Raw genomic sequence first — 126269 nt, 5'->3', positions numbered from 1 at the left:
TTCTTGTGTAGTAATGTCACCCCTTACACCCTTCAACAGCATACCAAGCTGATTCATAGAACAGAATAGAGAAGTTTGGGTTGAAGGGACCTTTAAAGGTCCTCTAGTCCAACCCCTCTGCAGCGAGCAGGGACATCTTCAACTAGATCAGGTTGCTCAGAGCCCCGTCCAACCTGACCTGGAATGGTTCCAGGGATGGGGCATCTACAACCTCTCTGGGCAACCTGTGCCAGTGTTTCACCACTCTCATTGGGAAAAATTTCTTCCTTAGATCTAGTCTAAATCTACCCTCTTTTACTTTAAAACCATTACCCTTTGTCCTATCACAACAGGCCATGCTAAAAACTCTGTCCCCATCTTTCTTATAAGCCCCCTTTAAATACTGGCAGGCTGCAATAAGGTCTTTCCAGAGCCTTCTCTTCTCCAGGCTGAACAACCCCAGCTGTCTCAGCCTGCCCTCACAGGAGAGGTGTTCCATCCCCCTCCTATATATGTATATATAGATGAGTGTATATGATGTATATGTACACATCCTATATGTGTAATACCTTGCAGTTACTCAATTTTGATCTATTTCCTACAATTCAGCAAGCTACCCTCAGATTTTAGAGCTGGTTTTCCAGGTATTTGTGGACCCTCCCAGACTTCATTTTGCTGCAAGAGGGTCTCCCCAGAGCCTTCTCAACACTGCTCTGTGATTGACCAGTCAGTATGTTTTCAAACCGTCATGCCCACGTGATGCCAGAGTGAGGAATCTCTGATTGGCATCTCGCTTCCTTTAGATCAGGAAGGGCTCATATAGAACAATATGCACATCATAGAATCATAGAATAGTTTGAGTTGGAAGGGACCTTTAAAGGTCACCTAGTCCAACCCCTCCTGCAATGAGCAGGGACATCTTCCACTAGAGCAGGTTGCTCAGAGTCCCGTCCAACCTGACCTGGAATGGTTCCAGGGATGGGGCATCTACCACCTCTCTGGGCAACCTGTGCCAGATGTATATACAGACATTTCTCTCTAGATATGCAAGTGTACAAAGGTGTATAAATAGATATTTATTTATACATAGATACACTTGACGTGTATAAATACACGTGTATTTATACATGTGTCTATATTGCAAATTGTATTTTTTATATATATACTCATATATAAAAATATAATAAGGAAATAAGAATTGTAGGGAAAGATCCAAAAAGCTTCCCAAAAACCCCACATCAACCAGAAGATCCAGCCAGTGGGTTCATAGTTCAGAAGCTCTATTTCGAGCTCAGTTTCAGGTGGAGAAGGCGGGTGTCACGGAGCTGCCCTTGTCCACAGCTGTGGGGAGCCTCCAGCTGCCTGTGAGGCCGTGGCGCGGTGCGGGCTGGGGCTGTGTGTGCTTCCTTGTCCTTAGGTCAAGGGCTTTGCAGAAAGCTGCAGAAATCTCCGGCTGAGTGGCTGAGGAGGGAGGGGACAGGAGCGTGCCAGGGTCTACCTGTGTCCTGCTCTGGGCCTGAGGCTGTGAAAAACAGGACGATAGCTACAAACACGGGGAGCAGCCACCCTCAGTCACCATGGGCAACCCTGCCCAGGGCTCTCCCAGCCTCAGGACAAGGCTGTCAGTCCCATCAGTCCCACCTCTCCCCGGCAGCCCAGAGGCAGCCGTCTGGGATGGCCACGTCACCCACCCCACCACCCTCTTGCTGCCCACGGTGACATGGCCACTGCATTGCTGGGGCTGGTGCCAGGAGCAGAGAGCTCACAAATGGCACAGGCCAGGTGCTATTTCGTTTCCTTATTTTTATGTTGATGTGCCTGTAGAAAGCTGCAGACCTCTCCCCCTGAGTGGCTGAGGACAGGGCTCGCCATTGTCTGGTTGTATCCTCTTCGGGGCCTCTGGCCCTGCAAGGCCAAGGAAGAGCAGCCACTGACTGTTGCAGCACAGGCAGCCCAGCCTCCCTGCCCGTGGCCCAGCCGTCCCCTTCCCTGTCCTCTTCCCTGGCCTCTCACCTCAGCCTTTGCCCACTCACCGCTCGCCTCCCGCCTCAGCTGGCTCACCACGCAGCCCTTTCGGTACCCTCCCTGGGTCGGCCATGTCACCCCCCTGTGACACAGCCCCTGCCCACATTCTGCCCGCTGTGACAGAGCCGCTGTAGCAGCAGGCGTGGTGCCGGGGGCTGATGGAGGGCCCAGCCCTCGGCTGCCCGGGGAAAAAGGGCTGTTGCTCTTCAGATTTTCTCAAATGCGGGGGGGACTCAGGCCTGCGAGGAAATGGCCCACATGGAGAGCCCGCTGCTGCTCCTGTCTGTGTGGGGACGGCCTCTCGCCCAGGGCTGCGGTCACATCACAGCCCCTCATCGCCCTCAGCCCACCCCACCTCCCCTCGGCCTCCTCCTTGCTGTCAGGGCTGGGGCAGGGGGAGGTGGAGCCCAGCATGGGGGTGCAGACAGATAAATGCAGTGTCTAAACACTGCGGAGAAATTCAGGTGTTTAACATACTGACCTGCTGCCACTTTGGCTGTCTGAAAGCCCAATGTCCTATGGATACACATGAAATCGGCAGAATGCTGGACCTGGGGGAAATGCGTACCTAGGTGGGGTACACTAACGCATCTGAAATTGCACTAAATATATGTATTAATTCCAGTCGTAGTGCCTGGAACTCCACTGTCCATCTATGGACAGCCAGCTCACACCTGGCTGCACAGAGCAGTGTTCAGCTGATTGAAAATAAGCTCGGCAGTAACACTTCAGGTGTTGTGAGACATCTCATCTGACCTGTAGCCTCTACACCAGAACAGGGCAAGCTGGATATAAATGCTGCTCGGTACTGATTTGCTCTGTCTAGAGGTCTTGGACACTCCATGAGCTTCCAAATGGCACTGGGTATTTTTCTGTTAGGAACTGAACACTCTGTAAAGAATAATGCAAGTGCTTAAAGTTAGGTGACTAGAGCACTTTAGATATCCTAGTGTATCTGGCCTGATCCCAGGAGGACTCCCATAGATCCTGTGTTGCCTATGGCAGCTCTATGGCATAGCGGAGTCGGAAGTGGAGAAATAAAGTTAAGGTGGAAAAGTTGGGTGTGGTATGGGTTGCTTTAATTTTTGTCTTTGTTTCTCACTACTCAAGTCTATTTTAATTTTCAATAAATTCAATTATTTTTCCCTAAGTCGAGTCTGTTTCGCCTGTGATGGTAATTGGCAAGTGATGTCTGTCTTTATCTCAACCCATGAGCTTTTTCATCTGATTTTCTGTCACTGTCCTGATATGGAGGGCGTGTGATTCAAGGCATAGATTTATACTGTATGTTATACTTGTATTTAAATGGTACATAACATATTCCACCAGTGGCCAACCCATGGAATGTAAGAACATGACACAACTAATAACTAATAGTACTAGGACTATTGATGGAGTAACTACATCAGTGGAGAAGGGAAGAGCTGTAGATGTCGCCTACCTGGACTTCTGTAAGGCCTTTGACATGATCCCCTATAACATCCTTCTCTCTACATTGGAGAGAGATGGATTTGATGGGCGGACTGTTGGGTGGATGAAGAATTGGTTGGATGGTGGCATCCAGAGGGTAGTGGTCAACAGCTCAATGTCCAGATGGAAATTGGTGATGGGTGGTGTCCCTGAGGGGTCCGTACTGGGACAAGTGCTCTTTAATATCTTCATCTATGACATGAACAGTGGGATTGAGTGCACCCTCAGCAAGTTTGCAGATGACACCAAGCTGGGTGGTGCGGTTGACACACCTGAGGGATGGGACGCCATCCAGAGGGACCTGGACAAGCTCAAGGAATGGGCCTGTGTGAACATCATGGTATTCAACAAGGCAAGTGCAGGGTCCTGCACCTGGGTTGGGGCAACCCCCAGTATCAATCCAGTCTGGGGGATGAAGGGATGGAGAGCAGCCCTGCCGAGAAGGACTAGTGGGTACTGGTGGATGAAAAGCTGGACATGAGCCAGTGATGTGCACTTCGCAGCCAGAAGGCCAACCATGTCCTGGGCTGCATCCAAAGCAGTGTGGCCAGCAGGTCAGGGGAGGGGATTCTACCCCTCTGCTCTTCTTTGGGGAGACCCCCCCTGCAGTGCTGCATCCAGTTCTGGAGCCCTCAGCACAGGAAAGACATGGAGCTGCTGGAGTGGATCTAGAGGAGGCCACAAAAATGATCAGTGGGATGGCACACCTCTGCTGTGTGCACTGGCTGAGAGAGGTGGGGTTCGTCAGCCTGGAGGAGAGAAGGCTCTGAGGAGACCTTATTGCAGCCTGCCAGTATTTAAAGGGGGCTTATAAGAAAGATGGGGACAGAGTTTTTAGCATGGCCTGTTGTGATAGGACAAGGGTTAATGGTTTTAAAGTAAAAGAGAGGAGATTTAGACTAGATCTAAGGAAGACATTTTTGACACTGAGGGTGGTGAAACACTGGAATGGATTGCCCAGAGAGGTGGTAGATGCCCCATCCCTGGAACCATTCCAGGTCAAGTTGGACGAGGCTCTGAGCAGCCTCCTCTAGTTGAAGATGTCCCTGCTCACTGCAGATGGGTTGGACTGGATGACCTTTAAAGATCCCTTCCAATGCAAACCCTTCTATGATTCTATGATTCTATGGGACTGTATTTTAAGTGTTAGAAGCCGCTTGGTTGCTGCTATTGTTCAACCTCAGCATTGCTGATGTCCATATTACTTTAAAAAGATGTAAGCATAGAAATAAATACATTTCATACTTTCTCACTGTTGCTGTTCTTACCTTTTTCCTCCACTGATGTTATCATCATGTAAGAACTAATCCAGACAGTAATCTCCAAAAGCTTTTGTCACTTTACTGTCTATTATGTGCCAGTCCTACACCTGTGGTGCTATATAAATGCTAATAATTCATCAATATGCTCATTCTTTATAAGTTCTGTAGGTGGAATTCCATCTGGTTTGTATATGTCAAGTGAAATGCTGGTGTGAAAAGTCCTTGCTGTTCAGAATTTGTGATGGCTTATGAGCAGTTGGGAAATGACAGAAAAAAAATCACAAAACTGGACGTGCTTATCATTTGAACAAAGACATCCAGACATATGCTTAAGACAGTGGCTGTGACTGGTGCAGAATACCCAAGTGGTGTAATTCTCCTCTAAACTCTGAAAAGCCTTAGTGAAATAATTAGGACATTAACCAGTTCTCTTCCTGAATATTTTCAGCTCAACCTAGTTTATGTAAGAAAGTTTGATACTTGGAGCACTGACATTTCTTTCAGAAGATGTACCTACTTTGGACTTTTGTGAGTGAGTGGTAAGAACTCAGAGAGTGTCCAGGCTCCCAGAAAAGCTTTCCTCCCTTCAGCCACATAACTGGTCTCAAATGGGCAGGTCCTCAGTTCCAGAAAGATCAGTCCTGGCTTACATGTAGCCGTGCAGGAGCTCACCAGCAGGGAGTGATGTGCAGGGCCAGGGTAAGTTTGTACAAAATACGATGATTCTTTGACTTTTTAAAAGTATTTTGACTATTCTGTGGGCTGATGTTGTGTTCTTTCCCATGAGATACTGATTGATTTGGCTGAATTGGACTAGGAAAACTTGATCCTAAGAACCTTGTAATACAAAATATATAAAGCTAGAGAATATAGGAAATAATTTTGCAACCTATATTTCCCAGTTGCAAACTGGATGACGTCTGTAAGTGTCCCCACTGGCTAATTTAAATTGTATTCTGAGCTGCTCTAAGTATTCATCACTTGCCAAGGATTAATGTAACCACAGATTACAAAGAGGAGCAATCCAGTAATTCCTTGGTAAAGAGAAAACAAGTTTTCCCTTCCTCCATTTCATCTCTTGGCCACTTTCACTGGCACAAAAACTGATTGTGATTAGGCCTAAAACAGGAACTTTCAAAACCAGAAAGTCCTGATAAATAATAGAAATTAGCATTTTAAATAGTACTTATGCATTGCTTAGTGCACAGTCTTGATGCATATTTGTAACAGATCTACACCTACAGCTACACGCAAGCCGTCTTATGGGGTGAGACGAAGAAATGGAAGTGTTTTATTGCACTCAGAAAATCGTATCGCCATCCAGGGATTAAGGCTGGTTAGGCAGGATGAGCGCTGAGTCACAGAAGCCAGGGGCAGCCCTGGAGCTGAGGGCGGGAGAAGAAGGAAGAGAGGGAGGAGGAGGAGGAGGAAGGCAGCTGCTTGCCTGCCCTCCTTACAGACTGCAGAGCTGCCGGCCGCTGGTGCCAGTATGGCCAGGAGCAAGGCCACCCTCCGCGCGAGGCTGGGCTGCGCCGGGCTGCTGGGCTGTTTCTTACTGGGCTTTCTTGCAGGTGAGTACTGGGGCTCAGCCCGCAGCCTTTGCCCTCTGCAGATACTTGTGTGCAACTCCTGTTGCGATTAACTCCCCATCAGGGAGCTTTTACCGCTTTTTCTAAGAGGTTGTTCTCTCTAGCAATTTTGGTCCTTAGGGAGTGAGAGGAAAATAGCGGCTGCGTGCTTCAGCCCAAGACAAGCCCGGTGAATTGACAGCTTCCCGCAACGGGCAGTCAGACGTTCAAAGAGGAGAGACTAATAGAAAATTTGAGACTTCTGTGATTGCAAAACCTCCAGGATTTTTTTTTTTAATTTTATATTTCCTGATTTTTACTGAAGATCTATTTAAATGCTCCTATTCAGTTGCTATTTTAGAAATTAAGGACAGAATGTAGAAGAGGAGAAGTTTTGACCGACAGCCAAGAGTGGAGTTGCTCGATTTTCCTTCATGTACAATGAACTCCACTAGAACATTAGATTCTTTCCTGCAGTCACTTGGAGCATTTGATTTTAAGTCTAAAATTGCACGTCTGCATCTGTCCTTTTTAAACTTTTGTTGTAGCACACACCTAAGGCTAAAGCATGAAAGAAAAATCCATGAGGTCTATTAAATATAAAAAACATTAGTTTGATTTAGGAGATCCCTGAGCTGCAATTTTCTGGTGCTTGTGCTATTCTTAAACATTTGCCTGAACATCGTCTTTTGGCCATGCTCCAAAACAGAATACTGGGCAAGATGGACCTTTGGTCTGATCCAGTATCACTGTTATGTTCTGAGTGTTGCTACAATTGCATTTAAGTTTAACAGGTCATATAGATTGTGCATGTGAGAGCACATGTAGTTCGCTTTATTATGACAATTTCCCCAATCTGGGATTTTCATATATATATATATTACTATAACAGTAAAAGGACTTGGTTTTTTTGAAAGACAAGTTCATATAGTTAATATACTCTTTCCTTTTTTTATTTATGGCAACTGAAAAATCTTTAACTTTTTAAAACTGACTAGGGTCACAGTTAACTTTATTCCTTTAATTATTAAATAGACTAACCACACCCCTACCCAAATCTGTAAATGCTGACAGTGTGGCTGTTGAGTGCTAGGCCTTCACTCGGAACATGCTTATGCACATATTTTTAAATATATGTGTACATTAAATAAGGGAATTTCATCATGAGTATCAGGAGTTCAATCCTCCTACTGCAAACAGTTAATTGAGAAATTAAACTATAGTTCAAAATTAATGAGAGATTAATCTGCCTTAAAAAGGAGACTATTTACCAGAGATTTAGGATTTGCTCTTTTAATTATGTCACTTTTTTGGCAATTCAGTCAATGAAATATATTTTACTTTTCTGTTTCACTGCTGTGTTTGAGCCAGCCAACACTGACAGAAGGTGCTCGAAGCCCTGTTCATCCTCCTGGTTTTAATGAGACTCTTCAGTACTTTAGGTTGCACACGGGCTCAAATATGTGAGGACTGGGGCTCTTGCTAAGTAGGAACCTTTTCACTTGTGTTTCAGGATGGTTTGCAAAACCGACTGAAAAAAACCCTAATTCTTCAGATGTCTGTCAAAATGTGAGACAGAAACTTGTGGCTGAAATGAAAGCAGAAAACATCAAGCAATTCCTTCGGTAAGCCCTGTGCGTCTTGGTTTTTAAATAATTTTGTCAGTTACAAAAGCCAGAAAGTGGTAACATCAGCTCCAGGGAACAGCCTCTGAAAGCAGAGCTGTTAAGATGCTTTGGAAGTATTTGATTTGTACAGAATGTCCAGGGGAAAGGAGAAGGGTAAGACTCACAACCCTTTTGTTCCCCACCCGGCTATTTTTGAAGTTACTTTTTTGGAGTGGTGGTACTGTTAAGTGTACTTCCCTCAAGCTGCATTACTACCAGCGCTTATCATGCTTTTTTATTATGGTTTTCCATAGTTGTGATTTAATGCAGTGTGTCTGGTTTTTCCTCACAAGTGTCTGAAGCTCTAACATCGGATAACTTTGCTTTGTCTCAGACTGAGATGATTTTACTGTATTTGGGATACACTGATTGCTATTAATTACATTTGATTGATAATCTGTCCAGTATCTCCTTAAACTCTCAGTGTGAGCAGCTAGCCTACCTAGAAAACGAATACATTAAAAATGCTACAAATTTTGCATGGCACTGAGTTGCATGTACAGTTACAGCTGATAATTTCCTTAGTGTGGCCATATTGGATAACGTGCTGTTAATTGGGTGCTTGAGTTCCATTATACCCTGTATTCCGTTTCAGAAGATGAAGGGCCCTGTCCCTGCACAGTGTGTGTGTACGGGAAGTTAAGTCTTGCATGATGTGATTGTTACTCAATATACTTTTTTGCATCCTAGTGCATACATGAAGCTCTTTTAAAACATCTAAAATGCTGGGGATATAACAATATCCTCTTGTTTTCCTGTGTATTCCACTGGAAATGAAAAAAAATCATTATTGTGCATATTTATATGTTCTACAGAGAAACAAATATATTCACAAGAAAAATAAACAAATATAACCTCTGGTTAGTAACGTGTTGGTGTTCAATATGTAAGTCAGCAGCTGCATCATGAACACCAAACGATTACTGACAACTTTGATTTCTGTACATTTATTTTAAAACCAAATGGTTTCATTGCTAATATCAAATAGCTTTTTAAGTCTATAGGCCTTATCTTATTTCGTACTTGTTGCTCTCAGTAGATTGGAGAATTCATGAAGATTATGTTTGAGTGAGAGCCTAGGCAGCACAGAGGCTGATGACAGCATGAAATAGCTCTGCAATTATGCTAAAGTTTCTTGGCCATAGGGTATTAATAGTGTCTGCTTTGTCTGCTTACTTTGATGATGGGCCAAATACTTCATACTGTGGGTTTTTTTTCCCTAAATTCAAATAAAAAACAGGAACTGCAGAAAAAAATTATTAATACACTATCCAAAAAGTTTGTTAAAAGCATAAAAAAATGTGAACTTGAAAATTTTGATCCATATTCTTAGTTTTTCAGACTACTAAATCTGCTTTTGTCAAGTGGGGAAAACAGACTATGAGTCTCAGAAAAAAACACTTTGACTTTAGTGTTGAATCATAGCTCTGGAAAAGATGAAACTGTTTGGAAGTGAAAAACTGAAAAAAAGGCATAATGTGTTGTTCAGTATATTTTTTCTTATGGCATATGTAGTATTTAAACTACAGTACTTAAGGAATTAAAAGGTACTTAAAATACGCTAGAGATTTAAAGTGCAAGAAGAAGACAGGCAACAAGCATTCTGATTTGGAAGCTGAGGAAGGGCATACTGAAGAGCAAGTTGTTGCATGGGTTGAAAATAGTTTGAACTGACAGATTGAAATGCTACTAATCATGGTATTTGGTACTACTAATTAATTGTAATTAATGGTATCTGACATCCGTTGGGCAGCCATTTACAGGTAGGCTGTCGGGAATTCGAAGCTGGTGCTTAGTACCTGGCTGACTGATCAGCGTTTGCCGTAACTCATTTGTTCAGTGGGCCAAACAAATTCTAGACAGATTTGTGTAGGGTATCCCAGGGGGGCTGGATATTGTTTCTGACTGTTTGTCACCACTATGTGTTATATCTGATCTGGGTGTAAATGTTGTTAAGAAGGCTTTTGTTATTGAGGCATTTGATTAAGAAAAAAAGATCAAGTCTGTGCAGATAATTTGATATAATGATTTTCAAGTTAAACTTATTAGTACATGTTATGGCAACAATATACAAACCCATTATCAGATACCAGAATTATTTGAAAGTCTCCTTTCTGAATGTGTAGCTTTTCTGTGTGTATTTCTGCTCCTTGCATACTGTGCATATTCTTTTGCTGAATGTCTTTGACACTGATTTTCATTGCTTGTGTGTAGATGTGTCTATTTCTGTTATGCAAAGAGAAAGGTTCAGCTGATTTATCTTAAGGTCTCAGGAAAGATCCTCTGCTCTGACTACATTTCGTGCTTATGCTGATGCAGACTCTGATAAACAATCGTGTTATACAGCCCAGACATTCTAAGACCTTACTTTTCATGCATGTAGCTTGAAGATAAGCTTTATACACACTGATCCAAGTTCACTATTGTGCCTCTCTGCATTTGCTGCTTACTAGTGATTTTATGTTTTATTCTAGGTCATTTACCAAGTTGCCTCACCTCGCAGGAACTGAACAGAATCTTCTTCTTGCCAAACAAATTCAAGGCCAGTGGAAGGAATTTGGACTGGATTCAGCAGAACTCGTTCATTATGATGTGCTACTTTCGTACCCAAATGAAAAGCAGCCAAACTACATCTCAGTAATTGATGCCCAAGGGAATGAGGTGATCTTTTTAATGACTAAACTGTATTTATGTAAGACTTCTTTAAAGAAACAGTGTCTTCCTCTGTTTTCCCACCCACTTGTCCCAGCATGTGCTTTATAATATGATAAAAAATCCACTGCAAAGGGAATTCATATTTAGAAATGTTTTTCCAGACTGTGCAGCAGAACAGCAGAGTGGCTGAAATCTCAGTGCCTCACACAGTAGAGAGAGGATGTGTGGAGAGGCTGCGTTTAACACCAATAGACCATAAGGTGTAAGAATCGCCATACTGGTTCAGGTTAAGGATACCTCTAGGCCAATATCTGTACCTATCTGTGATTCCGTGATTTCTCTGGTAACTTCAGAGCTCCTGGCTTATTTTGACTAAATCTGACAGAGGAAGGAGCCTTAAAGTTTCCTACAAGCTGTGCAAGACAGATGGTCAGGTAAAGAAGACAGGCCTCTGAGACAAGCTGTCTCAAGAGCCATGTTGTTAACAGAGAACTTAACCCGGGAAGAAAACTGAAGCAATGCTCAAGTTCTGGATGGGCTCTGGTGGCGGCTCGTACCAGCCGCAGCATCAGGAGCCAGTTACACATGGAAAGATTTTCACAGGCTTCTGTTCCAGAGATGGAGGAATTACTTCTCTGTAACACACACAAGCCTGCCTTTTTCTCCAAACTCAGGAGGCAGAAACTTCCCCAAGAGGGGCAGCTGGAAGTCTCATGTTACCATACACCTGGCTGTCAGCTAAACACAGTGCAAGCTGAGAAAGATTGAAGTTTGAAGGAGGTGATTTCAGTGCCCACAAACTCAGGAACCATAAAATACTGCTTGTAAGCTCCCAGCATATAATGAGGAGGTGAGGTCAAGAGCAAGTTGTGCCTACCTAGTTTAGTTTTCTTCTACAGTAGGGAGTTTGCTGTCCCTGTGGCTATGGAAGAAACAGCATACTGTTAGATTTTGACATCGGTAAGATTTCTAGCACTTGTCTGACAGGTCATTATTATAAAATGCTAGAAAACCTCGGTTTGATAATTCTGTGGATTACTGTGAAATTGTTTGGATAGCTGCTTCTAAGCTGTTCTAGGTGGTCCGTTATAAAACCAGAAGAAGGTGTCAAGTGGAGTTCAACAGGGAGTTTCTCCTGGGTCACCTTCTGTTAATTGCTCAGCAGTGTCCACATGGAAGGTATTGATAAAATGAAGTCTGGGAAGGTACATGAATACCTTGAAAAACAACTCTAAAATCTGAGGGTAGCTTGCTGAATTGTAGAAAATAGATCAAAACTGAGTAACTGCAAGGTATTACACATATAGGATGTGTACATATGCATCATATACACGCATATGTATATATACATATATATGAGGGGGATGGAACACCTCTCCTGTGAGGACAGGCTGAGAGAGTTGGTGGTGTTCAGCCTGGAGAAGAGAAGGCTCTGGGAAGACCTTATGGCAGCCTTCCAGTATTTGAAGGGGGCTTATAAGAAAGATGGGGACAGACTTTTTGGCAGGGCGATAGAACAAGGGGTAATGGTTTTAAACTGAAAGAGGGCAGATACCGACTAAATCTAAGGAAGAAATTTTTCCCAATGAGGGTGGTGAACCTTAAGTGGATGCACAGGGAAGTTTAAGAACAAAGAAATGTATTTAAGGCATGCAACTCTTCCCACGTCTAGCTGTTTTCAGTTCAGGGGTTCTCTAAGCGTGGTGCAATTAGTCTCTTTAAGAATCCTCATTAGACCTCTTTTCCAAGTATTTATCCAGTTAGTGACCCTCTGCTTCAATATCTGTACAGTTTTTACTTCCACAACATGCTGAGGTAAGGTATGCCACACAGATACTGCCCATTGTATGAAGCAAAACCTCCTGTCATTTGCTCTGAACTTGATGATACTGGCTTCCTATGGTGTCTCCTAAGTTAGTGCTGGAAGTAATAATAAACAGTCAGTCTATAATCACCTTCTCCATTTTGTACACACAGGGGAATAAAGAAGTAGATGTAAAATCTGACAAGGAGCCTGAGCAAGGAGAGGAGGTGGGACAGCTAGAGAAGTGTCATAGCGTATAGGTAGGGATGAAAAGCCCTGGTAGAAACTAAGGACTATGTGCTTGGGGATGACATGAGCTTAGAGGTGAAAGAATGGAGAAGTTCTTCCAGAAACAGTCTCTTAGCTATAATCTCATAAGGCGACAGAGTGGACGTGAACCTTGAGGCAACATGAGTGTTACAATAGACAGTGATAAAAGGCAGCGCATTTAACTGGAGTGTAACTAGCAAAGAAGTGAAGAGAGGAGTAGTAATACAGATGGGAGTAATAACAAAAAATACCCATGATGGCATGGATGAACTAAGTGTCTTTTTATTGTCACCAGGTCTTGGCAATTTTCAGCTACGTCATTGTTAAGGTTCAGGAAGTGACTGATGAGCATCTTCTGACAAGTAATCTATCTCTCTGTATTCATACCTGCATTCTGTTATAAATATTCAGCTACATATCCCTAGCTGGTTTTTTTTGTTTGTTTGTTTCTTTGAACTTATGTGTGCTGGTTAGAATTGTATTTATTGTGAACAATTTGTGGAAACTAGCATATCATTTGCAATAACCAAGTTTAGTGTACAAACTTGTGCCTGGAGGTGGAGTGGTTGACCAAGAACTTCTATTATTTATTGATAGATTTTCAATACATCATTGTTTGAACCACCTCCACTGGGTTATGAAAATGTCACTGACATACTGCCACCATATAATGCTTTTTCAGCACAAGGAGTGCCAGAGGTAAGAAAACAAAATTATGTAAGTCCATTATTATCTGAAGTCACATTTTGCAAAACACTTGCTGGGATAGATTGCTCCAACTTCTCAAGGTGTTTCTTGTAGTAGTTTTAATTAACCATTAGTGTAAGAGAACACAGGGACAGCTACGCCACATACTGCGTGAAGGTTAGAAGTCTCCTATTAGAAAAAAAGCTTTATCAAAAGTGCTAGAAATCTGAATCACGTAATAAATGAAAAGCTTTTATCTTTATGGAAAATGCTGGATACGTCTCAGGTTACTCCACATTACTCAATCCTATGGAGAGGACTTGCTTAAGTCTTAAGTAGAAATAGCAATATATAAATCAATTTGGAAGACATTTTGGATTAAGTGAATGTCTTCAAAGGCTACAAAGGACCCTCACTTAATCTGATAGTTCATTATGGAGGAACAAGTCAGGGACAACATTGCATTGCACAGATGAATGAATGAAATCATGTAATAGCGAGTGTGTGTATACAATGAATACCACGGTTTTTTCATGACCACAGAAATTTGTCAGTTTAGCAAAGTACGTTGGTTTAGTTTCCAACCTCAGTTTATAGGGCTGCTGTTAAGTGCAGGATAATACAGACAAGTCAGCAGTTTGAGCCAAGGCCTCCTGTATAATATTACCGAAATCTTTTGTTTTTATGGGCACTGGTTCTCATTTGTAGAAATGCAAAAAACCCTATATCATATGTAGTGAATAAAACTGTGTTTCTGAAAACAGATATTTTGTTCATGAAATGACCAGTTGCCATGAAACTGCTTTTCTTTTCTGTACAGGCAGATCTGGTATATGTGAATTATGGACGCACCGAAGATTTTTTTAAGCTGGAGCGTGAAATGGGAATTAACTGTACAGGAAAGATTGTCATTGCCAGATATGGGAAGATCTTCAGAGGAAACAAAGTAAGGGTTGTGTTTTATTTTTTCCTCTGTGGGTCAGACACTGCTTGTGTTAGAGCTGGTGGGAGTTATGAGGGCTGTAAGTTGGACCATACGAGCAGAAGAAAGCCTGCAAGGTATCCATTGTAGCTGCATTCTAAGAATAACTTCCAAAACAATAAAAACAGATGAATGTATTAATCTCCTGAGACTGAGATGACTGCAAATCTCTTAGGCAGTTCTTGCAAGAGATTAGTTTAGGGAACTAAATAGTTTGTTGAGTCATGGCTTTTAATACTTTTCATGGGTAGAACTGCAGTATTTTGAAGAAGTAAGTATTTGACAAGGAATTTGATGCACAGAGATTGAATAACTAACTCTTCTGACTTTAGACAACTCCAACAAAATTGGTGATAGTGGGACAGTGGGGATAGCAGTCAGTTTTTGTGCCTCAATTTTGTGTCCTGTGCTTTATTTCATAGCCTTGAGCTATGACTAAAGATGTGACAAAAATAATGGATATACTGTGTTTCATTGTGGTTTGTTCTTCTGCTGAGTCTGTGGTCATTTTCACTCTTCCACATATGCAACTCCTAAAGCTATGTCCCCATGGAAGTAAATTGCAACATTCAGATTTATTACTGCATTAAAAAAAAAAAAAAGCATTTCTTAAAAGCAAATCATTTCACAGGTTAAAAATGCCATATTAGCAGGAGCCCAAGGGATCATACTTTATTCAGACCCTGCTGACTACTGTGCCCCAGGAGTAGATGCTTATCCAGATGGCTGGAACCTTCCAGGCAGAGGAGCCCAGCGTGGGAATGTGTTAAACCTGAATGGAGCTGGGGACCCTTTAACACCAGGTTATCCTGCAAAAGGTGAGTGAAAAAGCTGTACCCTGGGGCCATCAAGTACTTTATAAACTGGTGCTGGAAGTTACTGTGGCACTAGAAATTAATCTATCTTGAATACAGATGCAAAGAAAAAAAAGCTGCTTAAAATTATTTTTAGCAGTAGTTATTTTTCCTATGGCAGATTGAATTCTATCTGTATGTCATTTCAACTACTTGCTGTTGAGTTAAGCAGGGAAAATAAGTTTTTAGGAAAATCTCTTTGTATGATCCCAGCTTTGTAACTCTTAGAAAAGCTGGATGTGTAGGTTTAGAGACTGTGAAGTAGTAGAAAATGTCTGAGAACTTAGAGCCATTTTAAAATATCTGTGTTTCTCAAGAGGAGAATCTTTAAACTAGATTATAGTCTACCATCAAAGAGCAGTAATAACTTTGCTTGGAGGTATGTTTCCTTGCTGATCCTAAATTCCAAGCAGAAAAACAGTTTAAAATCCTCTTTACAGGGAGTAAAATCTCTGTATTAAGAATAACAGTAGCCTGGAGTCTATCAAAACTTGACACTGTGTGCTTGTCTTGTCCTTGTAGGCACCCTGAACTCAGTCTGAACTAAGGTGCCTACCAGTCCTATCTGATGATGGGAAGGGAACACAGGGGTGCTTCTGGCTTGTGTGACCATTGTTGGGGACATAAAACAACATCATACTGAAAAAACAGGATAAATTGTGTGTGCCTGGCCCACCCGATTCAGAGAGACATTGACTGTCTTCAACATAGGTAAATGCATCTGTGGATGTCTTCTGCAGCTTGTCAACAGGTTGCACAGGGGCCATCTTCACCTCACACACCAGCTTGGTTATCCCACAGTCAGCTTTGAGGAGATGTAATAATATGGATGGACAGCAAATCTAACCTTGCATCAAATGTTGGGATTTCTCTTACATAGTTGTACAGATGCACTGTTGTACAGATGGGTTTGTGGTTCTGTCATTACATTTTGGTTTCCTAGAAGCAATATCTAAGACATGATGTAAGAATCAAAAAAATGATGTGTGCTTGTGGCTACTGTGTGGCTGCACTGTTCAAAATTATTTCCAGTTTGGTGAAAGTTTCTAAGAACATTATAAACTTGACATTTTATTCTGGTTTCTCAGAGTACACTTTCAGGTATAAAGTTAATGAAGGTGTAGGGATTCCCAAAATCCCAGTTCATCCCATTGGATATCATGATGCAGAAGTATTATTACGGTGAGTATACATCAGTTCTCCTCACCAGAAGTCAGTATTCACGAATGTGCAGCAAAATTTTTATACTAAAATCTATGCTGCTACTTGTATTTATTGCTCTTTTTGTACTAGTGTATGCTTCAGAAAAATTGGAAAATCCAAAGCAATCTGTTTCAGGCACAGTGTTTTTAAGAATTTTGTAAACCCACCTTGTTTTAGGTGCAGTACTCATTAAGGGAATTTGAGGCTTTAGCCTACTGGTCAACTACATTTTTCTTTGTTTTCACTTAATAGTGCAATGGGAGGACCTGCAGCTCCAGACAGCAGCTGGAAAGGAAGTCTCAATGTGTCTTATAACATAGGGCCAGGATTTGCAGACAGCTCTTCTACAAGGTCTGTTTTAACAATTGCCTATTTATAAAATATTGCAAAAAAATATCTTAACAAGAAAAAGACTGTGAAACAATACATCTGGAGATATTCTGGAAAGATGTACTTCCTTCTGAGTGGGCATCACTTGGTGATAATTATTAGAATTTGAAAATAAATTATCAAAACAATAGGTTTTTTCAGTGTCCCCAGTGTCAATGGATCGACAGATTCAGAGGGTATAGGTCCAGCCCTGTCATTCCAACTTTAATCCTTACTTTAAGGTTCAGACATTGTTTCGCTGGTCCTTTTAAAAATGGCTATATGGCAGTAAGTAGACTTTTTTAATACTGTTGAATTAACCCTAAACTTCTTCCTCATTTCAAATTTGGTCTTTTTTTCTGTTTCTGATGACCAAGGGTACAATAGAACAGCCAGCTTGTAGCAGTCAAACAGGGAAGGACTGACAATTCAGTAGTTCTCTTCTACATATGTTTCCCTTGTCCACTGGAAGCCTCCCAGCATTTCGGTGAACTTAGAACTGTGAAATGTGGCAATGATTTGGGAGCCCATCAACTGTTCTCCAAGGCTGGTAGGCCCCATGGTTGAAAGCCCTGAACAATAACAGGACAGAAGAGTCCAAAGCACATATATATTATTAATTTGTTTGGGAGGAACTGGCCTTTGACCAGATGGATTAGCAATAGTATATTTGTGCTTTACACTATTTTAGCTCTAACAGAGAAATACAACTGTCCAGGTGTGCGGCGCTAAGGGTCAGTCTCTAGCAGACCAAACCACATAACAATTGCATTCGGCTATCAGGGATTTGACTGGCTCTCAGGGACTGTCGTAGCATTCTTCCTTGTTAATAACTGATAAGCTGCAACAAATCACAGAATCACAGAATCATTAATGTTGGAAAAGACCTTCAAGATCATCAAGTCCAACCATTAACCCAACACCACCAGGCCCACTAAACCATGACCCAAAGTGCCACGTCCACACGGTCTTTGAACACTTCCAGTGATGGTGACTCCACTACCTCCCTGGGCAGCCTGTGCCAATGCTTGACCCTCTCTCCATAAAGAAATTTTTCCTAATATCCAATCTAAACCTCCCCTGGTGCAACTTGAGGCCATTTCCTCTCGTTCTATCGCTAGTTACCTGGGAGAAGAGACCAACACCCACCTCGCCATGACACCCTTTCAGGTAGTTGTAGAGAGCAATATGGTCTCCCCTCAGCCTCCTCTTCTCCAGACTGAAAAAAGCTAAAGATCACTTTTCTATCACTTTTTCATATAAAAATACATTCAATTTACATGAGATATTATTCTATGAGGGCTGGTAGCAGACCACAGTGAACAGTGTGTAAAAATGGTATATCGTTATCACTGCTCCATCTCCTGTAAAACAAGAGTATGTCTGAATATATAATTTTATAAAGACTTCATTGACCATTATTCTTTTCTGCTCTGCTTTAACACTAGCTGAAAATGAATAACGTTGGAATAAATAAATAAGATACCATATTTGACATAATTAAGGTACTGTTTGGAATGTCTTGAAGAGCAACAGTGAGAAAACAAATAATATGATTCATCCACAATACATACACATGGGAAATATTTTTGAATTCACTTTTTAACATCTTCCTACTTGATCGGATAACAGTTTTTGTAAATATTGGCTAATCCTACATGTACTTCTTTCTCAGAGTAGCTCTATATTAAAGTGAACCTTTTAAGTCTAGGTAGGAAGTCACTTGCACATGGAGGTGTACAAGTATATGCACGCTCAAGGCACTGGTGTCAGTTACTTTCTGGGCAAAGATCCAGTAGCTGTCCTGAAGTAGGTTTTGATAGATTTTGATTTTGACAGCTATGCAGATTTGCTGCTGAAAAGATAACTTAAAATGTGAAAGTCTTGGAATTTTGCCAGACACAAAAAAACATTGTTTGATGCTTTGTTTCTTCTACAGGTTAAGAGGAGCTGAATACTACATTATTTTTAGCTCTCCTAATACCTGAATTTCCTTCCTTTTTATAAAATTTCACAAATGGATTTTACTGAGGGGGAGGGATGGAAGATTGACAAATCTTGACCACTTAGATCTACTGCTCTAAACAGAGATTTCAGTTTATTCCTGAATGAATATTTCTAATGACCTTCTCTCCAAGTTCTCTCTTATTAAACAGGATTGTGCTAGAAAACCAAAGTGTATTTTTCATAAAATATGTATATCCACAATTATAGTTTTGGTCAAAATGTAAATGTATTTTTAATTACTGTATATGCTTTTCAGTTTACTCCTCTAATACACAATTGTTTAATTGACTCCCATAACAATTCAACAAATTCTGTAAATGTTTGAAAGTTTATAAATTGGCCCACTTCATAAGGTTGTTTCTAAGGCATCTTTCTGTCAGCAGATTAACCTGAAATGAAAAATGGGACACTGATACAGTTAGACCAGTGCTGAACACACAAAGCAGAACTGAAGCACAAACTTTGTGGCTTTCAAGCCATTACGTTGACTTTTTATTGTCTTCTTAGAAATGGTTACTCCATACTGCTTTTCATTTCAGAAAAGTCAGAATGCATGTTCATACAAACAATAAAATAACTCGAATTTACAATGTCATTGGCATCCTCAGAGGAGCTGTGGAACCAGGTGAGCATTGGGTGCTTGAGGATTTTAATTCCTTCTTTTATTTTGTGTTTGCTGAAATTGTTCTGATGTTGCAAGAAACGTCGAGTTTTTTAGATAGGCAGATAATATGGAATCTGAGAAACCCTTAATACTTGTCCTGTCCCTCCCATCACACTGTTTTTCATTGGCATTCCCAAGACTATGTTTGAATGGGAATGCTAGATGATAGATATCAGAGAAATTTTATAATGCCTGTCATTTTACAAGAGTTTTCCTCTTACATCATGCACACATTTTACCTTTGCAAAAATTAACACAATGCAAAGTACAGAAAACTAGTGATGATTTGGGACCTCAACATACTATTGTTGATACTTAGTAGCAGGCCATATACATGAAAGACTTCTAAGTGGAAAAATATGTATAAAATATTTCTGTTTCCACTTATATACTTCAGTAGACTAAGTGAATGATTGCACATTACCTTAATAAATAAATTTGTAGCACTGGTATTAAACTGGTATTAAACTTCATCTTTTGTTTGACACAAGTAGGGTTGTAATCAGGAAATACAGGTAACCTAAATGCATTTGTAATTAAGGATTGATATTGTGTGTTTTTTTCCAGACAGATACATTATTTTAGGAGGTCATAGAGACTCTTGGGTATTTGGTGGTATTGATCCAACTACAGGTGCAGCTGTCCTGCAAGAGGTTGTACGGAGTTTTGGTAAAATGAAGATAGAAGGTAACTTACTTATTACAGACATAAAATGAGGGATATGGAAAACAGTAGCTTTGAGGAACTGTGTTGAATGTTCTCATAGGCAGTTGTATTGATTTAACTTTTCACCTCTGCAGAAAATTGTGTTTCTCATTATGAAAGACGCAAAATCATTGAAGAGATGCATATGTAGCATTGCATTTTAGTTGGCTGAATTTATTCTTTCACATCTCTCATCAGTGTAATAGTACCCTCCTAGTTGTGTGCAATGAAAATATTGCATTAAGAGAAATGCCTCTGCAATAATATGTTCCTCTAAGGAGTTTAAAGAGGATTTTTTTTTACTGCTACATCAATTAAGTGCTATTTTTTTGAAGTGATTTCAATTACCTGTGGTGATCTTTCACTAGTCTTTCTAACTTTAAGTTGAATTTTCAAGTTTAACTGTGTGATTGCAGGTTGGAGACCTAAGCGAACTATTATTTTTGCTAGCTGGGATGCAGAAGAATTTGGATTGTTGGGTTCCACAGAATGGGCTGAGGTAAATACAAAATAGTGTAAAGAATGCAAAACTTGAAAGTCTGTTGCAAGCAGCTGCAGTACCCAGTTGTATCTATGCCTAGACTGCAATCAATACCTTCAAGGTAAAATTGGAGCACAACAGACTCCTCCAGGTGCTGTGAGGCCATCTTATATTTATACAAATTACCTACCCAATTTCTTACAACATAAGTGCACTAACTCTTCCTAAGATTTAAGAATCCACTTTGATTTAAAGCTAATGTCCCTCAGTGGTCTCTATATGGAAATCTATCTCTTCATTTAACAGAATGATAGCATTTTATATAACCCAAATTAATTTATTTTCTAATTTTTTATTTGAGAAATTCCTTAGTTTCTGTAAAATCAAGTCCAAATCATGTACCTGTGATACATAAGAACACAAGTCCTTTGCGTGGAAATTAATCCGTCTGGGCAAATGGAAAGGTTGGTAATCTATGAGTGAGTAGTTCCAAATTCCTATGAAATTTCCAGTTCTATAGAGTCTTAGGAGCAGGACAATTGATTACTTCTGTAGTGGGATCCCTGACTATATTCCTGCCTGATAGAAGGATGTTGGGAAATGCAGAAGTTCTGAATTTTTTTTTCTTCCTTTCCCCGTTGGGCATGTTCAGTTCTTAACCCATGAGTGGATTTGTTCATTGCCAGTAAGAAATATAGGTCTTACCAGAGTTTTCATTGCTTTGTCTGTAAAATCCAAATTAGACATAAAGGAGGCAGAAAATTGTCTGATGAAACATATTTCTGCTGAACTATGTCAATTTATTAGCACTGAATGGTTTAACAGAAATGTGTTGTCTTGTTCTTCTGTTAGAATTTTATTTACAAGGTTATATTTAGATATGTGGGTAGAGCTTTTGAAATTTATATAATAAAATACTTTAACTTTTTTCTCTGTTTTAGTTTATTGGCATGTATTTTAGTAAAACACAAAATTACATAGCAAAATGACACATATCAGAGGAAGGAACAAAACCAGAAACATGCTCCCAAACACTAAAGGGATCCAATCATTTTTCTGCTAACAAAGATGAGATTTTTATTCCTTTGGATTTGCACAAATTCTTTCTCCCATAAACTGTTTGGCTTCCAGCTGCAACAGACTCTCTGCATCTTATTGTTGGTTTATGGGCCATTAGATGAATAAAGCATAATTTCAATAATCTTTAAAATAATTTACTGAGAAATTTTAAAGAGTTGGCATTAAAGTTTCATCCCACCTGGACTCCACTGGTAACAAAAGTATACTGTATTGAAAATTTTATTTGTGATTCCTTTGTCTATGTATCTGTGCACATACTTAGATGCTGTCAAGAAAAAACAAATTGTTTTAACTATGAGGAATATGAAATAATGATACTTAAAATATCAATTTCTCTTGAGCAAGTCATTAATAAATTAGTTATTTTTCTGTTTGATTTGTTCAGATATTGCTACTGCTGTTCTGTAATGTTTCTTGTTTAATAATTTAATATCTAGTAATCTGTCATCCATTATTTCATGTAACGGCAGCTGTACTAGATTAGAAAACCATGAGCACAATTCATATTTGAACCTCAATGTTCTTATATTATTGTTTTCTTGCTTTATTTTGGTGGTGTGCGTTCCTCCTCTTTGACACCTAAATTATATTCAGTTTCTCTAGAGACATTCCTCACAGGTTACATTCATGTTTTCTGCAGCTGCCAGATCTGTGTTCTGCTAAATGTTGAGGAAAATTAACCCATTATATTCACTGTCTGCTGTGTAACAAAAAGACTCTGCAACTGCGGCAACATCCTTTTGTTACGTAGACAATCTCCACTGCTCATAAATGAAGGAATTTCTTTATCTTGCAAATATGCTTTTGCATATATGCAAGGCCTGATGTAGGCATATACAGGCTTGCTCCCTCACTTCATATTCTTTTGCAGAATCTCCTCTACTGTTTGTTTTAAAGATAGAAATTTATTTATGAAGTTATCAATTACCAATCCAAATTTTAGTTCACGTGACTTACAAATGATTAGTTGGGTTATAAATTGAATGACTCAAATAACAATTACTAACCTAATGAGGATATCTATCACAAAGCCAAGACTTAGCAAAATACCACTTACTGATTAGAATACTAATTTCAAACATAATTACCAGTTTGCAAAAAATTAAACATGCGTGGTTATATATTTAGTATATATTATCTTAGTTGACTCAAAACAGTCAGTCAAACTCATTTTAATACGAAATGTCAGTGCTTTGACTCATCCTTTTTGAAATGGAATAGTGTAGAAATGACAGTCATACCCGGTTTATCAGTGTTAAAACTGAGTTCAGTACTGGGAGCTCGCACAGATTAAAAGCGTGGAGGAATTCTGGGTCACATGTTGCATGTTCAGAAAGTACTGCAAGTGCAGAGTTTAAACACATTTATAACCTTAATTTTGCCTGTTACAATGCTGTTCAGTAATTTTCCTGTTCCATCTTGCTCCTCTGTGATGCAGCAGACAGCACCTACATTTTGTGGATATTTTCCAAATTAAGTCCCCAAAAGCAGGATTGAATTTCATATGCCCAGATCATTGACCCATCCTCAAATGTTAAGATAATTAGTAAGGTACATAGTGCTACTTATCCTGTCTGGGTTCTTAAAGGTAATACTGTAAAAAACAGTGGACTTGACTTACTTAACATGTTCTTGACTAAATGTCACTAACTGAAAGTAATAATTACACTTTCACAACACCAGGAAAATGCCAGAATCCTCCAGGAACGGGCAGTTGCTTACATCAACACAGATTCTTCTATAGAAGGTATTTCTTTTATTTTTAAACTCCCCTTACTTCACAGATGTCAATTTTAACAGTTCACTGCATATTATTTATTGCATCCAGAGCTGGCAAACATAAGGTAGGTAATGTGGTGTTCAGAATAAGTGTAGCACATACAGAAGTAAGTGGAGAGAGAGAACAATTTAAATTCTCATGTTGCTTTCTTGTTGCAAATAACACCATCCATGAGCTGCAGCCCACGTGTTTGGAGTCCAGAAAGTCTCTGCTGGAGGAGTTTAGTATTCTGTGCTAATGAACTGAGCCCTTTGTATGTTAAACTCTCTTTTAACTGCATTAGCTTTAATTTACAACTACAGTTGTAATATATGGCAGACTGTCCCTTGTTCTGTTTGCAGCTCCAGCTCCTTTTCCTTTGGAATTATAATATTTTGGGACACTATAATTTATTACAATGTCAAGACAATTTGTGTTGAAACCTCAGGCTTACATTTTGTGGGGATGGGAAGTAATTTTGGTGCTTTAGGCCAGTGTGGTTACCTTTGCTTATTGCTATGAGCAGGGCCGATACGCAGGGAGTAACTTATGTATTATGGCAGGGCTGTCCTAGAAAAATAAGCACTGAAGAATGTTTCACAAAAAGCTGATCCACCATTATCTGATTTACTATGCACTTCAGATTCTGAGAAGAATCTGGCATACAGGAATACTTCTTAGAAACTGGACTTTGAATTTTGGGTCAAAGACTGTGATCTACATCACAAAATTCTTCTGAAATTATACTGAGCTTTACTACAAAAGGACTTCATTTGCTGTTGTCTGTGCTGAAATAATAGTCAGCAGAGTCCTGTGAAGATATCCTGCATCATAACCTTGGTTATTTAGGGCATTGCTCTTCCCATGTTAAACCCAACTTATTTGGGTTTACTGTGTGTGAATAAAATCGATATCAACAGGCATATTTAAGAACTCCTTTTATTCCTGTCAGATTAAAATTTTGTCTGTCACAAAAGGATTGGAAGGAAAGAAAAGCCAAACCCAGTGTCTAAATGCTCAGTTGGAGCTGGGATATGGGGAGGGTTAGAGCTGTTTCTTCAATTATGCAGCCTACATGCTGTGTAAGAAGTAGAGCAGAATTTCACGCCTAGAAGATCTCACGAATGAAATAATAGCTTTACAACTGCTTCATATTCTCAGCAGGGATTGTAACACATATTTTTTAGTTGTTTTGCAGCCAACATGCCGCTGCCTTAACAATTTTCTTCCAAATCTTGATTATTCAAATATGTCTCATGCTTTATGCATTAAAGAAAAAGTGAAAATAAAACCACTGGAAAAGAAATATGTAATAAGGAAAAGAACACCATATTCAGTGGACTGTTTTAAGTATCTTGTACATCTTTCACCTGGCTGAACATTAAAATCCCCTGTAGACCCATAGCATCCATGTACTCTGCTGATTATTTTGTTTATCATCATATATTCCCCACAGCACTTCTTACGCCACTCTTTGGACAGCAAATTATTTCTATTCATTAGCCTTTAGCAATAAAAAGAAGAATTGTGGGTCATCCTTTTGAGCATTTTTGTGACTTTAATTTCCAGCTCTCAAATATAGACTCTCCTTCGAAACATTATTAGCATTTTCTAGTATTTTTTCCATCATGATGGGGTATTCTGTAATTGTCAGTCTAGTCCTCTTGTAAGTACACACTGTGCAAAGGATGACCCAAAGGTCTAAAGCCATGTCAAAACCTAATAACAGTGTTACCTGAGAGCTTATGTTTTATTATATCCAAGCCTTCTCACCCCTCTTCCCCTCTTTGTTTTTCTGTATTTGAGGGCAGAGGTGTTTTCCCAGCTCCTGCCTGTCTCAGAAGTGGTGATGATTGATAGTTTCTTTTCAATGGGGCTCTGGCTGCTGTAACTGACAACTTTGGTATGAGATACTTACCTAGTTCAACATAGCCCACAGGCAGTGTGGAAGCCTCATGGGTGTAAAATGTAGAAGCCACAGCGTGGTGGTAAAAGGGGAGGTTTAGGAGACAATAGATGAAAACATTACTCTGCATCTTTGTTGCCTCCTATTTGGGTGAGACGTACTTCTGAAATATAAAATGCCAAATGTCTTGCAAGTCTCTTACTCAGAATATGACCTGTCTTTCAGATACGGTTTGCAAAAAGATTGAAAAAGTCCTCTTTATAATAAGAGAAGACGCAGCTGCATTGAAAGACTTTTAAAACATCTTCCAGGGAATATGTCTTTCCTCCTGCAGTTCCTGAATGTACTAACTTTATTTTTAACATCCTACAAAAAGTAGGATATTACCGTTGCCTTCTGCTTAACAAAAGCTTCAAGGAGCATAGGAGTGGCAAGGGCTTGTAGCTAATGAGGGATCGTTAGGCATATTTTAGAACTATGGGGAGGCTTAATTACATTGCTGTGTATATACCATAACCCATGCATCATTGTCATGTAGTAGCAGTCGCTTATACAATGTGATCATGTAGTCTATTTCTGTAGATATTCTGAGGCAAGATCTAAATTCTTGACTTGGAGTCAAGAATTTTGCCTAAGGAAGGAGTGCGGGGTTTAATTCACTAAGAAGATAATTCCACTGGAACGTGAATTTCTCCTGGAGAAACTGGCGGCTTGTGGCGGCCGAGCCCAGAGAGTTGTGGTGAACGGCGTTAAATCTGGCTGGCAGCCGGTCACAAGCAGTGTTCCCCAGGGCTCGGTTCTGGGGCCGGTCTTGTTCAATATCTTTATTGATGATCTGGATGAGGGAATCGAGTGCTCCCTCAGGAAGTTTGCAGATGACACCAAGCTGGGTGGGAGTGTTGACCTGCTGGAGGGTAGGAGGGCTCTGCAGAGGGATCTGGACAGGCTGGATCGATGGGCAGAGGCCAACTGTATGAGGTTTAATAAGGCCAAGTGCAGGGTCCTGCACTTTGGCCACAACAACCCCATGCAACACTTCAGGCTTGGGGAGGAGTGGCTAGAGAGCAGCCCGGTGGAAAGGGACCTGAGGGTGCTGGTTGACAGCCGGCTGAACATGAGCCGGCAGTGTGCCCAGGTGGCCAAGAAGGCCAACAGCATCCTGGCCTGTATCAGGAATAGTGTGGCCAGCAGGAGTAGGGAAGTGATCGTGCCCCTGTACTCGGCACTGGTGAGGCCGCACCTTGAATCCTGTGTTCAGTTTTGGGCCCCTCACTACAAGAAGGATGTTGAGGTGCTGGAGCATGTCCAGAGGAGGGCAACAAAGCTGGTGAGGGGTCTGGAGCATAAGTCTTATGAGGAGCGGCTGAGGGAACTGGGGTTGTTTAGTCTGAAGAAGAGGAGGCTGAGAGGAGACCTTATCGCTCTCTACAACTACCTGAAAGGGGGTTGTGGCGACGAGGGTGTTGGTCTCTTCTCCCAAGTAACTAGTGATAGGACAAGAGGAAATGGCCTCAAGTTGCACCAGGGGAGGTTTAGATTGGATATTAGGAAAAATTTCTTCACTGAGAGAGTGGTCAGGCATTGGAACAGGCTGCCCAGGGAGGTGGTGGAGTCGCCATCTCTGGAAGTGTTTAAAAAACGTGTGGATGTGGCACTTCAGGACATGGTTTAGGGGACATGGTGGCGCTGGATTAATGGTTGGACTTGATGATCTTGAAGGTCCTTTCCAACCTAGTGATTCTGTGATTCTGTGATTCTGTGAAGGGAAAATTTCCAAGTCTTTGTTTCATTTTCAGGTAACTACACGTTAAGAGTTGACTTCACCCCTCTTCTCTACAAACTGGTGTATAATCTGACAAAAGAGGTACGAAATCAGAGTGTCTATTGTTTGTGACTTTCTAACAATGTAAAACTGCAAGTTTATTGGATAAAATTGCATTATTGAATAATATTGGATTTATCTTATCTCTGTGCTGGAAGAATCTTGATCCCCCCAAAATCAATAGCAAAATATCTCATCACTGGTACACAATCCAGACTCACAGTTCCTCAGTATTCTTAGAAAGGTTGAAATGTTTCACTGACAGAAGTGGAATATTATTTGTAATATATAGTAAAAATAATAATAATAAAACCAAGATAATAAAACACTTGAGCAAGATCAATTCTCTAAAATGATAAGCATTGAAGGAAATAAATTGCATTTTAAATTTCCATTTCATGTGCAAAAGAGAATCTATTCATTTTCACATTGGCTGGCTACCATTTTCTCTCTGTCTGTTCCCCTTGAATCTCCTCCATATCTCACTAAGCCCCTGACATACTGTGATAAATATTGAAGGCTTGAGCGGGTTTTGTAACAGGCCAGATATATGGATTTGCATGATTACAAGTCGTCTAATCATGTCTCCTTTGCTTTCATCTCTCAGGATGAATTATCATAAGGCTGAAAGATTATGGCCCATTTAAAGCATGAAACTTCATTGGCCATATGAGGAGTTAACCAGATTAGGCACCTAGCATGAGCCATTGTCACTATCTTCAGATCTGGATTCATCTCAACAGAAGACATCTCTCTCTGACTTAAGCAATGTAGGCTCCCTTTAAAGGCAATGGGCAGAAATAGGTACCTTTAGGATGAGATTCATTTGACCAAATGTGGTTGTCTACTCTTGTACATACAGAACTCTTAAACGATTTCTCTCCCCTGATATTAAGGGAACCCAAGTGACTTGGTCCTGTGTAAAAACCTGCACTGTAACAGCAGTTGGTAGGATGACTTTTGCTACTAGTCTCCCACCCCAATAGGTGCATTCATCCTGAGTTATTTTCAAATGAAGTACACTTTCTTTTAACATTGGAAATGCCATGGTGTTAATCTGGGGTGGTTTATCTATGCTATTCTAATGTTTTCCTTTTCTACATTTTATTTTCTTATCAACTCTTTCTTACTCTTTCGTCCTTGCTGGGGAAGAAGCTGTGCTTGTTCAAGCGTTAGCTGTGACACTTTGCACACTGAAGGGTGTTCTGTTTCACCTCTAAAAATTCCTACATCCCTAGTGCTGGAGGGCCCTGGATAAAATAAATTACTTTCTGTCTGCAGCAAGCCACTTACCCAGGGATATGTTTTTCTGCAAAAGATAAACAAGTAAAAAAATGCTCTGGGCTAAAAATAGTACCTCACTTTTGATCTTAAGTCAACTATTCAATTAATGCTGGGTTTGAATAGAAAAATTCCATTGAAGTACCGTATGAAGTACTTGAGAGTGGGATTTTTTGAAAATTTTCCAATTCAATGTTATTTAAGCTTTTAACAGTAGAAGCATAATGTAAACAAAACCTGAAAACTATTCCATAATTCTATGCTGTCTCCCTGCTAAAAATCTCCTAGAAGTACTTTATATTCATCCATAGTCTTCCTCACTCCATTTGTAAAGGGAATTATCTTATGGTAGTGAGTTGTCAGTGAAAAGTCTCACTATTCCTTGAGCTCCTTAAAGCCACTGTTGGAACATCTTAGATTTTTTTCTTGTTAGCTTGTTATAGACAAAACCCACAACTACATTTTCTTTTCTGTTGTTCCACAGAGCAGGATTCTGCAACAACATTCTCAATCTCTGCTGTTCTCTGCTTGCTATATACAGTTGAAGAGCAATTTCGCTAGTTTTATCATATTGCCTCTGTCCAAAGAATCTCCTCTGCAATCCTTTTTTCACCCCTTCTTTTTCACTGTCTCTATAAATCAATTTGAGACACTCCTTGTCACATTTTTCTAGAGGAGTGTTTTCCTCTCTTTTTACTGATAAACATGGGACCGCCTATCATCTTTTTGAAAAATGAAATCATGGTTCAATTTTTACAGTGATTCAACATTTTAGTTTTCATTTCCAAACCATCTTTTATTTACTAGTGTTGATGAGCCACCACTGACCTCCAGTGATCAATAAATCCCAGGCTGTGAAACCATTCTCTAGAACACTTATGCTCTTTTCAACTTTTCTGTAAGATCCTTCATAGAGATTGGTGGAGTTTTCCCAAGGAAAAAGATGCTTTGATGGACTCCTGGAGGGAAGTCAGGGATACCAAAGGGTGTTTGCTGAAGGACCACTTCTAGCTAGGACACCACTTTTGTTGGCATAGAAACATGTATGCAGATGACTGATAGACCCTGTAGAAATGTGGCACATCTTTTACTTGGCTCACTGCTTCTAACATCACAGAAAAAAATTAATTTAAGGGTTCAAACATCTTCATTCTCCATGTCTGTAAGATTTCCAGTGAATTGCATTAGCAAAAGAGGGAGAGAAACTAAAGCAACAGCTAGAACAGGGAAGCTTTTTTTTGCAGGGGGATCTGCTTAATTTTCTTTTTTTTTTTTAATTCACTTGCATTTAGGTAGGTTCTTATAAAGATAACCAAAGACTACAATCTGTACCTTTGCTAACCAACTGTGTCTTTTCTACTACTCTGAAAAAAAAGCCTGATTTCTGTAAGGGCTAGGACTAAGGCAGAGTGATTATGTCCTTAGTTTTGCTATTTCAACTGCAATGCATTTGGCTTTGGATAACATTGGGAAAACAGATGTACACATCAAAGCCTCAACCCATTAAGTCTTTGCATATCCTGGTTGTTAGTTTCTTGAATAGGAATAGCGAGAAGTCCTCTGCACCTCAGGAGTCCTAGTTAATTCTTGGAAACAGCATAAATGGGACCAAAACGTTCCCTATGCTTTCCATTAGGCTTTTGCATGGGATTGAATTTCATTCAGAAAGCCCAGTATGTGAAAGAATATTAGCGTAGATGTGGGTGATTATGTCCAAAAGAAAGTTCTGTTCATATTAAAGAGTCCAACATCCAACTATCCAACATCCCAAGATTTCTTTGCTCTTCCTGTGTTTTACTGAGCCACTTCTCACCAAAATACGCAGTGTACACATGAAGTGTCATCTTTCAAGGAGTTCTACATTGTGGTCCTCAGCACACAGATGGGACATCTAGCTGTTGAAAGTCTTTTTTGGTCTTGCGCTACTGCTAGACTTTAGACAATTGGTCACCACCAGCCAGCATCTGCGATAGTCCAACTCCAATTCCCCTGTTCTGATCATCATGTCTTATATTGTATTTATATTTAAAGAACACTGCATCTTCCCTTGAGGTAGCAGTGAGCTTATGTTGATTCTAGATTTGGATCTAAGTCAGGGCAAACAGTGTGTTTTACTAGGCTCTCTGTGTTGTATGAAAAAGCTGGTCGATGGTTTTTACATGACCAGAGCTGTCAGAATAACATCTCTGCCAAAGCATGGAGTACTTTTACTCCCATATGACAGAGTTCAGCTTGCTCTTATTAATGTGCCATTTTCAATTTAGCCCCAGAACTTGACCAAAGTGCCCTGAAAATGACAGCAGCCAAGCAGTTACTTCACAAAGTTGTTGTTTTTCTGCTAGCTGCTGACATAACCTTAGAGGTCAGAACTCTCTGGATTTTCAATTTGGAGTCCGTATATTTTTTCAATGCAGAATTAAGTCTCAACAATACTGGGGACATGAACATTTATGCTTTGTGTTTTGGAAAAAAACCCTAAAAATACCAATCCTCTGAACATCATAACCAGTGTGATATTTAAAGGACCACGTTTATTAAAGATTGTTTAGGTGTAGATGGAGACCACGGCCAGAGACTTGATTTATTTTTACTTCTGCCATGGATTTTCTAAGAGCTTTGATCAACTAATTTTATAATCTTTCATAGTTTTCCTGGCTGTATGATGGCTGTACTAATACTTTTTCCATCCTGGTTATATAGCTTTTCAGGTTTTTTTAAGACAAGGGTGGGACCTACATTTGTATATACAGTGTCTTGCACAATGATGCTCCAGTCTTGGTGGAGTCCCTTTGGCACTGCTGTAATGTAGTTAATGACTGGTTTTGACTCTTCCTTCTAGGACAATTCATCTGTATTCTTCCCGTAGAAAAAACAGTGAAATTTCAGGCTCAGCCTGTTGAGAGAATATTGCTGCTGTGCTGGGCAAACCTCCGCAGGGTTAGGGCTGTCATATCCCCTCGCCTGCTGAAAGGAAAGCAGCTGGGGCATCCTGGCTGCTGGAGGAGCTCCATAGTGTTATATATGCTGGTGTGTGTGTACATACACAGTGCTATAATAAGGTGGTAAGAAGTCCTAGAAATCCCCGGGACCCACTTCCCCCAGGAGTGTATGAGGTCCAGCTAGTGTCCTTGATCCTCTAACTTGCTCTTCCCCACTGTCTGTGGTTGGTTCCAAGTGCCTGTGAGATGTTTTTCATGGTTGGGATCCATAAATGCATGGAACAAATGTAAATATTGTATGTGTACTTCCCTGCATGCAGCAATGCTGTTAAGAATGGTGCAGATAGATAGCTGTGAAGGTCTCCTTTGATAATGAACTGAGTTAGGGGTACTTCCAATGAAATTATAATATTTTCCTCTTCAGATTGTAAGCCCTGATGAAGGTTATGAAAATAAGTCTCTTTATGAGAGTTGGCTTGAGAAAGATCCTGCAACTGAAAATAACAGCTATCCCAGGTAAGTTGTTAATCTGTTTTTTCTTTCACAATATTTTCATCATATCATAGCATGGCTACTCTCCAGAATTTTTCAAGATGTGCTGTTGATGACAGCAATACAAAACCTTTTAGTACAAGGTGACTCTCTAGCAATATCTTTTAAAGTAAAATAAAATTTTATGACTTTTTTTTAATGATGGTGATTACTATGCCTGCTATAAAATGAAACTTCACACTTTTTAAAGGCCTTTTATTAGTAGAAAATGTATTTGGAAAGTAATCAGAAAAGACCAGGGTGGGGAAAGGGTTCGGAATATAGTTTAGTCACCCTACTAGATGAGATAATATAAAAATTAAGATAAGGCAATGCTCAGTTGACAGAAAATGTCTCGAATGGTAATTAAAAAGCTCTTATGATACTTATTCTTTATTTATACAATGCATGTAACTGTAATACATTACAAACTTATATCTGAAGGTATTAAAACTCCAAAACACTCTTTGAGCCTGTGACTCACGGGACTAAATCTTATTCACAATGTGGCATTACTCATGTAAGGTAAATAGAACTGTCCTTTTGTGTTACTTGACCAAAAATGTTCTGCGTGTATAACCCTGTCTTTCATGCCCTGGTAAGATGAGTTTCTAAATTCATTAGACTCACTGAGATTTCTTCCTTTTAAAAAACTACCAGATATTATCTTTCTCAGTTGATACAAATAGTTCCTTGCAGAAATTTATACTAACAGAAGAACTTTAGCTGGAACACAAGAAACTTTTTTCTTTTTCAGCTGGGAAGCACCAATTATTCATCAGGCTAGACATAAAAACCTAAAATTTAATATAAAACTTCAACAAAAATTTGAAAATACCTAGAGTATTACATCTGTGTGTATTTTCTTTTCCTCTGTCTTGCCACACCTACCCAGCAGATGGCAATATTTACTTGTCAGTAACAAATGCTAAATGGTGCCTTCTGCAGTGGAATATATCAGCTTGATTCTACTGTGGAATATGCTAAGTATATAAACACATCTGTCTTTACATATATTGGTGCCCAACTCATATTGGTTTGGAAATAGATGATTAATGTTTCAAGATTACAGAGACATGTCTGATACAATTTGATGGCTCTCATGCATGTGTACATTTTTTTTTAAATGTGGTCAGCATCATAATCAGGATTGCTACCTTTAAAAGATCTTCCTAGCAATATTGGATACTGAATTACTGTGGTGGAATAAAATCAGTTAGAGTAATTAAGCTTGCCACTCATCTAGTCTCTGATCTTACAAGTGTCCCTGATGAAGAACTGACCTCCATTTCTTTGAAAAATCTGCATTTTGTATAAATTACTACCGTATTATAAAGTAAGTGCTGTCACTAAGATGTTGTCTTTTCTACTTGTAGAATAAACAAACTGGGATCAGGCAGTGATTTTGAAGCTTACTTTCAGCGACTGGGAATTGCATCAGGCAGAGTCCGTTATACCAAGAATAGGGTAAGTCAGTCTTCCAGATTGCTTGAAGAAGTTTGATAGTGCTGCGCAGTCATTTTTAAAAAGCATTTATTCATAATTAATAAAAAAAACTTCAAAGAATCTTTGACTGGTATGTATATCAGCGCCATTTCTTAATTTAGCAAGAAACCTAAATGTTTGAGGAATAAAACATGTTGCAGTGATGTGTGGATTCTATAGGCTGTCCAGTACACAGAGAGGTATTTATAGAATGTGATTAGAGGTGTGTATTTCATTCCACCATACTATTAGTAGGCCCCTTAATATACAAATCTTCCTTGATTGTGTTCAGAAATAACTACACAAGATAAAAAGGGGCCGTGATCAAGGACTTCTGCTATCCAACACCCCAAGCTGCTTTCACTTTCAGTGAAGGCAATCTCTGAACAATGGAACTGAAGGCAGGTCTGTGCAGATAGAGAGAAGGAAGCCTGCTCGCTTAATCTTGTGCAACAGTCCATGGATTCAGGTTGTTTTAGTTTCTTAAAATGAGCACACAAAAATGGAAGGGTAGTAAATGGTGTTTGGTAGCAAATAGCTTTTTTGATATGGAAACTGTGTAAAACAGCATAGTCATTAAGTGATCAATACATCCCTTGACTGCAGTTAGAATACTGGGCACTGACAAATTTGCTTGCTCTTTTTCAGAAAGCAGATAAATTCAGCAATTATCCTGTTTATCACACTGTGTATGAGACCTTTGAGTTAGTGGAAAAATTTTATGACCCCACCTTCAAGAAACAGCTAACAATTGCCCAGTTGCGAGGCAAGCTGGTTTATGAACTTGCAGATTCCCAGGTCATTCCATTCGACTGTAGAGATTATGGAGATGCCTTAGAAGGATATAGCAATAGAATTTATACATTGGCCAAGAAACATGAAGAACAGCTGAAAACTTACAAAGTATCATTTGGTGAGTAATGGCACAACAGTATTTCTGAAGTGCATTAATTAGGATTATGCAAGGACAGGATATATCTGTTACAGCTCTGAAATGGAATTCTTCACTTTCCCGTTTCAACTCTGCCATCATAATAAAGAACCTAAACATAACATGGTTTTAACACATTACAGATGTGAGGGTTATAGATGAGAGGGCTATAACAATTTTCATGCATACTACTAATTTTGGGCATTATTGCAGTGCTCACGTGCAGTCATGGACCACAATCAAATGCAGCACAAAGAGACAGTATCAGCCTGCTTCTCGCTTTCTTGCTTAAAAAAAGACAAGTTAAGTGTTTATGGCAACTGCCTGGAACTTGGGAGACACAGGTGACCATTCCTCCTCAGCCAAAGACTTCATCTGACCTTGGGAAACGTGCTTACCATCTGTCTCAGTGCCTGGATACCACTTTTAGGCAAGAGAATCACTTTCACTCTTCTGCATAAAAACATCCATTTGCTGAGCTCTTGAACGCATTGCCATGAAGCACATAAAACAGATAGAAAGCAGCAGAGTTCTCATGATACCAGGCTAGGATAGCTTCAACAGTAATTTTCTTTCTCTCCCTCTCTCTCATCTTTCTTTCTCTCATTTTGCCTCATTTATCCCTCATGTTTCTGTACCAAGGAGGATTTTCAGTCAGCCCTAAACAACCTGGTATCTGATGAACCCAGGGTTTAGAGACATACACAAGCCTTTTGAACATGCAGCATTCTTTTGGGTTGTGTGAAAAGTTAAAAGTAACTCAAATGGAATCCTTATTTGGGGAAAAAAAAATTACATTTAAAACTTCAGTTAATGGCTTAGGTAAAAAATTCTTGACTATTTTGAAAAGACACCCTTTTTTGTAAAAAGGCCATGTGAGACAGAGGAAGCCTTGTGTGGTGGATCATCTGGTCTAAGGTTTTGCATAATACAAGGATTTAATACAAAAGGTTCTTGTGTTTACTGTAGCATATCTTGTACAGAAACATCAAATCTAGAATTTCTTTTTGCAGTAGTAGAACATCTACCAACATTTCTGTTAAATAATTTATTTTCATTGTTTGAGTTTCTTTCTCATTTCAGATTAGAAGTTGCCCAAACTACTGTTGTCGTTTAACCTTGCAGGCAGCTAAACTCCACACAGCTGTTCACTCACTCCCCAGTCCCTGCCAGTGGGATGGGGGAGAGAATAGGATAAAAAAAAGTAAAATTTGTAGGTTGAGATAAAGACAGTTTAGTAGGACAGAGAAGGAAGGGGAAAAAATTAATAATGATAAAAGGATATACAAAATAACTGATGCACAATGCAATTGCTCACCACTCGACGACCGATGCCCAGCCAGTTCCTGAGCAGCGGCCCTTCCTGGCCAAGTCCCCCAGCTTTATATACCGAGCATGACATCATATGGTATGGAATAACGCCTCGTCCAGCCTGGGTCAGCTGTCCTGGCTGTGTCCCCTCCCAGCTCCCCGTGTACCCCCAGCCTCCCCACTGGCAGGGCAGAGCATGAGAAGCTGGACAGTCCTCGACTGCTCGGCAACAACCGAAACCATCAGTGTGTTATCAATATTGTTCTCATCCCAAACCCAAACCACAGCACTGTACCAGCTACTAGGAAGAGAATTAACTCTATCCCGGCTGAAACCAGGACAACTACTATCTGACCAATGCATCTATTTTTGTTCCTAGATTCTAGAAGAAACATTTTTTTAAGCTTTTTTCCCCCAAACATCACTTAACCCTCTGCTTAATAACTTTAAAGATGTGTCACTTTTTGACCAGTTTTTTACAAGGCATGTTTTTCAGTCTTTTCATTATTTTCATGGCTCTTCTCTAATGCCTCATCAGTTTAAAATTATTTCTTGAATAAAGCTTTAATTTTTGTTTATCCTGTTGCACCAGAGTGCATTAAAATATATAGGCAGTTTTTACAATAATGTGAAAATTAAAATTCATTTCACTTATCTTTTTCATAGAATTGCCTGTTGACAACACTGAATGTCAGAAAATTGTTAATTAAGTCTGAATAAATCATGTCATTGTCCTTCAAAATAATAGATTAAGGTTTTTATTTACCTTTGGATTCACATTTCGGCTGTTCCTCTGCAACAATGAAGGCTGGAAACCTTTTTTTCATGAAATATGTACTTGTAGTCATATGCTATCGGGGACTAAGGTTTCCAGGAGGAAAAAAAAGAAATATGATATTTTCTAAAATTAACAGCACTGACAGCATTGAATAGCTAGTGAACATGAGCACAAATTCTCTTACATATTTTCAGATGACCTTTCTTTTTTTCTCTTAAATCCCCTCCTACTGCTTCTGAAATACAATCTGCTGCCACAATATAGCCATGATGTCAGCAGCGCAGAACTCTCTCCTCCGGCAAACTAATAACTATTGCCATGGTTGTGTGCAAGTGTGGAGTCTCGCCTGCAGTCCGTAAACAGGCTGCATACATAAAATCTGTGCCTCTAGTTATGTAAACTACACAAATATTTTAATACAAGAACAAGCAAATGTAGGCTGGTGATAAATAAAAGAGTTTGATAGAAATAGAAGAGCAAACGAGACTGCAGAACAGCTTTCAATAAGAGTCCTGGAAACAGAAAGCCTATCACACTGAAATAGCGTGATAAATTTGTAAACAGTGAAGGGGCATAGTTGCCAACAGAGGACTGGATTTAGGAGATGACCTAATCTCATACCCCCTATTCCTGTACGATCAAAGAGAGGATACTCAGGCTTATCTAAAGTTTTATGAAACTTGTGGGCAAAATGTACAAAAGTTGTAAATCTTCCTTCTTGGTAATTGAGTTGAATTTTAGTAAGGCCAGAAGTTCTTCTCCTCATAACATCCATCTTTTACTTATTCTACAAAAATTAGGTGTATAAATTGATACTTTTCCCACGTCTCTATTAAACAGACCCTTCCACAGGAAAATCATCACAGCTGGTATTGTCATTAAAAGAAAGGCCTGCTGCATCTCTAGCTAAGTTATTCCACATGGCTTGGACATAGTGCCAGGGACAGAGCAGGAAAAAGCAACAGACTTACCTGCCAGTGCGCCTGCACATAGTCAGGCAAAACAGGGAAAATCCTGGGGCTTGAGTAGCATCACTGTGGGATGGCATGCAGGGTCATGGCAGAGACACCTCCTACGCTGCATCTCTAGGGCACGTGTGGAGCGAGCACGGGACTCGGTGACGTCAACGTGCCTTGTCTATCACTGTGTTCCATGACAGTTGCATCTTTTACACCTAACCTAATACTATTTGATACACATATCACACTCTTCTGTTATGATATGAGTAAGACATAATGTTCCAAGAGGGAAATCCTGCTGTCCTTCCATGGCCTGCTGGAAGAGCTGGTATTTTTGATGTAAGTCAGGCTTTTTATACCTAAATGCTGCAATGCATCCCTTTGTTAAAAAGGAAATTGCAGAGTTCTCCGTTTGCAATGCCAGTCAGTCTTTTCCTTGTCAGGCAGAGGGAAAATGTATACTTGTGAAAGCTTTATCAAGCATTCTGCTTTACTCTTGGCTTTGTTGCACAAGGTCTTTGTCTATTACTGCTAGTAGTGCAGCTCTTTAGTCTGCACTAGGGAAACTAATGCAATTATATCAGTTTTTCTCCCACTGGGCAACTGAAAGGTATATTGGCCTCAGCAGTTATTCTGAAGTTGTTCACAAACTCCTTCCTTTTCTAGATCCTCTTTTTTCTGCTGTGGTGAATTTCTCAAAGGCTGCTGCTGAATTTCACAAGAGGCTTGAAAAAGTTGACAAGAAAGAGTAAGTCTGAAAAAAAAATATTTTTTTTTAATATATATATATATGGTAGTGTAGATTAGAGCCCTTGAACTCTGAGACAGGCAATATCTGCTAAGATGAATTCTGCTTCCCATGATGAATAGTATCAGCTGTAGAGCTTATTACTAGTGTCAGCTTGTCATTAAGATTATTGTAATACATGGAAAGGCAGGTAGCAGTGAAAGTTAAAGTTGAACTGGGCTCTCTATTTAGATACCTGCATTTGAGTGTTGTAGGTGATGCCAGAATTTGTACTTTCAGCACACCTCAGGGAGACAGGATGATGTGTCAGGGTATCTAAGCTATCTATATGATGCTTGCAAACCTAAGGGCCCAATAGGACTCCCGTGCCCTCTGAGTGCAGTGGCTGGAGGCCAGGTGCTCCTAGGCAGCTCGTACGATACCAGATAGTTGTGTTTAGGCAACTGAATCCCATCCTTCCTATGTTAATGTATAGATTAGAGCAGGAGTTTGGACACTTGGCTTATGGGAGACACTTGGCTTATGGGTGGACACCAAAATCTAGCTATCTGCATCTTGACCTAAATCTCAGACTTCCTCTCCCTGCTGTTACGTGGGATCTTTCTAGCATCATTTAATACTAAGCAAGTATCAGAAAGTTTCCCACTTCATTTTGCATAGTGTGAAATCTTGTAGTTGAGTTTTCTAACACAGAAGTCCTAATACAATAACACATATTGAATATCTCCATTTGCAAAACCTCATCTTTTTGCACACTGTAGGCCACCTTTGTCAATTTTTTTTCTGTCCAAAGAGAAAAAGTGTTTAAACGAAACTGGGAAGTCATGTTTCCTCATGGTATGAAATGTTTCTGTCTCCATTTTCTGCAGTCCAATTGCAGTGCGAATCATGAACGATCAGCTGATGTTTATCGAAAGAGCTTTCATTGATCCTCTTGGCTTACCAGGAAGGAAGTTTTACAGGTGAGGCAACAGGTTTTTTGACCAGCTGTCTAAGGTACTGTATTTTTGCAGGTGAATCCCACCCTAACTGACTGGTCAATTGAACTGCTGTATAGGCCTCGTACAGGAATTACAGCTCAACAGATTGTTTTAGATACAATCCAGTGAGTAGCAGACTTTGTTTATAACCCCCAAGGAGAACTCCTTGGCTGCACCAGTCATGTGGTGCCTAATTACTCTTCTTGGGTTTTATTTGCAGGTGTATAGTGTTGCTTCATTTACTACTTGCTTTTTTGAACCTGTACAACGTGAGGACTGAGTGGAGAATCAACTTTATGGAAAGAAAGGAGAAACGAGGGTAGAGTAAAAGGGGGAAGAGGTTGAGAACAGATGTGTCGTGAGGGTCAGGTGAAGAGAGAATTCCAGAAGTGAGAGCTTGGAGAGAGTGACCTTTGAGCACAGGATAGATAAAGGCACATGGGCTGTGCTGCGGAGTCCCATCTGTGCCAGCTTTGGCTGCTTCTGCAGATGCTCCTATTAGCTTAAATCATTAACTGGTTATTCTTGAAGTATCCTCTCGACAAGCACACGGGCCTCGAGACAGATGATGTTTAGAGCACCACAATACCCTTATAGAAACCCAGTGCATTTATTAATAACACTTGACAAGAAGCTAGCTTCCAGTGCCAGGTGTGTGCCTATCTCACTTTGCTCTCAGTATTCCCCTTTTCATAGAATCATAGAATAGTTTGGGTTGGAAGGGACCTTTAAAGGTCATCTAGTCCAACCCCCCTAAAATGAGCAGGGACATCTTCAACTACATCAGGTTGCTCAGAGTCCCGTCCAACCTGACCTGGAATGGTTCCAGGGATGGGGCATCTACCACCTCTCTGGGCAACCTGTGACAGTTGTATACCACTCTCATTGTCAAAAACATCTTCCTTAGATCTAGTCTAAATCTGCCTTCCTTTAGTTTAAAACCATTATCCCTTGTCCTATCACAATAGTCCCTGCTGAAAAGTCCATCCCCATCTTACCTATAGGCCCCCTTTAAGTCCTGGCAGGCTGCAATAAGGTCTCCTTGGAGCCTTCTCTTCTCCAGGCTGAACAACCCCAGCTCTCCCAGCCTGTCCTCCCAGCAGAGCTGTTCCAGCCCTCAGATCATTTCTGTGGCCTCCTCTGGACCCGCTCCAACAGGTCCATGTCTCTCCTGTGCTGAGGGCTCCAGAGCTGGACGCAGCACTGCAGGGGGGTCTCCCCAGAGTAGAACAGAGGGGCAGAATCCCCTCCCTCGCCCTGCTGGCCACGCTGCTTTGGATGCAGCCAAGGATACACTTGGCCTTCTGGGCTGCGAGCGCACATTTATGGCTTTCCCATCAAGCCAGAAGTCCCCAGGTAGAACTGAGAATCATACTTACATCCTCCTAGGATAAACTGTTGTTTACACTTTTGGAAGAATTAAATGGTTGCTTTCTACAGTCCTTCTTGTTGGGTGTTATGTATCATTTAGAGCCATCTGTATTTTTTTTTTACTTGCTTGCATTTATTATTGTAGTTTTAGTGTTTATTTTTATTTGGGAGGCCTCTTTCACATGCTACAAATGTGCTTTGATACTTCACATACTGGTGGACTTTGCAGTGTTAGGTTTACAGCTGGACTCAATGATCTTAAAGTTCTTTTCCAACCTAAATGATTCTAAGATTCACGTGAACAAAATCACTTTAAAAGCAGATCTGCAGCTATTCATTATTTAAGAAAAAAAACCCATCAACAAATAAAATTGACACTTTTGCCCAGTTCTATTCTAATATAAACACTTCCTTGAAGGACTCCTGCTCTTCTCAAGAATCCTCCCATAGATTTTTCCCCTCTTCACATTCCTTTCCCAGATCTGCTCACCCTTATTCAATTGCTTAGTTATTTTTTGAGGTTTCTATTCCACATCTTTTCATTGTACACCTATAACTAGTTTTATTCCCTGTTCTGGACTGACACATTAGTTCAAGAAGTTTGTTGAGCTCCCATTTAAAAAAAAAAATTAACAGAATTTCATTCCTAAATAGACAAATGCACCATCTCTTCCAAAGGAGAAGGTTACCTGTCCTAAATCTGTGCTTTTTCCCATAGTTTTTGCCCTTGGGTCTGCTTCCTCCTGTCCTTTTAAGACAGGTCCAGCTAGGTTTCCTGTGTATTTAGTAAGTTCTGATCTTCACAGGATTCATGGCTGCTGTATGTAGCACACATACAGTTCCCTATGATGAACACACACACTGTTAATGGCTACTTTTATTTAGTACACCTCCTTTTTTTTTTTTCTTCTTTCCCCACAGACATGTCATCTTTGCTCCAAGCCGTCACAACAAGTATGCTGGAGAGTCTTTCCCGGGGATCTATGATGCCATGTTTGATATTGAAAGCAAAGCAGATCAGCGTGGAGCCTGGGAAGAAGTAAAGAGGCAGATTTCCATTGCAGCCTTCACTGTGCAGGCAGCAGCAGGGACACTGAAAGAAGTAGCATAGGATGATGGCTTCGAAAAGCTCAGTCAAATAGCATCTGGAATGCACTGTAATCAGGCTATTACAGTGACCCAGCCTCTCCTGACTGCCTACCACATCTGAGTCTCCAACCTTCTGAGTGCATGCAAGTGTCCTGGCAGGGTGAGCTCTGTGTATCAACAAACTCGAGCTAGAAATTACTGCTTCTCTGGTACTGACAAAACTGTAGCTTTAAGAAAAACCCTAGATGGAAGCAAATTTGGGGGTGGGGAGAAGGAAGAATCAGATCCCAATTAGAATTTTCTGAAAGATCTGCCAATCTTGAGGACCCCTTATTTTGGATGTACAATTACAAAACCAGTTATTTGCCAAGCTACCTGTAAATCTTGTATGTAGCAGCGATCAACAGCACACATTTCAAGAGAATAAATATAACACTCCTCAGCATGTGCATTTTTTTTGTTCTGATAATTACTTTTATAATATAAGACACCAAAGGTGTCTCTATATTTTAGAATATTCTGTAGAACCGCTGAGTGCTCATTATACTGATTTGCATTGTTTTCCTGAAAAAATAAAATACTGGCCCTCCTGCCGATTGCCACTACTGTATTAGCCATTCTTGATAACCACAGAAAATAGCTGCAGAAATCCAAAAGTATTTTCTTGGAGAGTAAGTGTGCATCCCTCTGAAAGACACTGAGAATCTCCCTCCTTTATTTGCATTTTGGAATATACAAATTGTGTGGGATAACCAAAAGTTGACATCCCTGCTCCTTTTAGCACTTTCACTAGTCCCAAAACCATGGTAGCTTTTATTCCTATTTTTTCCTCAGGAGATCTCTTTCATACAGATGTCTTCTTCCAGTTGAGGGAGCTGGAGGACATTGTCACTATTGGCATGAGGCTTGAGGTTATTCTGTCTTCACATAAGACTTCAAGAAAGTTTCCCATCAAGAGCTGCTTTTACACTCAAAGAGAAACTGAAATGCATGAGACAGGTAATTGTACAAAACTGTTTAATTTGTAAAAAATTTATTCTTGCTTCATTTGCCCTTTAGATGTGCTTCTCATCTACATGTTTTACAGCTAAACAAAATTACTAGAATTTTATTAAATCACATTCCAGTTTGTGGGAGCTAATAATAAACAGTTTATTCTCTTATGTAAAATATACTACAGTTTTTCTCACAACCTTAAATTGCACCAGATCATGGAATAAAGTCCTTTTTGTCTTATGGGGAATAGAACAGATGTGGTACTAAAAAGACAGAATTAGAGAAACAGGACAATTACTCGGTTACAGAAGGAGTTGTTCTCATCTCAGATGCCTTGAATTCACACAAGGGAACCAGAAATTACTATAGTTCAGTCCTTTGGGAAGTTGTTTTGGGGGGGTACATGCCACCAAGAAGACAGGCTTTCATTGGCATCACTTCCCATAAGCCTCTCTGAAAGATGAAGGACTGTGTACTTATTGATGTTGTGCTCATAATTTACTGTTAAATTGCTTTTCACAAATCAAGCCTTAGGCCCATGAGGAGGAAATTACGCTTCCACAGTCCATGCTTTACCTCTTCTGTTGGAAAAAGTAGTGCTTACCTGACCTTGTCAGCATGCACGTAAGAGACATGAGGACACCAGAACAGTCACAGAACAGTGACTACATTTTTGTTGTTCTCTTTACTTCTACCTAACTGGGGCCACTCATGGTTATTAAGTTGTTCATCTCCACATCTGTAGCTTCAGGTGTTGCTGAAGGGTGTGATGCTCTGTGAACAGTGACGGGTACGTAACCGCACTGTTTTTTCTTCTCTTTTCCTGAACTGCCCTCTCTTCCTGCTCCATCATAGCTTTAAGCTAACTGCAATAGGCAGTTAGCTGCGTGTGCTCCCAAGGAAGGGTTAGGAGATCTGGATGCTGGAAAAAATCCACTTAGTGCCTTTTCCTTGTGAACAGCAGCCAGCTTTGGAGCTGTCAGTGATTGCTGCAGTAGGATAGGGCAGAGGATAAGGCAAAGAAAGAATTTCTACATAAAAAGGAAATATCTGACAAAGTGTGCTTCCTCCTTCCTTTACAGGAATCTTTATAATAGTATAAACCAGAAAACAAATGTTTCACCAGTAAACATACTTTTTCAGTGGTATGAAGTTTTTCAGCCTTTGAAGTTCTGTGCCATTACCTTGCTGCTGCAAAGGAACATCATATCTCTTCTTGTTTGTGTGTGCAGTTTGAAGCTGTAAGAATAAATTACAGCTCACATCAGATTGAATGCACAGCTGGAATCTATTGCTTTGTTCCTCTTCTCAACTTAATTGATAACTCTATGAATGTACAATTCATCATGACCCGCTACATCCTGAGAAGTATACAAAATAACTTCAATCTATTTCCATTCCTCTCTATAAAGCTCTGCTGAGGGAGAGTGACATCCAACCCCTTACGAATAAGGAAACCAAACAACTTATAAACGGCTTAGATGAATTAATTTCCATAAAGTCCCATATTCTTGGCACTGAAAGGATCAGTTAGAACTGAGATTGCCTTCCCTGCCTCAGTCAGTAGTATCTCCCTTTCTGTAGGTGGGCAACCAAGCAACTGCTGCTGTCTGCCAGCCCAAAGGCTGCTGTGTTTGTGTAGCTCTACCTGCCCATAATTTCAGAGTGGGGATTTTTCAGGCTCTCCTTACAAATGGATAACACTGGATCACCTACGTTGTCCTTCACTAATTCCATTTGCACAGTTCATTCACTCCACCTGGCTGAAGCAATCTCTGAACCACACAGCTGGGCAAAACAGACCCTTCAGCCTAGTCTGGGACTGCAAAACAACTTAGCAAAATTACAGAATCACAGAATCATTAAGGTTGGAAAAGACCTTCAAGGTCATCAAGTCCAATCGTTAACCCAACACCACCATGCCCACTAAACCGTGTCCCAAAGTGCCACATCCACACGTTTTTTGAACACTTCCAGTGATGGTGACTCCACCACCTCCCTGGGCAGCCTGTTCCAATGCCTGACCACTCTCTCAGTGTCATGGTTTAGCCCCAGCCGGCAACTAAATCGCATGCAGCCGCTCACTCACTCCCCCACAGTGGGATGGGGGAGAGAATCGGAAGAGTAAAAGTGAGGAAGTTCATGGTTTGAGATAAAGACAGTTTAACAGGTAAAGCAAAAGCCGCGCACACAAGCAAAGCAAAACAAGGAATCCATTCACCACTCACCACGGGCAGGCAGGGGTTCAGCCATCTCCAGGGAAGCAGGGCTGCACCACGTGTAATGGTTTCTTGGGAAGACAGACGCCATCATTACGAACATCCCTCCACCCCTTCCTTCTTCTTTATCCCAGCTTTATATACTGAGCATGATGTCATATGGTAGGGAATATCCCCTTGGCCAGTCTGGGTCAGCTGTCCTGGCTGTGTCCCCTCCCAGCTTCCCGTGCACCTCCAACCTTCTTGCTGGCAGCCCAGCATGAGAAGCTGGACTGTCCTTGGCTACTCAGCAACAACTCAAAACATCAGCACCTTATCAACATTTTCTCATCCCAAATCCAAAACACATCCTCACACTGGCTTCTGTGAAGAAAAATAACTCTACCCTGGCTGAAACCAGGAAACTCACTGAAGAAATTTTTCCAATATCCAATCTAAACCTCCCCTGGCACAACTTGAGGCCATTTCCTCTCGTCCTATCGCTGGTTACTGGGGAGAAGAGACCAACACCCACCTCACCACAACCCTCTTTCAGGTAGCTGTAGAGAGTGATAAGGTCTCCCCTCAGCCTCCTCTTCTCCAGACTGAACAACCCCAGTTCCCTCAGCCGCTCCTCATAAGATTTGTGCTCCAGCCCCCTCACCAGCTTCGTTGCCCTTCTCTGGACACGCTCCAGCACCTCAGCATCCTTCTTGTAGTGAGGGGCCCAAAACTGAACACGGGATTCGAGGTGCGGCCTCACCAGTGCCGAGTCCAGGGGCACAATCACTTCCCTGCTCCTGCTGGCCACACTATTGCTGATACAGGCCAGGACGCTGTTGGCCTTCTTGGCCACCTGGGCACACTGCCGGCTCATGTTCAGCCGGCTGTCAACCAGCACCCCCAGGTCCCTTTCCGCCAGGCAGCTCTCCAGCCACTCCTCCCCAAGCCTGTAGCGTTGCATGGGGTTGTTGGGACCCAAGTGCAGGACTCGGCACTTGGCCTTATTAAACCTCATACAGTTGACCTCAGCCCATCGATCCAGCCTGTCCAGATCCCTCTGCAGAGCCCTCCTGACCTCCAGCAGGTCAACACTCCCACCCAACTTGGTGTCATCTGCAAACTTACTGAGGGAGCACTCAATTCCCTCATCCAGATCATCTATAAAGATATTGAACAAGACCAGCCCCAGAATCAAGCCCTGGGGAACACCGCTTGTGACCAGCTGCCAACTGGTTTTAACGCCATTCACCACAACTCACTGGGCTCAGCCATCCAGCCAGTTCCTCACCCAGCGAAGAGTAAACCTGTGTAAGCCATTACCACCAGTTTCTCCAGGAGAATGCTGTGGGAGACACTGTCAAAGGCTTTACTAATGTCCAGGTAGGCAGCATCCACAGCCTTTCCCTCATCCACTAAACTTCCCTCATCCATTAAACTTGGATGAACCAAATGTCACTTGGATATTTGCTTTGCCAATTGTCTCTTTAGAAAATCAATTTCAAAGGGATAGTGCCAGAAAGTTTATTTCAGATGCTGTTATGGTTGAAATAGCCTTTGTTTGCCATTGAAAATGAAGCTGTAACACTTGATCAACTTGGTGATGGCTGGAAAGTGGGGATAACCTACACGCTACATTCTCCACTGAGTAAGTGATAAACCCAGTCCAGTTCTAATACTCATTCATTTGCACCAAAAATTGTAGCAATTTAAAATATTCTGCTGTGGTTTTGAATCAATCAATAAATAGAACTAGAACCACCTAAAAAATGCTCTGCAGATCTTAAGATTAATAAAAAATCAGACTAATTCAAAACCCTTGAAGATTAAGTGTTTGGGATTAAGTGATGCCAGTGGTTCTCTCAACACCCTGTAATTTAGCAACCCTTCCCAAAGCTGACTCATGCATCAAGGGACTGCCTTTGTGGAGCAATGAAATTAAAATTTCCCTGCCCCAGTATCCTCATGACTAAAGTACAAGTACCCCAGCCAAAGAAGTTTCATAAATCTTCTCAGTTCAGGTTTTAGAACAGGGCATTTGGATTTGTCTTGTTTTTTGGTTCAGCCAAAGCAATTTGTCAAGTCCAAGTCAAACTTTCAAATTGTTTCAGCTGATCTAAAATTGCATTCTTTTACAACAGTCACAAAACCAAAACACACTGTGTAACTCAGTGTATCTATTAAAGACAAGACATTGCAAGAGAAAGGTCCTAAAGCAGTCAATCAGCCCATTAAGCAGACGGTCACAGTCAGTACCAGTGCTGTATGCTGACTTTTCCACTGCATAGTATTTTGCAACAGAAGAGGACCTGAACACCTGGCCAGCAGCCCTCAGTGAACCGAAACCCTTTCCTTGTGTGGAGGAACTATTGCTGTTCCTGTCACGCAGAATCACACAGAATCATTAAGGTTGGAAAAGACCTTTAAGATCATCAGTCCAACCACCAACCCAACAGCACCAGGCCCACTAAACCATGTCCTGAAGCGCCACATCCACAGGTTTTTTGAACACTTCCAGTGATGGTGACTCCACCACCTCTCTGGGCAGCCTGTTCCAATGCTTGACCACTCTCTCTGTAAAGACATTTTTCCTGTTATCTAGTCTAGTCTGTCCATGCTGCCTAAGAAAATATCAGGCAGCAGGTTTAAAACAAAGGGATTATTCACACTACAGGTGATTATATGGCGAAGCTCATTGCTACAGGACCTTCTGAAAAATGAAATGGGTTAAAAAAGGATCAGACGCATGTAAGGAGTGCTCGTACCTAATGATCAAGATGCAACCTTTTATGCAGAAGGCCCTAAAGCACTTGTGAATTAAAGCATATATATGCATGAAGGGATTAAATCATACCTGCTTCATTCCTTGCTTTAAGCATTTGTCATGGAGAGATTATTGCGAAAGACAGTACTTTGCACTCTCTCACTGTAGTGCTTTCCACTGAATAGACAGATCCTTAAGTGCTGCTGGTGGTCCTCTATTCATGTGCATTTGACTGAAACCCATGAAAATTAATAAATGTATAAGTCACGTTCAGCAGTTACTTCTGTTAATCAGCATCAGTAAGAGGATCTTAGAAAGCCTAAATGGTTTAGGAGCTGTCTGTCCCATGGATTGCCTCTGTATTTGCTCGGGCCGTTATGATTAACCAAGGGATCAGGCCCAGCCAGCATGGGTTCATGAAAGGCAGGTCCTGCTTGACCAACCTGATCTCCTTCTATGACCAGGTGACCTGCCTAGTGGATGAGGGAAAGGCTGTGGACGTTGTCTACCTGGACTTCAGTAAAGCCTTTGACAGCATCTCCCACAGCATTCTGCTGGAGAAACTGGCGGCTCGTGGTTTAGACAGGTTTACTCTTCGCTGGGTAAAGAACTGGCTGGACGGCTGAGCCTGGAGAGTTGTGGTGAACGGCGTTAAATCTGGCTGGCGGCCGGTCACAAGCGGTGTTCCCCAGGGCTCGGTTCTGGGGCCGGTCTTGTTCAATATCTTTATTGATGATCTGGATGAGGGGATCGAGTGCTCCGTCAGTACGTTTGCAGACGACACCAAGCTGGGTGGGAATGTTGATCTGCTGGAGGGTAGGAGGGCTCTGCAGAGGGATCTGGACAGGCTGGATCGATGGGTCGAGGTCAACTCTATGAAGTGTTTGTCCTGATGGACCCTACACCTTTAAACATTTTTTTCCTCATCCAAGAAAATCTATGAGCTATTCTTCAACCCAACCCAAAAGGCACATCCATTTTCTGGATGAGCTTGGGGAGCTCAAAGAATGGAGGAGGAGGGCTTGTTAGGCACCTCGTGCGGGTGGGCCTGCGCCTGGTTCAAGTCAACCGCACACACGTTACAACCTCCCGTAGTGGGAAAGAACAGGAGAGGCGATAATGGGCAAAGCATTTCATGGGAGGGTATCAGATAAGAATAGACTTGCTACGTTTACGGGGCACCTTCCCCAGATGTGCTTTGCTAGCTGGCTGACAGCAAGCTGCTGACACATTCCTGATGCTGCCAACCACATCACCCTCAAACTTGGCTGTATTTTTAGATGGAATCTCAAGCCACCGTTGCTAGACCCAGCAGCAGACAGCAGACCCTCACGTAACCCTTAAGTGGGACGCAGGCTGGGGAAACACGGTCAGCTGCGAACACTGAGCACTGAAGGGTTTAGCTGCCTCTCAGATCACTCATCCCTTCAGGTATTCCTGGAACAAACACCCCCCTCCTGAAGCACTGCTTTTGCTTGCTCAGCTCTCTCCATCGCCCAGGACAGGTTTCCATACGCTTTCCCGCCCAGCCTGCACGCCCCGGCACCTCCCGCCGGCGCTAAACCCCGGCTGCAGCCCCGGGCAGGGGCTCGCAGGGCTGCGGGCGCTTGCGCAGCGTCGCCCGTTGCCACGGCAGAGGAGTAAAACACAAACATCCTGCCCGTCTCCTTACCAACACACTCTGTAAGTAAGACGAGTTCATTGCTCGTATACATGAAATCTTAACTGTGTGACCAAAGAACGTTTAGTCTCTATTTATTACAGAAAAAGAAAAAATGAAGAATGCTATTACAGACAAACCTTTCAATAACAAAGCAGTTAAAATTATTAAACTGACACCTCCTGGTATCTTACCCCTCCCACCCACCCCTTTGTTGGCTCTTCCTGGGGTGGGACTGCTACAGCCAGTGGCCAGCGTTTTCAGCCCTTCACGAGGAGGAGTATGATGTTAATGCGTCCTTCTTCCTCATCCTATGGGTCTAGCATGTTTCCTAGCACACCTTGCACCGTGCTCTTTTTTCATTGCTCTGAATCTCAGCCTTGCATGACGTGAAGTTGCTTACATATGTTGAGTTCTTTTTTACCCCCAGAACCACCTTTGCCCAGCTCGTAAGTCCCACAATGGTTTAACTACTGGGGATCTGCTTGTCTTCCTGGGGTCTCCAGTGCCAACCTGTGCCCCTTCTCTAATCGTCCTATGCCCGTGGTCCTCTACGCCATATCCCATGGCCCAGTTTTCAAGGCCCCTGCTTGTATCAGGCTTGTGTTCCTCTGCAACGTGATGCCAGAATCAAAAATACGTTGTTCTACGCAGAATAACTGCTTGTCACTAGTATCTATATTAAAAAAAATGGTTATACCATACCATAAAGAAGGAGAAACAAAGCTAAAAGCAGTAAGGCAATAGCCACCTGGTCATGAGAAAAGGTGTAGCAGCCAAACAAGCTAAAACAAAGCTTCAGGCAGGCGAGGAGCAGTTCAGACAACGCGAGCCGGCGAGTCCCGAGCCCCGGCAGAGCGGGAGCGAAGCTGGTGCCCTGCCAGCAGCCGTGGCGAGTGTTTATCGAGCGTCTTTACCCGGCTGCCAGCAGAGATCGGCACTCAGCGGCCACCTGGGGAGACCCCGCGTTCTTGAAAGCACAATCATTAAGGACAGCTACTAACATATAGTCTTATACATACTTCGTAGTGAGTCCTGGCAAATCTGGGAAATGGATGAAATCACCTGGCTTTTCTTTCTACATTTGCAAACTGCCCCAGTTCACATAATTCAGCCCGATCGGCCTTTGGTTTTGCAAATAACCTGCCTGAGGATTAGCTGTTTATACAGGATTCAGAGTGTAACTGCGGGACTCAGCACGTGCCTCTCAGGCCAGTGTTATACTCCGTTTGTACTAAAACTTAATTGCCAGAATATGGAGAAGCTCTGACAGAATCTGTCGGCTCTCTCACAGCTAGTGGTTGTTCTGCAGACAACTGTATTTACAATGTCAGTGACGAATACCCACGGTGTGTGGAAGGAAAAAGAGGACGTACAACACCACAAATTATAACATACTCTTGAAAAGTTATGCACTTAAGTTAAACCATGCATACATTATATAGCAAAACTGAAATGCAGAAATTCATTATGACACGTAATGTCAATTACGTGTAATGTCAATTTAGGAATGTGCCAGCAGCTTGCTGTCAGCAAGCTAGCAATTACGTAATGTCAATTTAGCTCAAGAATTGTGTGCTCAACATTTTGGTACTGCCTCTTCAGCCATGTTGAAGTTTTTGGCCACTTTTTGTTGTGCAAGTCCCAACCCCTGCAGTCTTCAGGCAGTGTGGATCAATAGAACGGTTCAATAATAAGTGCAATAAACTTAATTGTCTGCATTCTAAAGTAAAATGTTGTTGAGGAGAAATAACAGCAAAAGAAGAAATGCTGAACAATGGTGCTGTGCTCACAGAGCATGTAGCAACAAGGCAAATATAAAGATACAGGAAAAAATTATAAAATGCTGCGATTTGAAAAGTTTCAGTGCTTCAGCTCATTCACGGTTGGAGTTGTTGCTTTGTATGAACCTTCAGTCTTAGTATGTTTTCTAGGAACAAATTCATTGTTCTATAAACATATGAAAACTTTTCTCTTAAAAATTACTTTCCAAATACATTTTAATATTCTCCATTCATTTCATCAGCTTTATCTCCTTTACAGCTCTTAACTGCTCTTGGAAAGCACAAGCATCCCACCTAAGTCATAAATCCATTGAAGTAAAAATTTTGTACCAGAAGTGCCGAGAGGCTTCTGATTCGCAGAGCTACAATTAAAGAATAATTCTGAAAGGAATGCTTTTTTTGTGGGTTTTGTTCATGAGTAGACACGCCAAATGTTAACTGCTTTCACAGATAAAGGCAGAACATGTAAACTTTGGGTTAATATTTATGTATGCAACAATATAACTTGATTACAAGGCGTTCTCTTCAAAAAAAATTAGAACTAGACCGTGGGGTCTAGAAGCGCACAGTATCAACTCTGCTTCTTATACACCAGCCTCATTTTCCACAAAGGAAGAACAAATTAGGTTAAGCATATTAAGCTAGAAGCGCATTAGGTTCGTTTTCTCCCAAGCATTGAATTCAGCAGTAATATTGCAGTATCAATATTTATCATAAATTTAAAACACATTTCGGAGAACAAGCTTTTTGGACTAAAAATATTCCATAGATGGTTGTAAGGGAACAGCTCTGCCTCCAGCTAGCTTTAAATGACTTTTGTTGCAATGAAGCCTTTATCAATATTTAACCAGGAACCGATTTTTCAAATACTTGTTTCGGCAGGTAACAAAAATGTTTTATTCAAGAGGATGCTTCCTCCTCAAAAGCAGCACACCGGCTGCAAACCAACCTGCACACTTTCTGCATAGCCAGAATCAGTCATCCTATCGGTTGATCAATTCAGCTAAAGAAAACCACATTGACGCGTTCCACGTACCTCCGGATTTCAGGTACCTCTTCCTACAGCCCCTTTGCTTTAGCCTCCCCGGACCGACTGCAAACGCGTGGTGGACAGTGGTCACGTACAGTAGTTCTTCACTCCTGTTCATGCCGACATTGTGTCAGGAAAACAGAATGTTCAGAAGCTGAACAGATGAAGGTTGGCTTTATGAACACGGGTGGAAATCTGTGCTGCCTAGAGGAGTCTTCGGGACCGTACTCCCTGCCCGCCCATCCTCCTTACCGCTAACATCCTACCTCCCCAACACCTGCCCTTCATTTTGCAGACAAACTCAGCAAAAAGGAGTCTGCTTGACTAACCATCGTTTGACACAACAACTGTGGATTAGTTTGTAATGTCTGTGACAGTATCTTGATTATCTTTGGTGAGAACACCTACCCTGATTTTGAGAAAACACAATGTTTTTATCACCACAGAAAATTTCAGGCCCCAAGCAGTGAGTCCTTTTTCGCTCCTCTGGGAATGCCAGAGGTTTTGACAAGTATCTTCTTCCTTCTTCCAAGACCCCAAGAAAATAGGAAAAAAAAAAGCAGCAGAGCTATAGTATCTTCAGCATTCTTAGAAACAGCCCAAACTTTTTATTTGGAATTATTCCACTTCCAGTAAGTTTGTGACAGCTCAAAATTCTTGGACAGAACAATTTCCATGACTGAGCCAGGCCCCCATCAGAGCAGCCACACTTAGTCAAACTTCTGCAAAACTTAACGTAGCTTGACTGGGCTGTTGTGGTAGAAGAAAACAGGCAACAAAAAAAACCCGGGGTGAAAGGTGAACTCTTTGCCACAGTTTCCCTCATACGTAGACTGGCCTGTGGAAAATGCCCACTTAAGATTTTATTTCGACAACCGCATTGCAAATCCAAAGGCAAGCTCTCTCCCGTAACAAAAGAAGCCAAAAACCCCCAAATGCAACCAGCATGTAGTAAGAATTTTATTGAATACATTCAGAAAAAAACTAGAGCATGAAGACATGAGATTAATTTCTGCATATAAGTTTTATGAATGTGCAGAGTCAAACAACCATGCAAAAAGACATCTCCCCGCTTCAACTGTAATTCAAGACTCTTAGAATGGCAAAACTACTACCACCTTAAAACAGTGTTCCAGACACATGACTCATGACTTTAAAAATGATCTCGTTCCTGAACGGAGATTAAAAAATTTTAGTAGCAGTAGGGAAAAACCAATGATTAACAGGTACAGTATTTAACCAATACTCATGCCATATTTAAAGAGTGCAAGCAAAAAATGCATCGTTACGTAGAATAAGTAGATTTTTTTCAAGGCAAAATTCCTAGTAAAACTAGTCCCTAAACCACTGAAATGGTGACTTGATAATGTACATGTTCCAGAAGATCATCCAATTGAAGATTGTTTTGTCAGCTTACATCAGTGCCACGTAAAACCTGAGTCAGAGTAGCTGAGCAGCCCAGTGCTTAACAGTATCCTAACATTAAAAATAAATTTCAGCTCCTCCAAGAAATGTTTTTACAGATATAATATGTAATGCTAGGTAAGAAAATGGCCTTCTACATGAGGGAAAAGATTAAGACTGCTGTCACAGATTTGTATACCTACACAATAGTTCATATTAAAAAGGGATTGTGACGGAAGTTTCATATGCACTTGGGCAGTCCCTTCTGAGAGATACGAGACGCTGTCTACTCGTGTACCGTAAACCCACACTACAGCTTTCAAGCCTCATTAATTATAAAAATATAGCTAGACTGTAGCAAGTTAACAAACTTTGACTCTGAAAACATGAAAAAAGTGGTAAATTTAACTGCAAGTATTCCAGTACATACTTGTTTGCCCTTTATTATTTAATTTAACTATTTTAGACAGGTAAAAGCCTCACTGATTTTTCAAATCTTGCTTTTGGGACGGTATTGTGATTGGTTTGGTACACTAACCATTGGTTTCACCTTCTCTCCATGTTTACCAATATAAGTTACAGCCAAACCAACATCCCACTGAGGCGTCACCCACCACTATCCCTGCCAAGATGCCATTTCATCAATACCAGGATCAAACACCGTGGTGTTTGTGCAACTGCTCAAACCACTCCCAGTCCCCAAGTGACACAGCTTTTGCAGGCTGATGATGGATGCACACGTATGGTTATAAATGGCTGCTAAGAATTTATGCAGCTAAACCAAAGACTTATGGCAGCCTCTAGCATCTGAAAGTTTACCCTTTTATTTTGAAAAACACCATGGGTCATAGAAAACCAGGCTGCTATTTGTAAAACCTGTATCTTCTTGCCTGATCAAAGCTGAGCTGTTCGTTTGCTTGCTTGCTATTGCTTGCTTGTTTTTTTAAAAAGGTAAATTTTAAAAGTGGTTTTATAGTCACTGACGGGGAAAAGTCCTTACGGAACTCCCAAAGTATCTTTAATTTTCTGCTGAAATCATGAACAATAGGAAGAGTAGGAGGAATGAATAAAAAGCAAAAGCAAAATTGAAGACAACGTTTACAGGAGCTTTCTTCCACTTCTGGCCAAGTTGACTCAGCTACCAGCAGAATGTAGAGTGTAACAAGCAGCTTATGGCGTGGCCATGCCTGAACGCTGGGCAGCACATTTCTCTCCATTTAGCCTTTAGTATACGAAGGGAGCAGATGACTTGCTTAAAAACAGAAATTCTGTTTGCCCGAGAAATTCCATTTCCCTTGTAGTTCTTTACAATGGATTTTACACAATATAAACCTACTCTACGTGAGGATGAAAATAAATTGAAAAGATGTAAAAAAAAAAAGTAGTAGAAAACATAAGATATTTACGGTATTTATATATCCATAGATGCACGTTTGAACTTGCTTGTTAAGTAAGAACTTCACCCTGGCATTAAACGCTGCTCATTTTGCTGTCCCAGTTCAGAGTTCTGCACACAAAAACACAGATGGCACACCACTAGCTACAGCTATCTGCACTGAAGTGATCGTTCTCAGTATTATACTAGCAAGAGCTCCACTTGTTGGTTCAGAACACATCAGGGAACATCTGTTCAATTTTTAGACAACCATCTGCAAGCTTACCTTTTTGTAAGCTTGTACCCTATGACTTCATAGCACTTAACATTTTCAAATTTATTAAAAAAAAAAAAACCCAAACAAGTCGGCATTACTAGAAGTTAATAGAATCTTTTAGGCAGAACTTCGAGCTGGAACTGTTAATAGGGGCTCAAGGGAGTAAGCTACCACGCGCCCTCAAGTGAACGAGGAAACAGGATCTTGAAATGAAGGCAAAGCAGCACCAAAACAAATTCTATATGTACATCACTGGTGTTACTTTCTTGGTGTTTGGGGATGGTTTCTTTGGTAATGTATTTCCTACTACTCTAAGCATGAAGTAGGATTGCAAGTACTCTTAGAGACAGAATTCTGAGCTCAAGTCAAATTATATCTATTAGAAAACAGTAAGACTCTTAAAAATCCACATTTAAGTTCAGAATGCCTTTACTACATGTTCTGTGTTTCTCCCAGCATTATTCCTGGTCTGCCAAGGTAGGCAGATGAGCATCCACACATTCCAACAGTCCACAGGACTCCTTGTTTCCATATACAAGCTTTGGCACAATAAATAATGGTGTACATTTTGCATGACATATAGGAAAACGTTTTTCCTTCATCTGCAACCCAAAATTAAGAAACTATTTGAAGCAGAAAGAGAAAGCAGCATTACTGCATGTATTGCTGCTTGGATAAGTGTCTCATCTTTAAAACTATCATGTTTTCAGCCACAAATCTTTACTGATGGAGAACTGAAAACAAAATTAAGGTCTTGATTTCTAATTACAGCGTTTTGCTTATGCTGTTCAAAATAAATAATATTTAAAAAATATGTTAATTCAGAGGTACAATTACGGTTTAAGACAGACATTTCAAAGGTTGTTGTTTGTTTCTCCTAAGATTTGTCCTGTAGATAAATTCTTCATCCTCAGAAAGAAGAGCTATGCATATCTACATGGAAATAATTTTCCTGAGACACCTACAGTATGTACTGTCTTCTACTACACATACCCACCTACTCTGAAAAAAGACCCATAATTTTGAGTGTTGTAGAATAGGACAGAATATACATTCTAAAGACTGTCAAATATATACAGCACCTTGGTAATTTTACAGTAGTCTGCTCTTTGTATATTCTCCACAGGTGAGATGCTGCGTTATTCAGCCATTTCACTGTCCATTCACTTAACAATCCAAATACCAAAGACACAAAAAAACCCCCACCCTCCACCAACTTTGTTTTTATTTTAATCTGATCTCCTGCTTTTATACATGGAAGACAGCAAAAGAGTTAGCAAGTACTGAAATCTTTAGCAAAATACTTTTTATTCCATCCCTCCACAGCCAACAGGTATTGAAACAAACCTTAGTTTCAGAAGACAAAAATGCAACTCTACAAGTGCTCTTTCATATTTATGTTTAAGTATTTCTTATTCTAGATGCAGAATTGCGTGTTAATAACTTCATAAACTCAGATTTTTGTATCTGTATTACTGAATTTAACATGTGCTACCCAGTAGGTCCAGTCTAAAAACTTGAAAAATTAACACAAACAGTGGACTGAGAACACATCTATCTGGATAATCAGTGCGTGGTACATAAGGTTGTAAGCGAAGGGCAATAGCCTTTTTACTCTAAACCCCCATGGAGACACTCCAACTAGAATAAATATACTCATGGGAGCAAGAGCAGAAATAGCTATTACCCTTCAAGTTTACATCCCCATTTACTGTGCATCAAATTTCTTTGTAGAATGGAACATATGATCTAGCATAAAAAATGAATCTATATAAAAGTTAAATATTTGATTACAGTAGCAAGTCACCACTTCATAATGGGAAATAACTCGTCTCTTGGAATCATTATTGATCTGAATTCTCTTTTTTTTGTTGTGCGTTGGATACTGGTAACTCAAGACTTGCCCATAATAGGGGTTCTGCTTTTCTCATAGTAAGCTCAATCTTTGTAGCTGTCATGTTCACATAACTCCTCTTTACATCAATTACCTAGAACAGAAAACATATTTTATAGTTCAATTTAAGAAATAGACTGCTAGGTATTTGTGGATTAAGTTAGGAAGAGTACCTGATCACTGAATTTCAGCAGGTGTTTAGGTAGATGGAGTTCCCTCTGTTATCTAGAAAAGCCAACCCTCTCCCATTCCCAAGCTATGAACATAGGCCTATGCACATGTAACATATACTTTGGTCTAACACATACATAGCATGTAATTACATCATGTCAAGGGTTTTCTGCAACAGCACTACGATGGTGGTGGGATCTTAGGACAAACAGGGACAGAAAGGACCTCAGGAGGTCACCTTCTGCTCAAAGCAGCATCAACTATGATGTCATACATGATCATTTGGGGCATTAGAGTCAGACTTAAACATAGATTACTGAACGACATGCAACTGAATTTCTTTCAATAAGAAAAGTAACGAGGAAAACCAAACTGTTTTCAAAGAGAGGAAGCTGGGGGTTTGTGTTTCTTTTGTGGGGTGTTTGGTTTTTTAGTAGAAAAATTATTCTTATACTTACTCCCCATAGCTTCACACTGCGATGAAATTCCTTTTCTCCTTCAAATACAATATGGATATTTAACTTAACAGGAAAAAAAAAAAAGAACATTTTGTCAAATGTTTTATTAGCCTGACGTGTAAAGTATGTTTAAGCAAAATATATCACATTATGACTCAGATCCTACCATGAGCAAAGTGATCAAACTGTCCTTAAGACAGAGAAGTGAAAATCTATCCTAACAGTTTCTGATACAGTATCATAGTCAAGAGTGGCCATATATACCTCCAGGAAGCTATATCGTTTTCTCCAAATATGTTATTAAGAAATCAGAGACGCATTTTAACACTTGTTTAATATTAGTAGGTGTAAAACTGCATATCGTGAAGAACGGTATTACATTACATTAAACCAAATACAATGAAATGATGAATCTATAATTATTTACACATATGGCGATGCAAATCCATCACACTCTGGTTTTAATTGCAAAAGTGAAATGAAAGATTTTTTTGACATATTGTTTTGTTTTTTTTTAAAGCTGCAAAATAACAAAAACACAAATAGTAAAGTCCAGATGTCCAAATAAAAGAAAAAAATGCTACACATGCTTGAGCAAACACAAAAGCCAAGAAAATGCCATTACTCAAAAAAGATTCTTCGGCTACCCCTGCCTTGTAAATAAAGTAGAAGCCAGATTTTCCTGACTTCAATCTGTTATAAGAATTAAAAAAAGAATTATATCTTAAGGTAGATACACACCATTGTGCTATTTGCTTCTACGTAGCTCAGATCAGGAACAGAGTTTTTAGCATATACAGAAATAGTCACTTCTCCTCCGGTCTGGTGCCAATCATGCCTGCATGGAACTACTTTCTTTCCCTATATAAGAAGAAGTTACCAAAAAAAGAGACTTAAAATTGCATTCAGTAGTATTTTTACAAGATTAGCCAGGATAAAAGCCCAGGACTATTTTAATACCCAATAAGCATCGCTAATAAAGGACTATATTTCATGTTCACAGGAGATTGCAAGACTCCACTTACATCTATTTTTACTAATTATTTCAGCTACTGGCCCCTAACAAACATTAGATGCGAGAAAAACAGTGCTTATGACAGAGACTACAGTAAGAAACCAGGACATTGTGACAGGAAAAAACCACCCAACAAACAAAACACTAAAAAAAACCCAACCAACTAAAAAAAAGTTACTTGTTGGATTAACTTCCTTTCCAAGACTACAGTTATCCAGCAAGTAATAGAAAGAAACCAAACAATGACTCCAAGAAACTCCTGTATTACTGACAAAAATCACTGAATATTACTCTCTGTTCTCCAATGCAGGAAAAATAAATGGTGAAAAAAACCAAAATAACTACAAAAAGGTAAAGCCAAAAAAACCCCTGTTAGCTGGAAGCCCATTATCTCAATATACACACATTTAATACACACATAGTTTCTCAACATCTGGGTAAATTCTTTAAAACACTCTCCCACTTTAGGCTCACAACTTCAGCTCTTTTTTTTTAATCAGTCCTTTCTGTGTTTGGAAATACTTTTTTAAACACAAACATAAAGCTTCAAAGCAAGCAGCAATTCCACGACTTCTAGAACTTGTGAAGTAGCTGTTATAGAATGAGGTAACAGAATTACACTTCCTGTAACTAAATTTTCTTCTATTAAATGTTCCTGATATTTGCAGTATGAGACCCATTTTGCCTCAGCAATAGACAATATATATGTAACAAGAATTTTGTGTTCACCTGCATCCAACATGTGACCAGCTAATGTTTTTTAGTTAAGTGTTCAGTTCCATTATTATGTTCTATAATATTGCTTAACAATCTTTTTAAGCCTAGAATGGAAAAAATTTTCACCTTGTAGTTCTGCAGTTTCTTCCCAACATCACAACGAAATACAGAATCATTAAGGTTGGAAAAGAGCATCAAGATCATCAAGTCCAACCATCAACCAAACACCACCATGCCCACTAAACCATATCCTGAAGCACCATGTCCACGTTTTTTGAACACTTCCAGTGATGGTGACTCCACCACCTCCCTGGGCAGCCTGTGCCAATGTTTGAGCACTCTCTCTGTACAGAAATTTTTCCTAATATCCAATCTAAACCTCCCCTGGCGCAACTTGAGGCCGTTTCCTCTTATCACTAGTTACCTGGGAGAAGAGACCAATGTCCAACTCGCCACAACCCCCTTTCAGGTAGTTTTAGAGAGCGGTGAGGTCTCCGCTCAGCCTCCTCTTCTCCAGACTGAACAAACCCAGTTCCCTCAGCCGCTCCTCGTAAGAACTGTGCTCCAGACCCCTCACCAGCTTCGTTGCCTGTCTGTGGGCATGCTCAAGCACCTCAACGTCCTTCTGAGGGGGCCCAAAACTGAACACAGGATTCAAGGTGCGGCCTCACCAGTGTCGAATCCAGGGGCACGATCACTGCCCTGCTCCTGCTGGCCACACTATTGCTGATACAGGCCAGGACGCTGTTGGCCTTCTTGGCCACCTGGGCACACTGCCAGCTCATGTTCAGCCGGCTGTCAACCAGGACCCTCAGGTCCCTTTCTGCCAGGCAGCTCTCCAGCCACTCTTTCCCAAGCCTGTAGCGTTGCATGGGGTTGTTGTGACCCAAGTGCAGGACCCTGCACTTGGTCTTGTTCAACCTCATACAGTTGACCTCAGCCCATCGATCCAGCCTGTCCAGATCCCTCTGCAGAGCCCTCCTACCCTCCAGCAGATCAACATTCCCACCCAGCTTGGTGTCGTCTGCAAACGTACTGACGGAGCATTCGATCCCCTCATCCAGGTCATCAATAAAGATATTGAACAAGACCGGCCCCAGAACCGAGCCCTGGGGAACACCGCTTGTGACCGGCCGCCAGCCAGATTCAACGCTGTTCACCACAACTCTCTGGGCTCAGCCATCCAGCCAGTTCCTCACCCAGCGAGAGTAAACCTGTCTAAGCCACGAGTCGCCAGTTTCTCCAGGAGAATGCTGTGCGAGACGCTGCCAAAGGCTTTACTAATGTCCAGGTAGGCAACATCCACAGCCTTTCCCTCATCCACTAGGAGGGTCACTTGGTCATAGAAGGAGATCAGGTTGGTCAAGCAGGACCTGCCTTTCATGAACCCATGCTGGCTGGGTCTGATCCCTTGGTTGTCCTGCACATGCCCTGTAAGCACCCTGAAGATGAACCGCAATACCTACAAACAAAAAAACAGGTGGTCTCTCTGTATTTTTAATATTGGTAGCCAAATCAGAACACTCAATCAGATTCAGACCAGAAAAATATTCAGGCACGTAAACAGAATCCAAATTAAGACAGAGACAGACCTTTCCATCCCTGCTGCCCACCCAATGGAACCTCATTGACCTTATCTGCCCTACCGTCCCTACCTAAACAATGGCTCAACTACTCTGAATTAAACTGGAAGTACAGCTATTTTACTGCAGAACATGTATGGTTGCTCTCTTCATGGTCTTTGGGGGTGGAAAGACTTTTAATAATCTTATTTTAAAGGAATATATACAGAATATATTCTATATGGAATGCCACAGACCTTCTTAACTAACAAAGCAGAAAAGACTGCTATTTATACTATATGTATCAATAAAAAGACAGGTTGTACTCTATTATAAGTATACTTCTACCAGATTATTTCAAACCCCATTTCTCTGTCATTCTGTGCATAATATCCTCCGTATTATTTCAGAGGTAGTGATCTGTAACAGCTCGACTACAATAACAGCTCCATCAGGCTACTGACTACATTTTAGTATTCAAAATTCAGAATGGCCAGCTACAGAATGCAATATTAATGTTACTTACTGCATCCTTTTTAGTCCATACGTGTGCTCCTGTTGTGCAGCCTTCTTGAGCTAAAAATGTATTGAAGTCGGATGTTTTTCTTTTACAACAGCTCCAATACTTCATCCTTGAAAGTTCACAAAGTAATTAACAAACAATATTTGGGACACTATTTACCGTTAAGTACTTAAAATTTTTCCTTTATGCAATATTACTGTTAATTTGGTATGCCCTCTTCAAGCATTGCCATTTTTGACTGAGAAAGAAATACAGAATGAAAACAAGGCAGCATCTACAAAGAAAGCAGGAACACAAAATAAACTAATTAAAAAAGATTAAAGTTAACTGAGTACTAACCCTTCATGGAATATAGGTACACCAGAATGGTATATACATACTTCTTCTGTGCTGTGTGGTCCTTCGTAGGTCTAGCAAAACAAAGCATTTAAAGTGTATTACTGTTAGAGGATGTGGACCAAAGGAAAAAACAAAACAAAACAGAATCCACAACAAAAACATTGAACAAAGTACTACAAAGCTTTTGAGTAAATAATCTAAATCTAGTGGCTTGCCCTAGCTTTTTAAAATAACCATTCATTCACAAAAGGTTCCCTGGCATTCCTTCTAACAAGCTATACTTTGTATTAGTTCTACGGAGTACATCAATGGTGACATCACCTATGTTCATGAAGATCACTTTAGATCCTCAGAGTTATTTATCTTTTAAAATACTCTGAATATTCAGAGAAAATAAGTACTTAACTGGAAAATAAATTAAAAGTTAACATTCATAAAACACATAGATTCTCAAAAGGAAGTAAATTAAACAATATACAACTCTGCCACCAAATACCATATCAGTTCTTCCTAACACAAACAAGAGACTGCTGTAAGTTCTCCTCCCACCAGAGTTTCAGTAGAAAATGCAAAATGTCAGACGTCCAATGATACACCTATTTTAATTCTACTGCCCCGTTCTGTATACCACAAGGGTGTCAGTGTAAAAAAACTTTCAGTTTAAATGACCACGTATTATAAAAATTAATTTTGATGGTAAAAGTGTTAAAATATTTTCTTTGTGGTAAGAAAGAAAGCATTTCGTAATGCTTCTGGCAGGAAGCATTAATTGATAAGATCTGCAGATGCTTCTGACTTATACACAGATTATCAAGAGCAATTCAAGTGTTATCAAGAAGCCACCTCTCACCAATACTATATTCAACATTTTAACTTGAAACACATCAGTATCACGGGTTTGGCAAAGCTTACTAATTAGAAGTTCAGGACAGGCTTGAAAAAAGTAATCTTAGACTTATTGCATTCACAGTACAGAACAGCCCACTTTTTCCATACTGAAATGTGTTATCAAATGTGCATTCGTTAAGCCTTATGGACTTTGTGTCACTTTCAAATCAATTTGTAGCACATAAAAAACACACCCAAGAAAGGAAAACAAAACTGCACACTTAATAGTTTGGCATCTGGGTGGTGGAACTGAACCACTTACTTTTGAACAGCCTGCATTTTTACATGCTGTCCCAATCTTGATTTCATCACTGTCTTCCTCTGTAAACAGAATCATATTATAGAAAATAGGAACTCAATTATACAATGTACTAAACATTTTGCTTTTATTGACAATTAAAATGTGCTAAGGAGTAGATTAGGAAAAAAAAAAACAAACAACTCTGAAGCTGTCTATTTTCTTCCTGGCACTGAAGTCTGCCAGATAGGTACAAAGAAGAGAAATTATGCAAACATTCCAAAAGCTTTGTTATCTATGCATCAGCTTCTAGGTTCTATACCTCTATGCTGTTTTAAGTGGGGCAAAAAAAAAAAAATTGATGAAGAGGATTATTACAATCATTCATCTTGTTTGGTTTTGTAAAACTAAGAATGTAAAAGGCTCCAACTACTGTCTATAAATACATACAAGGAAAGAATTTGGATACCAAGTAGAAAGAAGAGCTAAGTGACAGTTTTGGCAAATAACAGGAGAGTATAAAATAGCCACAAATATCGAGTGAAATTAGAAAGTGTCTCTTAAGGAGCACTGTCGCTCTGGAAACAAATTCCAGATAAACTGTGGGAAGAAAAAAAAAGAGGAAGAAAAAAAGAGAAGCAAGAGATGAGGGAGAACCAATTAATCTTCAGAGGAATTTCACCAGTTTATGAAAGGCTTTATATGACATCGTGTTTGCAGTAACATAGGACAGTAGCATTAATTTCTTAGGAAACTCTTTCACAGATATATTCAGAAATGGATGTTCCAATCATGTCCATTTTACCAGGAAATGTTACCAAATAGGCAGTTCAAATAATTTTAATGGGAAAACACTTCTCCTAAGACCCAAGTCTCCACATTGTTCACATATAAAGTTTGATTATCATTCCCTAGACTGGAAGGTATTTCCCAGATTAAGAACAAGAACATAATTACATGAAATAATTACTTCAGAAACAACAACAAAAATAGCATTTCATTTATTTGTGTGACAATTAACGTCATATACCTACTTAGCCTCCCTATATCCTTACCTTTTTTCTCTTCGTTTTCTGATGACAGTTTCAGTTTATCTAGCGCTTGCTTCAAGGAAGCTGACACTTTCAGCTGCAAATTTGTCATTGGCTCATCTGGGCTAAAAAATAGTCCATGTATTCATATCAGCTTAATGAAAAACAAATTACAAAAAAGAACAGAGTAGTAACTTCTAATCTTGCTAGAAGGCTCTTCTTTTCCAATCTCCCTTACAACAACAAAAACACAAACTAGATTTGTAAATGCCAATTCTTACTCTTTGTGAAAAAACAGACTAGAAATTTAGAAGGCAATCTTGGATTTCAACAGGAAATCCTAAGTACTCTACAACAACAAAAATAAATCAGAGAGATTAAGGAATGTAAATACAAGCACTCTAAAATTATTTTTTATGACTGTTGAAAACACTAAACACAACTGCTAGTGGCAGTCTAAGCTACAGTACTACCTTGTCCTAACCAGAATTCTTTTCTCTCATTTTGAAGCTTAAGATAGCACCATCACTGCTACCAATACAGGCTCTTTTAAAGTTAATTTGGGAATTTTTACACTATATGAGATGCGTAACACTGAATAAGCAAATGAGCTTTAACTTGACCAACTGACCACAAACGTGGCAAAATTTAGTTTTGTATACTGTACCTCGGCCTTTTAATTGTTTCCAATGGTTTAGGTGCCTGAATTATGTGTTCTTGAAATCTAGGCTTCAGTTCAGCTAGCTCCTTTCGTTCAGAAGTAGTTTTGACTTCTGGTTTAACAGGCTCAGGAGGTTTCTCACTGTTATGGAGACCCTTAGTACAGCCCTATTACGAAAGCATATGTTTATATATATGCAGTGTAGTTTGTGTGCACAATTAAAAATGATCAAAAACAGTAACAAGTTTCTTGATTTATTTCTTCAGCCCCATCTTCTCCTTTAGTCCACTCTAAACACCAGCTGCAAAGGAAATCCTACAACTAAAGTGGAAATTATCTTCAGTTGGACATACGTTAAAGAAAAATGCATACTTTTCGTAATCAAGCAAAGTAACAAGAAATATTGACCTTCCTTCATTTTTAACAAGCATCTAAATAGGTTCTGATAGAACTAATTATAACCACTAAAGCTTGAACATTATATCAAGAAAAACAGTACGTGCAAGATTTAAGACAGTTTTAACAAAAGTATGCAAATTTTAAACATGAAAACACATGTACCATTTAATATTTATCATTGTCATTTGACAAGTATAAAAATTTTAAATAATCATGAGTACATACCACAATGCTTAAGAAGTCAGAAAAGTCTGTTGTTCTTCTCTTACAACATGACCAACCCTACAAACATTTTGGAACAAAAACAAAACAAGCATAACTACCTTACTTGGCAACAGCTTATAAAAAGCCAAAGACTAATTATATTCCTTTACAAATGTGGCAAATCATGATTACAGATTATTTTCTTCCCTTCTTTGGACAATATTATCATCATTTGCATTTTTAAAAGTCAGAGAAACCTCTTACAGCTGCCATTTCTAGTTGACTCATGCTGCCTTAATCAGAAAGTTCAGTAAACATGAGGCAATATTTCCACGACTAGTTAGGTGCCAACTCTGTACAACAGAAAACAGAAATGTTACTTTATTTCATGAAGTAACATATAAGCAAAACAAATGTTATACCTGAGACTAGGCTCACCTGTGGCAGAATGTACAGACCCCCTTCCTAAAATGATCAGGATTTTTTCTTTCCTTGAGCTCTAGTCAAGTATTTCAGATGCTTATTTCCCACCACAAAGCTGAGTATCTGCACTGCATAGCCAATCAACTACATCAATCAAGAGCCTTTTTAATATATAAACCAGAAATCCATTTTTAGAGAAAATTATCTTGCCACTGTGAATAATGTATCTTAGAACTCGACAAACCTTATTAAAGGCAACGGTTTGACTAATAAATGCACCACTGCTTTGAGAGCTTAAGCAGGGCGACACAATGGTCGACACAAAATTATGATTACAACTATAATTTTATACAAAATAAATTGACGTGGTCTAAGCAACTGTATCATATTAATAGCACCTATCCCAACTTGCCAGTGGTATGCGGTGGCCAACTCTGGAGCCACGCACTGCAAAATGAGTGATAGCTCACAGAAAACATGATGCCCAGTGCATAGGCACAAGCTTCCATGAGCCCAGAAGACACAATGTTATGGGACAGGGATGAGATGTTCTGCCAGTAGAAGCAGTTCCCAAGTACCAAGAAAAATGCTTGCCCCAAAGCTTGGTTAAATAGCAGTTTGGTCTCCTAAGAAAGCTCACTTATGCTACACCTGTATTACTACAGTAAACAAGTGCCAGACTCCATTTCTGCACAGCAGATTTCTGACGGTCCACAATTAAATTGTTAGAATGACCTCCAGTACTGTATTGGCAGTTGTGCCTCAAATAATTCTCTGTAGGCACTTTGGATGCATCCAGCAGATCCTGCAGTAGGAAAACAGTTTAATATAGTGAATACGGGCTATGCAGTTGGCTTAAGCACTGAAGACCAGTCACTGGTATATTTAATTCACTACTGAAGATGTAGCCCAAGAATCCTGAACGGCTGCATCAGAGGCAAGGGCAACCAGTCCCAACTTAACATACTCGTCTGTCAGAGTAACAGAACACAATTATTTTTTTATAGTAGGCAAATGTCACATGCATTAGTTCACTAGCCACATAAGATGACAAGCAGCTGGTTTGAATTCCAAGCAGGGTAATTAACTGAAAGACTATGACACCTCAATGCCTCCAAAGACCTATTCAGAGGACCTAATTAAACTGTTGAGATACCCAAAGTCAATCAACAGGAAATATGTGTCATAAGGACTTGCATGGCACCTGGATCATATGAGTACAGTTTTTAATTTCTTCTTCAGGTTTGAGTAAGTGTGCTTTTCTAATTTCATGGGGTTGCTCAAATATGATAGGCTGGACATCAGTTTCTACAACTGAAAGATTTGGAACTGGAAAGGAAAACAAGCATACTGTTTCATGGAAACAGTTATATGGAAAAAAAGATAAGACTTAAAAATCTAGTTGCATACTTACTTTGAGAGCATCATGAAAGACTGGCACACCTGGATGATATGTGCATGAATCTAGAAGAAAATTACTATTATTAATATTCAGGCAATTCTTATTCATCTGATCACAAACCCAGCAAAAATTTCACACTTGCAAGTCATGTATGCCATGAGCTGTCCCACTTCTGCAAGTGCACATAATTATGTCACTCTGGAAACAAGCTTTCTTGAGGGCATATATTAAACCTAAATAATCCCAATTTTTTCTTCTGTATTATACAACACAAACCAGAAAGCAGGCATCTAAAACAAATTTCTACTCCATCTGGAGCAAGTAAACTTTCCATGTAGCATTATGCCTTGCCTTCATCGATAATTAGTCCTTATTGGTAATTCAGAAGTAAAAAAGGTGGCACTGACAACTCAATAAAACACTGGTTTACAGCATCAAATACATCTATTTGCACCTGATCAAGGTTTTCTACCTAGAAGCACTCTGTTAACAAATTCTCTAACACAAATCATGAGTTCATTATTTTATCCATGATGATCAGCTTGGTTTTTTTTTCACTCTTTGTGGTACTCTATGTCACTTAAGGACTTGAACCCAAACGCCAGTCTTCCACATACACAATTTAGGCATACACAAATTAGTCAATACTATTAATTATTAATAGGTTCTGTGCAAACACTCCACTGAAACATAACTTCCATTACCAGAACTGCTTACAGTCACAGATATTTATCAACATTACAGCTTTCTACGTATAAACTGTTCCTTTTTTATTTAACAGTTGTATTTTTTTCAAGTGTAATATAATTGCTCTGATTATGTAACTTCTCTTGGAGAAATACTGCATGGATAATATTTTAATGACCTGATTCTAAAAGCGATGGGAAACACTAGCTATCTTTTAGCCTTTAAAGCAAAATTGCTGTTGTTGTTGTTAGAAACAGCTAAAATTAAAAGTGACACAAACAGTAACAATTTTATAATAAGCCTCCATAAAACAGAAAAATGCACAATTCACATAAGAGGCAAAAGAGAAAAGTGATAAACAACTTTATTAGTAATCTGCCTACAGAAATTAAATGAGCTTCAAGACAAATAACTGTCTAAAAAATTTTCATTTTTTATAAATATGTAGATTTTTAAGAAATGTTGCTTAGTATAATTTTCTTTTGTTTTATATTCAGTGCCTAAGTCTAAGAGTCTAATACAGTCTGACAGATGTTGCTTTAAGATGACAGCTCCGAGCTTAACTCAAAAAGCATATACTTTGGGATGTTAAGTCCTTCAGCTGGACGTACATACATATCTGTGAAGTTCTACCAATTCCTTCAGCTTCAGGATGAAAAGCAAATGCTTTTGTAAATGTAAAACTCACAGGAAAATAAAAAAAAAGTGGTTATTTTGTATAAAAAGCCCAAAACATACCTGCTAAATCAAGTAAAAGTAAAAACAGAGGTTATTCTTTTCAAAAAATGACAGTATGTCATCATAAGCATGATGGTAGTAAAACTAAGCTCTGTTTGCAGTAAAGATTATTTCTGAATCAGAAGAATTAAATTTACATTTCTAATCCCTAACAAGCATGTGGGTTTACATGAGAGAGGTGCTGTTAGTCAGTGCAACATTTTTAGAGACCAAAACTATCTACGATCTGTTCGCTCAGAGACGGTTATCCTCCAGCTCACAACTCAAGACACTGACAGGCGTCTATTTGTCCATCTGGCCAAGTCGAATCCTTTTACCTTGCTTCCTGAAACCCTCTCTGCAGGAGGAACACCATGGAGCAAGTAACAGCCCACTCTCTGCTGCTATCTCATGAAGGCCAATGCCTGCTCCTCAACAGAAACTGCCAAGACAAGGAGTTCTATAGTATGTCAAAAAGAAGCAGTGGGACTTACCCACTAAGCAGTCTGACCATTCTGCATACCAGAGGACAGTAAAATGTCACTCATTTTCACTCATACTGAGCTAAACAACTCTTACCCGACTAAAGTTTACATCCATCAAAATATCCCATCTCAGACTAGGTGGGAAAATCGGGAATTTAGCACACATTAATAGCCACCTGAGCAGTGAGAAGCATGTCTACTTCTGATGTGTCAGAGTTCCACTTCCAGCCTTTGGTTGCTATTCTACACTTCTCACTGCAAAAAAATCAAGTCACAACTCCACAGCTTTTAATGCCTTTCCTTAACCAGAACAAACTTAAGGTTTTTTCAAAACAAGGCATTTCCTCTCACCTTCAGATCATTTTTGGAGATGCAAGTACCACAAATTTTCATGTTGTTTGGTGGGGGTTCTTTTTTCAAATGCTGATTTCATATCCAAACCAATCCCACTCCCACAATGCACTCACTGCTGTCTGCTGCTACTTTACTGCTACATCCTTGCTTACTCATTGAAGCACCTTACTAGTCTTTCTGTTAACTGTCAAAGTAGAAAATGGTACAGGTCATCCAAACTTAGAGGTATTTACAATGGAATTGTATTGAATCCTTGAGGACAAAATGAGACATCTGTCTGTATGTAACTTGCAAACCAACCTGCTATCCTGTGGAAACACTCCAATACTTTGCAAGCTATGCTTTACAGCCCCAAAGCAATGGAAGGTCATTACAACTGATGAACTCATTCAGCACCTTGGGGAAGCTGATGCCTTCAAGCGGTTGATGAAGCTAGGAAGTGAATTCCACTAAACTTCTTCTCACAGTGTTAGAAAGAAATACAGATAACCAGACAAACATCGTATGGTAAGAGCTTATAAATAGTTCACAGAGAAAAGAAAGCCTCAGCCTGAGAAAGGGGAAGCCACATGCAAGACAGAGAAGATCAGAGGATGCAATTTATAGGAACAGAGTTTGAACTGTGGGAAACAAACAAGGTTAAAGAAAGCTGACTTTGGGCACACAGACTCAAAAAGTCTAGGCTACCATTTCTTCCACCTCCATCTCTCACTCACTCCACCTCAGAAATACGTAAGTTTTCATCAGGTCTATGATAATGTTTATCCTGCAGGTGCAACATCATTAAGTTTGCTCTAAGGAAAAAAGGCATAAATAAGCATGAAAAAATACATACTTCTGTCCTTGCAATGGATCAAATTAAATTGCATTAAGAAAGATACAACTTGTAGCCTAAACCAAAAAATGTTGCAGTACAGTGAAGAAATTGAGACAAACACATATAATATAAACTTTGCATCTGCTCGCACACATCACCTCTACAACTGTCATTATGCAGCACTGCTTTCAAACCCAAACCAAAGTGTGCGTGTACTACCTCATACCACTGTTTTAGCAGCAAAATTTCACCTGCTCTTGAAATGGATTAGAAATGGTCATATGGCCATTCACAGGTAAAAAAGAAAAATTCAAAACCTACTACCGCTTTTGAAGTTAAGTTCTACCTTCTCTGTCAGATGCTGTACAAGTCTTTAACAGTATGGATGAACTAGTAGTTAACATAACTAAAACGCATATTAAATTTGTACCTTGCCAGGCATGCCACGGATGAATTCATAACTCTGCACTCAGTCACAACTGTGTAGACATACCTTCAATGCTTTCCCTCAGGCTGTTTTTTCTGCCTCTCTTTAAGAGGCATACAGTCCTTCATGCCAGCCAGTTGCCACCTGCTTATTGTTTGGAAACAATTAAGAGTTTCTACAGAAAATACATGCATATATTATTTCAGCCATCAGATTTTGAAGATAAGATTAACAGCCTCTTATATCAAACATCACTATGTGAACATCTATACTGCAGGCTGAACGTAGACAAAAAACCTGAAAGATCGAATACTGCTCGAGGCCAGCAGGCCTTATTTTCTACCTATTTTAATTTTTTAAAATTTCTTATTAATATATAGATCCTAAGCTTAACTATTAGATTATGACAATGCAAAACTTCATTATTAAAGGCATAAGTATTTTGGCATTTAACACATGTACTAGCTTTAGTCTCCACAATACTTTAGAATTAAATCCAAACACAGTTCTGAAACACAAACAAACATTTGAACTTGACGGCCTTACACAGCTAAATATGGATTTAGATGCCTAAGTAGTAATCACCCCATTGACCTTAGTGAAGTTTAGGGGTGCCAAAAGTTATAATTACTCTACTTCTGCAGATAATGTCAAACTTGGTTTTCTGAAGTGGTCTGTGAATAACTAAGTTTACCTTTAGAACTGCTTAGTCTAGGACACTAATTCTGGTAAGTGTTCCAGTCATTTACCAAAACAAACTTCTTCTCAAGAAGCTGCTTTCCCCAATCCAAGCACCACACAGTTAGCACAGGGCCACACCAACCAGACTGGGTCTGTTACAACTTTGATCACAAACATAGGAACGTATTGTAAAGAGCTGTAGTTTTAATAGCAAAAACAGGTCACAGAGAATTTTTAAGATAAAAACTCCCATTTGAGCAACCTGGTCTAGTGTCTCTGCCCATGGCAGGGCGGGTCTGGAACTAGATGATTTTTCAGGTCCCTTTCCAACCCAAACTGTTCTGTGATTCTATGATCTGTTTTACCTTTTCGAGCAAAGGGGGTGGGGTAGGTGGAGAGATCACTAAATGGATGCATTCCACAACTGTGCCTGCTTTTTCTGTTAATAACATTAGTGCGCCTTGCTCAAAATGCTGCTTCTCTCTTTGGAAATATTTAGCTCAGGAAAATAAACACACTTTATGCCATGGTTCTTAATCACAGAATAGGTGCATGCTAGAACATGTTAGCTTATTTCTAATCTTGTGGGTCACTAAAAATTAAAGGTAATCAAAAAGGCCATTGTAGAAATTCAGCCAACAGAGTTACTTTACAAACCAGTTGAGGGCAAGGCTGCCGAGAACTCAGATCACCCTTTTGCAGCCTCCGGGGAACTATAAAACCTAAAATCATACCGCTTTAAAGATGTTTCACCAGGTACCGGATTCCCAGGGTAAGTAGAAGAAGCACTACAAGAGCTCACTGCACTTGGCAAAGTAGACATACATGTATCATAAGAGACATTTAATTACCTGTTGTAAGTCCATATAGTGTAATTAAAAAAAAACTAGTAGTCGATAACTGCTATGTATGCACACCCACAGAGACACTCAAAAGAAGAACGTCTGTTGCTCCAGGCCTCCAGGTTCTACCTTTAGAATATATCACAGTAATGGACAGAACTGCTTCTTGTTGCCTCTTTTCCCTCATACCGCTGTGAGCACTTTTACTATCATAAAAGAACCTTAGAGCCAGGCTCACCGCCAGCCCCGCTCTTCTGCATTAAAGACAGAACGTCCAGGCAGGGCAGGTTCTGCCGTCCGGCTGCCGCGAGGCTGGTAACGGAGCAAGCGGCAGCACCGTCGGACCACACGAGTCCCCCCTGGCGAGAAAGAGCCGGGACCAGCACCCTGTAGTACCAGACGGGCGAAGGCGGGAGGGAGGGACACACGGACACAGACACACCGACCCGCAGGCCAGGGCTTTCTCCGCCCGCAGTGCTGACCGTGCCCGGCGGCCTGTGTGACAGCTCCAGCAACCGGGGCGGACACAGAGGCTGCCGGGCACCCCCAGCGCCTCCGATCGCCCCTCAGACCCTCCCTGCAGGCCTCTCGCAGCCCCCCCGAGAGGCCCTCCCTCACATCACCCACACCGAAAGCTGGGGGGGGTGAAGGAGGCACCCCGCGCCCCCTTCCCCCTCCGCCGCCTTCCCGCGCCGCTCTCACCCTCCGTGTTGGTTTCGGGGTCGAAGCGCTGGCCGCAGCCCCGGTTGTAGCAGAGCAGCGACATGGCGGTTCCCGCCCCACCGCTCGGAAGAGCGGAGCCCGGCGGAGCGGGCAGCAGCAGCCGGAAGCCGGGCAGCGCTGGGGGGCGGAGCGGCTCCCTCGGCGGAAAGACCCGGCCGGAGCCTTCCGGAATCTTCACGAAGCTTCGGGGGGAGGGGAGCGCGGACAGTGGCGACTGCGCAGGCGCCATCGCCTGGCGCGGGAGCGGTTGCCAGAGCGAGAGGAAGAGGAGGAGGAGGAGGAAGAAGGAGGGGCAGGCGCCGGGTGGCAGGACGCGCGGGGCGCATGCGCACAGCGAAGCGGGTGGGAAGCGAGCGGGTCGCGGCGCGCAAGCGCAGTGAGGTCGAGCGGGGGGGGAGGGGGGGAAGGGGGGAGGGGGGCTTGGCGCCGGAGCGGGCGGCGCTGCCGGCCTTGAGGGACTCTCGCCGCCCGCGGCAGGCCTGGCGCCGGTGTAGGACATCTCTGGAAAGCCAGTCAGGTGCAGGAGAAGGAGGCGGGTTGCCGCCGGCCCCAGCGGTGTTCCCTGTCCCCAGGGCTATGTCGCGCCCGGCCGGCCTCCTGACGGCCCCCTCCGGCGGCTGGGCCCGGGCGGTGCGGAGGGGGCCTGGCCCAGCTTGCCTGGCTGTGGGAACGGCGCTGGACGGTGCTTCTCGGCGGTCTGTGGGCATCGGGAGTCGGCGAGCACCTCCGCCTGGGGCCGCGGCTGTCGCTGGGCTGCTGGACAGCTCGGCCTCCGCAAAAAAGTTAAAAAAGTAATTTATTTTTGCGAATGTAGGTTGTCTAAGTCACTTCAGTAATATTTTGCTGCATAAAAATACTGTAATTAGGAAACCATGAATGCTTACTTGCTAAATGTCTATGATACATGTGAGTTTAATTTTAAAAAAAAGCCTTTGTGTTTTTTTAGGTTCTCTCATTTCCGTGAAAGTTACCCTGAATGCTCCTGTCTGCTGGCCAATTTATGACGCTGTATAGTGTGCCAACTTCTTTGATGTATTATAATAGGTTGTATATAGTAATTATAGCTATCTACATTTCTGCAGGCAAATACAAATTGATTTCTTCTAATTAAACATCTGCACAGTTTTTAAAATAGAAGTGCCTAGGTGTTTGTAGGGCATGGAACACATCCTGAAGCACATGTGCATAGGATGTGCAGGTTAGGTGATCCCTGCAAGTGCTTCTTTGAAGGGAGTTTAAGGATGCAAAAAATACAATTGGGAGACTGCTTCCAGTGTAGCCCTAAACTTCTGCAAACTCGTAAGCTTATGTGAGGTGCACTCTGCTTACTTCATTACCTGTATATCTTGCTTAAAGATACACATATTCTTGGTCAAGAAACACGTTTGCTTGAGCCATCAAATACCAAGTGCGTGCTTCTGATCTGAAGCTCCCACTGAGGCCTGTCGCAAGACTGGGAGGATGAGCTGGTCTAGTTTCAAGGAGAAAAAACATTCTTTTGCTATTTGCCAGGAGCATTTTAATGTATAAATACATGTGGTGATAGCAGTTTGGAAAGAAAGGGGAGTAGTAAGAATATAATTAAGTTTTATGCTTCCCTTATATAGAAAGCATTTAAGTTGTTTCTGTTTGTGGGATACCTTATTTTATAAAGAGAAGATTGATGGAAATGTTGCATAATTAAAGTAGGTGTATTTGCATTGTTATTGTAGGGTCAAGAGTTGTTCTTAAAACATGAAATTCACCTTACTTGCTGTCAGTGAAAGTACCAGATCAGAATAAAAGTTTGATTTATATCCATAAAATAAGTTTTGTGCTATTCCTGTGGCTGTGTTTGCATTTCATCTGTAGTGAGCAAGCATACTTCTGTTTTAGAAGCCAACATTTTTTTGGCTTTGTGCATTGCAAAAAAGTTACACTGCTGCAGAGGCAGCATCAATTTCTGTTCTGAGAATATTTGTATAAAAATTCAAAACGCCTTATTTTACCAGCATGATATTTTCTGGATTAAACAATGGCATTCCTATAGCCTTAGTAATGGGGTTTGGTTCAAACACTCGCACAGAAAACTTGTGGGGAGAAAAGTAAAATTTAAAATCCATATAGTTCCCACCAATTATCATGTGGTGCTATTCCACACCTAATTACTACCTCTGCTGATACGGAGATATGCCTTTTGATCTTCCAGAAACAAATCTGTCAAGAATGTATTTGTTTCATAGTTCAAAATTCTGAAAGAAAATTAAAAACTAATCTGAAAACTCAGTTTGTTTTAGTTTTAACACACACATAATCAGTTCTCCGAAGGTTACCAAGCTATATCTGTCTTCTTTGTATGTTTATTGATATTATTTGATGTTAAATGGAATGAGTTTTTTGTTGCACAGAACAGTGTATAAGCAAATAGTGGTTTGTAATTAAATGAGTCCTTTGAAATCACATATATTGTTCTGGCACAAAACACTACAGATTCACAGTATGCAATAATCATCTTGTGGAAGTCTGCATAGCTTCAAAAAGGCAGTTTCTATGCTTGATGGGAAAGTGTAAAAAATTTTTTTCAACCCAGTTTTGAAAATTTGTAGAGTAACTTGTTCAAATAAGATTTAGATAATCATCTTGTGTGCATAATAGACTTTTAAGCCTCATTTATTCCTGTGTATTTTGTGTAGCAACCTCTGTTTTTACTTGAGATATGCAATAACTGTCTAACGGTTGATAACTGAATTTTGGGTCCCTAGCACTTAAAATATTAAAAGTACATACATAATTTTTGGCATGTTTTGTCCTTTATTTTCAGTTGCAAAGCCTACCAGCATGTTAGACAAGCTTCTGTGATGTGTTTAACAGCTGGATCTTGTATTTGGTTTTCTGAGATGTCTTACCTGAAAATAGTGAGAGTCAAGTGTTTATATAACTTTCTTTTTTTGAATTTACACTTGCTCTATTTTTGTCACCTCAGGAATTCTACACTTCAGAAAATAGGGAAGCAGTCTTCTACAATGAACAGACGTACCCAAGAGAATGTACTGCTGCTGTGGATTTGTATTTGTTGTATAGACTAAGAAGTTAGCGAGAAATAATCTGTCAGTGCCAGTCATGCTGATGGTAAGAACACAGCTTCTTTTGCTGATCACTGATGATTACAAAATGCCAGAAATGTTCTGATCTAGGAGGATTTTGACATAGTTCTCGAGAAGTTTAAGACTTGATCATAGTTTGTATAATTCCATGGAAAACTGCCATTTTTGATACAGGGTCACTGAGTCTAACGGATAGGGATAGGAAAGATCAGTGCCTGGAAAGGGAAACTACGCATCTGCAATCCTGAAATCAGATGCACGTTCTTAAGAGCAGTGATGACTGATGGGATTATTATTATTAAATCACTGTAAGCTTTAAAAGGATGGTTTGTTTTGTATGGTATCTATTGATTTTATGTATATATATATACACACATACGTATCCACATATATATAAAAGAGTGTCTTTCAAGCACAGATTGTATATTTGAAGTAGGAATTGTGCCAGGAAATTCCCATTTCTTGTTATTCAGGGGGTCAAATTGGATGATCAGACAGTGAAAAATTAGTTTCTCTTGTGGTAAAAGAGTTCAGACTCTTTTTTTTAGAGAAAATCCCTTTTAATTTGGGATTCATTATCCTCAATCTGGACCAGAAGATTGAAGTGACACAGCAACACATTCACTGTGACAATATTTCCTTCTCTTTCTAAATCCTCTCTTCTTCCCCGCAAGTGGTAGTTGGACAGATTGAATTACTACAGCCAGGAATGTGTGTTGCCTTTTCGAGTGCAGAGCTAGTACCCATCCTTGTGCTCTTGAGAACCCATGAAAAATGTTTGCTTATTACCCCCTGGAGATGACCACTGTCATGTGAAGCTTCCTCATCCTTTCCACCTTCCTACTGTGGAATATTATGCATTCCATTCTTCTTAACATTTATGTTCCTAAAAACAAGGCTTCAATACTTTGTTTTTATTTCAATACTTGTTCAGTACTTGTTAAGTACTCTGTACCAAGTAGTAGGCCTCTACCGAGAACTGTATTTGCTGCTCTGGGCCAAGCAGGTAGGTGAAATGAACAGAACATAATGTTGAATTCTGTCAAAAGGTAGATTGCAGGGCAATTCTTTGTCAGAGACAGTTTTAGGCAGGCAGAAGTGGTGTCTTTTCATTGCGCATTAAGCTTGAAATACATCAGATTGTCAAATCTGGTGTGTTGTAGTGATGTTACCCTCTCTTAGCTCTCACTGCTCGATGGCATGTTGATGCACCCTTCTCGTAGACACTGAATGCTGCCTGTGTGTCCTGATGTGCTGGATGTGTTTTCTGTCTGATAGCAGAGGAGTTTGTATCCCCTTTTTTGCACAGAGCTAGATTCTGTGCAAAGATTTCCTCTGCCAAAAGCCACCTTGAGTTTCTACCAATTAAAAGTCACCCTATCTCACCTATGCTTGATGGGATTTATACATGTGATGGTTACAAATTTTCAAGCATTTGAAACACCAGGGTTTCACTGTAAAACTCAAATCTGTAAAGAAACAGCATGTTTCACTTCACTTCTCAAAATGCAGAATCTGCTGATTTTCTTGCCAGTTTGTGTGGTGAGAAGCCTTGGGTCCTGCTGTCTGCAAACCAGGACACTGTTCATGCAGAACTGCTAGACCTAGGGTTGCAAAAAAATCCAAACTAAAGCCATTTTGAATAAAACTGACAGAGGGTGGGGAAAATATTGTCAAGACTCTAGCTCCAGACTAGGGCTGCTATGTGGGTGGCACCTGTCCCAACTGAATGTTTCGGCTTCTCGTCAGTGGCAAAGGGCATTTTGGGCTCCCTCAACTTCCTTGGAACAGACAGGGAGTCCTTGAAATTTAAAGGGATTCTGGGGACTCACTGGGAGTCAAGGGAGGTAGCTCTGTTCAGGTCTGGAAATATCAAAGTGTGAAATAAATTAACAAATCCTTTCTTTAGGAAGCTTATCAGAGGTTTAAAATACAAATGTAAATCCCTGGAAAGCCAAGAGAGCCTGCAGAGTTTGCAACTGTCCAGTTCAACTGAATATGCTCAGATTTGATGGGCAGAACATCCAAAAAGTCACATCTCATGGAGAAGCAGAACAGCTGGCTTTTTAGGAGAGAACACTTTTCTCCCCCTTCTGTGATTGCTGTTGCTAACATTTTTTACATGCCAGTTTTTCCCAGGAGGTAAGGGAAATTAAAAAGCACCCGCTTCTAATAATCCACCTGAGTGCTTGCTGCTAAAACATGGCCTGAATTTAAGTAGATGCTTCATTAAGTCTTGCCACCTGCCTTTGATATCTGGCTTTAGCATAGGCTTGCTGTGTGATCGTAAAAATTCATTTAAGGCAGAATTTTCAAAGGTGTCATCTACGTAACCTAGGTGCCTGCATTTAATTTTGAGAGAGGCTTTGGTCACTTATGGCTGGATTCTCAAGGGGCCTTTGAAACCTAGAAAACATTATAATTTTTTAATCAGTTTTCAAAAGTCTGCTTTCAAGTCCTGTTAAGGAGACTGGAAATTTTGTTATTGAGTTCAATAGGATATGGGTTAAGTCCAAATAGTACATTGATGCCTCCCCATTTAATTTTTCTATGCCTTTGGCTTAGCTGCAGAGCGTAAAAGCTCTTTGATGCAATATGTACAAGCCATTCTGTAGAGTGGTACTTTGTAATAACCTGCAGTGATCTGTGTATTATAATGATCTTTTCCATTCTTCCTGCAGCTGGAACAAGGATGAAATACAATAGAGGCTGTGAATAATTAAACATAACTGCTATGATGAAGTTAAAAAAATTCAGCTCCCTGGATGAGACAAAATACTCTATAAATCATGTAGGTACATATAGTGCACTAATGCTGTGACCCAAAGGAATTTGAAAATAAAGTGTATGGATTACATGAATACTGGTGGGAGAAGAACAAAAACTATAGATCGGTTACTTAAAAGGTACAATGCAGTAACATACTCACTTTAAGTTGGTGGATATTTTCACTACCACCAAACTGGGTGTTTGAGCTTCCCTTTTCCCCATCTCCGGCTTTTTGTCCTTTTACCTTCTTTTATCCTGGAGGGAACTAACACAACTAAATCTGCTTTTGTGCATGGTGAGGGGGAGTTCTGACCACCTGTTTCAAAAACAGCAGCGACATATTAGAAGTGGACCGGGTCTTAGTTATGGAAATTAATAATAATCTTTAACTTTATTCCTGTACTCTTTGCTCGTGTGATTACTCCTGCTTGGTCAGCATTTCCAAACTCAGACATTCAAGATGCTGTCTTGGACAGTTCCCCAGATCAGACATTGCTTTAAAAATAAGTTTATTTAAATATATTTAAATACAAAGTTCTTTTTGTTTGTCGTCATGTTTCTGTACCTTTAATCTTATGCCTTCAGGCTTTTCTTCAGCTGGAGGCTGCATAGTTATTTAAAAAAAAAAAGGAAAAAAAGAAAGAAGTGCTGATTTGTTATGTAACTCCACAAGTTTTAAGAATAAATTGTGGCAACAGTAGAAAAGGTCAGAGCACAGTTTACACGACTGATCTGGATTATGCTCTTTTTTCATTCAATTTACTGCAAGCAATTGTATTCAAGTAAAAGCAGCCACCCAGCATACCAGTCGTCTTTGTGTCTGGCACTGTGAAATTAGTGGGACTAAATCACTTGTGCAATGGGAGAAGTCTGCAAAAGACTTTACAAGACTGCACCTTTTGTGAATTATTGTTATAGTGATGCAAACAACTGTTTTCTCTGTTCTTTGATAACTTAATGCAAGAAATTGCATTGAACCACGACACTTTTTTGGGAGGGATAAGGACTGGAAAAAAATGCTTAGTTTTATATCAAGAAGTTTAATTTCAGTTATGAACAATTTAAATCTTCTTAATTACAAAACAATGATTTTCAAATCCTTAAAAATATATATATTTAGGCTTCTTGGCAATTTTTTTTTCTTTTTACCAGAAAAGTTTGCAAAATGAAGGTGTAACTTTTTTTCTGTGTATTTCCTGTTTCTGTATTAAAGAAAATGGGGCAGTGACATGTGAAGAGTACAGTGAAAAAATGGCAAACAGATTACGAACTCAGTGTATGCTGGTTAAATAAGTGCTAAGTATTTCTGTCAGCCAGAAGGTGGTAGCAGAATTCTCCTGTAACAGCTCTGAATTGTGTTCCAGCAGGCATTCTCAATACAAAGTGATTTTGAAATGCGGTTCAGAAAACATATTTTTTTTAGTAGCAGGAACAAATAGCATTGAAATTTTTTTCATTTGGCAGCATCTTTGAGTAGAAAAGTGTCTGCACTTATGCCTGAGATGTCATGCGCTGGGAATGCATGTGGGATCTGTTACTTGGGTTTTGTCTCTGTTTGCAATTGTAATTATGTTTTTTACAGACTTTTTATGCCAAGGGGAGCCATTTATGGGCTGCAATGACACAAGTTTTGTTTTGCTCATAGCATCGCAAGACTGGAAGATGTCAGTACCATGAGAAGATCAGATAACACATTATTTCCATCCAGAAGAATTCTGTCATTCTTTCACAGATAGGAACACAAATGTGGAGAGCATTCTCCATCGGCTGGGGTGGATGCAGCACCCCAGTCATACTTTTAACAAGTGTAACGACTTGACAGTGCGAAAGGATAAGTTTTACTACTCTGTTTTATTATTTGTGATGGACTTGTGATACTTGTGTGACCCACTGATAAGTCAGTTCACTGCAAGCAGCCATTCCTGTTTCAGCAGAGACACTCTTCATCACCGAGAGAAACTTGTGAGAAATGCAGGCTCTGGAGCACAGCCCGTCCCTCCTTTCCCCTGAACCATTGTGTTGTGGCTCTGATGATACTGAGTACTCACCCGCAGACTTCTTTAAGAAATTGTTCTGTATCTTAGAGATAGTTTCTATGGTAACTATAGTAACGTTGTTTGTTTTTTTTAACTTAGTGGACAGTTTGGAAATGGAGGGAGCAGAGTTTTAATATGATATTAGGGAGAGTCACCACAGTAAAATAAGGTAGAAAAAGAAAGCATTCTGTGCTTGATCTGATTATCAGTAATCTGAAACAGCAGTGCAAGAGAGCATCAGTCTCACTGCCTGGCTTATGAGGCAAGCAGGCTGGAGCTGCTGGAACTACGCAGGAAAGCAAAGAAAAAGGAAGGGCCGCAGAGCAAGCCCTGCCACTCTTAGTTTTGCAGCTGGCCGTCCTTTCAAAAGTAGCAGCTTTTTAAAGTCACTGCAGCTTTCAGAGTCTCCTCTTTCCAAAGTTCTAACGGAGAAAAACACTCACCCAAGATTACAACAACAGAGCATTATTTCTTCTCTCCACATTTTTTCTTGTTTGTCACAGTATAAATATAAAATTGTTTGGGGCAGTATGTGTAGGGCAGTATGTATAGCATTGGTAGTGGAGCCACAACAGTTACAGTGATGAAGATACTGAATGAGCTGATTTAGAACACAGCAAAAGATGGCAGGAAATACAAATAATGGGTAGATATAGATATCAGAATACAGATATAGAAAGTGTGGTTAAAAAGACCCATTTTGTATGTACTGTGTGGAAAACATGCCAAGATATTGAGATAATCACAAAGTTCAGACATCCGTTTTGCACATACGCAGGGAAAGCGTATTCACAGGTAAGCTGTCTTTTAGGCAAACATTTAAATATTGCAAAGATGCGAGAGGTAAAATTGACTGTGGATTGCATCGTAACACCTGGGCATTTGAAAAGCCCTAGACTAATTTTGCCAACAACTGTGTTTTTTTCTGTTGAGGCAGAAGCTAGTAGAGGGTTAACCCAAAATGCACTTATTCAATGAAAATACAAATGTTTGTGTAATAAATAATAAATTTCCTAGGTTTATATTTAGAGATCATTACCATAATGCTTACCAGTTCTCTGTATTTAACCGCTTCATCTCAAAAGAAAGAGAAAAAATATGTTTGTTTTGGGGAGCCAAAACAATGATATCAAATCAAAGACAGTTGATGAAGGATGATGCAAAGGAAAAGATGCTGTTAGTGGAGTGCTCTGGTGTTTTGTCAGTGCTGTTACAAACAATACATTATTCTTCTGTTTCTTTGCACTATAGAGGAAGCAAAGACCACGTTATTTAAAAACGCTTTGCAAATACGGAGTTCAGTTCAACATAGTACTGAAGTGCACAGTACTGTGACTGCACTTTCAAATATGCAGGGTACAAAAACATAATTTCTAGATAGGCACAAGTGAATATTTTAGCAATAATATATAATTTATCTCCAAGTCTGTGAGAAGCCCTAATGAAACCCAAAGATGTTCTCGTTTGCTTTAAATTGGTGCTTGACATCTCCTTTGAGATTATTTAATGTTATATTATCTTCGTATAATGCAAAATGACTATTTGCTGAAGAATTGAGGTTCTTTTAAGACGCCTTATATTGTACACCAAATTAATTGGGGTATCTGAACTCTATTAGTCATCTGAAACATCTTGGTCCTTATTTCCTGCTCTTACTGACTTATTAATGTGGTTGTGTCAGGAGAGTAAGAGGGCAAAGAAGAAAATGTCAGCGCAGTTATTTGCGGGTAATGCTTCTATCTGGAGAGCAATGAACACCGCAGTTCTTGTGAAGAGGCTAGAGTGTACAGACCTTCTGTAGACTTCCTCTCCTACAAATTAAGTGAAAACCCTATTGCAGTAAAAAGTGGAAAAGACAACATTCTGTAGAGTGTCCTGCGCTGAACCCTTTGAAATTTTCCTCCATTGCTGGCAGTGAGGGACCAAGCGAGGAATGAGGAGACCCAGCTGCTGCATGTCCTCCATACTGCCCGTATTTTCCTTTATCCTGTAGCACTGACAGAAGTGAAATCTGTACCTGTGTCTATTTAACTGTAAATAAACAGATATGTCAGTCAGTGAGAAATTTTAAAAAGGAGGAAAGCTGTGCAATTGCTCATATGTAGCCAGTATGAGAAACTAAGCACTGAAACTGCTGACACTGATGATATTGTCAGGCATGAGTAATTAGAAGTAGGACTGGCAAAACCAGGCTACTTGTAATTTATGCTCCCTGGCTGAACTTGCAGTTCTCCAAAGCAGGGTGCAAATAGTCGTGTGACTAGCTGTTTAAGCCTCAATCCATAATAAAAATAATGACTTAGTGCACAAAGTATATGAGCAGGCAATCAGTTACTAGAGGTCTAAAACAAAGTGTCGATATTTTTTGTGTAGGAGAAGCTGGAGATCCTTGTCTTCACGTTCTTGTGGTTGGAGAATAGACCCCGACGGGTGCAAATGCATTGCACACTGAACTTGGGCTGGGAGTAGAAGACCACAGAACTCTTCTGAGTGGATGCTTCTCTGGAGAACAAGTGATATGACGGCCAGGTCTGCCTTAGGATGGTCTCACCACCGTAGGTTGAGCCCTAAACAAGAAGAGTACCATGCAGTAATACATAGTGGCGGATATCCTTCTGAGCAATGGGCACGTGTGAACTACACAGCGTAGTCTGAGCACAACAGCACATGCCTGAGTGTGGGTTCTTGGTCTAGAATGGCTGACACACTCAATGTAAAGGTGAAGACATTAAGTGTGATTAGATTGACAATAGATTTTCTTAATTTTGAGTTTATTCAGTGAAATTGTCTGGGTTTTTTCCCCATATTGTTGCTCAGATCTCTACAGTTGATGGTAATTTCCTTTCTGTGTTATTTGCCTTTATTACAGTGTGCCACAATCCCTGCTTAACATCCTTGTAGAAAACTATAGCAGTGAGCAAAATATTTGTCTGCATGCTACAGCCTGTTTCAGAGCTGAAGGTGATGAGATGTGTATTTTTCTTACAATCTTCTAGTAATTTGAGTTACTATTCCACATTGGAAAAACAATCTCATCAGTAAGAGCTGTGAGATTTCCCTGTTTTCACAGTTATATGAATGCCACTCTTCCTGAAGTAATAATCCCTCGTTAACCTTGCATTTGCTGCTCTTTCAGATTTCGCAGCCAGAACTGACACTGCTGACAGCTTGATAAACTGTTTGCAATTTACGATGGCTTTGCCTCTTCCAGGAACACTCTTTTCTGTGTACACTCACTTTGAGAAACCACCCTGATTTTAATCTGAAGCTTCTGTGCAAATTAGGCAACCTTTGCTGCTGGAAAATAACTGAGGGTAAAAAATGTGAACTTCTGGCTCAAGAAAATGTTGTCTATTCAAAAGAATGATTCGTGTGGAAGAATAGTTCTGCGGCACTAATAATCTGTGTGCGTCTTGATGTAGGTCCTAGTTTCACGTATGGGTCTTGGCAGTAAGACGATACAGTTGAGGATACAGTTTGCAGGTTATATCATAGCTTTTCATTTCATGGTTTGCTTTGATAATTTTCTGTTTGCTTTTTAGATACCTCGGTGACAAATTTGCCAACAGGTGGTGCTGCCGCACTAAATCCAGTGTATTCTGTCTTGATATGGGAAAGGAATGCTGGCACTTGTATTTCAACATCCCAGCAATTTCTCAGGCTCTAAAGAAAAATATTATGAAATATTACTCGGGTATAATCTTTTCCATGTATTCCTGGGAAGATAATTACAATAATGAATCAGGATCTTTTATTATAACGATGTTACTGTGCTTGTATATAGCATCTCTCAAAACAATTAGACTCATCCCACATGGGAGAGATCTTGGACTGTCTGACTCTTCTGGCCTCTTGCAATGTACAATGTACGTTTTCTTAATACTGCCTGGAGTAAGTAACTATTTCCATACATAATGCCTGGGAACAGAAAGACAGAAAAATTACTTGTCTGAGTCACGCGGGAAGTCTTTGTCAAGGGAAGGAATTAAATCCAGGTAACCTGTGTCATACCTAATTTACTTGCTGTTGGTCAGGCACTCCTTCCTTAGGAAATATTTTGGGAAAGTATGTCTGTCCTGTCTGGCAGTGACAGAAACAGTGTGACATCAGGAGGAGGAGGAATGTGAGTATGCTACCTCTGTCCTCTTTTCCAGAAGCAATGAGGCACAGCTATTTTATTACGTTTGTTGTCATTAGTCGGGGCTACTGCATGTTTGTCTGAGGCTACCAATAAACACAATGTGATTCATGCAAAACTGCTTAAGGGATGGCTTGACTCCAAAAGCACAGTTTAGCCTTTATTTGGCAGTTGTTTGCTTAATGCAGAAAAATGTCTGTGAAAGCTATGAAAAATGAATCTGTGCTGTAACACACAGCTTGTAAAATCCACTTGATTTATCCTGCAGAAGATATTACAGTATAAATGAATAATGAAGACAATGCCTACCTTAATTTTCTTTTATTTTTTTTGGTTATGCTGTCATCTTCCATATTATTGCAATGGATTTAGCCCTACATGGAGTCATCATAACTAATAAAATGTCTTTAAAATCAAAGATGATCTGTGATGCTGAGCTTTGAAAAGGACATTTTTTTCATCTAATTGTAACATATGTGGAATTTTCTTTCCCTTGTATGATTACTCTGATTTAATCCTGAACCATATGGGAGGCACGGAGTAGTAGAGCATTTGAAGAGGCATCGTTACCTCTCCAGAAGTAGGACATCATCTGCAAGTACCGTGTTACTGTCGCAGGCTGATTATTGTCTCTGCCCTTTGTTTTGTGGGTAATCTAAAGCAACAGTTTCCTTCTGGGGGCTCTGAATCTCTGGAGATCTTTGGGCAACTTCCTTGGGTTCCTTGGCTCTGGGAAGGTATCAGAGAAAGGCAAGCTTATGGTTTAAATGTGATATATACGGACTGCCATTTCTCATGAAAAAATAAATATATTAGGGTTCTACAAAGTTGGAAAGTTTGAAAATCATTGATCTAAATGATGCTCCCTGCAGAAACTGGAAGTGTGAGGGTGAATAACACAAATGTAAAAATACAGAAACAAGAGGTTCATGCTGGGAAGGAAATGCAGATTTTTCTGACCTGGCTGAAGATGGCTAAGAAGAAAATTGCCTGGAAACTCTGGAATAGCAGTTCTGACAATTGGATTCATCTCCCTTAGCATTTAAATTTGGATCGAGAGTGTGCTTTTGCAGTGAATCTCCCAACCATCCCCAGTTTCTGTGCTTTGGTTCAGAGTGGTCTCAGAGCACTTAAACTAGAACCATCTCAGATGAAACTATGCTGGAAGAGGTACTCCAGGAGCACATGTAGCCCATTTTAGTTGGCAGTGAGTGTGCAGGAGATGGGACTGGACTAGAAGTAGTCTGAAGGAAACCCCCTGAAATGCATGTGGTACGGGCGTCACGTCCTCATTGCCAGGGCTTTTGGTCTGCTGATCCATTCCTGGTGGTCACCGCTACTTGCTAACGCAGGCGCAGCTTGACAGATAATGTACAATGGTGTTCCACCACTGACTGTGGTGAGGCTGTGGGCCAGCCTTCACATAGAGATGTGTGACAGTGTTCACACTTTCAAAGCACCCTTCTCTGAAGCAGGTTGACTCTCACAGATGTTCCTGTTATTGATGAGACTTAGGCGGGTACTAATTAAGCCTTTCATTGCTGGGCAGAGAACAGCAGTGTGCTGAACTGAGCTCCAGCCAACCAAGGTGATCAACATGGGTAGCAAGGGACTGTGGTGGGTACGCCCTGCCATTGAGAAAGGGGACAGCTGAAGGGCCAGGGCCCAACTGTCTGACCAGCAAGAGAACAGAGGTCTCGAGAAACTTGAGTGTGGTGTTCTCCCTGCTGGAGTCCCAGTTGTGCATTATTGTTCTCCTAAAATGTTCATATTGTCTTGCCCAAATATTTTATTTTTTTAAAATTTGCAGGTCCTGGTAAATACAAGTTGGTTTAGCTCTCCTACATAGTGTGAATAATTCTCTTCATTCCTTGATATTGCTTCCTTCAGGGTATTTACACTGTTTTATCATCTTACTTCAGGCTCCTTTTATCTGTCAGTATATATTATACTCCTGTTTTCTCTATTTTTATGTCACAGTCTCCAATCTTGCTTTCATTTATTTGCCTATCTCTGTCTTTAAATATGTGGGATAAGCTAGCATACTGATACGGCATTTTGCTAAGGTAATAGAAAATGTCATATAATTCTAGGTAGATCATTACTGCATCATATAAAGCCCCTCAAGATTCACTTGGACTGTTTTAAAGACACCTGCTGTTCCAGTTTCTTTTACATACCCAGCTTTGTTAAATTATATATCGAAAGGAGGGAGTTTTTGTGTTTGGGGTTTTTTTGTTTTTTATTTCAGCAAGTGAGACCTACAGAAAATGTGTTTATTTAAGTGACAAGTTGAAATTGTCTGAAATAATTTTTTTTTACTTGATATTCTCCTTTGCTTACAGTGAAAGTCTGCAAGGTCTGCAGTCCTGAGCAGGACTGTTTTGGATGCCGTTGCATTTGGGCATAATCTTATTAGTATCACCAGGACTTTCTACAGGCATTAAGGTGCACTAATATAAATCCAATTTGGAGATTAAGACATAGCTATGGCAACACACAAACTGAAAGAAAAGCCTTAACTAAGTGGTGCATGGTCGGAGGGTGAGAGACAGCAGGCATGAGTGGGAAACAAGAGAGATTCACGGGTCGCCCAGAGACATTGTGTAGCCTGTGTGTCTGGAGGTTTCCAAGAAAAATCACAGAATCACAGAATCACAGAATCACTAGGTTGGAAAGGACCTTTAAGATCATCAAGTCCAACCATTAATCCAGAACCACCATGTCCCCTAAACCATGTCCTGAAGCGCCACATCCACACGTTTTTTGAACACTTCCAGGGATGGCGACTCCACCACCTCCCTGGGCAGCCTGTTCCAATGCCTGACCACCCTCTCAGTGAAGAAATTTTTCCTAATATCCAATCTAAACCTCCCCTGGCGCAACTTGAGGCCATTTCCTCTTGTCCTATCACTAGTTACTTGGGAGAAGAGACCAACACCCTCATCGCCACAACCCCCTTTCAGGTAGTTGTAGAGAGCGATAAGGTCTCCCCTCAGCCTCCTCTTCTCCAGACTAAACAACCCCAGTTCCCTCAGCCGCTCCTCATAAGACTTGTGCTCCAGCCCCCTCACCAGCTTCGTTGCCCTTCTCTGGACACGCTCCAGCACCTCAACATCCTTCTTGTAGTGAGGGGCCCAAAACTGAACACAGTATTCAAGGTGCGGCCTCACCAGTGCCGAGTACAGGGGCACAATCACTTCCCTGCTCCTGCTGGCCACACTATTCCTGATACAGGCCAGGACGCTGTTGGCCTTCTTGGCCACCTGGGCACACTGCCGGCTCATATTCAGCCGGCTGTCAACCAGCACCCCCAGGTCCCTTTCCGCCGGGCTGCTCTCCAGCCACTCCTTCCCAAGCCTGTAGCATTGCATGGGGTTGTTGTGGCCAAAGTGCAGGACCCTGCACTTGGCCTTATTAAACCTCATACAGTTGGCCTCTGCCCATCGATCCAGCCGACTGGTTAAAGACTGGTAAAAAGACTGGTTAAAGCTCTGCACAACCTGGTGTGACCTCAGAGCTGACCCTGCTTTGGGCAGAAGGTTGGACTAGGGACCTCCCGAGGTCCTTTCCAACCTAAATTTCGCTATGATCCTATCAAAAAGAATAACTACAGATCTACATGGTGATGTATGGGAAAATATTAATAACCCACAGGAGTAAATCAGTGTTTACTGAGCTTCCTTCCATTGTCATTATTATATTAGATTTGTAGAACCTCATGAAAGAACAGATTTTCATTTCTTTAGCAGTTGGGATCGAATTGCTGGTCATATCTTCAAGATGGCAAAACTAAATTTACAAACATCTATAGCTGTTTATCGTTGAAAATAGAGTCCGATTTTGGAACCATAGCACATTTTATAGGTAGCTTGCTGAGGCAAATACCCTTTTATATGACCGTTTGAATCAGTCAGGATTTATCACTGTGAAGGGTCCAAGGCCATAAAATATAACAGGGCATAAACACCTTACTAAAGAATCTTCTAGTTTGCTTTAAAATCATATAGCATTTTATAGTCCTATAGCAAATTCTACAGTACCTTTCTGTAAAGGTGCGGATTGCCTACTCGCAGATAGTAACCTCATGCGCTGAACTACCAAAACTACTGTTTGATTGGGGTTTTTTAATAGATGTATTTTTCAGAAGATCTTCCATGTAAGTGTAAATATAGGCCAAGGCTGCTTGGCATATGAGGTCGTGACAGCAGGCAGCACAGAACGGACTGGTGAGATATTTCTAAAAGTGCTTTAAATCAGGAAGGAGGGGGTCAGGTATATTATACCATGGCAGGATGAGATGAAGTTTGTTGATAAATTCAGGATGAAGCCACCGAAAAAAACACATTAAATAAACAGAAATAAGGCACAGATTTATCAGAGAGAAAAATTTTAGATGTAAACATGCTTGTTATCCACAAGGGTTTCCACAGAGGAGAACTGACAGAAGAAACCACCTCTTGACTTGTGCTTTGATCTACAATTCACTCAGCTCTGTTTCACAGTGCAATCAGATGTGTTGATTCCTCTAGCCACAGGGTAGCTGCCCGTTTTCCTTCCTTCCTCCTTCCCTCTCCCCCCTCTCCCTCTCATTTTTATTTTCCTTCCTTCTTGTTTTTCTGTCTTTTTCTCCCCCTTCCCCTTTCTCTTCCCCTTCTCATTCTCCTTCTTCTCACATATCTGTAGAATAACAACATACAGACATGACTTTCTCAAACATCCAGTATGTTACTACTATATTAATACAGAAAGAAAGGCATTAACTGTAAAATCATTGACAGATCAAGAAAAAAACCTGACATGTATCATATGGGACCACAGTACTCAGAATAAGGTGGGTTTTTTTATTTCTAAGAAAGAATTATAATGACATGTAAATTAAAGGCAAGAGTAACAGATGAATGGAGGTCCAGACTGCTGCATGAATAACACTTCCGTAGTTCTGAACAATTAATTTAAGAGTTTTTCAGATGGCTTGTACAGCCACCTCTATACTACTCATATAGGAAACCATATCCCATTCTGTCCAGACAATTGAAGTATCCAGCTTTCTGTTCAGGCAGTGTTTCTGACAATCCAACACACCGGTGAGAGGAACATCAGAAAACTGAGCACAAACAACATTGTTGAGAAAACCTGGACGAGTGTAGGAGATGTAGTTGCTCACCTTTCATAGACATGTCAACTGAGAACATCAAGCCTATTGTTCTTTTAAGTATGAAAAGAATTATTAGTTGTCTTATGGCTAGAGTATGGTATATTCAGTGGCAGGGCTTTTTGTTTTCTTTTCATGTATGGTGCTGAAAATAATTGAGCAATGAAGAATCCTGTTTAGGACTGTAATAACAATTAATCAAAATCAAGCATGTTATAAAATATGGCTTGGATGTTCATCTGATGCAAATTCGCTCTTGTTTGAGATCAGTAGAACTGTGGCAATTTATGCCAGCAAAGGGCTTGGCTCTTTCCTTTGAATGAATAATATATCCAAACTATTAATTTTTCTTTCTTATAAGTGCCAGATTTCAACCTGTTCATTCACGAAGCTGTGGAACACAACCCTGTCTCACAAAATTCAGTGCTTTTAGGATAGGGTTTGTCATCGTCCATTTTTCTTTTAAGAAAAGAGATTATTTCACCCAGGTGCAATAAAGTAATTGTGAGTTTAGTCATGCTGCTAGTCTGAAATTAAAAGTTAACCAGGACTGAAATCTTTTCTTATCTACGCCTCCAAAAATCTGGTGTAATGCTCATGAAGTCTTGAGTGTTACAGAAGTGTGAAATAATTCCTGCCCTTGGATATTTACTGACATGAAAGAAAACAGCGGATGTAGGCTGATGAGGAGCTGGTTTTTGAGAGAGACAGAGAAGTACTTTGTAGGAAATAATGCTGCAGCATTGTAGCAACAGCACAACAGATCTCAGCGGGAGACCTTAGAGAGGGGAAAGTGATTATATTTTAAACCAAAGCTGATTTCATTCCTTTGTGCACACATTCCCATAAGCATGTACAAGCACCAAGATATGTGTGTCCAAATAGTCTGTCTACCCTTGGAGCACCAAGGTGCTGGTGTGCAGGCAGCCGGACTGAGATTCCCTGTGGTGACACAGAGGACAAGAGAAAAAGGCCAGTTCTTCTTCATGTCTTCTGGGTTCATCTCAGGTTGGTGATTTTGGATACACCTTTTTTGTTCCCCTTACAAACTGTAAGGGATTAGACTCTGCATCCTGTCCCAGCTGTGAGTCATCAGGATTTACTCACTATCTTTTTTTTCCCAGTCTGGGTATTCTGAAAAGAAACACAGAGATGTTCTGGGATCTTTATGACCTCCTGATCTAAGGGACATTAACACATGTCATTCTTCTAGCCCTCCTCCTGCCGTTTGATCCTTCTGGTGCTCCCACACCCATACATTTTATTCATACCAGTCTAAACATCTCAGCTGCAGTTCTCTAAAACATGAGACAGATGCTGTTTTCCTAATATTTATATGATGTTGAAAAATATGTTAGTAGGGGCATTACAGAACTGATATCTAACTCTTGTCATAGATTGTCATATTAAATATCAGAATATCATCACTGGTGTATTACTTCCCACTAGAAGGAATGTTGCAATAGCAGGACAATTATGGGCTTGAAGACAAAGGTACATTAAGCTTTCTTGCTTAATCCACAGTTGAGTATACCTCGTAACATGGGTAATTGTTGCTCAGAAGCATTAACATAATCTGCATCTCTTCTTGGGACTGAATCTCATTTAACTATAGATGTCTGCAGTGCTGACATTTGCTTTTGAGCTGAGAATGGGCACTCCTAAAGTGCAGTTCTTTTGACCTATTTTAGATGCCTACTTTAGCATAAGAAAAATAACAACTAAAAATACTTATTTTTCCCCATTGATTAAAAAAGAAGCCTATAGAGAGTAGTTCAAGTACAGAAATCTACATTTAGTTAGTAAATATCATGCCAAATGTCTGCTTTGTGTAATAATGGCCTCACAAGTATTATTGTGACCAGTTGTGAACAAAATAAAATTTGTCTGCTGCCCCCAGAAGAGTCACATCCACGATGGAAATATTTCTAGAATACAAAGAAATTGAATTAAAGTGTCTTTTCCATATGTGTAGGATGGAAGGATTGACTTCCTTTGGGGTACAATTAAATGTATTTCCACTTAGTGTGAGGGGACAAAATCCATTTATACAAGGGGAGGATTTGATCCAGAATCTCAGTTTTTCATCTGGCACATGATAAAAATCAATCAAATGTCTCCTGCACGAGAGCATTTTGTATTCAGTTTGCTTCTTAGGGATAACTAAATTGATAACCCGTTTAGCTCCTCTAGCAGGTAGAGATCAGCACCCATCACAATTATCGATGGCAATTGCATTGTAGGTGTTGTATCATTAGTATTTGGGCTTCAGTGGCGACTACCATAGTTTTGCACTACTGGTGCTCTTGCTGAGTAGTCTGAGTTTAAAGGCTGAGTTTAAAATCTGAGTTTAAATGCTCAGATTTTAACTTTTCCAGATGACTGATGCCTATCTTTGTCATCATTGCTGGTAAGTTGCAATGGCTATGCAACTCATGTTCAAGCATTATGGCCAAGAATTGCAAATGTGGCTATTAATTTTCAGTGCTCTCTCTGAAATACTTGGGTCCAGCCAGAATGGCGTGGGTTTCCCGATGACATGGCTGACAGCTCCATGCTGATGTTTGAATATCCTAGTGGGTCCCAAATAGAGCTATATGCCTAAATTTAGGCAACTGAATCCTGCTCCAGCTGCTTTTGAAATTCTTGCATGAAATTACCAGACAGTTTTTTTTTTAAAGCCCTGTTTCAAAGGATAAAGTAAATAATTTGTCATGAATGGGTTTCCCTTTGTATGACTGAAGGCTCATTCCTCTACTGAAAGCCACCTTTCCCCCCCGCCTCAAAACCCCAAACCCCAAGCTCTTTTCAACATGTGTAATTACTATTAAATCTGATCCAGATGTTAAGAAATAAAAAACTGGGATTAAAAGCTCAGTGGAAATATTTCAACAAAATGCAGTGAATATGGTCACAAATGTATATTGTCCGATGCTGTACTGCAAATGCTGAAGCTTTATTCAATTTTTTGACTGTAGCACACATGTTTGTTAACAAACCAAGTTTGATTCTTTTTTCTTTCTTCTATTTTTTTAAATGTTAATTTCTTCATACAGAAGGCCTTAGCAAGTCATCCACTTGTGATATTCAAAGAGTTTGCCTACAGGAAAGACTGAATTATTTGAAAAAGCTTGTAGGATTGGGAGCACTTTAATATTAACTGGCTTACCAGAGCAGATGCTAAATAATAATTGGTTGCACAGCAACATGAGTCAGAATATTGCACAAAACTGCAATTAGTCCTCGAGACTTTCCTCAGTTCATAGTAGGTTCTGCTGAAGCAGATAAAGAAGAGAGGCGATCAGAAACGAGTGCTCCTTCAACGTAAGAGTTGACAGCAAAAGGAGCAATTGTACCATATGCCATTTGAAATGGAGAAAAAACGTGTAAGAAGGGTTAAAATTATCCATAGGACAAAACTCCTGGACACATGCTCAGTCCCAGAACTCTGCTGCAGAACGAACTTCTAAGAAGTGCAAATGGACAACAGCACAGGTGTTCAAGGGCAATGCCCTATGTGGGTGGCAATGTGACCATTGTATTTGAGAGGCAAGTCTAGCAAAGACTACTCAGTTTCTGGGGTAAGCTCTTTTTGTAAGAAGAGCTACTAATATCACTGCATGAAATAGTTTTGATGACTGCTTTTCAACCTTTCTGTAAAAGGATGAGAATGTGCTATGGCTTTGCTCCTCGTATATCCCATCATCCCAAGTCAATGTCATGTAAAGATGCTATATGTAGGTGAAAAAACATGGTTTAACTTCCTTGTCAGGAAGGTCTACTGGATTTTTTCATTCCTCTCTTTAGAGAAGAACTTGCTATATGTGCTGAGTGGGAGCCTTGACAAAAATTGAAAAACAAAAATTGGGAAGGAGGAAGTCTTTGAACTAATGTTCTCAATGATGCTTGTCAATATGTTGACTCTATTGTTCTAATTTGCACCAAAATTGACAACACGCTTTTTTTGGTGATGACTATGGCCTCTCTTCAGCATTATTACTAAGTCAAAACCTATGGTTTTAGCTGTACTGGAGAATGCTGATTGCAGGTTCTGTTTCATTATGTCACTACTCTTGTGTCATTAGTGCTACACTTTCATATTGCTTATCGTAATGATCTCCCTCTTACTGTAGTCCACACTGAAGCTTTGCACATCAATGATCAGGTCTTGCTTTCCTTATGTACACAATGCATTAAAGCCAGTGGGTCAATGACAAGACTTCTGAATGCAATATCAAGCCTGAAATTTGAAATAACCTTTGCCAAATCCATAGTCAATGAAATCAGTTATTAATCCTATAGTTTCTCCCATCTATACCCAGTAATCTGTAGGGCACATTTGGAGTAATGCAATACTTAATGAAATCTGAATTTTATATGTGACCGATACTGCCCCAGCATGAATAAGGCAGAACATATTCAGTATTCCCAGGCAGAATGTGTAATTGATGCTAAGGACAAACCTTCCTTGACTTCAAGACATCTCTTTTAGAAGCTGTATCACAGCCTCCCTTCCAAACCCCTATGATTCTTAATTAGATTACAGTGACTATTGATAGAGAACAGGATAAATATTGACATCGTAGTGCTTTATCAGGACCTCTCTGGATTTGTGCCTTCATCACATTCTTATGTTTTTGTGGTCCACTGTGTAGAAAGAAAATGCCTCGATGCTGCATATTTCATGTCAGAAATTCTGGGAAAATATGCAGGGGTGGAGGGGGAATTCTTCTTTCTGCAAATGGCCAATATAAGCCGCGCACATCATGTAAATTCTATCCCATGCTACCAGCATAACGCAAATAACTGAAGGTCCTCTGCTGTGTGTCTTCATAGAATAACAAATTTTACTAGCATTGTTAAAATGAACATTTGGAAGAAGAATTTAAAAGATGGCAGAGAAGCTCTTACTTTGAACTGTTTCACACAACCCTGAATCTGTAGAACTAATTGAATGGCAGGGGTAGAAATGGGGTAATTCACCTGCCCTAACTCAAGCAGCTATAAATTTGAAGACCAAATCTGAATGAATCATCACAGGCTCCTTCTATATTCAGGGTGTGATTCATCTCATGCTAGCACAGAAACTTTTAAACTAGCTCCCAGGACTCTGAAGTTTCAGAAGTCACCTGTTTACAGCCTTCTGTACTGCATATTTCCAGGACCCTGTTATTACATCCATTAAGAGTTTTTTAACTATTTCATTCAAGTGCTTGAAGATAGTTATTCCATAATATCAGTGAGCAGACTTTCACTGCTGGAAGATGTGGTAGTGATTTGGAGTTATTGCCAAGACTTCTGAATGCTCAAGAAAGTGGAGACGCCAAAGATAAGGTATTTCTATATATGAATTGACATTGAAATAGAGTGATTTACACAAAGGCTTTGGATGATGGAAGGAGGAGGCAGTCTAAGTCCAATGCATGAGCGTGATTTTCATTCATTGAATTCAGTGATTTTGCACCTGTTATAACTTCATGTCAATAGCAAGAGCCAGGCCCCGTGTTTACTACGCGCCTCACTTTCACAGGGATTTTCACAGTAATGACTACAACAATTTCTTATTGCCAAACATCAGCAAAGTGTCTTGGGGCTGTATTTGGACTGTTCACAAGGTGCCTAAGCAGTCTGTCGCAAGCTAACTCTTGCATTGGGTGCTTTGCCTCAAAGGCACCGGGAGTATTTTTCTGTCTTCACTCCATATGGAAGCAAGACCTAGGAGTTGTGGACAATAATGCAGGTTAGTCACCTGCTCAGCTGCCACCTTCTTTTAGAGCTTTGGCACCACAGTAGCTATGATGATGAAATTCAGCACCACCATTAGGTGATCTGAATGTGGCCCAGAGTGCCTTTTCACTTGGAAGTCAATTGACAATAACAAAATCCCTATAGGTGGACTTTATGAGATCTCTAGCTCTTTTCTTCCTCTGAGTATTAAAATTGTCTTACTTTAGAAAACTAGTTTCAAGGTTTAGTTAGTATCTATTACTCTGTTTACTCTCAGTGTGGTTTAGATCAACTTTTTCTTTCACCATACCAAAGTGAGCAAATGCTATTGTGCAGCTGAGCCTTCCCATACAATAACCGCCTGCCTTTTTGGGGATTAAGTGACTGAGAAATGTTTACACAACAAATGAATATCAGGTCTATATATTATTTCCTAGTAAACAGAGACGTAGCAACCTTACAACACTATAAATTGGTTTCTTAATAGTAAATAAACCAATCTCTCACTTTGTCAGTCAGCAGTGGAATCTGATATTCCCTGCACTCCAACGATGATAATATTGTTTATTATATACCCCCAGAGACTGTTTCCATGCTGATGTAACAGGCATTAACATCAACCAATCTACTTGGTAAATAGCTCTGAGATACTTCATTGCTCAGCTCCCTGGTACTCTACTCTACTCTACTTACGTACTAACACCAGCCACTTTTAAGCTTCCACCGACAGAGGGAATCAGTCATGGAAAGTCTCTTTCCTAGAACAGGGAAGTGCTGTTTTCATTTCATTTCTTTTGGAGAGTAGTTTGGTGCCCAGAAGTGGTGGTGGTGTTGGAAGCTAAGGGCTGGTGCTTGAATAGATATAAACTGTGACAACTCTAATAAATGCAAAGGAGCTATACTGACTTACACTGGTCAACGTGAAAGCCCAGAGCTCAGGGAACAGCTTTCTCTGGTCTTCTCATTTCATGCTGTCCTTGCTAAGATCACACACCAAAGAGGTTTGGCAGGCGTTTGTTAGAATAATAGGTCAAGGGAGGGGATTCTGCCCCTCTGCTCTGACAGTGAGTCCCCCCTGCAGTGCTGCATCCAGCTCTGGAGCCCAGCACAGGTAAGACATGGACCTGGTGGAGCGCATCCAGAGGAGGCCACAAAAATGATCAGAGGGATGGAACAGCTCTGCTGTGAGGACAGGCTCAGAGAGTTGGGGTTGTTCAGCCTGGAGAAAAGAAAGCTCCGGGGAGACCTTCTTGCAGCCTGCCAGGACTTAAAGGGGGCTTACAAGAAAGATGGGGACAGATATTTTAGCAGGACCTGTTGCAATGGGACAAGGGGTAATGGTTTTGAATTAAAAGAGGGTAGATTTAGACTAGATCTAAGGAAGAAATTTTTGACAATGAGGATGGTGAACCACTGGCCCAGGTTGCCCAGAGAGGTGGTAGGTGCCCCATCCCTGGTCAGGTTGGACAGGGCTCTGAACAACCTGATGTAGTTGAAGGTGTCCCTGCTCATGGCAGGGGGTTGGACTAGATGGCCTTAAAAGGTCCTTTCCAATCCAGAGTTCCTATGATTCTATGACTATGCCAATACATCCCTTTTATAAGTGAGGAAAGGTAACAAAGACAGATCTCTTAGAACTATTATAAAATGAATTTATTTATGTGGAACCAGAGACGGCAAGAACCTTTGCCATTAATGCCAGAGCACATGTTCTGCTCAGGACCCAGCTGTGATGCAAGAAGAGATTACCACCACCATCATTCCCCTTGCTGGTGCCTCTTGTTCCTGTAGTTCTGCTTTTGTGAAATAATTGTCTTTAAGCAAAACTAGATGGGTTAGATTAAACAGTGTCATTTCCATAATCGGTGCTACCATGAAGGAAATTGAAAAATGCCATGTAAACTGCTCAAGTGGTGGATGGAGAAAGTAACATCCAGCTGGTGTGTGGCAACATGCAGCCAAGGTAGCATCATCTGTGGGGCAGCTTGTCTGCTTCTGTTTTTGAGAGTCGACGAAATGGGAAGATTAGCTGGGAAATACTTACTCCATAGTGGAAAGGCTGGTGGAGGGGGCAGCTGGCTAAAACCAAGAAATATCCATGTTGTTTGGTCTCCTCACCTCTACTCCTGTGTTCTCTTTGTGCTTCCTTCCCCGCCCCTCTCTCTGATATAACCTCTCCTCTTCTTGCTTATCAAGAAATGTCTCTATTTCTTGAAATGCCTAAATTAATTTTCTTTCTCCACTCCTTCCTCTCTCTTAAGTTTTCCTGCAAAGAAAGTAATCTCTTGTGTCTTCCCAAAATAGCTAAATTTCCTCTGCTAAATGGAGCTATTACAGGCAAGACCTTTGTTTTTTAATTGTTTCTAATTTGTTTTGCAAAACCAGTGTAGCTTGAAAGGCCTCTCTAAATAACAGCAGAGTACAAAGACAATCTCTGATACCTGTTAACCACATTCGCAAGTAATCTGGCTGGAGAATCCAGGTATATTGCTTGGGGGAAAAAAGTAGAAAAAAAGCGAAATTCGGTTTTGTCCAAGTATGTCCTTTAATTAAATTAGTTTGTAGGTATATCTTAGCATCTAATGTACTTAAGCAAATGCTACATATGGGGACTTAGTACCTCTAGATTTTTGGAAATCAGGTACTCGAGTTGCATTTTGACGAGGAAATTTTCACTCATGGTATTTCTTGGTCACACCAATAGATGGCAATCCACCTTCATGTCCCTTCGATTCTTCAAAAGCAAACTAAAAGGTGAGGAGGAAAGGGAGAACAATTTTTCTCAAATGCTTTTTCCCTTTTATATGTCAGAGTTTCAAAGCTGGATGTTCAAATACCCTGGAAAAAAGAAATTATCTGAAAACGAATGCACTGCATGCTACCACAGCACAAATTACCCCATGCTGTCCTGTCAGATTTAATCTGCCTGAATCATTTTTGGAAGGGATGATACAGGATTTAGTTACTATGTGAGCCAGTAAACTGAGATTAGCACTGTTCCTGATACTATTGCATATTTTAATCTATGATTCAGTTTATTGCCTGTTCTCTGTTGTGAATTCTTCAATAGATATAAAAAAAGAAGAAAAGAAAGAAATCTCAAGTCATATAAAAGATCGCTGATCTTCTCATCTGATTTCGGCCTGTGCTACAGTACTGTAATTCAGGAATAACAGCAAAGAAAATACCTTGGTGACAGATTAGCAGATGTGATGGCAGAATTAAACCTTGGCTGTTTCGTTTGTTCGCTCTGCTGCAATTGTGGGAGCTTCTCTGGAGTTTGGAGGTACTTTTTCTGTTTTTGATGGCCTCAGCTTTGCTTAGAGCATCTGATTGTTGAATTGATTTAACTTTTTTACTCCCCTTATTTACTTGTATACTACCACTACATGCACAGAGCCCATGGGCATATGAGATTTTTTTAGGTGATACTAATTTAATTGTTCTGGTTTGGTTAAAAAGTGAAAAATAAAGAAAAATGGATGGCTTTGCCCTGACTGTGCAGTTGTCTCCACCTGGGAGTAAGCTGGGGCCAGCAAGTTCAGTGCATTAGAAAATAATATTTATTTCAACCACATTATCTGGTTGATCCAGGGCGTTTCTCTTGTTCCTCCACAGAAAGGATGAGACTTTGTGTGGAAAGCCACTGAACAGGGATAGCAGTTGCTCTCTCTGACCTGATAGTTGTTGCTGGGACAGAGTTACATGGATGCCAGGAGGCAGGATCCTCACTGGAGAAGCAGAGGCATATCCCGGGCAATCACCCAGCCCTGCCTCGGCTCCCACAGAGACCTGGGCGGCCATGCCAGGCATCGGCCATGAGCTTTTCAGCTGCTGTCCTCTGGTTCTCCAAAGCCCTTCTTCTGTCCTTCGCTTGGAGCACAGGTCTTCACATGACTTGCTTCCCTCCTGCAGCGTTTGCACCGGGCTCTGGCTTTCTGAAGACGTGTGGAAGTCTCTCAGTCGGTCTGGCACCATCCAGAAGCCCCAGGCTATTTGGAAAGAAATTGTGTGCTTCAACACTATATCCTTGTTTCTGTTGAATTCTTGGCATCCTAAAATTTATTCTGTCCTTCCTTTCACCAGCAACCAGAATATTACAAGTCAGTAAACAGGCTTTAATGTACAGCCATTGTTAACTAGAGAGTGCAGGTAGTGCTGAAAACAAATTGCATCTACTAGCGGGCACAGCATGAAACCAGAGGTTTCTTGTAACCCTCCACTTTACCAAAAAAAGTGCCTCATATATAGGCAATAGCTATCTGCTTTAAGTTGCAAGTATTTGTTTCTGTGGGGTGCTCATAGCTGAGAAATAAAGCTGAGGCTGGAGAGGGTATTGGAGAAGCTGACAGCAGCAGTAGGGCAGGTAGAGCAGCAAGCTAAAGGAAAATGAAGTTTCGTTTACAATTTACCCATTCTTCAGGTTTCCAAGTGTAAACACATTGTGCTTTCTGGGAATAAGATGGCCAGGGCCTTCAGGTACAGAAAATGGTATAAAGCGCTTTGCACCGTTCTTTACCTTTCACAGCTGTTCAGCTCTGAACGTATGCTGCCATTTTATGTAAACAATTTATGCATTGCATGCACATCAGAGGTTAGGTGTTTCTTTTGCAATAGGATGTGCCATTTACTTCCAGAAGAAACATTATTCTGCCTCTTTGCATTTCATGAAGCTTTTCCCTTTAAGAAAAAAAACAAGAAAAAAAAAAAAAAGCCCAACCACAGTCAAGGATTTTGTGAAGTGGGGAGATAACACAAAACCTGGCCTTCAGCTTCAGAGATGAATTGCCATAATCCAAAGCCAATACCAGATGAACTGCTGAAGGTTTGCTATTTAAGCCTTGATACCATTACCTCTCATCTTTGACCTGAAGGGATTGATTACCTACTTCTGGGGTATTAATGAATTTGCTGAGCTTCTCTGCAGCAAAACTGTGGGCATGAACTTTCTCTTGCCTGAAAGAATGGAGGAGAAATGTCTGAGCGTGTTTTCTTGGCTCCAGTTTAATTGCTGATCCAGGGGATTTTGTCATCTTTGCAATGAACGGAGGCAGAATCTACGAGTGTTACATTTCCTCCGCAGAAAATGCAGGGAGGGGAAATGCAAGGAGGGAATGGCAAATAGGGGACAATACACTGGCATTATTTTCCTGCTTTCAGAAACACACTTACCTGCACAGTACATAAATATTAAGCAGGCACAGGTCTCCATGTGGCCCCCAGCCAGTTCCCCAGTAGATCCATAGGATGCTGATACGAGTGAAAGGGTGTCGGCTTCACTAATGGCAACATTCTCCAGATACACACAAATTAATCGAGCATGTTATGAGAAGTTAATGGGTACAATTAATAGGATATTTTCGCTACCTTTTGTAGATATTTATGAATAAACTGGGATGGTTATTCCTGGAGCTATAGAACCAAAGACCGCTAAGTCAATAGTTGTCTTTTTATTCATTTTCAGTGAACTTTTGAGCAGGATCTGCTAGTATAAGCAGAGTAGAGAAAAGTGGCCCTGGGTACAGCACCAGGCTTAAAGTTACAAGACAGCTTTAAAGTCAGACTGCTCATCCGCTGCACCTTTACAGGTCACTTCACCTGCTGTGCCTCAGTTTCCCCCAGAAGCTCTTTCTGTGTTTCTTCAGAGTGGGATTGAATCTTCCTAGAAGGGACTTGCTGAACCCGAATTGTGAGGGGAATGTGGACTTGCTGTGAGACCACCGGGGCTACTCTAACGCAGTGTCAGGCTGTGACTTGTAATCACAGGTTAGGCGGCGATTGAAGCCCAGGGTGCACTGGTGACATCCACACTGCCCACCTTTGGCATCTCCCCTGTTTCGGTTCTGGATCCTTGCTGAGCACAGGTTGTCAATCCCGCCAAACAAGGGCAAAAGGACTAAATACAAGCAGTTTTCAAAACAAATGCGGAAAATAACAGTTCGTGCAACTTTAAGTTGACTGTATGAATGCTCTCTCAGTGTTGCTAGCTCAGCCACGCTGTGTGTCCTGTTTATTTCATAGCGTGCTTGCACATTTAATGTATGAGTTTGAAAAGGAAAAACTAGCTCAAGGAATGTAACTTCACCTGTCATCAGGGGAAAGTTACCTTGTTAATTTTCTACGCTTCAGCATTCTGAGCTCTTGAGCAAAAGCATCAGGAGATTTATCCCTGCCAAAGGATATGGCCTTCGGTGAACTGAGAAACACAGCATGCAGTTGCTGTCTTAAACTGACTGTTGCATTACTTGTTATATTTATGCAAATGTCCTCTGGCATAGTGCAAGAAACCAGGAAGGTTCACATGCAAACTCAAGGGATTATGTCGGTTCCTTCCCTAAAGAAATACATACTCCCACACAAGCACAGCTTTTCCCATAATGGAGGAATAGGAATAATCCCTGTATCATATGGGAGTGACTTACTATCAAATGGAAGTTTTCCACTGGCAGAGGCAATGGGGCCATGATTGGTCCCGCAAGTGGAAACTGGAATTATTCTGAGTCGTCACTCCTATTGAAATGTCTCTGTTTAGCCAAGGATCTGTATATGGACACAGGAATGATAAATAGTGGTATTAATTCTATCCTTAGTCTAAGCTGAGACCCCCAACATTAAATGTCACAGCATTTTTTTCTGTAGCTTCTCCCTAGGCAGAGCTGAGTTTCTGTGCATCCCCTAAATGTAGTTTTATAATATAGCATATAGTGATGTCTTTAACATGTTGCCTTGGCTCTGATTTTTCTGAGTTTATAGTATTGCTGGGCTTAGGGAAAAAGCCCTTTTAAGGAAGAAAGGTCTATAAAGAAGAAATAAAATTATGATCCCTTAAGAACCAGAAGGGAGATACAGGATCCATTGCAACCTCTAAAAGGAGATTATGCAAATCAACTTTTTTTTTCAGGGAAGGAGAGTGGGAGCAATGCAAGGGAGCTGGTAAAAGAGCTTCTGAGAAAGGAAGAACGCCTCTGTCATGCTAAGGGCAAGCACCTTTTCTTTCATACTATCCCCTCGATGCTTTTCCCAACTTCCTTCCTGGTATCTTTTGTGTCAGCAGTAGCATAAAATTTATTGAGGGTTTGGATACACTCAGTGTGCATTTTCCCTGGTGTTTTCATGGCTCAGTATAGCACATTCTTCCTCTTCAGCCTTTACATCCACTTCTGCTCCCGTTCAGGAAAACCTCTGGTACTTTCCGAGGATCTCTGGTGGATTTTTCCCAATCTACTTTGGCTGTATTTCTCAAAAAGCCTACCTCTTGCATTAGTAGCTCTCTCCCCAAGCTCCAGTGAGTAAACTTAAGATGGCAATCATCTGTTGCTATTGATTACTCCATTAGTTTGAATTGGTTGGCAGCTATGGAATACCTATGGGATCCAGCCTGACTTGAGCTCTATAACTGACACCATGTGATAGAAAAGCTTCTGGCTTTTCTGATTCTGCTGTTTGCCTGCATGTTGCAGCAACAAATACTTTCCCCAGATTCCATTCCTTCATTTGCACATTTCAGATTAATCTCCTGGCCATTCTTACAAGCTGAATCTGGTCTGCTTACTTAGCTGGATAAATGTCTGATATAAAATCTCATTAGCCCAACAATTACCTTTGACACCATAGATGAACAAAGTCTCTTTGCCATGTAAATGAGGAAATCGCACCAAGTCCTTTCCAGTTCTGAGAGCAGACAGTTTTGAAAGACATTAAAAATGCAGAACATCAATTAAAATCATTAATATTTCTGTGGTGGTGTGTATGATTCATATTGGACAGACTGGATACCACCAGCTATAGGATTTTATTATAATTCCACATGATAAAGCTATCCCTATGCATCATATGGAGACCAAAAGCCCAGTCATGACATTAATCATTCCACTTGATGATTCCTTCAGTTCTCCCCATATGGCATCTCTTTGCAAAACAGCAAAAAGAACAACAGGAACAAGGACTGATCTTCAGAGTTACGGAAAATAGGAAGGCGAGTCCATTCTTTGCAGCACCCCTGTCAGAATACCTTGTATTATCGATCCCCATTATTAACTGGCATTAATCACTATTAATGCAAAAAATTATTTACAGTGCCATAAATTTAGATTAGGGTCTCGATTCCCTCCTTCGCTTCTCCTGTATTCTCTCTGATGTGGTGAAAAGACTCTCTGGTTAGTGAGCGTGCATGAAGGTCAAGATTTCAAAGAAGTCCAAGTCCCATTCATAGCTAGTGCCATTCGGGTGGCTCTGACACTTTGCTGTGTGCTGGAAAATTTAGCCAGAATCTTTCTGAAATGACAGGCATCAGCATCTTCAGTGTTTGGTTTCCCAGTCCCTTGGGTCCTTTGACAAATATTGCCTGAACAGATTATTGCTTGGAAGTGGGGGCTTTTTTAATGGGGTGTGTTTGTTCAGAGAAACTGTAACGTGAAAGTGTGTGTGCGTAGAAGAAAAAGAGCTTCGTATGAAGTTTTTCATTCTTGTAGCTGTCTTGTGGCATTCTTTCATAGTAAATGGAGATATGTACTTTTCCACACACTGTAGAAAAATAACTGCATTTCAAACAGACATGCCAGAGCCTTGTTTACCCAGATGTACTTCCTTTATGGTACAGCATCTCCTCTAATTCTGTAGGGCTGTTCCGGCCATCTGGGTCACCAGCAGCCTCATTAAAGTGTACAGATGCGGTATGCCCTAAGTGAAAACTGAGTGGTAAAAAGAACACATTGTAATTAACTGTAGCATGGATCTCAATCTGTGTAGATTATTTTAATATTTAAATTACATTTAACCACTCCACTAAAGATGATCAGAAAGCAGAAGTAGAGAGAAGCAAAATAATGGTGTGATTAATATTCACACTATAAAGAATTCACTCTTCCTATCTGTCAGAGATCGCTGTATGTTCCATACCTATCTGTCCATAAATCAGAAGCAGACTGAGAATTTGTAAAAAAATAGTAATTTATTCAGAGAACTGCACCTCTCTTCGTGTTTTAGCTTGTTGTCTGTTATCTTGATTTTACAAATGTGGTTAATAGGCATAACTCTTCCCTGACTTTTTTGTGCAAATGTATTTTCAGCCTTGGTCAGAAAGTGTTTGTGCCAGATTGTGTAGTAGATCTTGACTGTTAAGTACACCTCTAATTTCTGCTGAAAGCAGTGGGATTTACAGCAATGGTGGTTCTCCTCCTAGGCCTAGATCACTCTCTTAATCTCTACAAACTATACGGCTTTTGCTAGAGTAATTTCTTTGATCACTACACAAATCTTTTTGATTAAACAAATGTGTTCTGAGCCCAGAAGTCCTTCACTGCAAACATTTATACTGTTGTCTCCCTGACCCGAGCAGTTGGCGTTTGATGCCAGGTTGTTTCCACTAAGAGGAGAAACTGATGACAGGAATGAGACAGGTTTTTTTGGTGCCGACCTGCTTATTTACAACGAATATCCGCAAAGTTATACTTCCCTGAACCTGGCAGAAACCACTAGAGGCGACTTTTGAACACAGTTTAAAAATCCAGTACCTCAAGTGCCTTTGACTTTGGCCCGCTCTCAGGGCCACCCGCACAAGCGTGTTTCATTCGTTCACCGTTGGTTTGTCTATCTCTGGACCTCTGTCACCAAGACATTCCTTGCAAACACTGTCCTGCTGCCTTTGGGGCCAGACTCTTTGCCTACACACATCAGTCGTGCTTCTCTTGGCCTTCAGCTACTGCTGCCACCAGGTACCTTCTTCCATAAAGGAATGTAATTTTCTCCCCAGTAGGTAAAAGAACAGTGTTTAAGCAATGCCATGTCTACTGGGTTTGCGTGGCAAGGTTCTGATAGCTGGGGGGGGCTTCTGTGAGAAGCTGCCAGAAGCTTCCTCTGTGTCCAACAGAGCCAGTGCAGCCGGCTACAAGATGGACCCACCACTGGCCAAGGCCGAGCCCATCAGCGGTGGTGGTAGTGCCTCTGAGGAATGGAGTGAAGAAGGGGGAAAAAATGGCAACATCAACTGCCGCTGGGGAGACGAGTGAGAAGATGTGAGAGGAGCAGCCCTGCAGCCCCCAGCCCAGAGCAGGAGGGGCAGGAGGGCTCCAGGCGCCGGAGCAGAGGGTCCCCGGCAGCCCCCGGGGAAGCCCCCGGGGAGGCCGGCTGTGCCCCTGCGGCCATGGAGCTCCACGGGGGAGCAGATCTGCACCCGCACCCGGGGAGGGCCCCACGCCGGAGCAGGGGGATGCCCGAAGGAGGCCGTGACCCCGTGGGCAGCCCGTGCTGGGGCCGGCTCCTGGCAGGGCCTGTGGCCCCGTGGGGAGAGAGAGGAGCCCCGGCTGGAGCAGGTTTGCTGGCAGGACCTGGGACCCTGCGGGGCCCAGGCTGGAGCAGCCTGTTCCTGAAGGACGGCACCCGTGGGGGGCCCAGGCTGGAGCAGCCTGTTCCTGAAGGATGGCACCTGTGGGGGGGCCCAGGCTGGAGCAGCTCGTGAAGAACTGCAGCCCATGGGAAGGACTCACGCTGGAGAAGTCCGTGGAGGACTGTCTCCCGTGGGAAGGACCCCAGGCTGGAGCAGGACAGAGGGTGAGGAGTCCTCCCCCTGAGGAGGAAGGAGCGGCAGAGACCAGGTGTGATGAACTGACCACAACCCCCATTCCCCATCCCCCTGCGCCGCTCGGGGGGAGGAGGGAGAGAAATGGGGAGTGAAGTTGAGCCCGGGAAGAAGGGAGGGGTGGGGGGAAGGGGTTTTAAGAGTTGGGTTTACTTCTAATTATCTGTGATTTGATTCATAATAAATTAATTTCCCCAAGTGGAGCCTGTTTTGCCCGTGACAGTAACTGGTGACTGATCTCTCCCTGCCCTTATCTCGACCCAGGAGCCTTTCATTACACTTTCTCTGCCCCGTCCAGCTGAGGAGGGCAGTGACAGAGCGGCTTTGGGGGGCACCTGGCGTCTGGCCAGGGTCGACCCACCACACCGTAGTAAATGGCAGCTGCTGATGCCTTTTAACGACATAAGATAAATTCACTATCACTCACACAAAGTTATTGCATTCATAAAAATTGGTGCCGAAAGAAAGCCAAAGCTGTGAATCAAGACTGATGTTTTTTGTTTCTGTTAGGATTTGCAGGATAAGGGTGATTGCAATTATTTTTAGACAAAAAATGCTGTTTATGCAACCTCTAAATATTATGCTTTTGAAGAAAAAAGATCTATTTTAGAAATCACTCTTTCCCTGTCTAGGGTCTGGTAGGATTATTTTAGTTTGGGTTGGTTCAGCCCCGGTAGAAACGTTTTATTCTGTTGAGCTGCCTCTGAAGATTTAGCTCGCTCTGTTTAGCAAATAGTCCTACTGTGTTCCCACTTTGTGCATTGGTTCATGAGACTGCAGGTTGAGATGCTATCACCCCTGATGATCAAGAGGTCTCTGAACAATCGTTTCCTTCTTTCACAAGAAAATGGATTTCCTTCTGAGTATGCTCTATGGTTCAAGGTAGAAATCATCTGACTCTGGTGTATCATAAAAGATGATAAAACAGTCCAAGTTGTGAAAGGGAACATGGGCATCACTCTCCTGAGGTATAACGTCTGTGTTAAACTAATTCCAAACAAAGCATGTGAGATCATATCAGTAATCAACAGTGAAGTTGTTCAACTGAACTTTAGTTAAAATACTTTATTCCAGATGACAATGTCAAAACAAAAATTTTATTTTTTGTATAAAAATGTTCGTAATTCAATCTTTTTATTAGCATGCAACACACACACACACAAAAAAAAATGCTGGCATGCCTGTTTTTCCTTCAAGATGAATTCCAAATTTTGTTCACCTCTGATTGTAATCCATTATTTGCAGATATAGGCCCCTTGACTGTCTATATTGTAGCTTATTTTTATGTTGTTGACATAAAGTGTCAGTAAAATGCCAGTAAAATACAGATTTCAGATATGTGAAACTCAGTCCATGAGTTGTTACCCCATTTTTTTCTTAGCCTGTGAGTTCTCAAATTGGAAGCCATTCTTTCAGGAAGTGTGTATGGACTCTAGTTTCTCTTTAAGACTTCTAGATATTAACAATTTTATAACTTACATTATCATGCATTCCATCTCTTTTTCTTTCATGTGTCTCTCCACTCTTGTGGCTTTCAACTTCTTTCAGTTTTGAACTTCTAAGATTTTCTTTCTGTGAAAGTGTAGACCTCTGTATACCATATTCTAACCAACTGACAGAAGCCTTTTATTTCTCAGTTACCCTCTGCAGATCCCTTAGAAATTTTCCATGGGCTGCCAGACTGAAAAACCACAGATTTGCTGTCATACCCACATCCATTGGACTGTCCTTTTCTCTTTCCCTGCTGCATAGGCATGCTTTTACTTATAGTATATATTCTTGACAAATGCAAAGTTTGTCTTTGGCCAAGGGATTCCAAAAGAAAAGCCTTTGCCACGATTACCCTTTTCAGCTTTTATTGACTTTGAGTCTTGAGAGATTTCCTGCTGAACACTACGGAGGTCTTGTGCTAGTTAGAAAAAGGAAAGAAAATGTTCATTTTTTTAATCAAAAGAAAAAGTAAACTTTAAACAGTCAAATGTCAAAGTTTCCAAGGCAGTCTGAGCACCATGAGACTAGACATTGCTCAGAACAGGGAGGCTCAGTTTTCAATTTTCCTTTACACTACTGTCTTCAGTTCAAACACTCTTCCAGTACCACAGTCGTTTTCTACATAGCTACAAGGTCTTTTATATTTTCATTAATATTAACAGGGATTCTTGAGCTCTTAAACCCTATGTCTTACCCTATGTCTGCCTAGACACTTGTCTGAATCAAGACCACACTGAAGAAATGTTGACCTCTTTTTTGAGTCCATGTCAGGTATCTCAGCAGTAGAACTTCAAAGTGCTTGAGATACCTCTAATGGTGCACATGGTGCTATATATTATAGAAATAACCAGAAATCAGACAAGAAGGATTGAAAATATATAGTTAGGAATGGTACGTTTGTGTATTTGTTGTAAAAAGTTGTATGAGGTATGACTGTGCCCTTGTGTCTCCTTTGCCTTGATTTTTTACTGTGCGAACAGCAAAAGACCCAAAAGACCACAAATAACCTGCCTTTTGTGCACCTGTTTTATGGGGAATCCTTTGAAATGATGCCATATATATGATGTGCAGTCTGTTTTTGTGGGGTTGTAAGGACTTCTGTTATTTCCTTTGGGTCTCTCCTCACAGAAGGGTACTACTACTATACTGGCTGACAAAGAAAGCGCTTGAAACAAACTCCATATACCTGTTCCACCTATTTTAGTATAGCAGAGGGTGTACTCCTAGCTGCAATTCCGGAGTCTGTCTGAACCCTCTGTGTCCCTCGTTCAGTCTGTTGATTTCCTCCATAGCATGAGCTTATTGGTGATCTCAATGAACTTTCTTTCTGAAAGTTATTAACTCTGAACCGGCTTCCCAAACAATTGCAAGAAGCTTCAAAGCAATGGGTGCAATTCATTGTAGCCATTGGGAGCAGCCAAACCAGCCCAAAGAGGACTTCAGAAAAGTATGCAGCTCCTCATGTGCAGAGAGGATCTCAGAAGGCATGCGTGGGCTCTGCTGATTATTCACCTTGCCCAAATACAGAGGGGCAATTTGAGACAAGATGGTGTTTGGAGCTTTTTATTGAGCAGGAGAAATCATGGTTCAGGCATATATGATTATGGTGGCTGTGACTCTTTGACACAGCTATTTGAATCAGGGGTGTTGCATGGAGTAGTCATTGAACCCCACGGACAGTGACTACAAAGCAAATTCTGAGAGTACAGGCTCTGTCTTTGCATTGGCTCAGTAATCTTCAATTTTGCAAAATGGAAATATGAAAAATTGAATGGGAAGAAATCCAGTTTTGAAGCTCTCTGAAGGGAATTGCAGAAGAACTGATCTGTTTTTAAAAGCCTTAAATCCACTGAAGCTTCTGATTAATTTATTGAAAAAGTGTTCATAAAAGATGTAACCAAACCCAAATCTGTTGCTTCAGTTAAGAATGTAGTCAGGATGAAAAGCCCAGGGCTCTGCCCTGCCAGCATAGAGAGAGCATTTCAGCCGTCATCTGAGGTGGCACCTGTCACTCGCATCAGAGCAGGAACAGTGTGATTCCTGGCCTAATTTCTAGAACATCAGTGATATTGAATAGAGATCTGGGTGCCCAGACACTATGCAAACCAAGACCCAAAACTACAAATGCTGCTTCTTTTTCTTTTTCTCTGCCCTTATGAAAGCCTCAAGGAATATGAAGTCATCCTTCATACAGTCTATTTCTGTTCCCCAGGCTTTTCTTTTCACGGTGATGGGCTGATCCTCACATATTTGCATGATGGTCTGACCCACTTGAACAAAGTTATATGCTGATCAGTGAAAAACAGAATATTCTTTCCTGGCTTTTGGATTATTATTCAAAAGGAAAGGAGACCCGAAGCAGCGTGCTATATTCACTGCTGCATGACAACACTTCTGAGTAGCCAAGTTGTAGTAAAGCAGACACATGGAGAAACAGGAGTCTGCCTTATGGTACAAAAACTTTCTCCAGGCATCCAGCTTACTACCATCCAGCACACCGCTGTGGCAAGAGCTGTGGGAATCTGTGAGTTCTATGTATGAAAATGAAGTACGCTCATTACTTATAGCTGTGGCTTAGCTGGGTGTCAGGGCTGTGCAAACCCTGTGCACTTAAGACATTAATTCCTTGGGTGACCCAGCAGCTCCTCCTGGCTTGTCATCTGCAGTGATGAGACGATGGACTGATTTGAGATAATGGACAATTTGAGGTAACAACTTCAAACTTGGTGGTTGACTGAAGCTTCATAATTAGGTGTTTGGCTGTCACAGGAGCTCTCCAGGACAATTCTAGACCTTCTCCAGCTCAGGTCCTGCTGTGTCTGGTCCACTTTGTATACTTAAGTGTGTTGATTAACACCTCGAGTGGAGTGTCCCAAAGACTCCCCTAGATGTTCCTGCCTTAGAAATTATTAAATTTTACATAGATAAAACATTCATAAACACCCTGATTAAACTGTTCCTGCAGAAATTGTCACAGAGGACGGTCTTTAGTATGTAGTCAAGGTGGATTACGGATGTGCTGGGCTGGTCACATAGACCACATAGGACTGTGGCCAGCTGGGTTATAAGAACTGATCAAAACAGAGGTTTGGGGTGCCTCTCAGTCCAGCTGAAGATTTTGCTGCAGATACTGGCTACCCTTGCAATGGAGACTACCATCATCACTGGTCAGAAACCTGCTGTTGCTTTGGGAGATTTTACTTCCTATGCAAGCATTGCCCTGGGCCAAGATCTCCCCAAACTACTTTCTTTTAACAAAGACTCTGTCCTGAGTGTCCGTGTGACACTGCTCCTTGCACTGGAGAGGCACGTGGAGAGGAGTGATCCCAGCATGAGCCTGCAAGCAGAGAGAAGGGGCTTCTTTGAAGACAAGAACAGCACAGCCAGACCTGTGACCACCACCACAGCCTGCAGGACCTCCCTCTTATAAGCGGTCTGCTGAGGGGTCATTTACCTCATGGGCACCTTTTCTGCTTAGTGACTTCTTTCCCCACTTTGTTTATGTATAGGGACTGATCCAAGTCTGAGAACCTAAAACTGCAGCAGGTAAATTGTTGAGGTGAAGCAATTTCCCTTCTGGGAAACCAGTGCCAGGAAACCAGTTTTCTTCAGCGCTGAGCTTAGGGCTTGGGGCAACAGTGATGTGCATGGAGGCGAGAGCCTGTTGGGCACTGCTCTCCTCCCCTGCCATGCCACCATGACGCCATGGTTGGCATCAGGCTGTACTACTAGAAGGGGCTTGGGCTCCTTCTCGTGGTAGTCAGTAAATTCAACCTGCATATTTAAATAACAGAGTTAGACAAAAATATTTTTTACTTTCCATATAAAACAGATATGAAATATTCGTGGGAAGCTGTAGGCATCTTGTAATAAGTATAACTGAATGCTAAGAACCTGAATACATGGATGATTTTGGAGTTTTGATTTTTTTACTTCTACATAAAAATCAAGACTTTATTATTAGGGAAAGCAGATGCATTCCACAAAATTGTTCATTCAATCAAACTCCTAATTTCCTGCTGAAAAAGAATATATTTTTATGGGGATATTTTTGCCATCCCTTATAAATATGCATTTGGGGGTTTAATGTTAGGTGAGCAAAAGAAATAACAATAAAGAAAAGGCAAGGTGTTTATCTTTTGTATTCCCACTCTCTCAAGTTCCAGTTCCATTTATCAAAGGTCATTCCACTTTCCTTATTACCCTGGTGATAAAAGGAGCAGCTGTATCAAGAAATCACATAATATGATTAGCGGTGTTGGTGTGAACTACCAGACACAGCGTTCAGGTTACCCCTGCCACCAGTTACACTGTTGTTCTGCACTAAAAAACCTCTTTCTAGCAACCTAGTTCAAACCTGCTGCTTGCACTCTTGAGTCTTGCTGTCCTGTACCATTCTTTGTGCATACTTAGAATTCTATTTTGGGATTTGATATTTATTTTCTCTCTCAAGTCTGTAAAGGTTAAAGTAAAATTTAGTTGATAAGAAACATTTTATCCTATCCTAAATTTGATTCAGCTGCAAAGTAAATGTTTTTTCCCTGGGCAGTGCTTAATATAATTTTGAGAGCAATATTTGTAGGTTACTAGGCTTGTATTTAATGCAGATGATTTTGTGTTATGTTTAGGTCATTGCTTTTGTGACTGTATTAATTGCAGGGACTATGCAACATCTAATGCTGAACCAATACACGTGATGGACCTGCAGTTCAGCAGATCCAGTGCAAAGGCTTCATTATGAAGGCTCTTACTGTAAAGCAGAAGTAGAGGTACTGCATGTAATGTACATAAAAAGAGGAAGATCATCCCCATCTGGAAGGTCCAGTCCTTCAAGGATTTGCCTCACCTTGCCTCCCAAGGATTTTCTGTGTCAAAGGCTCCCGCAAGCAAATTTCCTGACATTCAGAGATCTTTGGAGAAACACTTAGTTGTTGCATTTATGGGACCTGGTCATAAGAATAATAATAATAGAAGTGTGGTTTTGTGACAATTGTAATGTGCCAAACATTTGGCAAATCTTTTGGAAAGCTGTCTCTATTTATGTCTTGACTAAACCAGCCCTCCTTCCCGATAGCAGAAAACCCCAGAAAAGGTGACAGTAAATAAAAATAAGTTTGAGATTGTCCCAAACTATATTTGACTTGCTAAATATACCTTATTACTTTTGAGACAACCCTTTCTGTGTAGGTTACAGCTTCTGTAAATGAAGAATATCACACAGGGTTACCAGGACCAGACCAACCATTTCTACCAGTCAAGCAAAATGGATGTATTAGGGCCAGTCCCACAGGCTCTGATGTAACAAAACCCTTTAACATGTGCATACATTTAAGTCTGAGTATATTTTTGCAATCATCATTGAGTATAGAGTAGAATAATTGGATTTTTTTTCACAAATAAAGCACATGCTTTGCCAAATTAAAGTTGGAAATACATAAGCAAGCTACTAGATTCCTTTTTTGGGTCATGCTACTCAGGTTCAGTATCCACGAACACACCTGTTTAGCCTGCTGCATATATGCATTATACTTTGGATAATAAGGATGGTTAAGAAAGGTCTCCCTTTTGTATTTACATTAGTCCTGCACTGCAAACTTTGCAATCAGTGCTATTTATGAGAAATGGACTTGTGGAAGCTGTGATACCATCCTGAGTGAACACAAATGCTTGGAGCCAGACAGTAAAGCAGGAAGTGAGGCACAATTAACTTCTTTGTTCCTTTTCATAGAACCATAGAATCACAGAATAGTTTGGGTTGGAAGGGACCTTTAAAGGCCATCTAGTCCAACCCCCCTGCAGTGAGCAGGGACATCTTCAACTAGATCAAGGTGCTCAGAGCCCCGTCCAACCTGACCTGGAATGGTTCCAGGGATGGGGCATCTACCACCTCTCTGGGCAACCTGGGCCAGTGGTTCACCACCCTCATTAGGAAAAATTTCTTCCTATGTCTAGTCTAAATCTACCCTCTTTTAGTTTGAAACCATTACCCCTTTTTCTCTCGCAACAGGCCCTGCTAAAAAGTCCATTCCTATCTTAGAAGCCCCCTTTAAGTACTGGCAGGCCGCAATAAGGTCTCCCTGCCTTTTCCTTTCTGTACAGTCTCAGCCTTTTTCAACTTTAAATCATACTGTTAAGTTTGCACCTAAATTTGGCAGGTCTTTAAGGTACAAAGATTGAAGTAGGCTGAAATGGCACTTCCTCTTCTGACTGTTTTTGAACTAAAGTGATGGTGGCTACCATGCTTTATGTTGAAGTCAAGGCTACCAGCATGTGTGAGCGTGATCTGAGCACACCCACCAGATCAGATGTCTCAGGTTACTTTACGCAAAAAGACACCAAGTTTTTGGATCCCAAAGGGCCCTAAGCAAGAGACGTGCTTGAACCTGAACTAGGATGCAGGAGTCCAAGACATGCAGCATCACAGCTTGAAGCACTTTGTAGGCAGGCAAAGCAGGACTGGGGGGTTGCTCAAGCTGAAATAACATGTCAACAGCCTGACTGTCTTTGGCTCTTGTTCCACACGCCCAGAAATGAGGAGTTCTGGATGTGTTTGCAAGAGGGTGGGATTTAGCCCTGTGCCTGGCCTCCTCTGACAACGCTTCCTGGCCAAGCTGTGGTTACTTGCAAACGTAGTGACAACAGCTTCTTGTCATTGATATACAGGTAATGTCTTGTATGTTCAGGATGTCACAGCTGCGCACATCCTTTGTGTTTTATACTTAAACAAATCAGAATTAACCACTTCTCCATGAAAGTTCACTTAAAAGAATCAGAATCACTAAGATTAGAACTGAAAATGACTAAGCAATGTTTTGAATAGCCATTAATTCATACAAATTGCATCAACAAATAACATGGCAAAATAAATATGATAATGATAAATTGATTTTTGTTGTAGTTTGTGCAAAGAATAACTACTCATTTGATCTCAACACTACTGCTGTGACATAGGCAAATATTTATAGCCTCATTTATATTTTACAATATATAGTGCAGAAATGATGTGTTCTTTACCAAGGTCAAGGAATCAGTACGGAAGGAAGAAGTTGCCTATAGGACCAGGCATCCTGACACCCATATATAAGCACTTGTGACTTCCCCATGGCTTGGTTTGTGCCTCTATTAAGTGATTTAAGGTAAGATTTTCAAGACTCTTTGAGACATTAGTTCTAATTAGAACTATGCCTCCCAGTTCCTTTTGTCCACTTAAGAAACCTAAGGCATTTTATTTTTATTGGCATTCCAGCATCTGCAGTTGTAGACTGGGGGCAAATATGTAAAAAACACAACCCAAAACAAACCACAAAAAAACCCCCAAACAAATACAAAAATGACAATTTCTGCTTCCAGCAGCAGCACAGAGCTAATCCCTGCAGTGTACATTTGTCCTACCTTGCTTTAAATAGCCAAAACAGTGAAGGCTTCCACATCTTTTAAAATATTTCACAACCTTTGCTGATTTCTAATGAGACTGAATGAACACCTTCTTTATTTCATAGGGGCTGTGTCTTATCATCAGGGTTGTTGGAGGGTAGGTGAGAACGGTATGTAGCTGTGCGGGGAGAGAGGAGCAGCCGCTGGAGCTGGGCATGCCTGGCTGGAGCTCACAGAGCATAAGCCAATTTTTGCGCCCACAGAGCAGTTCATTTCTTGGCAGCTGAATCAGAATAAAGCTCCAAGGCTACAGCGGCCCACAGCCTGCTGTGACTTGGTGACCACAGAACCTAATTTGTGCTGGATAAAGCCCTAAAGAGATTAACTGACTCATAACATATGCTACTTTACCTTCTACAAATGAACCTCAGATACAGTGCCATGTTTCTGATCCCTCTCTAAATTTTCCAAATACTCCACCACTTAGTCACAGATATGGGGGAACCTGAAGATGAAAAAATGCTCACTCCCTCTAGTTTATCATCCATACATCTTTTGCAAGCACTTCAAAAGACTATATGCTCTTTCTGCCAGGAATATGACATTTCACATTAAGGAATCTATTAAAAATGCGTACGTTTATTTTAGGAAATCAACAGTGCAGGTGCGTTACCTATGGCACAGCCATGTAAGAGAGGCAAGTGCATCCAGTGTTGAGTTTAACAAGGGATGGGCCATATAAAAGGCCATAAAAGTCACTGAATATCTTCAGTCTCCCTAGGACCATAAAGAGCTCATTTGAGGTGGTCAGCAGCTTGAAAGCGGGACCATCAGGAACAGGAGTGTCAGCCAACAGGGTCAGGGTGTTTCTAAAACACCCTGATGAGTGTCTGAGCTGTAAGGAAGATACGCTGTGTGGTTCAGCAGTTCCTGACTCCATACTCTGGAGTGGACCAGGATGAGTTATTTTTCCCCGGTAGCCAACACACAACAGTATTACATTGAGGAGGAGGTGCTGATATTTGCCCAGATCTCATTCCAATATGGAATTTGAATGTGGGTCCAGGGAAATGCAGTATATACAGCATACAAGACAGTGAGGTTCAATTAATTTCCATGTTGTGAAGCCCTACATTCCCAAAGGATTCAGAGAAAGGCAGACAGGGTGGTCACAGGCACAGGTCATCTTCCACAAAAGCAATGACCTGACATTATTGGTCTTATAGTTCATAAATCCTTTTGAAAACCCAGTCTTGTTCTACACTGTTGAAGTGAAAAGCATTTATTTTCAGTGATTTCAAATACAGCTAACTTGATTAAATTCAAGGTGTTACATCCTACCAAAATAAAAACAAATATCAGCACAAACAGCCATTATAAATGAGCTAATAAATACTGAATCAGATGAATGATGTTTCTGATTAACAGCTTTATATTTTTAGCCTATTTTACTGTCATAACCTAAAGTCAAATATATCTGCAGACTGCAGGAGCAGCATCCAGATGAGGTTTAAATCGTAACAATTCTGTACTAAATGACACATGCAAAACAAATTTGGCTTTTCTAAGATAATACAGACTTCATACACTAAAATTCTGAGTATGTGTCTACTCAGAATTGGAAATTTCATGGATTTAAAGTTACCACTTAGAATCCTTCCCTGTGTCCTTTATTCCTGAGATTCCAAAGGGCCTTAAAAATCAGGGCATCCAAATCCAAGTGGGAACTGAAAACCTAACTCCTTTAGTGCCTTTTGAAAAGCATAGGCTTACACTGCTGTTCTCAACAGATAGGTCAAGAAAATGAATTATTGCAGGTTACTGTCTAGGCATATGCTCCAAAGACTGAGCAGTGTTTCAGCTGCCATGATGCGATTGTACTCACTTTGCTGTTACGGTCACGGCCAGGGGCTGTGGGTGAGCTGATGAGCAGGAACTCGTGCTGCAGTAGGTCAGTTGCCAGCCATTGTGTGAAGACAGTCTAGAGTCCAGCTTAGTGAAGTTCCCAGTGTCAATGGATTCGAGGGGGAAGATTTGACACCACACTCTACCACTGTGCCTTCAGGCTGATCCAAACCCCCAGTTAATGTTCTCTCATAGATCAAACTTGTTTCTTAGCTCAAAGAGACAACCAGCCTGCACAGGCTGCACATTTTCATGCTATTTGTGTCAGGAATCTTCTTGACATATATTCACGGTTCTCCTAAAATACATAGTGGCTGGGCGGATCAAGTCCTTACTGTACCTGATTAACTGGGGATCTTCTTCCTCTCCCTTTTCTTTCCAGACTTCTCCTAACAATGAAACTAGGTCTTAGAGCCACCAGAAAAACAAAGCTCAGAAGGTGTCAAACTGGTAAGATGTGAAAAACAGTTATTTCTGCAAGTGAAACAATCTCAGAAGTGAAACAAGCGCAGTATTTTCACCACCTGAGCATAGGCCCTGTGCTCCCCATCCTGTTAAAAGCATGTATTGAGTCTAGGCCCAGATGAACAAGTCAATTCCTTAAAGACCATAAAATTGGCATAGGCCCGTGGGACTCGGTGGAACTATGCAGCCAAGGATGCTTATTTAGCTCAGGGGGACTGGTATGATTTTAATCTAGGAGAATTTGAGTGTTATAACCTTGCTAGTAAAAACCTGGGGGAAAGAAAAAAGGAAAGAAAAAGAAAAGGACGAAAGAAAAAAAAATGAGGGAAATGCAGAAAGGGAGAGAGATTGTAAATATCATTGGCAGCAAGCAGACTAGAAGCAGCTGTCTCTGGCAGACGTGTTTCATTCAGATCAAACAGAGCGCTGTGGATGTTTGGAAATAACCCACATTTACTATATATTTAACTACAAGCTTTCCGTTTGTTTGGAGGCAATCAGGGATTTATGCTCAAACAAGAACTTTTCTCACTCAGGTTTTGTTCAGAAAGCACCGCTTTCCGGTGGCATGGGCGCGAGTGCCAGGATGCCACATGGAGCACAGGCAATCCGCAGCGGGAGGAGGGCTCCTGATTTCACAGCTTTTGGTCACACAGTCCTGGAGGTAAATGGAGCTGTTTTCAAAATGTGCCTTCCTCCAGAAGCCTAAATGCTTTCATTAGCCAGGGGGAAAAGGTGAAGATGGCCTTATACTTTGGATGTGATAGTTGTTAAACTATGGCTTTTGACAGCCATTGCCACTGCTAACGCCTCAGGACTCCTGAGACGGTGTTTCCTGCGAGGGACTCTACCATCTGCCGTATACTCACAAGGATGGCAGTCAGTCTGGGGACTCAGAGTCTGTCCTATATCATCTGCAGAGATCCTCTGCCCTCCTTAATAAGAACACTGAAAAGGCTGTAATTTTTGCCTTACCAGCTCTGTCACATTTCCTGCCTATTCAATTCCTTTTCTTTTCACTTATTCCCTATGTAGATGCTTTTTTCTTTTTTTTTCCACATGTGCATTGTAGCATTTTAATTCTAGTGTTTAAGGCCTTAAATAATATAGTAGTGCTGCTGTCTACTTGGAGGACTGTCTATGGACTCTTGTTGCATCACAGCTATTAAGATCAATTGCAAGAAGGATATGAGATGATAGAATGTAATTACATGTGTTAGAGGCTTGCCCAGACTGCCTGCACCTGCAGTCCTTAAAAAAAAAAAAAAAAAAAAAGGTCTTTGGAAAGCCTAAGTGGCAGCAGGCAAGCTACCTTGGTGTGCTCTTTGCTAGTGCTCTTGAGGCAGCTCTTGAACCTGCCTTAGATCTTCACTTTGCAAGCCATCAGGCTGCTTTAAGGATGTTCAAGGTCAGGCTGGATGAGGCTCTGAGCAACCTGATCTAGTTGAACATGTCCCTACTCATTGCAGGGAGTTGGACTAGATGACCTTTAAAAGGTCCCTTCTAACCCAAACTATTCTATGATTCTGTGTGCCTGCTAGTCCCAGTCTGCTGGAAGGAGGTTGTGTGCACCTTGCAGAACTGCACTGTACATGGATACAGTTGCCCGTGGGATCTCAACAGCGAGACTAGGATAAACTGCGAATCCCTATGATGGTAAGTGGGGAAAAAGGGCCTGATGATCTTGTCACATTAGGAAAAACAGAGTGCTACCAGAGATTGTTTGTGCAAAAGTAGTGGAAGACATTTGCTTTCCAAAACAGATCGATTCCCTGATCTGGATTAGGGTATATCTCTGCCAAAGAGTATAGGGAACAGGCAGCCAGGCACTGGGGAAGGCAAACATCTTTTATGCTGGTTTTACCTTATGGGGAGAACTCAGCATGAAATTATGCCCTGAGATACCATAATGTGGAACTGCACTGTCAGTCTCCTGAAGATCACCTCAAGATAATATGAGACAGATTTTCAAAAAAGACTGAAAACATTCGCTCAGCAGAAATCACTCTTGGTTTTAAATTTCGGAACAGGAAGACTGCTGCTCCAAATGATTACACACACCAGAAAACTGTGTTCCTATTAAAAAAGATCACAGCTTTGTTTCTTATTCAAAGAAATACATGCATATGGGCCTGCTATTTATGTGTGAAGGCACCATGATAAATCCCAGGATTAAAGTAACAGTTCAGAATTTGCTAAAACACTGTGGTATTATGGAATACTTTCAAAAGTGTGGATTTGTTTTCCACCTTTTTCCCCAATAATAAATATTAGACTCGGCAGTGAAGGCTTATAACCAAGCCACAGTAGTACTGTAAAGCGTAGGATTTACGAGCCAGATCTGTAGAACATAAATTTTCCAACAAGGACTGTAATTTTATAAAATGCTACATGAATCCAACAATGTGAAGAAATCTATTTTTAGGACAAAAGTTTTCCAGTTATCAGGGTTTCAGTATCTCTGGCTGGGAATTAAAAGCCTTGCAGGACTGAGGTGCTCAACAGCTTGTTGGAACCAGCACGTGTCTTTTGCTAACTAGATACAAGTCCTTCTGAAACCCTGGGAAGGGTCCCTCCCATTACCTGAACTGGTCAGTTCTGGGTAGTTCTGGGGTGTCTCTGGTACCAGCACTGGTGTTAGCACAACAGATAGTCCAGATTAGGGTAAGTAAAAAAGATTAGAGGTCATGGAGGGAAGCAGGGGTTCACAGGAAGGAGGAACCTGACTGAAGTATTTTCATATCCTAACAGTTCTGAAGTGCTGTCAAGTCTACCACAAGTCTTCACAACTGCAGGTTGTCTCCCTCGAGCAGATAGCCATTTAGCCTAAAATGAGGTCATACTTGTATATACTCGGCTCCAAGGAAATGCCAAGTCTCAATTCCTATTGAGTGCATCTCAGTGGACGAAACACTTCTTCCCTTTCCATGCGCCAGTTCTGTGATGACTTCACAGGAAACAAACAGATTTTACTGTTCTCTCACTCCAGATCATTAGTGCCAGTTTTTGTGAATATGAATATTGTGCTAGTGAAATCAGCTGGAAATAACCTCTGAATCATATTTTATATATCCTCCTTTGGGCTCTGCTCCCTATAAAAGCAACAGTGTACTTTCTCAGATTGAGATGTCCATATGTCCATATGTCCACCTGTCCATACGTAAGCCAATTAACTTCTACAATGAATTGCTTTCCATGCTGTTCCTTTCTCCCTTTGCTGCCTTTTGCTTTTGCTACATCTCATCACATAACTTTTGAAATTAGACCCACGTCCTGCAGACAGGTCCACAGAAGCGGGTCACTAGGCTAGTCAATTGTTTCTCCAGGTAGGTGTTGAATCTATCTGGGAAGATCCAATTACAGCTTTACAAGTTCATTTCCTTTAGTTCTTCAGCTATGTTCATAGAATGCATGAACATCTTGTGCAATATCTCAAAAAAACCCACCCTCCACCACTATCATCATGACCATCATCAGTAATTTTGTGTAGTCGGGGAGTAACCACACTTTTTTTTTAAAGCCTGATTTAGGTTGTCTGAAAAAGGTGCTTCAGATCACCACTCCATAGCACCTATTGTTTTGGTTCCTGCATGGGCTTTGCTAACTTGCAGTGGAGCCAAATGCCTAAAGAAAGCCAAAGTAGATTGTGGTCACGCTCTACAATGTATAAAAAATCTTTGAAGAAAAAATAATGTAAATCTTAAGAAAAAGTGGATGTTATCCATAAATTTAGCTTCCATAAGTTGCCTTCAGCTCTTTCTCTTTGTTTCCTCAAACCAGTGAGTGCAGGTTTGTCCTACCTGACAGAAAGGTCATGGCAATAAATGCATTAAAGAGTAAGATGTGGATAAGGTAGCACAACAGAAACCACTTCATATTCACATACATGAATGCATAGATACTTACAGTTTGCAGACTCACATAAAATAATAACTCCAAAATACTTATGCTTAAAAATATCTCTTTGCTTTTTTATACCAATTTCAAATTTTTCTGAAGCCTAGTTCATGAGATTTGGAAGTGACTGCCCTGTGGTTTGAAAGAGTCTCCAGACATCTCCCACCGGTTCTTTACACTAGGCAAACCTCTAGTGGAAACTTGCCACTGAATTTTCAAGGGATATTAAAATCTGCCTTTGTGTTCTTTTTTATAAATTTAATCTACCACTTGCCATTTGCGCATTTGTGATACTAAAAATGACTATTTGGTGCCTTACCCTTAGAAGCTGCGCATTTTTTCCTCCATAGATACTGTTTCCAAAGCTCATACTTGTCACTCGACCAAAGCAGAGCTGAATGAGCTATTTAGCCATATAATAAAGTAACAGTGAATGAAGCAAGAGGACCAATTGAATTGGTGCTATTATTTAACAAAATCTTTTTAGCAATTGCCTCTCTCTTCATAGAGACCTTCAAGGCATTATTTCAGTAAATGACACCATGAATGTAATTACTTTGATTCAGAGTGTTGGAATCACACAGGTAACAAATTACACTGACCCCTGATAAGTAATAAATTCAATTATTCAGTGGCCTTATAACAGTTTGAAATAGCCTATTCTTACTTCACAAACATCATATTTACTGCTGGAAATAAACCATTTCTACAAAGTGAAATATTAGATCTATATATCTTAGCACATGTAAGCTCCCAAATGGATCAACACATAACTGCATACCTTTGGTGTTTTTAATATTAAAGGGACTGCAGAGATGCTGAGCCACTTGGGTTACTCCACCTCAGTAGATGTGTACATATATTTTGCCCATTTAGTACCTCGTGAATCAAGACTTTATTATAAATATCAAGCAGCAATTGTGCATAGAGTGAGGTTTGAGCTCAGTGGCACCAGCGCTATTGGAATTCATCCTAAACTGGAAGTAGAATCTAAATGTGTGTTCAAAGAGACATTCCTCAGACATGTTTCTTCTTTTCTGTGCTCCAGCATGTGAAACATACCACACTGCTAAATGCCAAGACAGTATAAAACGGGTGAAGAAGGGAACAAAAAACCCTGCTTGCTGAGAGGTCAATTCAAAGTTAGACTTTTGGGGTAAAATGTATAAAGACCAGTGAGATTTTCAAATGCATTAAGTGCCAAAGTCCTAATTATGCAATCTCCAATTTACACTTAGACATCTAGGAACTTGTGAAAATCCCACAGATAGATGTCTATCTTCACCTTTAAGTGCCCAAATATTTTTAAAAACTTTAGTTGTCAATCTACTGTGGTGTGATTTAGACAAGCTGTGTTCATCTCGGAAGTGCAGCATTCCTCCAGGCTGACTGCAGGAGGCATCAGTGAGGAATTTCCAGACCATAATTCCTGGGTTTGGTCCTAAATAAAAGTAGCAGCAGATGCTGCAACCCCTTTTTTATTTGATACTTGGCAGCTTGGGGGTTTTCGCAAGGATGTGGCAGATATAGATTCCTTTGCTGAATTTGCCTGAAGATGTCCAAACTTCTACTTTCTTGGGGACTGCCTTGACACGCAGCTTATCGGAGTTTTGTTAGAATAGCTTTCAGTGTTTCCCATGGAAGCTGTGCCATTATACATGAAGTATTTAAAGATGTGTTAATCTCATAAGAGCAAAAGGTGCTCCACAAGTTCTTAGTTGAGACACAACGCACACTGCTGAGAGTGGAGGGGGCAGAGGGCTGTCTGCCAGTCACTTCTATTAAATTATCATTACAACGAGTTGATCTTCCTCTCAGGTGAGGACTCAGTCCCTAGACAGTGTAACCATTCTGTCTCTGTCAAAGAATTTCCTCAACCAGAACTAAAGTCTGGTATTGTAGTATATTTTTCCCAGCTTTGTTTAAAAGCAGTGGTCATTTAGATGATTTTGTAAAAGTCAGTGTCACAAGGTGGATGTAAAAATATCACTTTACAACTTGCAATAACTGAATTCCGCTAAGGAAATGTACCAAAACTTTGCAATAAATGGCCACAAAGTTATACTAAGATGAGGGATGAATCCCTCAAGGGGAAATGAGAAAAATGGAAACAGATGAAGAAGAAAATTAAGCTGATTATCTACTAAGACTTAGTGCTGCTCACCAGTATTCAGACACACATCTCTCTAAATCTAAAAAAATCTGCAAGATCATGAGCATACATAAGCACTATGGATTACACTATGGATTACTCTGCACATACAGAAATGCAAACCCTCATGCACAGAAGGGTAATCAAACACCAAAACTTTTTCATGTGTTTTTCAGAGAAAGAAGTTTTCTGGTGACCTCAAGTTTCCAGTGATAATGCCTATCATCTCTAAAAATCTGGCCATGTACTTTAATACTTACAAGTCTGACAACCCTTTCTTATGCAATAATTTCCAGGCAAAGATCCCAGTACAAGTTTAGCCTCAAAGAAAATTTAGTTTCCCTGATAATATAGCTCTGAAATTCACAAATTCTGTTCATACTTTAAAATGAGCAAACTGAATAATGAAGAATTCAAGAGACCAGCTCATTGCAATTAGCAGCGTGGAAGACAACGGAAAACTTGGTCCGAACTGAACAGCACTTCCGTAACACTTCACATCCTTAAAGCCAAGCATGTTGTATGTCTTTGTAGGATTAGGAACTAAACTTCTACTATGATTTATCATGCTGAAATCTCTGTCTAGCATCAAGATTTTTAAGTAGCACTCCTCTCAGAGAGGAAGAAACTCAATCATTCCTGTAAAAGTAAGTCCAAGTTTTAATCACTCCATTAAATCCAATAGCAAAACTCTCTGAGTTAGTGAGGCTGTGAATTGACCCACCTATGCCACAATCCAAAACAGTGCTGACTTTTTCCAACCATGTGACATCCACCACAATTATTTCAGCTCTCAAAAGCATAAAATGACTCCTCTGCATAAAGATTTCAATTGATTGGAAGCCAGAAAAATCAAGATTAGCTTGTCTGCTGTTGTCTGTCCTGACCTGATTGCAGTTTAAGGATCTAGGTGTCCAGTCCTGAAGTGGGTCTGAAGGAGAATTCAATCCCAAAACCTCCCACTATGTTGCCACCCAATTCTGAAGGTAAGTAACCCCAGCAGCTGCCTAAATTTTAAAACTTTGATGTAGCCCAGACAGTTATAGAGCAGCCTGGCCTCTCTGTCATGCTTAAGCTTGACTGTGATCCTGAAGGCAGATGCTCCTGTGCCTGCCTTCCTTGAGGGATTTTGTCAGGAGCAGAACAAGCCTGGCCACTTCTGTAAGACTAGTCTCCATTCAAAGAGGAAGGATGTTTTCTGTTGTCCTCTAAAAGTCAGCTGAAAAAGAGTTTTTACTTCCTTTTAAACAATAGCATTTGGTAGCAGAAGACCCTTATCTTTTTGACAGATACCAGCTCCTCACTTGCCATCACTCAGGGAAATTCTTTGCCTACCCAAGTGCACATAGAAGTTGGGGGGAAATCAGGTGAAGGAATTCAATCCCTCTTCTCAGTGCTTTTCAGAGAACAGTTCAAGGTTCAATTCAAGAAAGGAGTATGAACATGGCTGCATAGTTTATTGATTAGGACAGTTGTTCAGGGTGGGAGAGATCAGGGATCTATCCCAGAATTATTCTAATGCTTTCTCAAGTGATTTTTTAATATTAGATTCCACTCCAGAGCCAAGAACATAAAATTCAGAGGTCAGAACAGTCATTGACTAGATTTATTTTTGGAGCTAGTGCTAAATATAATGTGTTTGCAACCTTGTTTTGGCTAGATGGAGACATTTATGTACAATAATACATTTGAAAACACACAGATCTGTGGGAAGGAATTATCTTGCTAAATACCTTGGTTTATGCTAGGTGAGACTGCCTGCTACAAATTCTGCAAGGCTTGCCAGGATGCATTTGACAGTCCTCCTTATCAGCTTTTCCTCCTGATCAAATAAAATCACCCTCTGACTAGTATGACACTGATGACCTAAATTCCAGTTCTAGCGAGAGTGGCTGAAACTGAGGGAAATGGATTGAGGACTGAGAAGTAGGTGTTTACAAAGAGACATCGCCTCACAGCACACTGTACCTTTTAAATATTTCTTTTTCCTATGAAAATTGGGCATTCAACAGGGGCTACCAGACAGCTTTCTGTTTGATGGGAAATGATTTGAGGGTTGCTCATCCATATTCCAAGCAAAAAATAAAATGACAATAAACAAGAGTGTTATATAACTAAATAAAAATAAATCCTGCTAGACCTTTTCAAAACAGAAATCTCAGCTTTTCTCACCCATTATGCAGGTTTAGTATGTTTTGATCAATATTTTATGTGTGGTGTAATAGCCCTTCTTTTTCTTTAAACAGGGTTGATTTGAGAAGAGAAGGCAGAAAGGGCTTATTGCTGTCTGTTATTGATTTCATAACTGCTGACTTTACAGCAAAAGAGACTCCAGTGAAGGAATACATTTTTATTTCACATGACATATTCCCTAAGAAGAACACAAAAAGAGGACGAAGAAGTATTTGGGGAAGCTCATTAGCACAGATCATAAAAATCAAAAAAATCATAGGGAGAAGATTCAGGAGGACTGCGTGGCCACTCCAGAGGAAGCATCAACCATATCTATGCTTTTCCAGAAAGGTGATTCTCTGAGGTGCTCTTAAAAATCTCCCATGACAGAGACACTAAACTCTCCCTAGATGAACTGTCCTTATACTTAAATAGCTTTATATTCAGAAAGCTTTCGCTGATGTCTAAGTTAAATTTCTGTGGCTTTAATTCTAGAACTCCTTTCTGCTTTTGACTTGTTTCCCACAGAGAGTTATGAATTCTCTGAGTTTGCTATTTTCT

General features: G+C 40.7%; 2 protein-coding genes across 2 annotated transcripts; one reads left to right on the top strand and one right to left on the bottom strand.

Moving 5' to 3' along the window:
• The first annotated feature begins 6112 nt into the window (after positions 1-6112).
• NAALAD2 (N-acetylated alpha-linked acidic dipeptidase 2) lies at positions 6113-41688 on the top strand. Its single transcript, XM_082012336.1, has 19 exons — positions 6113-6307; positions 7818-7929; positions 10446-10632; positions 13298-13399; positions 14208-14333; positions 15001-15187; positions 16312-16405; positions 16679-16777; positions 19342-19427; positions 20034-20153; positions 20588-20670; positions 23416-23479; positions 27194-27261; positions 31864-31955; positions 33347-33437; positions 34104-34368; positions 38101-38182; positions 39052-39144; positions 41455-41688. The coding sequence occupies exons 1-19, from the start codon at positions 6226-6228 to the stop codon at positions 41642-41644; spliced, it is 2223 nt and encodes a 740-aa protein (XP_081868462.1). The 5' UTR covers positions 6113-6225; the 3' UTR covers positions 41645-41688.
• A 15266-nt stretch (positions 41689-56954) lies between these two features.
• On the bottom strand, positions 56955-72811 carry CHORDC1 (cysteine and histidine rich domain containing 1; the record flags this gene model as incomplete). The annotated part of the gene is made up of 11 exons (XM_082014109.1): positions 56955-57098; positions 57634-57696; positions 58375-58494; positions 61454-61559; positions 61790-61860; positions 62940-62998; positions 63971-64071; positions 64614-64774; positions 65232-65288; positions 67048-67097; positions 72748-72811. The coding sequence occupies 11 exons, from the start codon at positions 72809-72811 to the stop codon at positions 56955-56957; spliced, it is 996 nt and encodes a 331-aa protein (XP_081870235.1).
• Between the last annotated feature and the right edge of the window lie 53458 nt (positions 72812-126269).

The sequence above is a fragment of the Phaethon aethereus genome, assembly GCF_964289735.1.
Source record: "Phaethon aethereus genome assembly, chromosome: 1".
NCBI classification, from domain to species: domain Eukaryota; kingdom Metazoa; phylum Chordata; class Aves; order Phaethontiformes; family Phaethontidae; genus Phaethon; species Phaethon aethereus.
Note: the sequence above shows the minus strand (reverse complement) of the source record. Positions and strands in the feature narration are given on the sequence as shown.

What these genes read in the sequence shown, in the direction of transcription:
- NAALAD2 (XM_082012336.1), top strand. Translation starts at nt 6,226, where the DNA reads ATGGCCAGGAGCAAGGCCACCCTCCGCGCGAGGCTGGGCTGCGCCGGG. An exon ending in CTTACTGGGCTTTCTTGCAG is followed by an intron (nt 6,308 to 7,817) that starts GTGAGTACTGGG and finishes CTTGTGTTTCAG; the next exon opens with GATGGTTTGCAAAACCGACT. An exon ending in CAGCACAAGGAGTGCCAGAG is followed by an intron (nt 13,400 to 14,207) that starts GTAAGAAAACAA and finishes TTTTCTGTACAG; the next exon opens with GCAGATCTGGTATATGTGAA.